This window comes from Humulus lupulus, chromosome 6 (assembly GCF_963169125.1).
Source record: "Humulus lupulus chromosome 6, drHumLupu1.1, whole genome shotgun sequence".
Lineage (NCBI taxonomy): Eukaryota > Viridiplantae > Streptophyta > Magnoliopsida > Rosales > Cannabaceae > Humulus > Humulus lupulus.
The window spans coordinates 2,309,842-2,454,020 of record NC_084798.1 but is presented as its reverse complement, the minus strand read 5'-3'; the positions used below and the strand labels follow the sequence as shown (position 1 = coordinate 2,454,020).

The following is a 144,179-nucleotide window of genomic DNA, read 5'->3' as shown; positions in this document are numbered from 1 at the left end:
CTAGTATCCAGCCATTTATTCATCGATTACTCTAAGTTCAGAGGCTGTAAATTGCTAGGTTATTGTGAGAATGTAAACACTTGGGTTGGGGATCATAAGCTTGATCACTATAAGCTTACCAAACACTTGGGAAGTAAGGACTATTCACATTTCGGTTCAAGGTTTAGATTGGTCTTAGAAGTACTCAAGGTATCCCAAACTCTATTCTATTTCTGTATTATTTTCTTTAAAGTTCTCATAGTCTTCTACTCATATTCTAACCATATTCCTATTCTTGGTTAGGAAATCTAAGTTCTTGAGCACAAGGTTTTGGTAAGTATATTTTAATAGTATAGTTCCTTCATCTCTTTCATCACTTTTCTTCAATATACTCACCCTATTATAAATGGTTTTTAGGAGTGTTCCAAGGTCCCAAATCAGTTCTCATATCCCGGTTATTTTGGTAAGGAAAATAGGATAGGATTTATGTGTTACATGCTTTTATATGTTATCTATGATTTTATGTTATGTAATATGTTATGTTAAGTATGATTGTAGACTTGGGCATATGACCTATATGACTAACAAGCCCCAAATAGATTATGGGCATATGACTTGCTTAGCTGGCAAGACCCCACTAATCTAATGGGCATATGACTTGTTTAGTTTATGGGACCCCAAGTAATAATGGCCATTATAGTATGTATGTGACATAAGTGTTATAATATGTTTTATGTTTCTATATGAAGTTTATGTATATGGACTATGTGTTAGATTTTCCTTGCTGGGCATTAGGCTCACTCCTTTTTGTTTATATGTGTAGGAAAATAGCTTTAGTGGCGGGAAAGGTTCTTGGAAGCTTGGGGAATGTGTATTGAGGCGGAATGGATTCAAAGAGCCAAGAGTTTCGATTCGAGGATGTAGTTTTGTTTCTTATGGTTTTTATATGTATTTTTCCGCATTTTATTATGTAATCTCTTTTTAATTATCATTATGTTATGTTTTGATTTTAAAACAATGGGATCCCATATCCTAACTTCAATTTTATGTAAGTTTAACATTTCCTTTTTACAAGTTTTAATAAAGTTATGATCTTTTCACTTGTAAGTATTATTAAGGATTAGTGTCTATGTATAGTTTTCGTTAATGGTCCAAAGTCTAGAGTAGTTGGGTCATTACAATATATATCTTGATACTCATATATCCCTCTTTTCCTCTCTTCTGATTCATTGAATGATGAATTTCTTGAACCAACATTGTATTGTCTTGGATGGTGCGGCCTCTTACAAACGCTGTTTGCATTGGGGATATATTTTCTGGGAGGATTGGGGCCTTAGTCTGTTAGCAATGATTTTTTAGATTATTTTGTAAGAAACGCTGCATATGGCAATGGGTCTATAATCATTGATGGCCCCTGCATTTTCCTTTTTGGGAATTAGGACTATATTCGCTCTATTAAGAAAATGTGACATTCTCGCTTGCTCAAAGAAACATTTGACCATAGCTACAACATTTGTCTTGATGATTTCCCAATGAAGCTTATAAAACGAACCTAGGAATCCATCCGGTCCTGGAGCCTTATCCGAATCGATTTGGTTTAGGTCATCTTCAATCTCGGTAGCCTCCGAAATGAGACATAAAGCTTCATTTTATTGTTCTAAGATATAGCTATCTAAGAGTCCATCGAGGCCATTCGGGAAGGTTGTTCTATCTGCCATAAACTATTTTTTGAAACCTTCCAAGAATAGTTTTCCTATAGATTCTCTGCCATATGTCCAAGTGCCTTCGGACAATTTCAAAGTAGAAATATAGTTCCTTCATCTTCTTATAATGGTCGATGCATGGAAAAATTTTGTGCTTCTGTCCCCTTCTCTTAACCATTTTATCCTTGATTTCTGTTTCCAGAAAATTTCCTCTCTTTACAGTACCTCATTTAAGTTTTTCCTAGCCTGAAGCTCCCGTTTAAAATCATTTGGGGTATCAAATTCTACCTTTTCTAACTCTGCTTTAGCCAATCTGATTTGGTCATGAATAGAACGGAAATGCAATCGATTCCATTTGGCTAGATTTTTCTTTGTTGCTGTGAAATTATGGTTGAAATTTCTAATCTATTCACCTTTGAAAGTTGATTGCCAAGACATTTTGATTACCCATAAATATTTAAGATCTCGAGTCCACATGTTCTCAAATCTAAATGGTTTTCGAATTTTCTCTTTGTCACCCAAGGTATCCATTATGATCGGATTGTGGTCCAAAATAGAGCTTAAGTTATGAAGCGTGGCTCTTAGGAATTTTATTCTCCAATCTGGATTAGCACGGCATCTATCCAACCTTGCCCTTTTTAGAGTGCTTAACCCCCCTGACTCAGTGTATTTCATTCTCCATGTGAATTTTCGTCCCGAAGCATTGATGTCAATTAGGCATGTTCTTGCAACCATTCTTCTTAAGTCAAACGAGTATTTAGACGTATTTCCTTGTCTACTGTAGTTGATACACTCAGAGTCCTTCAGAGTTCCATTGAGATCCCTCATAAGCAACACGTGGACTGCAGCGGAGCTCACCAACGATCATATTCTATTCCAAAAAATTTCCTTTCCATGATATGAAGGGGGCCCATAAATTGCCATGAGGATCCAAGAAAATTCAGGTGGATCCGAAGAGATTGAAGCTACAATAACATTTTTATCAGCCTGTATAGAGGAAACATCCACTCTTTTTTTCCAATAGAGCCCAAAGCCCCCAGACAAACCAATTGGTTCAACATATATCATTTCAGTATAGTGGAACGTACCTAACAAATGAGTGAAAGCATCCCTTGGAATTCTTGTCTCGGATAAGATTAACATTTCCAGTTTATGGGCTTTTATCAACTCCGCCAAGTCGTGAACTGCCGAAATACGGTTGATACATCGGCAGTTCCAGCCCATAGCTTTCATGGGGATCTTGGAGACTTTTTCGGGCCAGTCTCCAAAGCCCCAAAGTGAAAAACCTGTCGAGTGATGTTATTGTTATCTAGTTGAGCTTCCTCTAAAGGAGTTTGTTGATTAGGGACATCCCCCGGATCACTGCTTTCATCTGTTTGCCTAAGTTCCCTAATGAAGTCCTGGAATTCTTTATCCCTGATAGAGTCAACAGTGTCTTCACTGATGCAGTAGACAGTGGAATCATTTTGTTTTTGGGTTTTACATGACCTACCTCTCTTTTTTCCACTCAATGACCTAACATATTTTATTTTGGTTACTGGGGTGGTACTCGCTATATTCTTGGCTTGTGATGGTGAGCAACTGATTGATTTTATTTTGGGAAAGGGACTAGATCTCTCTTGTACTTGGGTACCCGGATTGAAACTCGGCATAAGTAAAGCGTCTTCCACCTTGCTTAAGGGTAGGCCTTCACTTGAATGAAGGAATTCCTTTGCCTTCACCACCTTTAGAGAGAACTCAGGATCCAGTGCTAATGAAACCATCGCAGAAGAAGAAGGTATAACCCAGGTGCCAATCTTCCTTTTTCTGTTGATTCCCTGATCATGGTCGATAAGGTCTTCAAACTCTAAAGGGGGATTAATAATTGGTTGTATTGGCCAGTATTTGTCTGTGGTTTCTCGGTCCAAATACAAATGAAAAGATTGGGATCAGCTTCCCTCACTAGGCCATGGAATGGCTTGAGAATTAGGCCCCAAAAAATGCCTAAAGGATTGGGTCCTATCCACTTGAAAGGATACTTCAATGGATTTGGGGGCAGTAAGGCCACCTCATTTGGGCCCTTTGAATTATAGATTGGAACCTTATTGCTCGAAATGGGCTGGCCCTTAGAAAGTAGTTGTACGCCCTAAATATCCACGAGTTATTAGCGAGCTAGAAAATGGCATAATTCAATTCGCCACGTGTAAACCGTCCACCCGGAGCTGCTGTTACGAGTTTCCACCTCTTTAGCCCGAGCTGATCAAAGAGTTAGCAGTGTACTCAAAGGCAACGAGTCAGCAGTATGGATATCACAAGCTAGCACTACATCAAGCTCGAGGTGCGACATAGATCTGGCACTCCCGACTATTTGTGAATTCAACCACGCAATGTAAACGTGCGCATATCAGACATCACATGTCTATTCCATTTCTGAATTCTCAAACGCGTAGTATAAACGTGCATGTTCAGGCACCCCACGACTGGTTTGGGCCATGCGGCCCATTATCTCCCCTTACCTATTGATTAGACAACACCTCATTGTCAGGTTTTAGGAATTAATCATAAGTGTCACAGAGATGACATGATGGGTAAAAAGATCACGGGATGACCCCCTTTACCAAAGCCCAGATATCCTCTCCCTATAAATACCGAGACCCTGGACGTTGCAAGGGGTTGGCGTTTTTATTGTAAAGAAACACTCTGTAAGGAATACTCAAGAGATATCAATAATATTGGCTGGTGGATTCGAGGGATTTTAACCTTCGAACCACCTAAAAAGAAAGGAGTGATAACCTACCCACAATACTAATTTCGACAGTTTGGAATTTAAATATTTTCATATTATGGTTCACTATTTAGCACTAATCCATCCCGTTTATTCGTATAATTATCTGTTGGCGAAGAACCGCGTCAACAGTAGTCTACTTAACAAACGTCTCACTTTACAAATGTTGCAATTGATGATGGTATCACCTCAATCCCTATGCCAAATCAAATAAAGTTTCTCTAGCTTCTCCATGAAGTAAAGGAACAAAAACTAAGCAATTGGAAAAATAAAAAGACTACACAAAAACCTTTCAATACTATTATTTGTCTAATTAGAAGTAGTGGCATTAATCCAAAACAATGACTCTGCCGCTCTAAAGATGAATGACATATTTCTCGATCTATTGATAACAAGTAGTTTCAACTTAAATGTTTTGCAACCAAAATATATAATTAGCTACAGTGGCATTTGTTTCATCTATTGTAGAACAACAAGATAAACTGTTGTTTCATACAAGGAATGATGTGTTGCCAAAATGGTTCAAAACTAGTCATTTCAAATTGAGAATTACTAAGGATCACCAATGATGTCCAACACCACAAGGAGATGGCGTATCACTATTGATGCAATTCAATACTGGGTCCTACATATTTGAATTTAATAAGTATTATGAGGTATCACTAACCAATTATGAGGTGTCACCTAGTATGGTATTGGATACCTTAAGGTGTCAAATAACAACACTTTTTCAAGTTAAACATGTCAACTTCATATACTATAAAAGCCAAACAAATGATTAGCTATTGACTTTGATAGAAATGAGAATAGAGAAGCATCCCAACTAGGTCGGCACCCAACTCTAAAGCCATCTTCTGCACTCTATCCAATATATAAAAGTAAAGAGAATACAAAGTTTAGGATAACAAAGAAACATCAAACGAACTAATCACCCATAAAGTTGTCCTAGAAAAAAAATTCCATAGGAAAGCCTTATAAAAACCCCTAAAAAGTAAAACCCAGTAAGAAAAAACTGCAGAGAGGATAAAAAGTACAATGCTTTACAAGGAAATCTATTTAAACAAAACAACTTAGAACTAAAAAAATATCTTTAGAAATAAAAGAAGATAACAAATCATTCGGTCCACTAAGTGAAAAATGTCAAAGAGCCTTAGAATGAAGACAGTCAGCTGATTGATTTCCTTCCCTATAAATATGAGAGACCTGAAAACACATCGAAGTCAACAAACCATTGAGAAGATCCCATGACAAGAAAACCAAAAAGAACATCACAAAAATCATAGAAGAAAATCTTGCCTTTGAACACAATAAAAGCAACTTCAACAATTCATCCATCTAACTTGATTTTTTATCACAAATAACAATGGTTCCTCGCTGAACAAGGATGACTTAGTTTGAAAATAAGGTTTTTCATCACCCAATACATATCTATATATGTATATATATATATATATATGTTTTTTTTTTACACACAGCTACATCATTTTTCTATTTTTAGTACATATATAAGTTGTAATGCATATATCATAGTAATTTAGAATATCCTACAAATTTTATAAAATTTTAGATAATTTAAGATGCCAAAAACAAAGTTTCAAATAATTTATTTTACACCCGTATAAAAAAAAAAAACAGGTATGCGTGCAAAAGGCAATTTGAATCTAAATTTCAGCACGCTTAATTATTCAAAATTTGCTGAAAATTACAAAATGTCCTAAATAACTAGGAATTGGTTTACAATTGATTTATTTACTAAAAATAGAAAAAGGAGAACCAAATTGACTCCATGAATTCATACATATATAGAGAACTGATGGAAAGAAATACTAACACCTGATTTCAGTATGAGTGTGCATCTGCAGTATCAAACTCCTTTGCATCTTGGCGATATACCAAGCGAATTCCACATTGTTTTATTCTCTCTTTTCCAATGCTATCATTTGATTCCCCAAAGTAAAACTCAAACGAGGCCTTGTCAACTCCAGATAAATAATTCCAATTGTCTTTTTGGTAAAGATACCATATGAACACATTGCCCGATGACCAGTCTAAAATGTCATTGTTGTCTACATTAGAATCTCCATCAGAATCAAAAGTAGCTTTTTGTCTTGGTAAAGTGGAGCAGAGCTTAGAACTTTGACCATCACTCATTTTAAAAATGTATTCACAACTTAAGTCCTCCACACCAGGATTTGAAGTGCTCGGATCAAAATCAACAACAATGCATAAAGCAAAGCCCAAGAAGCTAAAATAATTATCTGAAGAGGGAACCAAGTTTACTTCTATGGAAGAACCCACAGATTGATTAGTAAACCACAGAGGAATTGCATTTCCAGAATAGGAAAAAATCGCTCTAGGACGATTTAAATCCTACATTAATCAATAGACAAGCAAGAATCGTTTTCGTTATTTAGTGTCGAAACAATATAAACTTTGGATAATTCTCCTATAGGGTTTCACTTTAAGCCCTACCGGTGGGGCTCTCAGTATTCTTGACCTTTGAATAGTTTTCGGTGCAATTTTTTTTATGACTGTGTATATTGTAGCTATTTAGAGCATCGACGCGATTTTTAGAAAATTCTGAATAGTTTACAGTACCGAAAACTAGATTCAAACATGTTGGTGCACGCGTGACTAATCTTTTTTATGCCTGTGAAAAACAACATATTTGAACCTAGCTTTCAGTACTGTAAACTATTCGGAATTTTCTGAAAAATTGAAGGATACTCTAAACAACTACAATATATATAGTAATAAAAAAAATCACGCCAAAAACTGTTCACGAATCGAGAATACTAAAGAACTCCACCAAACCCCTATAGGAGAATTGAAGCCCCTATAAACTTTATTGTATCTAATAACAGAAAGAGACATACCTTAAAATGAAAGTCATTGTAATACTTTTGGAAAATATTATCCTCAAAATATTGGCTCGCCAAAACATTATGCACCGTGTAAAATAGAAAGCACTCACAACAAGTGAAATGAATACCATACTTGAGCCCATCATCAGAATGTAATCTGAAGAAAACTTTTAGATTTGTGGTGGTGATAGAACAAGAACTTCTGCACTTGGATTGTTGAAGTGTTTGACTATTGTAATAATATGATAGACCAGCAGTGGTATCACTTGGACCTAGGACTGTTAATGAGGGCAAACCATAATACGACAAAGTCTTCACTTTTGGATACTTAGAAATGTTGATTTCAGAAATTTTAGGCATATTGTAGATGTTGGTTGGAATAGACTTAAGATTTTCACAACTAGCTAAATCTAATATCTTTAGCATGACTAGACGTTCAATTGATGATGGTAGCGCTTCAATCCACGTTCCACTTAAATAAAGCTGTTCTAGATTCTCCATAGGCTCCAAAATTTCTGGAAAGTATTTCAATCGTGAGCAATTGTACAAAGAAATTAGTTTAAGAGACTTCAACTTACAAATGTTGGTTGTAATAAGCTTGAGATGTTTACAGTTGATCAAGTACAACTTTTCAAGCAGAATTAGTTTCTCTATTGATGATGGTATCTCTTCAATCCATGCTTTTTCAAAAATAAGTTCCTTTAGATTTTCCATAGGCTCCAAGATCTCTGGTAAGCATTTTAATTGCCAGCATTCTATGAAAGAGAGTATAATAAGAGACTTCAACTTACAAATGGTGGTTGGAATAAACTTGAGACTCTTGCAGTAGTCCAAGCACAACTTTTCAAGCATAGATAGTTTCTCTATTGATGATGGTAGCTCCTCAATCCTTGTTCCCATTAAATAAAGTTCCTTTAGCTTCTCCATGGGCTCCAAGATTTCTGGAAAACTCTCCAATCGAAAGCAATTTTCGAGGAATAATTTCGTGAGAGATTCTAACTTACAAATGGTGATTGGCAAGCTTTCAAGCTTCCGGCATTGATTCATGTACAAGATGTTGAGAAAAGGCAGACACTCAAAGGATGAAGGATTGACTTGTTGTATTGAGGTTTTACTCAAATCTAATCCTTTTATACTCTTTGGAAGCTCTGGAAACTTGTCAATTAGTATGCATCCATACAAATCTAGGTATTCCAATGACTCCAAATCAGAAAGATTGTTGGGAAGATTCCTAAGAAGTTTACAATTGTAGAGATCTAGGACAAGAAGATTATTGAGAGAGCAAATTGAAGAGTCCAGTTCTTGTATTGCTGTGGAGCGCAGGCATATGAATTTTATGTTACCTGACATCTGTGAAAGAGTTGTGAGATTGTGACACCCTTTGAGATCAAGCAAGCAACTATAGGCCCCATCTGTCCACAGATAACACAATATAGATGGCTCTATCTTCATGTAGCTATCTAAACTTGCCATCAATTCTCCAGGTTTTGGGCGTTTAACAAAGGGTTCATCATCATGAGCTTCATATAGTTTATAAGTTGTAGCATTAAATTGTGATATTTGTACATTACTTCTGATTCATTTTCTGCATTAATAATGTCATGAGCATTGTGAAATCTTATCGGAGGAAGCTCAAGTAAACTTGTACAACCATGTAAGCGTAGCAATTGAAGATTTGCTTGAGAGAGATCTGGGAGACAAGTCAGCTTCTTGGAGTGAGAAAGAATGACATATTTTAATGTTTTAACATCCTGGTCCTGCATGTATGTTGTCACATAAAGAGAAATGACAAGCATTATTAACTGATTAATCAATATATATATATATATATATGACAATTCTAATTCTTTCCTAAGGGCTTTACTTTAAGTCCTACCAGTAGGGCTCTCAGTGTTTTCGATTTGTAAACAGTTTTCGGCGCGATTTCTTTTTATGACCATGTGTATTGTAGCTATTTAGAGCATCCTGCAAATTTTCATATAACTTCTAATAATTTATAGTACCAAAAACTAGGTATAAACATGTTATTTTCACGTGCATAAAAAAATTAGTCATGCGTGTAACATGTTTGAACTTAGATTTCGATACTGTAAAATATTCGAAGTTTTCTGAAAATTTGCGCCATAAATTATTCACGGGTCGAAAACACTGAGAGTCTCACCGATAGAGCTTAAAGTGAAATCCCTGTAGAAAAATTCGCATATATATATGTATAGATAACGGAAATTCTTAATTAGTTGATTATATTCGAACCTAAACATGATCAATAAATGAATTTTATGTACCTGGGATGCATTCCATAGTTTCTCAAGTTGGCTATAGCTCATATCAAGATGAATAAGCTTACATGGTGTGAAAGTTGACCCTAAAGAATCCAATGGATAGTGATACCACTCCAGATATCTAAGCTCATCAGTGAAAGAGCCACGAAGACCATGAGGAAATTGTAACCGAATGCACGAATATCTTGTTGATAGTTTAAGAAATCTTAGAAATCTCATCTTTGAAAAGACAAAAGGGTCCAGGTTTATGAATGTTTGTAGTTCGTCCCTGCTGCATCGACATCCACTACAAAAAATATTAGTTTTAGTCACAATAAATTTTGTCACTAAAAACAAAAAATTTGTGACTAAAAAAAAATCACATTACTTATGTCATCACTAAAAAGTCCGTGGTTAAAAATATTAGTCACAAAAATTATAATTTGTTGTCACTAAATGTATTTTTAGTCACAACAAATTTTATCACTAAAAATAATAGGTTGTGACTAAAACTACATTAGTGACAACTTGTGATTATGTATGACTTTTTAGTCACAAGTAATTTTTTGTTGTTACTAAAAATGACATTTAGTCACACAAAATATATGTTGTGACTAAAAAGTTGTCACTAAAAGTTACTTTTTTTTGTAGTGATCTATGGCCACCACGAACACTGAATAATAATTTTTCACGTCTCTCATGTCGACCATGATAATAGCTATCATCAACATGGAACATTCCTTCGATTGTCGCAGTAGCCTTGTACAATTTGAAATTTCAAATCAAAATAAAGTTTGATTATTTAAAGAAATTTCAATGATAGATTCACAAAATTAAACTATTAATTACCTTTATTTTCATGATAAAAACATATGTAAATAATTGGGAAAATAAGAGTTTGGCACTTGTTTTGTTTTTCCAAATCCGTGATTGACCTATGTGTTTTGTTAAATGACAATTTGGATTCTGTGTTTTACAAAATAAATCAAAATAGTACATTATACCCAATTTTGGTCAAAAATAATTTCAAATATAATCTTTCATTCTTAACTCCTCGACCACTTTCTCTGCTTCTCTGAACTCATCGCATCGCTAACGATCCAAGAATTGGTCTAATTATTGAAAATATTTTTGATCAAAATCAGGTCTAGGGTATTATTTTGATCTATTTTGTAAAATACATGGTTCGAATTATCATTTAACAAAACACAGGGACTGATCGCGTATTCAGGAAAAACATAGGGGCTAAATTGGTATTTTTCCTAAATAAATTCATACCTTGTTTTCAAAACCAAATTTTGGTCTTTAAAGGAGTTTACCTATTATCAAATAATTATGTTTGCCAAAGAAATATAATTAATATATTCACAAATAAAAATACTCACCGAGTTACTTCTTAAGACATGGCAAATATCTTTGGCAATCCATAGCCTATTATTCAATCCACGAGCAATTGACCAACCCATTTCTTTCAACAAATCATGCATTTGAAGTCTACCCTCACATATAGTTATCAAACACTTATCAACAAGAACTTCAATAACAATGTCAAAACAACCACAATCATCCAAAATTTCCTTCACATAATATTTTTTCTCACCTCGAAAAAAACATGCTATATCAAGAAATATGTTCTTCTCCTTAACATCCAATCCATCGAAACTCATCTTTAGCACTTGTAGAAAACTTTCATCTGGTTCTACTTTCAGCTTCATCAACAAGCTCTGCCACACTTCTTCTCTCTTTGAATATAGATGACGACCTAAAACTATAAGAGCAAGAGGAAGGCCTTGAGCATAATTCACCAACTCTCTTGAAATTTCTGTACAACTTTCTCGAGCAATTTTGTTCTTTTTCAAGGCATGCAAATAGAAGAGTTCGAGAGCTTCATCTTCATCGAGTAGCTTTAGGTTGTATATCAACTTTTCGTCATCTCCAATAATATTCCGAAGCACTTGTAGATTTCTACTTGTTATGATAACTTTACTTTCAGAATTCAACCAAACACGACTATCTCTAAGTAAAGAATCATGTTCACTTATATTCTCTATATCGTCAAGAACAATGAGTAACTTTTTATGATATAGTCTTTCCTTTTCAATATCCAAATCTTCCAAGTCTATATATTTTCCCTTATTGGATAGTAGTCTTCCAAAAAATTCTTGTGCCAAATAAGTCGATCCATGTTTTTTGACTACTTCTTTAACATTTCGTAGAAAACAATGACCATCAAACTGGTGACGAAATTGTTCGAACACGACTTCAGCTAAGGTGGTCTTACCCAACCCACCCATGCCACAAATCCCTACAATAGGAGCATTTGATAGCAACCTACAGAGATCTTGTATAGACTTATCAATTCCAACCAATCCTTGCTTTAAGTTACTAGTTGAGGAGGATGTGTATCTCAATTTTCCTCGAATATAGTTGACAATTTCATCAACTAACTCAGCATCATTCCTAGATATTATAAATTATATATATAGTTAGTTAAAGATCGATCTTAATTTAACTTTTAAACAAATTCAATAATAATAATAATCCCACAAAAAACTAGATTGTATCTGTACAATTTTTATATGAGAATTGCTTAGGAGCACCACTCGTGTCTAACTCTACAAAAAGGTGTTGTACCACTATTTAGGGGTGAACATTTGACCTGAAAACCCGCAAACTTGACCCGACCAAACCCGAATTTTTGCAAACCCATCAATTTTGGGTGAAACCCGATCCGAACCTGACATGGTTCGGGTCGGGTTCGGATTTTGAAATTAAGGGTACACGGGTTTGGGTGTAATCCGAACCCGAACATAATTAAAAAAATTAATATTTTTTTCAAAAAGACCCAATTTGTAAAAAAATCAACATTACCAAACTAACAACAAAGTTAACAAAAAAACATGTGAAAAGTTAAAAAAAAATCAAAAAGTGTAAAAAATGGTATTTTTGAAATTTTTTTACCAATGACCATTTTCGACCCAAAACCCGACCAAACCCAACCCGACTAAACTCAAAATCTGAAATCATCCCAAAACCCGAAAATTTCGGACCAGATTCAGTACCACTTTCCTCCACCCAAAATCCACAAAACCCGAACCCGATGCATCTGAAACCTGAAAACCCGACTCGTGTACCGCTATTGGTGTAATTCAAGATCGGGTCTCACACATTTAAATTTAATAAATATTATGAGATATTGCTAACCGTGTTCTACCTCCACTACAAGAAATATAAGTTTCTACTTCGTTTTTTACACAAACAATAATTAAAAACAAAGTAAAAGCTTCTAAATAGATTTTTACTTCACTTGTGGGAATGAGTACGCTTAAATAAAATTAGTTATTACTTCGCTTTTATAAAAAAACGAAGTAAAAACCATGAAAGGCTTTCCACTTCGGTTTTTATGAAAAAACCGAAATAAAAAACTATATACTGCAAAAGGTTTTCCACTTCGGTTTTTATGAAAAAACCGCAGTAAAAAAACAACATTATGTAACAAACAAGAGTCTTTATTTTTTTGAAACCCTTTTACTTCGGTTGCTATATATAAACCGAAGTAAAAACTAAATGGCTAAATATTTAATTGAGCAAAAGCCCAGCCCGTTTATTTATCTCCCCAAGTTGTATATATAATCAAATTAATTGAGAAACCCTAAAGTAGTCCTTCATGTTCATGTGTTCCCAGCCGCCACTCTTATAGCAAACCCATTTTATCAAAAATAAAATTCAATTTCTCATCTAAATCTCTCTGCACTTCTAGTCACAGATCCATGCTCCGCCACATGCCGCCGCTGCCATCACGCTAGATGCATCCCCGTCGCCTCCTTGCCAAGTTCCTTCGTCGGGAGAGTCACGACGCCAAGCTCCGTCACGAGAGTCGCATCCCTACTGCTTCCCTCATCTGAGTCTCTTCCGCACCGTTATCATGAGCCGCTGTTACAATTTCAGACCAAAAAGAAATAGAAAAGAAGATGGGGACTCAAGCAATAAAGTGTTTCCTCAGAATGTGAGCTATTTGATTCTAGCTGAATCAATTTTCTTATCTTTTTGAAGAAATTGATCTATTTTCTTTCTTTGACCACTATTTTGTTTTTAGGATTTCAGTGAGGGTCTTTCCGAGAACTTCATGGGTTCTCTTTGTCTTTTATATGTAATCTTTTTATGTGCCAGCCACATTAATGATAATAACTTTATTTTCTTGATCATGTTGACATGAAAGAACTTTGAAGTATGAATTATAAGATTGAGCTAGAAAAAAAAAAAGACAGATTATTATTTTATTTCACAATAAGATAACAATGTTTAAAAATCTGTAATGTTTTGAGATCTTGAACGTATTATAGAAATATATCTGGATTGAGTAATTTATATGTAAATCTTTTTTTTGTTTATACAGATATTACTTCGGTTATTTACAAAGAACCGAAGTAGTAAGTGTTCTTAAAATAATAAGCGACATTTATTTATACTTTTAACTTCGGTTTTTACGTAAAAACCGAAGTAGAAAGTCTATTTTTCACTTTGGTTATTACGTAAGAACCGAAGTTAAAAGTTAATTTACTACTTCGTTTTTTTCAGACATTTAACTTCGCTCGGATACACTGCGGTTTTTATTTGGTGTGAGAACCGAAGTGTATATGGAAAAAGAACCGAAGTAAAAGCCTATGCTCCTAGTAGTGCTCATATGATGTTGGCACTTTAAGTTGTCAAATAGCAACACTCTTTTAATATATATTCACTTCTTTGTATGCAAGTTTATGTTATATCAATAAGGTAGTTTGAATGATATGACAATGCTTGTTTACCAATAAATACAAAATATCTCATGAGTTCATTTTTTAATTTGTAAGAATTTAATTAAATAAGGAAATTAATACTTTCTTCCTATTTACTTGAAATTGTGTTTTATATGTAATAATATGACTTAAAGATTTTATTTAAATAAAAAAAATTACATTTTGAAAAATAAAATATTATGTACGTTCACCTTTTTAAACAAAGTACCTTTTGTAACATTCCACGTTTTCTATACTTAGTTATTTAGAGAAAATATAATACTATGTTAAAAAGGTAATTTATTTAGAAATTTATAGATTTAGTCAACTAAGAGTTATATAAGTTTTCACCATATTTTACTTCGTCCCGAACTACTTTGGTTGAGATTTTATGCGAAAATCAAAGTAATTCTACCTTATAATAAAAGATGAAGTAGTAGCGAAGCTATTTTCATCAATTTCTCATCAAACAATCAAGAAAGTATAAGTAATTATAGAAATCATGAATCTATCTGTATATTAAAAAAAAGTATTTTCATGAATTGTGAAATTATTAATTTATATATCAAACGAAGACTTATATGTGTGTTTTTCTAAAAAAAAACTTATTATCTTACAAATTTAACAAATTATTAATTCATCACATTAGCTCCTAATAATGGAGTATTAATTGAAATATTACAGTGTATAACAGTAGTACTAGTGAAGTTGGAGAAAGAGAACCTGGTATTCGACACATGCCATCCTGAAAGATTAGATGCTGTAGTCAAAGCGCGCCTCCATTGTTGTATGATAGAATCACTGTAACTTTTTTTACGTTTCACAAACGCATCTGCATAGCTTCCCTTTTGGCTGCGCACATCCGATGGATCGACGTGGTAAAACACAGGCAGAACAATCTGTTTCTTCTTCTCCATGCGTTTGATGATATGAACCAGTTCATCCAAGCACCATGAAGAAGAAGCATAATTTTTGGAGAAAATAACTAGAGAAAATCTAGAGTCATCTATGGCGTGTAGAAGAGCTTTGGAGATCTGATCTCCTCGTTCAAGTCTGTCATCGATGTAGGTTTCGATTCCGTTGCTGATGAGTGCTTTGTAGAGATGACTGGTAAAACTAGAGCGGGTGTCTTCTCCTCTGAAGCTAATGAAAACAGCGTATTTCTTTCGACTGGTGAGAATAGATAGTTGATTATCATCATCATCCATTGAGAATGGATTGTTGATTATATCAGCATCGATCCATAGACAGTTTTGGCATATAATAATGATTGATACTAACCTCAAGGAGAGGACAGTTTAGTAGATATGTAAGTATATAATGTCAAAAGTTGTGATGACTAACCTCAAGTCAAGATGCCAAATACAGGCTGTAGAGCTCACATGTGTCGATAACGTAAGTATATATATATATATATGTCAATTTTTCTAAGGGATATCATTTTATGCCCTACCGGTGGGCTCTCAATGTTTCTCGACCCATGAATAGTTTTCGGCGCGATTTTTTTTTATAACTGTGTATATTGTAACTATTTAGAGCATCCTGCAAATTTTCAGAAAATTCCAAATAGTTTATAGTACCAAAAACTATGTTCAAATATGTTGATTTCCACACGCATAAAAAAAAAATTAGTCACTCGTGCAACAATATGTTTGAACTTAGTTTTCGGTACTGTAAACTATTCGGAATTTTCTGAAAATTTGCAGGATACTCTAAATAGCTACAATATACACAGTCATAAAAAAAAATCGCGTCGAAACTGTTCACGGGTCGAGAACACTGAGAGCCCCACCGGTAGGGCTCAAAGTGAAGCCCTATAGGAGAATTCTCTTATATATATAGAAGATTTCATAATGATTATTACTCATAGTTACCGTAAATTATTAAACAAATTTTTGATGAAAATTTTTTGATGAAGAGTGATTATAATGGTGATGAAAATATATAAATCAATAATTTCGAATTTTTTAGATTAATTAGCTAATAAACATTAATTGGAAAGATAATGGTCACATTAATTATTCCCAATAATTCCAAAATAGTTTTTTTTTCTCATGGAATGGATAAAAAGAATGAATGAAGAAGGAATGGAAAACGAATATTAAATAAGATTTTTTTTTATTTTTTATTTAATAAATATGTGACCGTGGTAACTCTTCCAAAAATTTGAAAAATCAAATTTTATTTTTATAAATATTAATTAACAAGTATAAATATAGATCATTGATCTTAATTTAATAGTTAATATTAAAGTAATAATATATAGATAGTAGCTATTAAAAATGACCATATATATATATATTTAGGGGTCTTTGGTACCAAGATTTGATTTGGTGGGAATAAGAATGTTGAATCTATTCCATGTTTAATAAATTTATTTTTGATGACTTTGAGATTTATGTTTCCAAATGGATTCTATTTTTTAGCTTGATTTGAGGATATTCTTAACTCATTTAAACACTTAATTTCTATTTTCCCTTAATCTAAACTCAATTTAACTCTACTTCCTCAAACTCAAACATCGTTACAAACACCCTTAAATAAATGATGTTTTATAATTATTATTAGACAATAATGGTACTTTCGTAGAAGTACCGGGCCCAACATGGCTCCAACTACTTGCAGAGTCAACACTAAACACCATGATGTGAGCTGTAATTCATGCACTTGCCAAAGTCTAACTAATAAAATAAGAAATATATATTAAAAAAAACATAAAAAAAGGGTGATGACAAATAACTTTTTGTAAAATAGCTTTTAAATCAATAAGGGGTGACTTTGATGCAAATCAAGTGTCAAGTTTGAATATTTCATCAACTGATCGAAAATGTCCATGATGATATAGCAAGTTTACTTTGGATTATTATGATTCAATAATAATGTTAACAGAGAACAACATGAACTTCTCTGGAGATTGATGCTTAGATTTTGGCGAGACACTTTTTTTTATCATATTTTGATCAAAATTTGACAACTTCATATCTTATAATATCTTTGAAAAACTGTAAACTATAAACTGTAATCTTTGAAAAACTGTAAAGCTTAGTTAACAAGTAAAATAGAAAGGGATATTTGCTTGATTGGTTTGATTAAATCGATAGATGGTTAGGTTAATAATATAAGGGGAGTGTTGCCCAAATTTACAAACAATTAGCTTTATATAGGCATAAGCTCTATCATGTGCTTATTTAGTGTTGTTTCTTTTATTTTTCATAGACATAGGAGAATATATGGATAGAAAATGGATGTTAGCGAATAGGTTATCTGCGGAATATAGGAACGGGGTCGATTTGTTCATGAAGTTTTGTTCGAAAAATGTGAAAGACCCAAATTTTACTACTTGTCCATGTCATAAGTGTGGAAATGTTAAAAATATGAATCTTAAAAAGATCAAAGAACACTTATATTTCAATGGGATCGATAAGAGTTACACAATTTGATATTACCATGGGGAGATAACTCATATTGCTCCAACTCTGCCAAGTAGACCAAAAGGAGTGAGGAGGCAGGAATAATTTAATCTTAGAGGAGTCTTCTTGTAGACAATTAATGACTTTCCTGCTTATGAAAATTTATCTAGGTCTAATATGAAAGGATATAAGGCTTGCCCCGTTTGTGAAGAAAAAACATGTTCTGAATACTTAAAACAATCTCGAAAAATATGTTATATGGGACATAGGAAGTTCTAGCCTAATATGCATAAATTTCGGACTTGGAAGAAGGCATTCAATGGTGAACAAGAGTTTGAGGAGGCTCCTAAGCCTTTGAATGGGATCCAAGTACTTTGGAAGATGTCTAAAATTGGGTTCAAGTTAGGGAAGCCTAAAGTTCACACACTTACAAAGATGAACACATAGTCGAAAGGCTAAGGTTGTGGAGGAGCCGAAAGAGTGTTATAAAAAGAAATACACTTTCTTCGAATTTCAATATTGGTCTTTCTTACTTATACGCCATAATTTACATGTTATTCACATAGAAAAAAAAATGTATGCGACAGTTTTATGCACATATCATGCTTATTGTTGTGATTTGTTGAACTCGTATCTTAATAATCGTGAGGAGATTGTATTAGTGATCGTCAATGCTTTCAATATTTTTTTCTCTATGAACCTTCCTAATGTCGAGATCTCTGATAATCTATGCATTAAGCAACCTCACATAAGTAATTGCAACTTAAATTATTGAAATTTTATAATTACTAAGTAGAATAATATGTACGCATTTTTTAATAATTAATTAGTTATACTTTTAAATAATTAGCGTCCACACCAACCAAATAATGTGGCATGTGGATACTACACAATGAGAATGTTTAAGGATTTGTTTGAACATCCGAGTCCAAAACATTACTTGAGAACGATATTATTAATTAAACATTATAAATTATTTTTGAAACCATATATATATAAATGTAATCAAATAATTAATTGATATATTTTACTTTATTAACAATGAATAATAATGAAAAGACTTCTTCTTTTATATATATAAAAAATATTGTATTAATACGAATGTAAGACGTATGGGGTGCCTTTTATTACTACTATTCCAAATTTTGGTACTAGAAACACTTTTTCGTATCCTTATGAGTCAGACAATACTATGTTATTTCCTATGCTTGTATTGGGTATATTTACTTTGTTCATTGGAGTTATTGGAACTCCTTTCTTCACTCAATTCAATCAAAAAGAAATTACTCTGTCCCCGCCGTCAAGTCGTTCGCCTGGTTTCCGAAACCCCATTGTGAGTGAGAAAGAGAGGCCATGAGGTAGAGACGACATGAGAGAGAAAGAGAGAAGTAAGATGGGAAAATGAGAGAAAACAGAGAAGTTGAGATAGAGAGAAATTAGAAGAGGCAACTGAGTATGTGAGAATATCAAAATTAGGTTAGAAATGAAATGGGCTTCGACCCATATTTTTTTAATATAAATGCATTTGTGTTAGTGGAGCACTGACGCAAATGACGAGGTTTGTGACCGTGCCCCACTAACGCAAATGCTCCCCTTAACAGCAGCACTTGGTCGCTGACGCAAACGATCCCCAATAACGTCGTTAGTGTTAACTGATGCAAATACAATTTTATTTGTGACAGTGTCCAACTGCCACAAATGTTAAATCTCGGTCAACCGTGTCAGTTAACTGCATTGACTAATGCATTTGACTGACACAAAAAAAGTATTTTGGTGTAGTGATATGATCTGATTTTGGTCATGATACATTTTTTGATATATGCATGTATGAACTGTTATGAGCATGATTGTGATTATGTCTTTATAGTATGATGATTTATGAAAGTATGAACTATATAAACATGCTTGTGTATGCATGTTGATTTAAGTTGAGTGTACAGACTGAAGGGATTGTCACAAGGATAGTAGGCTGTTGCAAGAGCGGTATTATTAGATTATGATGTTATGTATATATTATGGGTCCGTTTAGAGCTGTAAATACGGGCCGGGCTTTTGAGCACGGCACGAAACCGGCACAAGCCCGGGAGGCACGAGCACGACACGGCACGAAAAAATATGGGCTTGGGCCAGGCACCGCACGACACGGGCTTAGCATGGCACGGCACGACAAGCCCGAAGGCACGACACGAAAGCACGAACAAACTAGCCCGAAAGCACGACACGATAAAAAAACCCGATATTTTGACATTAATAATCGTAATAAATTTTTATTTGTCAATAATTAATAAATTAAAATGATAATATATGTCTTATTTTTTTCAATGTTTATATTTTTATAATTATATTAATTTATTTTAAGATTTGTTAGTTAAATTTTTAGCATTTATTAGTAGGTATTAAAATTCTAATAATTATCTTTGATATAATTTTGTGTAAAATATTGTTAAAAAATATATAAAAATATCTAAAATTATAATTTAAACAAAGAAATGTATTTGGTTTTGTGGTAAATTCATTGATGGTTAAAGAGGAGGTGGAGGGTTCAATTTTCCATCCTCACATTTTTTAGCAAAAAAAAAGTGGGCCTAAAAGTGGGCCCGAATATAGAAAGTGGGCCGGCCCGAATAAGGAAAGTGGGCCGGCCCGGCCCGACTTGGGCCCGACACGGCACAACATGGGCCGGGCCCATGAGCCGTGCTGGGCCTACTCTTTCAAAAATGGGTCGGCACGAGCACGGCACGAATTGAATATGGGCCGGGCCCGGCTAGACCCGAATTTACCGGAGGCACAAAAAATGTGGGCCGGGCCGGGCGGCCCACATTTACAGCTCTAGGTCTGTTTGGTAACATTTAAATAAATAATTTTTTTATTAAATAATTAAAATTTTGGAAACAAACACTAAAACACACGTTCGGTAAATTACTTTCACTTTTTATTTTTTAAAATTTTAATTAAAATTTATGAAATTTTGAATTTTCTCACTTTCAAAATTTTTTTAAAACGTATTTCATTTCTTATCTCTTTCTTCTTCCTGTAGCCACACAATTTTTCCCGCAGAAGCATCAATGGCTTCCTCTTGGCCATCTGGTGTGTCAAATTCTCAAACGATGGCACCTTCTTGGCCTCCGCCTCTCTCGACAAGACCATTGCTATTTGGTCATCCTCGTCGGCCACTCTGGGGGCATCTTCGACCTTGCCTGGTCCTCCGACTCCCACTACATCTGTTATGCTTCTGATGACCGCTCTCCGCATCTGGGACGCGTGCTCAGCCATAGGTGAATGCGTCAAAACCCTTCGTGGCCACTTCGAGCTAGTTTTCTGCGTTAACTTCAACCCCTAGTCTAACCTCATCATCTCTGGCTCCTTCGACGACACGATTAGGATTTGGGAAGTCAAAACCAGCAAGTGACTTCACTCAATTAAGGCTCACTCTATGCCTATTACATCCGTACACTTTAATCGCGATGGATTGCTTGTCTGGTAGTCATGATCGGTCTTGCAAGATTTAGGACTTCGCCGTTGGTGCTTGCTTGAAGACCCTTATTGGCGATAAGGTCTTTGATGTGTCTTTCGCTAAGTTTCCCCCCAATGGCAAGTTCATACTCGTTGCCACTCTCAATGACCCACTGGTAAATCCCTTGTCAGTTTGGTCTTGTCTATTGCTACAAATTTGGTTAAATGATTATGCCATTTTTATTTTGTGCGAATTGTGTTATCATCCTTCAATAATTGAATTGTAGTAATTGAATTATAGTTTCCTTTTTTAGCTATTGATGTGTTCATTTATCCATTTGAGACCCAAAGTTCATTCAGATCATGATGTCAGTAGCGGCTCATGGAACTTGTCAATTTTTCTTGCATTATAGTTACTGAAGTAGTCTTTTTTTTGTCTAAATTTTTTCTGTCTTTGGAGTTTTAATATTGTTGAGCTTTCCTAATTCTTTAAAATTCTTTATCAGGTACTTCCTCAATCTCTTTGGATTAAGAAGTTTATTTAGTCTCATTGTGGGAGAAGAAAAAGATTAGTGTTTAAATTTCCATATCTTGATATGCATGCTGGGTGTCCTCCAAAAATCAGAAACAACAATTAGTAATGTGATAAAAATATAAACTTGATATACTAATCTTTGCCATTCTTTGTTCTGGCCATGGTAGACACACAGCGTATGATGCAGATGGGAGGATTCGACTTTGATCCAACAAAGGTACAAAAGTAAATGGTTTGGGATTTAGTATTTTAACTATCAAGGATGTCTTTCCTTTTTATTGTATCATGTTTTTAGGGCTTAACTCTAGTCTTCGTGTTATTTTTCTTACGCAAGATCTTGGAGTATGCATCATGATATGGTTCTTCAAGTTGTATAGTAATTTTCTAGGGTCAAAGTACAATAATTTCAGGAATTACAAACATGCATATTGCCACTATTCTTATATTTTTCTTCTCATGATAAGCATGTAACATCATATGAATGATAGGAGTATGTTCTATTATGTTTGTTTTTGTGACGTGGGGTGGGGCCTGTATTCGATGCTTATTTATATATTAAAGAGATGCCTTTTAGATCTATTATGGCTCAAAGTTCATGCTTTCTATGCCTTTGCAATTTCTTTTTCTCCATTTGTGTTTAGATAACTACTATATTTCATTTTAGTTAATATGGACAATGCAAGATAAATAGAAATAGCTTTCGATTGCTGCCTTCTCAACCCATATTAGGCATTTAACATGGATATTCATTTTTTTTATTTGTTGAGTTTTTGACCATTTCTTTGAGAATCTTTCTAAAGTATATGGGAACATCTTAAGCAGCCAGCTTTTGGAACTGGTTTGTTTGTATCCTATGTCTCAAGTATTGACCATTGAAATCAGTTGCGTGAATATAAGCATTAACTTAATCAAGAATGTGGATTGTAATAGGAATCATTAAGCAGGATTTCTCAAGCAAATGATGCCCTCTTAATGGTCTAATTATAAATTTTATGTGTATTCAAAACATTAGTAACAAAATCGTTCTTATTTGTTGAATTTCATCATCTCTACTGCAATCTGTACTTGAAGAGCTACACTATTATTTCACTTTCAATTTTCTCTGGATCACTTATTTCTTGATATTGTTCCTAATAATGATTATATACACTTATATGTACATAATGTCTTAGGCAGATGGAACTCAAAATAATTTGCTATGGCTTTGCTGGCTTCGGGTCAGTGTTCCACCATCAAGGAACATATGCAGGGCAATGGGCACTTGACTTATTGAGGAAGCTTGTAAAAATCACATTTACTCATATTTCAACAAAAACAAAGATGCGGGCTATTTCTGAGAAGATTTCAACTGAAGAAAAATTGGTTAATTACAAGTAGGTACAAGTAGGTTTGCTTATTTTAGTTGGTTTTGAATTTCAGTGTTTTACATTTTGGTTGAAAGATTTAGTTATATAAATTTACTTTGGTTAGTTGCATTTATGTCATAAAATGAAGAAAGAAAGAGAGGCATACTCTTAATTCTCTTTCTATTTTTGACACTAGGTGGACTTCTCCTCATAATTCTTGGCGTTCTTCATCATCACAAGGGGTGACTTTTGCGGAGGTTGTGGAAGCTGCTGCCATCAGAAACTGTCTGAAGCCATTAAACTATCTTTGAATTGCAACCTTTAGGTGGTTTCAAATTGTAAAACAGTCATTGATGCTATTCATAGTACTGAGGCGAGTTTGAAGGACTACCAAAATATCATCACTGAGATTAAATTACGCTTTGTTTCTTCTTTTTGCTCAAGCTTTGTTCACATTCCTAGACATTGTAATAGGCTTGCTCATAACTTAGCTAATTTTTGGCTTAAAAAGTCTACAAGTTGTTTTTGGCTTTGCTAATATTCCCAGTTAGATCACTCATGTTTCTTTAGCTGATTTATCATCTTTGTAGCTCTGTTTGTTAGAATGAAGATTTTCTTTTTTTGTACTATAATTTTCTTATATTTATATTTAAAATAAAAAAATATTTTAGTTTAGAAAATAAAAAATAAAAACATGTTTACCAAACATATTTTTTATTTCATATTTTTTTAAATAAGAAACAAAAATAGAAGTTACCAAACACATTTTTGTTTTTATTTTTTAAAAACTAAAAACAAAAATAGTTACCAAACACATTTTTATTTTATAAAAATAAAAAAACATAAAACAAAATTATTTTTTTATTTTTGTGTTTAAAAAATTTTACCAAACGCAACCTATATTGTTATACATTGAAATATGCATTATGATTTTTGCACTTGTGAGTTGGTTGACTTTCATATGGTTATGAATTGTTTATGTTTTGGGCTGTGTCCAATATAGATCTTCTTGTTGGGCCTTGACTCACGGATACTCTGTATACAAGTAAAGATAAAGGCAATCAATGAGTATGTTCCACTACTTGGATTCCTCCGAGTTCTAAGTTAGCTTCAGCTGATGAGATTCAAAAAATCAGCAAGATCCCCGAACTGTTTTCAAAAGAGAAACCTATCCACACAATTTGTTTACCATATTTTTTTTTCAAACATATATATATATATGTGTGTGTGTATATTACAGAGTTCATATATACTCAAGCTCAACATATATCATGCATCAGAGAATGTGACAACCTTCCTTTGCTTTACTTTTCGGAGCTGCACTAGGTTCAGAATTTGTCGACTCGTTACTGCCTTCAGAAACCTTTGGCTCACCCTTGTCTGAATTGCTAATTTTCTCAGATGTACTGGTTTTAACACCTTCATGATCACAATCTGTGGTATGCTTGTGAAAAAACTTATTCAAGACACCTTCCATTCTTAGTTTTCTTGATTGCACCTGCTTAGCAAGTTTTTTCGCTAGAGATATGTCCCTAACAAGGTAACAGAAGTAGAAAGGAATAGCTCCCCAATATCAAATACACTAGAGAAAAGGAAACTCATCACAAACACAAAAAGTATAGTAAAAACCAAAACTAACCTGGCATCCAATGCTACAGAAAGTTGCTTCAGTTCATATACCATGTCGACCATATCTCGAGATGAGATCTTTTCCTCGAGTTGGGGAATGTATTTTTCCAATTCCACCTAAAAATGATGATTGAAGAAAATAAGGGGGGAAAAAAAACCACTGCAATGCATCCTAATTTCTTTACATGCTCATATGTGAAACAAAACTAGTGTAGAACTAGTAGGTTACCTTGATTGTTTGAGCATTTGATGTAAGCTTCTCTTGATCTCTTCCATTTCCTTCAAAGTTAATGGCTTCAAATATTTCCCAAAAGCATAAATTCATTGGTGGATTTTCCCCTGCTGTGGAATTTCTTGTAGAAACTTCAATGCTTTTTGGAAACAATGTTCTTACTATGTCATTCTTGCAACAATTGGCCCCCACATCCACATGTAAAGCATCCGGACATGAAGACTTTGAGACATGTGTCCCAACACTTGCAACGACCATAGAATTGCCAATCTGCTCAAATGCTTCGGCGAGTACATTTGGATCTAAGCTATCTAAATATGACTTGAGAGCAACACAAAATTTTAAAGGCAAGTGTTTAGTGATTCTAGTCATTCCCAGCAAATCAGAAAGTAAATCTGAACTCATCCCGAAATTCGCATGAAGCAAACAAATTATCAAAACCATTCTAGACACAAGTAATGAATAGGACTCGTTATCTCTTGAGGGAGATGTGTTGATCCAATCAATCATATACTGCTCGTCGTAAAGGCAATCCTTGAAAACATTGATCACAAACTGAAGTAGTTCTAGATATGAGAGTTGAAAACCAACTGAGGTATTGGAACTTGACTTGGTCATGGAATCAATCTCTTCATAGATGAGCCATTCAACAAATGCTGATTTTGTTGCAATGAAGTAGCCCTTATATGAAGATGACCAAATCACAAAACGTTCAACAAGATACAAGAAAAAACCAGGAGATATTGGGTCACATTCTCTCTTACATTTTGCATTGTATGCATCCACCAAAACTCCATGAAAGCTACAAATCATAGATGAGTTTGGAAAGTATGATCTTCTTGATCTGTGCAGAAGCTCAAAGAATGCCTTCCATGGCAGGTTCTGGTCCATCCTTTTCATAATCATCTCAAATAGTTCATCATTGAGCCTGCTAGAGCCGAGAACGAACACTGCTATGTTTCCAATTTGCCTGTGAGTCAGATTATTCCTCGAGTTGCAGTGTTCAACAATAATTTGTTTCAGAAACTTATTACAAACATCTGTTCCTCTGAAAGAAACAAGGTTCTCTGCCAATGATTTCTGCCAATCTAAAGGGAATATGTGTCCTGAAAAATCAGTTGACAATCTTATCAATTTCTTGAGATCATCTGAATTTTGACATGTTCTATTCAGATTTTTGGACTCTAAAAGAAATTGCGCAACCTCATTGATAAGATTAAGAGTCCTGCATTTCCTAGAAAAGGAATCATATTTATCAGACACAAAGGTATGGATGGCTTCTAGAATGTGCAGAACCTTAAAACCAACAGAGAGTACTTCTGAAGACCAATAAGCCTGAGCAGCAGATACAAATTGGTCAACATCAATATAAAGTACTAAATTTCCATTACTTCGATCATATATTTGCTCCACATTTCTAGCCCAATGAGCATCAGAGTGGAGCAAGACATAGTTTGTGACCGAATTGTGACGCTGCTTCAAAACACCTAAATATTCCAAACAGAACTCTCCATAACTTGTGAATTCATCAACAACCCTAGTCTGTTGTAGACTTCCAAGATATTCAAAAATTCTAAGAATTTTATCCTTCCAGAAATTCCAAAAATAGACTAGTGACTCAACTGTAACATAGATTTTAGAAATCATGTGATGTTGTGAATGCAACAGATGATCATCATGTACTTCCCAGAAATACTCTATGACCTTTGTATCAAGATGAGCATCAAGAACTCTCCAAACAGATAGGATTTCTCCTCTGACACTCTTATGTCTTTGAGAAGCAATCATTTCATATTTTCTCACTGCAAGGACACTCTTCTTATTTGCAATAATATCAGCTTCTGTGCAAACAAAATCATAGAAATCTTTTGTCTCATTCATGGCAAGTGACTTGGCTTTTGTTAGAAGAAGACTATCATTTTGTTTACCAGATGACCAGAGTGAGTTGGAAAGAACATGGGAAAGAATAAGTGTTGCTGCTTCTTTAAATTTCCCAGCTTTCTCAAAAAGATCTATTGCAGCTAGTATATCTCCTCCGAGCTTTGCAATTTCTGCAGCTTCCACAAAATTTCCTGATCTTTCTTCCAATGACATAAGCTCATCAAAACAACCCAATGACCGCAAGAACTTACGCATTGAATTCGTGGAATTAAAAGCTTCAACAAATCTCATCATAGATTTTTTGTTTTCAAGCTTATAATAGTACAGAGCACAACTCTCCAAGAATTCTTGTTCAGTTTTTTCTATTTCTGTGCCTCTACCAGTCACACCAAAGCCTTGTTTGGCTTGCTGTTTCCAGGATTGTATGTATTCCCAACCCTTTTCAAATAAGAGTCCTTTGGCACAGACTTTCAGACACTCTGAGAACAAATTTCCCTTGGCATAGGCATCAGCAGCTTGCTGGTAATGACCTGCCAGGGAGAAGCATTCCCCAGCTCTCTGCAGCCCAAACTCGCCAAATTTGTCCAAATAAATTACACCTGCACCAACCAATAATAGGCAATTCATTTAGATAAAATTACTAAATCTCATGGGAATTAAGCAAGAGCATGGGAATTTCTATACCTGCTTTCTCATAGTCTCCTGAATTTCTATAACAACTCGCCGCAGAATCAAACTTTCCCACTGTTTGGAATATCTCAGCAGCTTCTCTAAAGAGAGATTTAGCTAATTCAGGATTGGAAGCACGCATACGGTCAGCTGTGGTGTGAAGATCAGCAACTTTGGACTTCCTTTTCCAAAGTGTGTCATGTGCTTTTTCAAAGCAAAGTGTAGCCATTTCATAGCTGTGCGCATGGTATATCTGTCCAAAAGCAGACTAAATTATTCAATTTAAATGATTTGAGAAAATTGCTTTCTGCATATGTATGAAAAAGCAACCAGTGATAGATAAAACATAAGTCTTGATTATAAAGATGATGAATGACAATAAGAAGAGTAACACTCAAAGATGATCACATTCACATCATCAAACAAACAAACCTTTAGACCCCTCGATTTCCACTCTTGTGGACTGCTTGGGACATGCATTGACAGAGCAAGTGAATCATCCAGCTGCTGAACTTGCACAAGGCTCTTCTTCATCCAATAGTCAAACATGGGTTTGGAAAATTCTGTGTCATCACAAATCCACAGCCTATTCTTTGTGCAAGCAATGGCAACATGTAATTGTTTCAGCTCAGCCAACAAAATCCTGTGTTTGCTCTCGTTGAAAAGAGGAAAATGCAGTGATGTGGAGTCTAACAGATCTTGCTCATTCATGTACTTATATATAACACTCCACTGCATTCTAAGAGGGGACGATCCAAAAAAGTTGTACAACAGTACATCCTACAACGGGTCATAATGTTATTTCACCAGAATAACATACAGAGACTATAGTAATTCACAAGAAATTTCTGCTAGGCAATTTAGAAAAAAAAAACCAGGAAAAATAGTGCTAGAAAATCAATACTTTCATAGATAATACAAGGACATATTAGATATAGCAGTTACCTGAAACTCTAAGTCCTTGCATTCAAGTATTGTTATGATAAGAGCTTGCTTTCCAACAATGTCCCGTATACTTTGTCGAGCGGTTTCATCTCTGACCAAAATTGCCTGCTCCGCACCAAAACCATTGGCATTTTTGCTTAAGCTGTCACCTTTCCCAAAAAGTTTTATGATTGCATTTTCACTCTTCTCAGATTGAAGTAAAATTGGAGCCTCACCAGGGACCATATAGGTGTCATGATCAATAATATCAATAGATAGAGGGAAGAAATGATACATCAGTTCAATAACACTTTCTGATAGTTTTAGAATACCACCATGGCTACGAAAGTTTCGAGTCAAACTAAACATGTTGGTGATATGTCCTCCTTTTCCTTTCATGTTCATCATGGGCTGCTTCAAAAAAAACTTGTTACAAATAACAGATCGCATATCTTGAATCCTGCAACCGATTCCCCCAGCAGCTGGTTTTGCAACATCTCCAGAGAAAACAAAACCCTCTTCCAAGTTACTGCATACATGCTTGAACAAAGCAACTTGACTCATTGTGAGGTCTTGCACCTCATCAATATATACAAAATTCATTTTGTCACCACCATATCCTTGTTGTCTGAGTCGAAAATGAAGATCATTTACAAAATCAGCCAAATCAAATTCACCACTTTCCAACTTCAGTTTTTCATAAATCTGAAATATATCATATACCATCTCTCTTTCCTTCGTCCTTAAACTAGAGCCACATCCATTTGACAACATTACATAGCTCTTCCTTGTGAGTTTACCATCATTTGTTTCCAAGGCTTGCAGGCTGCCTTTGATATGAGAAACTATCTGAGTAAAGACACAAGAAGGATCAAGCTTTTTCGTTAATTGGGAATCAAAAGAAGGCCAATACTGTGAACAAAATCTCTTATAATCCACTTCCTTGGTCCTTAACAAGGAATGAAATATATTTGATCTTGACTTGGGTATTTGACTTTGAGAAACTTCATCTATATCAAGGAATCTTTGGAAATAAGATTTTCTCAGTGTTCCATCAAGCATCATCAAGAACTTATGGAATGTTATGACAAGAGGATATGAATTAAGGGGAATGCCATGAAAGGAGTCTGGGATGTTATTTAATCCTGAGTCTTCATTATCAATATTCTCCTCATCAATCAGACCACTTTCAGCTGAAGGACTACCACTGCAAGAAAATTTATGGAAACATTATATTTACAGCAAAGTAAAACACATACAAGTAAAGATTACTTTAATTTCTATGTGCTTTTAAATTATTTATCTATCAAATTTGATTGGTTTAATATTCATATTTACATGCAAAATACTCAAACTCTCTATATCATAATGTTAGTATTTATTAGATCAAGATCCTAGAAATAATACTTTCGAGCCCCTAAGAATTTGTTTTGGTATTGATATTTTTCATACAAAATGTGTAAAATATTGTCATTTGAATGTTTTTACACACCTTCTCAAGTAGGAAATGCATTGCTTGACAGCATCGCAAAGCTTAGGAGTTGCTGTCACAAAAAGCTGGCGTAAAACAACATTCTTTTTATCAACATTTCGAATCCTATTTCTTTTCGCTCCATAAAGTCCTTCCATTTTCAGGCGATGCATATATTCTTTTTGGAACAACTTCATTGACAAAACAGTAGTTTTTCCAGTACCTGACCGTCCCAATACAAATGTACTTGTAGGGAAAAGGATTATCTCTCTTTCTTGGTCTGGTACTTCAAAAGGGAGATCCAGTTCTCTACCATCGCGGTCAGACAGCATGTGATTCACTACACAATTTGATAGGGAGTAGAATTTCATTGGCATCATATGGAGATCCTCAAACCAACCAATGTTCGAAGAGAGCGGCCAGCTCTTTGGTATATCCAATTTTCTAGGGACAAAAACCAGAAAAATCAAACCAAATCAAAGAATAGAAAAGTATTACTACTTAAACACAAACTAAAGGAGTTAGCATACCCTTCCAAGCACCTTTCATTGCAATTGTTGATGAATTCTTCTGTGTACTTGTCAAAAACAATATCAAGCTGGTTTTTTAACGTTGGAATTTCTTGATAAGGCAACAAATCCCAGATCTTCAAAACTTGTATGTATTCTGAATGCTCTTTTGCTATGCCAACAGTGCTGACCACATAAAAACCTTCAACCTTATGACTCATAATTTGCAAAGAATTTGCACAGAGTGATACACTAGACCCCCTTGGTCTCCAGCCATCAGAAAGCTTAAGTAAAAGTTTAATAACTGGTTTCTTCGCTTCAACTACTTCAAGGATTTTGAATGTCTTTAGAAATTTTTCACTGAAAAAAACCTACAATATTTGGAGATGTACAAAAGAAGCTCATTTAGTATAGATGTAGAAGCCAAATAGAGTAAATACTATGTTAAACTATATTGACTCAAAAAGAGACAGAGTAGCAGTAAAGGCATGTGAAAACGCAGTACCTTCCACTTTGAACGCTTGAAAAGTATACCATCATTATGGATCATATCATCAAATTGACCGGACTCTTTCTTGACCTCTGTTATAGCCTTGGCCAAATCATCATCTCTGTCAGCATTAAAGAAGCATTTTCTATTTTTTGCATCAATGACAATAGGTGTCCAAACAGTAAGACTCTTAACCAGAGTTCTTTCCTCACCCAAAATCCAGAGGCAGTGCCTGAAAACATGAAAAGGATCGATAGTTATTTGCTGCTATGAAGTTATAATAATCTTACTGAAAAATTGAAGAATTTACATCACATAGTCATACATACCTAGCCCTTGTTAGAGCAACATTAATTCTCTGTGGTTTGGATATGAAATCCAATGAATGAGAACCACTGCAGCGTACAGTAGACATTATTATTATGTCCTCTTCCCCACCCTGAAAGCCATCAATTGTCTTCACCTTTACTTGAAAGCCATTCTTTTCATTGTACCTAAACCCAAGTTGGGTTTGAATTTCAACCACTTGAGCAGCATATGGAGACACAATACCGATACTGAGCTCATATTTGGACTTAAACCAGGCTGAAAAACATACAAAGCAAAGAAAAATGAGTTCTCCAAACAGCAAGTGAATATCAAATTCATTACATATTTTTCTTATCACCTTGAAATTTATATACCTTGGTACAATTTTTGTAGTATTCTCATGATAACAGCTACCTCAACCAAATTTTTTCGACTGCGTCCATCGCCATCCTTCTGCTCTCTTCCACCAATTATATTTATAAAAGAATATGAACCAAACATTGGACCTGGAAGATAACTCCTTTCATAGCTTTTCATCTTAACACTAGCAGCATCCAATAGCTGGCTACGATAGAACAGTGAATTTGGGAAAATGCTTATTGATGGGTGCATTCTGTATTGCATATTAAGGAGTTGCTTTGGATGATTTTGTGAACTCAGCCTTTCAAACAAACTTCTTCCGAAGCCAGCTTTCTCAGAAACCTATACAACAAACATACAAAAGGTAAAAACTTAGCTAGGATTTGTGTAATTTAGTAATAAGAACAATAAATAAGTTCTTACTTTGCTTTTGACAGTTGCTGGTAATTGCCATTCATCACCAACAAGAATAGCATGCTTTACACCAGGAAGTTGAAGAGGTATGGTTGATTCACACTCCTTCAGTTGTGCAGCTTCATCAATGATCAAAATCCCTGGCTTAATTTTCAAACGATGCAGCTTATAAGAACTTGATACAGTACAAAGAATTAGTGAAGCATTTTCCAAACAGAATCTCCTTATTGTTTTTTCGTCCTTAAACCAAGAAAAGTCGAGCCTGTTAAGGGAATCGCGAAGAGCTCTCATACTTGAAACACATTCCTTTCTCTTCATACTGAGCCTCAATGATATATCATCAGCATCATTTACTTCTGCACAAGAAAATAGTTTTTCCACTACTTCAGAAACCACTCTCTCTTTGCATAGCAATGACTGAAAAGAAACAAGTGAGCCAACAAGGGAGACCATATGCTGAAATAGTTTCCCCGAAATGTAATTCTTCGCTGTATGTGTACAGATGATAGAGAAGTACTCTTTGAGTTCTGAAAAAGCCATGTTAAATGTTTCTCTCACATACTGAAGAAATGCTGGAACTTTTTTCTTGCCAACTTCACAACCATTTCTGTCTTTGGTTGACTCACTTTCCAAAATGTTATTGTACTGAGAAACAGAATTTTCAAGAAGATCTATCATGGAAGTCAAGCTATGTCTCCAACCAAATGATCTGAAGCACTTTTCAAGCTTTTCAACTCGATCATCCATGTATATAACTTTCAGATCTGAACCAATGTTCAGTCTCTCCTTGGTGCCAAAAAGAAGAATATTTCCCAACGAACAGAACGGGCCATCACCACATGTATCCAATACCATCTTCAGAACACGAGATGCTACTTCAGTGATTGCAACATTCGTGGGAGCACACACAAGAGTTTTATAGTTCATTCTCAATAGGGTGACAAGAAGAGTACTGGTAGTTTTCGTTTTCCCTGTCCCCGGGGGACCCCATATAAGTTCCAAAGAAGATCTTCTCCTGCAATCCATCATATGAAGACAAGAGAGAGCTGCTTTGGTCTGGGACTCATTCAGCTCCAAAGGTAACTTCTCAACCAACTTTTCATCCCATATTCCATTACTTAATCTGAAACAGCCATCGCAGTACTCTCTCTTAGCCTGTTATCACAAAGAAATTTCAGTATATATTCCACATTAGTATGTGAAGAAAAAAGAAAAAAACTCACCTCAGAATCAATGCATAGAACTTTATCTAGAAACTCCACATTGCACGACATGTGCAGTGCTTCCCATATTCTTTTGAGAGGGGTCAAATTTGCCAAGAAAACGATGAACAGTGGCTTCTTATGAATATCATGTCTAAGCTCTGCTGATGACTTCACTGTCAATGTCGTACTATCATCTCCAATGAGATCAATGAGTGATAGAAAAGACCAAGATCTTCCTACCCTTTGGAGATCATAAACAGTTTCTGGTTTGCCATTTGCTAAGACAAAATAATCTCCAGGCAAAGTCCTGTAAGGCTCCTTGCCACCTTTGCTGTGTTTGTTTCTCCAGTCATTAACTCCAAGTTTATACTTGTTTTTCCCATATGGTTTAGCTTCTTCGAAAGCTGTTACCTCAGCGAAAGGCGCTCCATATAGGATTTCCATGGTTGAGTGCAGTTCAGCTCGTGTTTCTTCCAATAAAGGGTTCACATAAGACCCCAAATAATGCTTGACTGATTGAAATGAGTCGGGAATCCTTTCAATCTACAAAAAATAAAATCAAAATGAATGAATTAATGGATGTTTTTAGGAATGAAAAAGCTTCTTGGAAGTGTACAAAATGATTGGAGCAGTCACAATATTTTTTTTCAATTGCAGTCAAATTGTACACATTCAACTTTTTGCTTAAAATGGACAATGGGACAGTGGGAAAAAGCTTTAGAATGAACTCTGATCAAACTCTGTATTTTCCCAAAAACCTAAAACAAATAAGAGGAAGAAAGATAGAACACAGAGCTCATACATAGATCACCAAACGTATAACTATGATCAGGCAAATAATATATGAAACCAAAACAAACAAACCTTGTTGATGAAAAGATTTTCATTGAAAACATCTTCAAGAGACCAAGAGAACAGAGTGTCTATATAACGATCAGCAGCAGATAATAATTTCTTATTATTATTCTGAGATTGTGAAGCTTCTCCTTTCATCATCACAAGTATAGGTATAAGATAACTCACTCACCCACTCAATATATAAAAATATTACAGATGAGAGTAAACTAGATAGAATTGGTTTTGTGCAGAAAAGAAAAAGAGAAAGCAGTAAGTAGCGTATTGTATTTCCAAGAACTTTATAACTTTGCATATAGACTTTTTTTCTATCAACCATCAATGCATAGCCAATAAGAACACTCTCAATTAATCCTCTCATCAATCTTTTAAAATACCCCTCTAAAACAAACATTTTTCTATTTTTCTTCAAAATTTTACATTATATCATACATCGTCTTCTTTATATATTTATCTACATCATTTAAATACTATATCTTTAAACATATTTTATTATTTAAAATAAAATAATAATAATAATAAATATATACTAAATGAGAAAAAAAACTTATATAGGAAAATAATAATGTTAAAATATTATATAAAAGATATGTAAATATAGATATAAATTAATTAGAGTTTGTGCATAGCTATTATAAATATATATATATATATAAAAGAGCTAATGTAAGATATTTTTGTAAGTTTTAGCTAAATATTATAAAGAAAGTGTATTACAAAATACATCACCAAAACATTTTTTTTATAATTTACCGCAAACATTTACATTATACGATATACCAACTTTTCTATTTTTTCTCTACATTATTTAAATATTATATTTTTAAAAAAATATTTTATTCATTTTAAGAAACAAAATAACTAAATATAATAATATCACACTGATATATATATATATAAAAGTTTATAAAAAAGTAATAAAATATTTATACATTGATGAATAGTGTTTCACTATATATAGAGAAATACTATTTAATTAAGTAAAAAAATATAAGTTTACATCACTTATTGGAAAACTATTTAACTATTTTTTATCTATAATATAAAGAATTAGACATTTTAACTCATCTTTTCATTTATAAAATAAATTATATTAATTCAATGAAAATATTAATTAAACTTAATTTATTTTGGCCATTAAAAATCAATAAATATGCATTTTTCACTACTAATCAGCTGACATCCTACCGGTGCTCCTAATTGAACTCTTATCTCTCTCTCTCTTTTTGTTCTTGACAGGTTGTTGGTGTCCATCTAATCAATTATAGAAAATCACATCTATAAATATAAATATTTTTTTTTTCATTTTATCTCCTATTTATGGAAAATCCCTTATTCTTTAGGTTTGCGATACTTATGTCCCCAATTAAAAAAAATTATGAAAAAATCACATTTTGTCAATGTTTTGATGCAGTTGTTAGGTTATTTAGTCATTGAGTGTCAGCAATAACATACATTATTTAAAGTTTTAGTGGCGAAAATGCCGTACATCCTTATTAGCAATAAATATTTATTTAATTAATAATATTATATTATAAAATAATATAAGAGAAAATGTAGAAAGAAGAAAACTATAATCAATCAAAACATAACCCACCACTATATATATATTCTCTTTTAATAAAGTTTAGTAAAGAAGGAAAGAAAACGTTGACCAGAAGACTCACTTATTGACTCTCGAAGACACTTTAATTGATACGTATAATAAGTAAAATTGGACCATCAACATATCTCTATCAATGTTATTTTTATTAACAGAATTATTTAAACCATGGATATCATCCTTCTCATTTGAATACAGTTTTTGTTACCTCTGCCATGGTTAAACTACACAACCATTACAGAAAAAGATAATTTTTAGAGACAACTTTTTAGTCACAGTATATATTTTGTGTAACTAAATGTCACTTTTAGTAATAATAAAAAATTACTTGTGACTAAAAAGTCATACTTAATCACAAGTTGTCACTAATGTAGTTTTAGTCACAACTTATTATTTTTAGTGATAAAGTTTGTTGTGACTAAAAATACATTTAGTGACAACAAATTGTGATTTTTGTGACTAATACTTTTAACTACGGACTTTTTAGTGATGACATAAGTAAGATGTTTTTTTTAGTCACAAATATTTTGTTTTTAGTCACAAAAATTATTGTGACAAAAACTAAGATTTTTTGTAGTAAACATTAACCAACATCAGAGTAAATTGGGGTTAAAAACCATAATATTTTTAACATGTTACTCTTCTATATCCAAATAAATTTCGGTAAATATACTTAATGTTCTTAAAATGTTACACTTTTATACCCAATTTTTTTTTAGGTATATATTTCCAATATTTTTTAAATGTTGCTCTTTTATATTTATTTTGAGAAATAATAAAAAAGTGAAGAAAAAAAAGTGAAAGAAAATATAGGCTTTTAGTTATTTTTAAAATTTTAAATTATTTTTACTTTTTTATTCTTTCTCAAAATAATACAAAAAAATCATTGAAGATTTTCAAATTAATCAAAATAATTAAACCTTATATTTTAAATTGATGGTAAAATATAAGTTTTTAATTATTTCAAATCATTTTTTATTAATTTCTAATATAAAATAGTTACTTTGGGAAAGATTAAAAAAGAGAAAATAATTTGAAATTTAAAAAATAATTAAAAGTTTTTATTTTTCATTCACTTTCTTATTATTTCTCAAAATAATAAAAAATAGGTATAAAAGTACAATATTTTAAAAATATTAAGTACATTTATCGAAACAAAATTTGGAAATAAAAATACAATATTTTAAAAACATTAAGTACATTTACCGAAACAAGATTTGGGTATAAAAGTCGAAAATTTTGTAAATATTAAGTATATTTAATTAAAAATATATATATAAAAATATATCATTTTGAATACATTGAACCAACATTAAACAAGTACAGTTAGAATTATTGTTATGCACTAATATAATCACATATATATATATTTAGGAGTGTTTGGTACTAGAATTTGATTTGGTGGAAATAAGAATGTTAAATTTATTCCATGTTTGGTAAATTTATTTTTGATGGCTTGGAGATTTGTGTTTCCAAATAAGTTATATTTTTTCACTTGATTTGAGGATAATTTTAACTCATTTGAACACTTAATTTCTATTTTCTCTTAATCTAAACTCACTTTAACTCTACTCTCACAAACTCAAATTCTTGCCTCCGAGAAACGAATCAATACGTTGTGTTCGAACTCCATCATGGATGATATGGTTTACATCACAACCCCCAATTCTAGTGGAACAGAACAAATGATGTCGAGTCAAGAGCACTTTCATTCTAATATAATAGGAAATGGTGGATGTAAGAATCCACAGCGGATCGTGTCCTTCAAGTCGCATGTTGCTTTCTACCACATCGTTTTAAACGAAGTTTTACCTTAACATTCATTTAGTTTGAAACCAGTATGTAATTAATTCCATTATAGAATCATGAATAATCATTAATTCGGTTAGTACTTAGTAATCTATATTTTTTTTTCTTTCTATATGAAATATAGTTTATAAAGAATCATTACACACACTTAAATAAATGATGTTTTATAATTATTATTAGACAATAATGGCACTTTCGTAGAAGTACCGGGCCCAACATGGCTCTAACGACTTGCAGAGTCAACACTAAACACCAAGTGATAAAATAAGAAATATATATTTAAAAAAAAAAAGCATAAAAAAAGGGTGATGACAAATAACTTTTTGGACTTTTTGTAAAATAGATTTTAAATCAATAAGGGCTGACTTTGATGCAAATCAAGGTCAAGTTTGAATATTTCATCAACTGATCGAAAATGTCCATGATGATATAGCAAGTTTACTTTGGATTATTATGATTCAATAATAATGTTAACAGAAAACAACATGAACTTCTCTGGAGATTGATGCTTAGATTTTGGCGAGACACCTTTTTTTTTTATCATATTTTGATTCAAATTTGACTACTTCATATCTTAAAATATCTTTGAAAAACTGTAAATTGTGTTTATTTTCCCTTGCATTTGGAAAATATAATAGCATGCATGTTTAAATACCTGACTTTTTGCTTCAATTGTATTCTCAAATACAGGCCAAGTATACATATTTAATTAAATCCAATTGATAGAGCATATATCTGTTAGAAAATAAAGCTTAGTTAACAAGTAAAAAAGAAAGGGATATTTGTAATTATATACATATGTTATCACCGTTTCTCCCCAAGTGAACGGAACCACATTCTGAGTCTGTGGGCCGCCCTACATGGACTTAAAGCCCAGATCAGGCCCAGTAGACGAAGACGGAACGAACTCTGGCAGCCCAAGTCTCGGTAAAACCCAAAGGGCATCCCGGAATAGAAGCCAGGACCATCGCGTTGGCGTGTCGCATAGTCCCGGACCGCATCCTTCGGTGCCTCCCAGGATGCAATAAAGAGGTCGTGGTTCCCAAGTCCGAGATTAGACCGGGACGGCTGTGGATGAACCCAGGTCCTGGTAAACGAACCAGGACCCTAGTAAACGAAGAGGGATGTTGGTAAACGGAGCTGGACCCGGTGGCCAGGTTGGGTGTGATAAAGTGTCCCCGGTACTGACATCACCCCAAGAAGTGTGGAGCTATGTCCTCATAGTTAACCTGCAGAAGAGATTACATCAGGAATGTATGTCGTCGGTTCAAAACTGTACTATCACTACTCTGACAGATATTGTCCCCGAATCTCCCTCGAAGCTCACAACACCTAGACTGAAGCAGCATTATGTCGTTAGTTTTATAGTGTGGTTACGTTTGGGCTGGCTCAATGGGCCTTGGTTAGTGCATTTTTATATATTACAATCCTTTGTATTAAACCTCCATCAGAGAGCAAATAATATTTATACCCTTATTAGGCCCGGATTAGTCTGGCTCAAGCCTAGTGCACTCACTTGCCTATAAATATGAACAGTGGTGCACTGGGGAAATGATCGAATTCTTCTCTGAGAAGCATACACTATGCTCAAATTCAGAGAGTTCATTACTTAAGCTCTTAAAAAGCTATAATATAATTGATTCGTGGACTAAGGCTCTTTAACGCCCCAACCACATAAAAACTCTTTGTGCGATAATATTTATTTATTACTTTCTAAGCTCTCTTATCTTTGATAATTCTAGTTTCCGAAAAACTCGGTAAACAACATATAATATAAAATAATTACAAAAATTACCTACAAAATTTTATTTACAAAGATGTCTTGTCACAGATCATCAAAAAATACCTAATTCTAAAAATACCCGAATTTCTCGTTTTTCTGAGTTTTCAAAAGTAACATTTTGGTTACTTATAATGGTGAGAAGTTACCAAATGGTCACTTTTTTATTAAAAGTTTTATTTTCATATCATATTATTTCAGTACTTTTTTGTTAAATCCAAAACTTATTTGTAGACATCTTAATATACCAACTACATATTTTTAGTTTATATTATGGTATTTTATTATTTGAGATACATTTTGGTGACCTTCAAGCATATTTAAGACACTAATGAGTTGTCATATATAGTATAATAAGTTATCATATAGTTTATAAAGTTTATATATTTTTTTTAAAACTTAAACATTATTAGCAAATCTTCACATTATAGGCGAATTCAGCCCGCTTCTAATATTAATTTTTTTGTAGTGAATAAAAAAATATATATTTTTATATTTGGGGAAGAGTTCAAATTTGGATCTCCTCTTGTAAGAAAAAGTATTAACACCAGCACAATTTTTAAATAAAAAAATTTGTGCACCCTACCAATAAGTCTTGCTATGCTATGCTAGTAATATATCAATCTTATAATAAATATGAAAAATTCGAACTCAATAAGTATGCTTCGTTTGGTTAAGTTTTTATTTTGTTTATTATAATAAAAATTTAGGGTTGGTAACCATTTGGTACCCTGTGTTTTTGCAAAGTACAATTTTAGTACTCTCTGTTTTCAATAATGCTCATATGGTACCCTGTATTTTAAAATCGTACATATTTGGTACCCTAAACTCAAATTTAATTAATAAAATTTTACCAATTTAATCAAACTGCTGTCAATTATGTAAATTATAAATTTAAATTTAATTACTTAATTACATATAACTGATGACAGATTGATCATATTGACAAAATTTTATCTATCAAATCTGAGTTTAAGGTATCAAGCATGTATAATTTTAAAATAAAAGGTACCATATAAGCATTATTGAAAACAGAGGGTACCAAAATGATACTTTGCAAAAACATAGACTAACAAGGGAGTAAATTCCCTAAAAATTATAAAATAAGCAAAATTGTAGCTTTTTTTTTCTCATTGGATAACAAATATCATACATGAAAAAACATGCATATATCAATATTTATTCCCATGATCTCTATCAAAAGGCTTAAGCAAAGCATAAGTAACCGCCATGGCCAGCCACCCTCCAACCACAACTCTCACCGCCGACACCTTAGGCCGGGACGACCCACCAAACTTTGCACCACCCCAACCAAACACAGCAAGCGCCAAAGTAGCCACCACCACAATCACTATAACACTCGTGGCATGGTCGGCAACCAACGCAGCCGGTATCAATGGCACAACCGATCCACTCAAAAACGCCAGAGCTGACACTGCCGCTGCCTTGTGCGGATTCGGCAACACAACTGGCAGAGCGCTTTCTGTTTCATTATGTTCTTCCGCAACCGCCGGTGACTTTCCTGGAGTAGCTGATTTAGAGTAGTACTCCGGACACGTGGGCTTGTTTTCCAGAAAAAGCTTTTCCTCAATGTCTCTCTGAGTCGAAACGGAGACGAACTCGCCCACCGCCATGCTACAAGCGCCTGCGAAAGCTCCAGCAAGTCCGGCGAGAGCCATGGACCAACGGTCTTGCTTGGCCGCGCCAACACCGAGCAGTAGAGAGGTTGTCGAGAGCAACCCATCGTTGGCTCCGAGAATGGCTGCTCGGAGCCACTGAGCGCGTTCCACCACTTCCTCAGTGGACGTCGTTTGAGTAGTTTTGGGAGTTTTGTCAGCCGTGGTTGGTTGCTCACAACATATTTGTTCTAATGTCTGAGAAGCCATGGAAGAGAAATTAAGGAGAGTACGTACTATTTTTGTCAAGTTGATTAGGTTGTCGTTCCACAAAATTGCACGTGGTGGTTTTTATATTGAGGACTGAAAGGATTGGCCACACTCTAATTTTAAGTTTATTTGTTCTTGATTTTGGAACTAATATATAGGAGTCAGATCCTCTAACATGACTCATCTGGCTTTATATATATATATATATATATATATATACATATATATATCAGTGTAGGTACTAAAACAAAGTACAATGTCGTATATACCGAAATAAAGGTCAGAGGATCCTAATATATGTATATTTGCCTAAAACGACAATTCATCTCTCTCTATCTTTTTGTGTATTTGTCAAATTGTCACATTTTGTTTTTGGTTGAGAGTAGACCAAACTCTATAATATGTTTTTCATGAATAATACTACTCTCACAAAATTATATATAATCTATCATTTGACACTTTTTTTTGGCTAAATATATGCATGAAATTGTGTTATACTATGATAAAGAAGCAAATTCGTATACTCTGGCCGGTCATGTAGTGATAAGCTTGACTATCTTATTTGTCTTCGAGAAACATTCTTTTTATATATATAAATATCTATATATTTGTTTGGTTTACTTTTTGATAGTGTGTATTAGGGCTCGCAATTCGTGTAAACGTGTCAAATTCGTATCGACACGATTATGACACGACACGATTAAGGTAAACACGAACACGATACGATTATTAAATATGTCAAAAATACGAACACGAATACGACACGATTATTAAACGGGTCAACACGACACGAACACGATAACACGATTATGACACGATTAATCATAAGTATACGAAAAAATTCATAAAACTTATGCAAAGTATTCGTGTTATCGTGTCTGACACGATTATGACACGACACTATTATTAAACGTGTCAAAAACTCAAACACGAATACGACACAATTATTAAACGTGTCGTATTCGTGTTTACCTTAATCGTGTCGTGTCGTGTAATCGTGTCGTGACCCAAATTGTCACCCCTAGTGTGTATATAATATATGTTATATATTTGGTGGTCATATATATTATTTCATTTTTTTATTGTTTTGTTTTAACTCCATATTCTAAAATTCCAAAATTTCAAGTGATGTGGTAACAAAATCAAGTATATTTTAGAAAAATTCTACAGATTGTATGATATGAATATTAGCTCCAACCGGTATAATTTACCAAACTTTAAAAAGAAATGGTCCAATCAATATCTAGAGTTTAATGGATATGTTAATAAAGTATTTCTATTAGGGGACCATGGTATCCAATACCACATTAATTATATATTATTTGATATAATTTAATCACGAGTGTTACATATTATAAATTAAAATTGTAAATCCTAAAATTGGTAAATTTTATAGAAATATATTTTTTATTTAAAAGAAGAATTTTGTAAAAATTTGTTGTGTTATTTATTGTTTTTACACTGTTTTTTTATTGGGTTCACTTTCTGTCCTGACAAATTCGGATTCTATCCCGACAGATTTAAAATCTGTGTCAACATTTAATTACAATTCTGCACCTTAATTAATTAATATGGTTTAATAATTAATTTAGTAATTACTAAATACGGAACTTCAAGACTCAATTATAAATTGCACCAATAATAATATAATAATATTATTATTAGTGCCCTGTTTACTCATGTTAATATAATGTGCCAACCATAAAAATAATAGCAGTCACCAAATTAAAATATGTGGCCCAACCAGAATACACTAATCATCTATTCATCACAAATTAAGAAATGGAGGGCCACACAATGTTCCTGTAATATTTTTTTAGTATAGATCTACAATAATATATTTTAGACACTTTTTAAAAATGTGATATTAGTGTAATTTAAAATTGAGTTCTCCAAATTTAAAATAAAACAATGTGGGACTAATTAGTTCTGTACTAGCTAGATACTATAGTGCCCCATACTATTATTCAAATTCTTAGAGCATTGCTTCTCATCCTCGCATGTTCAATTTTTTTCTTCTTCTGATGATTGAGTAGTCAATCCAACTCAGTTCATAGTTAATCATATTTTATGCCAATTTAGCTTAATTATGATATTTGTTCAATGAGATTAATTCTTTGTAGTTATTTTGCCCATCACTCAAACGATTATTTCTTACCCATTTTCTAGTAATGCATGTCAAATTATATATAAATAAAGGGTTTATGTTTTTTGACCCTGTGTTTTTTCTTATTATTTGTTTAGACTCTCTATTTTAAAAAAATTATTTTTGGACCCTATATTTTGTAAGATGGTTCAAATGGATCTTTAAACTCAATTTTGACGAAGAAAAATTGAATATAACAACATAGTTTTTAAGTAGAATAATTTTATTTCTGTTCTGAATTGTTAGATAAATTATTTGTGATTTCAGTTGAGAAAACGTTGATCAAAATCGGGTTTAAGGTTATATTTGAACTATTTTACAAAACATAAGTACAATTAAGTAACGAGACAAAACACAAATTAAAAAAAAAAATTAAACCCGTAAATAAAAGTTGTAACTAATTCAGATGTAAATCGACCTTACAAAAATATTCTAATTATTAGATCAAAATCTTAATACTTACATAGTTGTTTACGTAACATGCATGAAAATATATATATATATATATATATGTATATATCAATCCTTCTTGCCATGGTCTCCATCAAAAGGCTTAAGCAAAGCATAAGTGACAGCCATGGCCAGACAACCTCCAACCACAACTCTCACCGCCGAGGCCTTAGGCGACGACCCACCAAACAGTGCACCAACCCAACCAAAAACGGCAAGCACCAAAGTAGCCACCACCACAATCACTACAATCCTCGTCGCATGGTCAACCACCAACGCAGCCGGTACCAGAGGAAAAACCGATCCACTCAAAAACGCCAGAGCTGAAGCCGCCGCAGCCTTGTGCGGATTCGGCAACACAACTGGCCGAGAGCTATCTGCTACTGCATGTTCTTCCGCAACCACTCTCATCGCCGGTGACCTTCCCGGCGTAGATACCCTAGAATATTCCGGACACGTGGGCTTGTCTTCCAGAGAATAATGCCTCTCCTCAATGTCTCGTTGAGTCGAGACGGAGACGAACTCGCCCACCGCCATGCTGCAAGCCCCTGCGAAAGCTCCAGCGAGTCCGGCGAGAGCCATGGACCAACGGTCTTCCTTCGCCGCGCCGATACCGAGCAGTAGAGAGGTTGTTGAGAGCAACCCATCGTTGGCTCCGAGAACGGCTGCTCGGAGCCACTGAGCGCGTTCCACGACTTGCTCGGTCGACTTCTTTTGAGTAGTAGTTTTGGGAGTTTTGTCAGGTGTGGTTGGTTGCTCAATACATATTTGTTCTAATGTCTGAGAAGCCATGGAAGAGAAAGTAGAGGAGAGTATTATTAGTTTTGTTGAGTTGATGAGGTTGGGGAGGGAGTGTGGTGTTCCTTAGAATTGCACGTGGAATAGTTTTATATTAAGGATTGAAGATTCACCACACTCCAATATTATGGTATTTCATTGGTTTTTCTTTTTGGAACACTAAATATTATAAGAATATTCTATGTATGATGATTGTTTTTGTGACTACGAAAATCGACCAAAAATGCTTAGATTGTGCCGAGAGATATGGATTCGAAAGGCCTATATAAACATTGGAATCTACAAAATCGAACGTTGAGACCTAAGATCCTCTTACATGACTCATATACATTTATTGTTAATTAATATAACATATATATAGAATGATTAAGAAATGTATATGTATAGAGTAATGACACGTACCCTCAAAATAGAGAATGGCTGGTCACCAACACACGATGCGGTAAATTGTTATTGGTGCAATCCAATACCAGATTCTACTTATTTGAATTTAATAAGTATTATGGGGTATTGTTAACTAGTCATGGGGTGCCACCTCATGTGGTGTTGGGCACCTTAAGGTGTCAAATAGCAACACTCTTCAAAATATACACTCAAATATTATACACAGTCATGCGGCAGTTTAGCTTAGCCAATCACATTTATTAAATTTGGGACCTACTAATTTAAAAAACAGTGACACGTTACTCTGTGTCATGTTTTAGTATATATTTTTGGTGCACATATCACTCATATGTATATGAGGTCAAATAAAAGTAAAAGAGTAATATGTAATAATTAAAAACTAAAATATTATGTATATTCCATAAGTGATTTTGATGAAAGAAGTCCCATGTATACATTATTATATTCTATTATGTAAAAGAACTAAGTTTACTAATAAAAACAAAAATGGGCACTTGTCTCATATATGTCATGTCATATATACTAACAACATTTTGAAACAACAGTTTCATTATTATATTCTCCTAGTCGTGCATTATATACATAGTTGGTCTTGATTATATCTTAGCCGATTGAGATTACTATTCTAAGAAACACAAAACTTATCTTCTTTTATTAAATTGACAAAGTTTGTCCTATAGTTTGGAAATTAATGGTTATTAATAGGAATAGACAAACCTATAACAATGTTTTCATTTGATAACCAACACTACTACAAAGAGGTATTTTCGATTTTACAACCGATCGAAGTCTGTCCTAATTAAATGTCATTATATAAAAGCATCATAATAAAAGGGTAATAAATAAATAAAAACTTGTTTTTTAATGTCAATAAAATGATATTAAAAGGAGTACAAATAAATTTTGGTAATTAGTTGATGATTCTTTAGGGTAATCAAGTCCCACATTGTTTGGATAAAGTGACTTAGACTAAAATAATTGTAAATATATAGTTTCCAAAGATCATATTTTTCTTCAACCAAATATAAATTCAATTATATATTATATGTAAACATATAGATTCACTATTGCAAGGTTTTATATTTTTTCTCTTAGTGGGAGAGGTTGAAAGTATTTCATTTTTGTTAATTTTTAAATAATATATATTTGTATTATTAATTAATTTGAAATGTATATTCACTAATAAATAAAATTATATATTTATTATTTAATAATAGTTTCATCATTTAATATATTTTATTATTATTATCAAATAATTAATAAAATATTTCAGTTAATTAAATTAAAAAAATGAAACTATAAAAAAAAATTAAAAACTTAATTCCATTTTTTTTAAATCCTCTCTTCCTTATATTTCTCTACTTTGAAGATAACATCAAGAATTACAAAACACAAATACCCTTTATAAAATCAGCAAGCAAACTAAATTAATCCAAATAATTTCAACAAAGAAGTTAGAAGAACAAACAAAACACATATCAAGAACACCACAAGAACTAGAAGAGCACAAAAATTACAAACAAATCATCCAAAAATTACAAACTCTCCCTATCTCTTCTTTGTAGAAAATTTTCAACCACATACGCACTAGCTAGTCCCCGCGCGCCCAGCCCGTCCCCGCGCCTAGTTTTGTCGCCGTGCTCCGGTCACTGCCGCACCTACCCTCGCCTTCGCGCCCCAATCGTCGTTGCACCCATCCCTGCTGGATGCTAGTCCCTAGCCCACGCCTATAGAATAAACAAAGAGTTTGTGAGAGAAAAATATAGATAGGGAGGAGGAATGAGGGAAGATAATTTAAGGGGAAAATGAGAGTTTCAAAAGAAAAGAGAGAAAGATAGAGAGAGAGGCAGCAAATAGTCTGAGAGAAAGAGAGAGAAGAGTAGATATGAGAGATTAGGGTTTCTTTCATTTATTCATTTAGTATTAATTTTTAATATAAAAAGTTTGAAAAATAGATATGATGAGAGGAAAGAGAGAAACATGGGAATTAAATTTAATGGGAGTGTGAGAGATGAGAGTAACGTGGGAGAGAGAAAGGATTTGAAATGATTTGATTTATAATAATAATAGTAATAATAATAATGATGATGAGTATAAAGGATGATGAGAAAGTGGGAGAGAGAAATTTTGACTATGAAAAAGTGATTGTCAAAAAAAAAATTACATATAACGTCTCCCAAGGAGAGACATGGGACACGTGGCACGTCTCCCAATGCTCTCAATAGGAGACGTTGGATGTCCCTCCGGAAACGTTTTTAGACTCCAAATTTTCAACATTTTCCTGCATTTTTAATGTCTTATAATTTTAGTAATTAATAAAAAAATTCAATGTCTCCCAACATAAGACATTTAAAATATCTCCTAATTTTTAATGTCTTACACCAATTGTGTAAGACATTGTAGGGAATCATTGAATGTCAAAATTGTTGTAGTGAAAGAGTTAGATGAAAAACTTTTGAAAACCTAATTCCTATCATTTATGTACTTATTAGTTTTTTTCTCTTCGGTAATCTATTGTCTGCTCGTCGAGACGCCAATATCCTATCACTGCAACAATTTTTACTTTTAATGTCTCCTTATAAAAATTGGAACAAGTATTTACTTTTGATGTCTCCTTATAAAAGTTGGCATGAGTATTTAATGTCTTATGTTGGGAGTCATTAAAATTTTTTGTTTATGACTATAATTATAAGTCATTAAAAATTTTGGGGAGACGTTGAAAATGGGTAATTTGGGATTGGAACTCGAGTCTACAAATTGGAGACGTTAAAAGCCTTATTTAAAAAAAAAAAATTAAAAAGATGCTCATGTGTATGGATACATGCTAGCTGCCAACTCTTTTATTTCATAACAATTCCCTACAAAAACTTTCCTCAATTATTAATCATATTGATGGTGTTTCGATGTTCTTATGATGCAATCATGAAAACTTGATTTTTGACCAAAACTATTATTTTTCAATGCAATTTCGATGCTCTTCCAATGCAATCATGAAACTTGATTTTTGGCCAAAATGATGCTTTTTCGATGCAATTTCGATGCAAAATCGATGGTGTTTCAATACTTTTGCGATGCAATCATGAAAACTTGTTTTTTGGGCAAAACGATGTTGTGTCCAATGATGTATGACGAACTATGTCCGGTAGGCTCGGTTGCCAAAACTTTATGACGGACCTATGTCCGGTGTATGATGGACTTTTGTCCGGGGCTTAATTGCCACCCCTGTATAAGCACTTATCTTTTTATTATATCTGATTTGTTATTTTTAGTTATGATTATGATATATGACCTATAGTTATGATTTATGACCTATGATTTATGATCTATGACTTATGACCTATGAATTATGACTTAGAGTATGATTTATGATTTATGGCTTAGATTATGATTTAGAATTATGACTTAAGATATCATATGATCTAGATGTTGTGTTTGTATGACTTTGGTGAATATATGTTATGTTTGATTATATGACTAACCCTTGTTTGTATTTTCCTTACTGGGCTTAGAAGCTCACTCCTTATGATGTTGTTATTTCAAGAAATTAAGGATAGAAAGGTCGGTGGCGAGTGGGACCTAAGAGCATCGTGATGTATTTGTTGGGGACCATATAGTCGAGGAAGATCAAACGAGCCAAATTATTTATTTATTTATTTATTTTAAAGTTTGTTTTATTTAAATGTTGCTCATTTTTATGTTAAAGACAAGTATTTTATTTTTATAAAATCATGGATCCATGTATTTATTTTTAAGTTTTTATTAAATAAAAGAGCAATATTACGATTATGACCCAATGTTGTGTTCTCGGTAATCTATGAGAAATTAGGGCGTTACATCGAGGGCAGTGGCCGGGTCAACGGCCGTGATCGAAACCGCGGCCAAGGCAGCCCAGCTGGGTCGAGGCTCCGGCCCTAGCGTCTCCTTGCTATGGTGAAGCTCCGGCCCCGATGCCTCCTTGGACGTTTTCTTGGCAGCCTTCCTGGCCGCGGCCTTGGCAGCACTGGCAGCCCGGATCTCGAGGAGTTGCCTCATCTCGTCCACGAGGTCGGACATGTCGGAATCTTCTGAAATAAACATAAATAAAAAGGAGTCAATACCATTAACAAGCAAACAAAAAAGTCAAGACTAAGAGTGGCCTGAGACGAACCCTTATCTACGCCCCGGACATGACTCAAATCATCTAACGCGAAAGAGTAGACTCGGTCCCCCATGTCGTCTGGGTGTAGAAAATTCCCGTACTGGAGGAACCCGGAAAAATACATGAGAATTTCCGAGCCTACGGGAACAGGAGACGAAGGTCTCGCTTCCCCGTCAGCCCCAAACGCAGGGCCTCGATGTGCTAGCCTATCCCTAGCTAAGTCCCAAACTTAGGGAGCATAAGTCAAAATCATAGGTGAGTTACATCGCCCTAATACACTAGCCCCAGGGGTCCCCGTGTTCGGTAGTGCCTCGTCGAATAGGGCTTCCAGCTCCTCGAAGGTGGCCGCCTCCCCCGACTGAGCTAGGTCCCTCTTTCGATTGGCCACGTCCGCGAGCACCGCAGCCTCTACGGCCCTGATGTGCTCCAAGGCCAACTTCTCCCTCAAAGCGGGATCTTTCTCGCATTGTATACCCCGGAGGCTTGGGGCGTCGATAGTTTGGTGGGCCGCGAGCAATCCGATCAATCGGAGGTTGTAAGTGTTGACGTATCCCCCCACGTCCAGATCCTCCACGCTCAACTCGGAGTAGATTTTCTTCCGCTCCAAGATGAACCGGGTGAGGGGAGTCTGGGCAAAGGGTCCTGCCACCTGAGGTGATGTGGTGAGAATAAAAGAAAAAGAAGACAAAGGCAATATAATGGACCGGGAAACCACTTACCCACTTGCTGAAAGTCCAGCATTAGTGTGGGATTCTTCTCTATGAGAAACTCGGACGTCATAAACCAGTAGTGTCGGACGTCCGGAGGATGCTTCCAGGCGCTGGTAGGAGCAGGGTAGTTGCCCCGCGATTTGAGCCTGTAGAAGCCGTCCAGGATCTTGTCCTTGGCACTGACATGCGGCTCCATCTTATAGAAGTACAAGATCTCTGTGGGGGTCGACTCCGGGATCTCTTTTGCGGCGCAAAAGACGCGCCATCCCGCAAGCAATCGGTAAGCTTGGGGTAGAAGCTGGAAAGGCGCGATCCCCACGAATGCCAGGAACCGCACGAAATAGTCATGAAACAGGAGTGTAGCTCCCGCACTAATATGGCCTACGCTCCAGACCCCAAACCCATTCACGGAGGTGCGAGCCCTATCCTCTTTCCTAGCCAGGAAGTTATGGAAGAGTCCGGGAGTTGACTCTACGCCCAAGCGCTTTTCCAAGGCGTACAACATCCGGTAGTTCCGGAACAAGTTTGGTACCACATCCATCTCCCATCTGTTGCCTTTAGGGGTCCTGGACCCGGTAAGAAGGACGGGGGCCTTGTTGACTTCCTCCTCCGAATGAAGAGTGACGCCCAATGTCATGGCTGGTGATCTGGGAGCAAAACAGAAACAAACCAAGCAGTCTGTACCAAAACCCAAGAAAGTTGGTTAAGGTACGGGGGCTCTCCTATGAACTGCTTGAAGGAGTCCCCTCCGGGTCAGGTTCAAGTTCACCAGGGATCCACAAGGCTCCAATCGGGAACGAAAAGTAGGATACTCCTAAGTCGGTCCATCATCACTTATCCGGGAAGCATCCGGACCCGGAAGGGCCCAGAGCGGCCCGGACCAGGAAATCTACGTTTGTATATCTATATAGGCAAAAGGCAGAGGAACTTACTATGAGTTGCTGGTCGCAAAAAATGGTGGTTGTTCGGCGATAAAGACGGCAGAATCTCATTCTTGAACTGATGAAGACGGTTCAGAAACTCGTCTAGAGGGCAGGCTGATGACGTATGCTTGGGCAGGGTGCAGATGCCGGAACCGTTGGAAAAAGGCGACAACGCAGAATGAGCAGATGGTGGAAGATATCGTCAGCAAGCTCGGACATAAACAAATCCTTCGAGTTCTTAGACTGGCTCGAGAGTGTAAAGGGTTCAAATGAAAGCCTGAGGGGTATTTATAAGAACCCAAGTGCTGTTTTTTTATCCAACGAATGGGATCGACCCCCCATCGGACGGTCCAGGATCGTGCAGGGGCATTAATGAGCGCTGGAACCGCTCCACCTCGATCCAACGTCCCAGAAGATGAGGCACTTCAGAGTCGCCCCATCCTACGGTCCACCTTAGCGCAGAAGCATTAATGGAAAGCACCCATGCGGATGGGACGCTTCGAGATCCGAGCTGACGCAATAACCTAGGCCAAGCGACCCTTGAGGTGGTTGATGACCTTTCAGGGTCAAGTGCCTTCGATGCAGCAGTTGCTAGGTGACACGTGTACCCCTCGTCATGAACCAGGACATCAGTAAACGAACCTGGATCTTGGTAAACGGTCCGGGCTCCGCAACCGCCTGACACGCGAGGCCCCTTGCCGCGGACCAACTATTCTAAGAAGGAACTGGGGAGATAGCGGGGAGTATCTGGAACCAAAGCAAGCCTCCACCGCGCAGACCCAGATGAAGGCTTGGGGGGTAAATGTTATCCTTGTTTCCTGTCGTGGGCCCGAGACCGCGATCCAGGCCCACTAGCCGCCCAATTGAGGTTGGGCCTAGTCTAGGCCTGCTTGGCAAGGAGTAATGGATATCGACAACCCAATTCTAGGCGAGGCCCGGAAGGCGTTCGGGAAGTATTGTCCGGGAGACAGTATAACTAGTTGGGGGTAACAGTCAGGATCGATACGAACGGTCCCAAAGCTTGGTAAACAATCCGGGCTCCTGGTGGATGATCCAGGCTTATGGTAAATGGAGAGGGACATAGGTAAACGAACCAGGGTTAGGTCCCCAAGATTTGCAGGGTAAAGCATCCGTGACCCTGACGTCGCCCCGTGAAGCGTGGGAGTTGTCCCCACGTTTCACCTGCGGAAAAGGTCACCTCGGGATTGTACGCCGCTGGTTCAGACTTGTGCCGCCACTGCTCTGACCGATCTTGTCCCCTGAATCTGCCTCGTAACTCGAGATGCCCAGACCAAAAGTTCCAATTTGTCGAATGATAGATATGGTTTGGGCTGCCCCAATGGGCTCAAGTTAATGTTTTTCTTTTATCTTTTAATTCTTTTGTATTGGGCTTCCGGTAGAGAAATCAACTGTATTTACACCTTTATTGGGCCCAGGTCAACCCGGTCCACGCCCAGTGCACCTGTGAACCTATAAATACATGTAATAGTGCACTGGAGAAGGGATCTCTCGAGAGCGTGTATACAATTACCCTGCTGAAACTAAGAGAAAACTCCATTGTTATAGATTCTCTAAGCTCTAATACAACTGTCTCGTGGACTAAGGCTTATTAATATCCCAACCACGTAAAAATCTTGCTCACGATTTCTAAATCATTTCTCTTTAATCTCTCTTATATTTTATTATTGTAGTTTCTGAAAAACTCGATAAACAATAATATATATTAATTTTTAATAATGGATACATGCAAATATAATGCCCCTTGATGATTCTCTTATTTTAAGAGTTTCATTTATTGTGTTGACTTTATCAATTCTCTTGAAATAAATTTGTTAATTTAGATGCCCGGGTTGGAACTAATATCCATACCACACAAAATGTAGATTTTTTCTAAAATATACTTGATTTTGTTGTATATTATATCACTTGGAATTTAATAAGAATCTGGATTTAAAAGAAAATAATCAAATTATATTTAATCACGAAAATATACCATCTACTATACTAGCTAGCAAAAAAAAACTACTAAGAATGTTGTTGAAAACGAATAAGATAGTCAACCTTATCAATTATTGACTATATAGCATATAGAATTCTTTTTTTGTTTTAATTATATAATTAAATTAAGGAAGGAAACTAATAATGAAAAAGAATGGCTACTAATAAAACAATTTTTTGTCAAATAGTAATGTTAAAATAGTAAAATGAACAAAAAAGTGAAACACACTTAAATCGTATTGAACTTAAAACAAGTCTTATCATGGATAGGATATCTAGTATAATATCATATATATCAAAAATGAATTAGTTTGCTCAATACACAAAGAGAGATCAGTACGTTGTCGTTTTAGGCATATATGCATATATATATCCATGGATCCTCAACTTTTATTTTGGTTTATATAATATACTATTGTTTTTAGTACCAAACACTTATTTTTTTTTTACTCATATATGTATATATATATAATATATATAGCCATATGAGTCATGTTAGAGAATCTTACTCCTATACATTAGTTCCAAAATGAAGAACCAATAATAAACATAAAATTAGAGTGTGTGCATGGCCAATCTTCAGTCTTTAATATAAAAACCAATCCCTCTCCACAACCTAATCAACTTGAAAAAACTATAATTACTCTCCTTAATTAATTTCTCTTCCATGGCTTCTCAGGCATTAGAACAAATATGTTGTGAGCAACCAACCACGGCTGACAAAACTCCCAAAGCAGCTCAAACGACGTCGACTGAGGAAGTGGTGGAACGCGCTCAGTGGCTCCGAGCAGCCGTTCTGGGAGCCAACGATGGGTTGCTCTCAACAACCTCTCTACTGCTCGGCGTTGGCGCGGCGAAGGATGACCGTTGGTCCATGGCTCTGGCCGGGCTTGCTGGAGCTTTCGCAGGCGCTTGTAGCATGGCGGTAGGCGAGTTCGTCTCCGTTTCGACTCAACGAGACATCGAGGAGAAGCTTTTTCTCGAAAACAAGCCCACATTTCCGGAGATTTCTAAGTCATCTACTCCGGGAAAGACACCAGTGATTGCAGAAGAAAGTGCTCTGCCAGTTGTGTTGCCGAATCCGCACAAGGCAGCAGCAGCGTCAGCTCTGGCGTTTTTGAGTGGATCGGTTGTTCCGTTGATACCGGCTGCGTTGGTTGCCGACCATGCCACGAGTGTTATAGTGATTGTGGTGGTGGCCACGTTGGCGCTCGCTGTTTTTGGTTGGGGTGGTGCTCAGTTTGGTGGATCTTCACGGCCTAAGGCGTCGGCGGTGAGAGTTGTGGTTGGAGGGTGGCTGGCCATGGCTGTCACTTATGCTTTGCTTAAGCCTTTTGATAGAGACCATGGCAACAAGTATTGATATATTTATATATATATATATATATGCATGTATTTTGATGCATATTCTTTAATTTTTGGAATGTTATCTTTTGAGGTTTTAAATTATATAGAATATTTTGTAAGATCGATACATCTTAATTATAATTAGGTTTGTTATATATATGGTGTAATATTAAAATTATATATATTTGGTTTAATATTAAATATTAGATAAAAATCAATAATTCATATTTATAGTTGTTAATTAATATTTTTAAAAATAAATTTTAATTTTTTAAAATTTTTTAAATACCTGATAAAAAATATTTATTTATTATGAAAACATAATTATTTTTCAATATAATTAGTATCTCTGGTTGATTAGAAATAATATTAATTATGTCAAAAAAAAATAAAAATTATCATGCGGTATCAACTATTAAAAAATCTTTTATATATATTACTAGCATGACCTATTTTTAGGCTAAACGTACATATATATTCTATTGTTTAAAGATTGCAATATCTTCCAAGTTAGTGCTCAGAATATACATATATATAAATTAAATTATATAATTTCTTTTTCCTCAACTAATTCCATTTTATTCAAGAATATATATGCAAGGAGAAAATGAGGAAAATCCTAAATTTTGTGTTGTTTAAAAATAAATAAATTGATGAGCAAGCAATGATACGTAATTGATAAATATAACGAAGGTCAAAACAAAAATATAGAGAGAAAATCAAATTTAGAGGTCTGAACTTACCAAAGTATAAATTTTGCTATTACCATGGTGGATGTTTTTAATTTTTTAGGTGATAAGTCCCACATTGCTTGGATAAGAGTGTCAGATAAAAAAAATTAAAAATAAATAGTCTCTAAACTAATATTTTCAACAATCTTATTTTATTTTAATCATTTATCACTACAACAAATTATAAGGGCAACATAAATATATGACATAGGATTTTGAGTTTAAATTAATTTATAGTCATACTCAAAACTTTGTTTTTCACTGAAGCAACATGTGCCTTAGGACCTAGTCCTTTACCAACCCTAATAGTTTTCTTCCCTGCGCCGTGAAAAATTAAGGTGGAGTTTCTGGCGAGAAAAATGGTTGAGAATAAACGAGCTTTTTTGTGGTTTGTTCAAAATCACAAGGCAACCAAAGTCTCGTGCTGATCAATAATTTCAGTATCAAATTGTAAAACTCTTCGGTTCCTTTTTTGTAGGAGAGACTAAAGAATGGATGATGAAGACGATACCAATATCATCATCTTCATTCTTTGGCTTAGGAAGCATTAGACATGGAGGGATCTTCACAAATTTGAAACAGGAATTCTATGAAGAACAAACTTGCTTGCATCTAAACAAATCTAGGAAAAAAATTATTCAGTCTACTCTATAAAAAAGTTTTGATCTTTTATCCCAATCTTAAATGTAGTAAGAGGCAGAGAAAATCTTTATAGATATAGGTTTAAGTACTAAGTTTCCTTTTTTATGTTTATATATTTGAATTTAAAAAAAGAGAATAATAATTTTTTGAGTCTTTCTTTTTTTTTGGCTTGATCAGTTGCCGATTTATTTTATTTTTTTGTTACTTCTTAATCTATTTATTTGATCCTTTTTTAAAAAAAAATTAATATAGAAATCACACACTTTGTTTACACATAATAAATTTACAAGAAATCTTATCAAACATTAATTTTAATGTATCCATATTCATATTTCACTAAAGCCGTTTTATATATAAAAAATACATTAACTTAAATAGTAACTTTAATTAATACTATTTTAGTGTAATAATGTTTGTATTAACACTAATCTTATTTGTTTAATTAATACTATTTTAAAACCTTGTATACTAAAATTAAATCAAGATAGTGCAAATCCACTAATTTTAGTAAAAATATTTTTGATTATAATCAAAATTATCCTAATTTATTTAATTAAAACTCTTTCATCGAATTAAAATATATTTGTTAAATTAAAAAATAACATTAATTAAACAATATTGTACTAATATCAATTTTTTTTGTTCTAATATGACATAGCTTTTCAAAATGATTTTATTTTTGATAGATTTATTTTGCAAAATTACTTTTACACTGTTTTTAAAATAAAAAATCGACCTTATAGTTTGCAAAATAAATCAAAATAATATCATAAACTCAATTTTAGTTAAAATATTTTTAAATATGATTAAAAATTAAAATACATGGTACCAAATATAACATACGGATTTTCAAACTAATAAATTACTTAGTCCCCATAAAGGTTGTATTTCACTAAATAAACATTATTAAAACAACTTATCTTTACAAAAAATCATGCATTTTCTTGGGATCCCAACAAATTAATAGAAAATATCTTAATTATCCTAACAAAAATAAAATAATATACTTTTTAAATTAATGACTTATATAACTATGTCTTATTCGAGAAACCCATCCTGAATCCTAAATTCATGAAGTCCACTTGTGAAGACACATTTGTCAAGCCTACGTCTATAAAACCCATCCTCCACCGCAAAAGTGTCCACTTTCATCTCCCTTAAAGTGGGGATGTGAAAATTCTTTCATGTCCCATGAAGAGTCCTAAATGACCCTTTTTATAGAAGTAGATTTTGTTAGAGAATGTAGTGCAACATAGATTAACATTTCTTTCTCAAATTGTGATATTAAAGAAGTAAAATGAACATAAAAGGCAAACTTTGAAAATATATGAATAAAAAAAAGTCTAATCTATAATATATATAAATAAAATAATAATTTATATTTTTTTTTGACGCTGTATTTTATCTCATTACTTGTTTGGATTTTGTGTTTTAACAAATTATTTTTTGGACCCTATGTTTTGTAAAATTATTAAAATAGAACCTTAAACTCAATTTTAATAGAAAAAAATTGAATATAACAACACAATTTTTAAGCAGAATGATTTTATTTTTGTTCTGAATTGTTAGTTTGGTAAATTATTTGTGATTTTAGTTGAGAAAACATGGACTAAAATCGAGTTTAGGGTTCTATTTTAACTATTTTACAAAACATAAGGTTCAAAAAATAATTTGTTGTCAAAAAAAAAAAATATATAAAGCCATAAAATCTATTTCTTAACCACAATCAGAGATCAGTTTGTCGTTTTAGGCAAATATATACAACCTGGGGGCATGTCCTCTGACTTTTATTTTGGTATGTACGATATTTTATAGTTTTTAGTACCTATACTACTACTGTACTTGTTTTTATTTCTATACGTATATATCTATATAATATATATATATATAGCCATATGAGTCATGTAAGAGGATCTTAGTTCTGAGCATTCTAGATTGTTGCCTCTCCTATATATATATGAGCTATATCTTGGTCAAGTTAATTCATACACAGAAAACAATCATACATAGAACAAATACTCTCCCTTAACTCTTTCCATGGCTTCTCAGACATTAGAACAAATACGTTGTGAGCAACCAGCCACGGCAGACAAAACTCCAAAAGCTACTCAAACGACGTCGATTGAGGAAGTCGTGGAACGCGCTCAGTGGCTCCGAGCTGCCGTTCTCGGAGCCAACGATGGGTTGCTCTCAACAACCTCTCTACTGCTCGGTGTTGGCGCGGCGAAGGATGACCGTTGGTCCATGGCTCTGGCCGGACTCGCTGGGGCTTTCGCAGGGGCTTGTAGCATGGCTGTAGGTGAGTTCGTCTCCGTTTCGACTCAACGAGACATTGAGGAGAAGCTACTTCTCGAAAACAAGCCCACATTTCCGGAGAATTCTAAATCATCTTCTCCGGGAAAGACACCAGTGGTTACAGAAGAAATAGCTCTGCCGGTTGTGTTGCCGAATCCGCACAAGGCAGCAGCAGCGTCAGCTCTGGCGTTTTTGAGTGGATCGGTTGTTCCGTTGATACCGGCTGCGTTGGTTGCCGACCATGCCACGAGCGTTATGGTGATTGTGGCGGTGGCCACTTTGGCGCTCGCCGTGTTTGGTTGGGCTAGCGCCCAGTTTGGTGGGTCGTCACGGCCTAAGGTGTCGGCGGTGAGAGTTGTGGTTGGAGGGTGGCTGGCCATGGCTGTCACTTATGCTTTGCTTAAGCCTTTTGATAGAGACCATGGCAACAAGTATTGAACGTGAAAGCTCTGGTGGTCACAAATTACCTTTTTACGTATATTATGTATTAAGATAATTATTTACAAATTTTTGTAATTGTATGAGATTGATATATCCTATCCTAAATGAGATATATGTATAAGTTGTTACTCATATGTACCCAATTTTTAATTTTGATGAAAAAAATACCCAAAAGTTGAAAATGTGTGATTTGTCACTACCTAATTTGTAAGTGTCTCTTAGAGCAGCCACAATGGCGTGGCTTATTAGGTAACCATTGACCATTTTTTGACAATCACCGTGGCTTGTTCTTTTTTGAAGCACTGGAGAGCTTTAATATTTAAACACTGTTGCATCGGTTAGGCAGCGGTGGTTTTCTTGTTTTGGTTGTATTATATATATATATATATATATATATATTAATGTAACTTTTGGGGTGGCTTAACATTGGAGTATTTTTATGAAAAAAGTTGCCAAAAATAATATGGATAAGAGAGAAAATAAAAAATTATATTTTTGGATGATTTTGGGATGTTAAGCCACTAATGGGATAGCCACCATTGAAGTTGCTCAGAGCAATTCTAAAAAGTACACAATATATAATAACTTATTAGTTTTTTTTTTCAAACCAAAAAAAAAAAAAAAAAAGACATCGTTGCCTAGTAGTGTCATCCTTGTCAATATTTTTCATATCTCTTTAATTAATATAAAAAATTATAACAATAATATTGGAGAATTGCTAAGGGGCACTACTGATGTCCAATACTATAAGAATGTGACATATAGTTATTGGTGCAATCTAATATTGGGTCCCACTTATTTGAATTTAATAAGTATTATGTGATATCACTAACTAATCATGGGGTGTCAACTCATGTGATGTTGGATAACTTAAGATGTCAAATAACAATACTCATAATATTGGAACCCACTTTAATTTTTAGCAACTAGTGACTCTTGCAATGAGGTTGCTCTTACTAGGACTTGATTGGTCCAACTAATAATTTTGTTGAAAAATATATTTTTATATTAATTTTTAGTTAGAAACACCAATAAAAATATATTTAAAATACCAACAATAATTAAATAAATGATGACATATTAGTCACGCGTGCAACAACCTATTTTGAAACTAGTTTTTCGACATTGTAAATTATTTAGAATTTTTTGAAAATTTGTAAGATGCTCTAAATAACTATAATATACACAGTTATTAAAAAAAATTGTTTACGTATCGATAACACAAAAGAGCTCCATCAGTAAGGCTCTCTTTATGAAGCCCCTGCTGTAGGAATTTCCTATACTAGGGATGCACAAATTCTCCATGGGGACGAGGTCCCTCTAGGACCCACCCCTAATGGGGCGGGGAATCTCTGTCTAAACGGGGAACGGGACAGGAACGGGGATAATTTTCAATCCCCGAATGTTAAATGAGGCGGGGATGAAGATAGCACTCTCCGCCTCGACAGGAGCCGTTTAAATTTTTATATATTTTTGTAACATTTTATATGTATTTTATATATTTTTTTATGTGCTATTGTAGTATAGTAGTAACTTTTTAATATTTTAAATTTTATTTAGGATAATGTTTAATATTTTAAATAATAAATATTGTTAAATATTTTTATTTATATATAATTTATGACTTTTATTTTAAAATTTATTTTTTTAAATAAATGGGTTTTCCGTGAGAATTCCCAACCCCAATAGAGGATTCCCCACCCCGCCCCCAACAGGGAATAAGCGGGGATAAAGTGGAGACGAGAATTAAAAATATAAATAGGGACGGAGACGGGGAACACTCCCCGCCAATTTCCTGCGCCGGGTGCATCACTATCCTATGCTATCTATTGTGTGCCCTATATTGAGTTATATTTATTGTCTCCCTATATGGTGTTAAATATATTTGGATGAGTTGTGCAAAAGAATGTGTTATCAAAATTGGAGAGCAAAGATCAAATATTTAAATATTATTTGTAATTGTTGTTGTAACGTATATATCTCTTGGTTTCCAAAATCTGGATTGTAAGACAATAATCAAAGAATAATAATGAAATTATAATACGTGTATTGGGCACGAAATTATAACTTCTCTTATGTACAGATTAGAAAAAGTAAAGAATTGATCAAAGAATTTTCTCGAAGACAAATAAGATATATTAGTCAACCTTATCACTTCATGACCTATTCAAAATTCCTTTACTATATATCATAATTAAATCATACTTAACAAAAAAAACAAGCCTAATTATGAATAAGATATTTTGGTGAGAGACACATATGAGTATGAATATAATATTGGTTTGGTCTATAATATTCTCAACCAAACAAAATGGGACAAATACACAAACAGAGATATAGTTGTCGTTTTAGCAAACATGCATACATACTGGGATCCTCATGACTTCTCTTTTGGTATATATATATATATATATATATATATATATATATAAACACGATATTATATAATATATGATCTAATTCAAACATGTTATTAGAGGATTCCTAAGTTTGTAACCTCTCAGAAAACAATCATTGGTAGAATATAATTGTTTTGAGTTCCAAAGCTAAGAACCATTAATAACATAATATTAGAGTGGGAATCTTTAATCTTTAATATATAGAGTATTGTTAGTATTGTTATTTGGGTATCCAACACCATGAGATGACATCTTATAATTGGTTAGCGATAGCTCATAATATTTATTAAATTCAAATAAGTGGGATCCGATATTGGATTGCATCAATGGCAGTATGTCACCACCTTGTAGTGTTGGGCACCAATAGTGCCCCTTAGCAATTCTCTAATATATAAGAGTGTTGTTATTTTGTATTTTAAGGTGTACAACTACACAAAAAATAGCACATTATGATTGGTTAGCGATATCTCACCAAATATTAGATTGCACTAAAGGACACATTGTGATGTTGTGCCATTAGCAATTCTCAATATATAAACTACTCCATGTGCAAATCTATGGAACAAACACACTCCCTCTCCACAACCTCACTAACTTAACAAAACTACTTCTATTATCCTTTTCTTCTCCATGGCTTCTCAGACATTAGAACAAATACGTTGTGAACAACCAACCACAGCAGATGAAACTCCCAAAGCTACTCAAACGACGTCAACTGAGGAAGTCCTGGAACGCGCTCAGTGGCTCCGAGCAGCCGTTCTCGGAGCCAACGATGGGTTGCTCTCAACAACCTCTCTACTGCTCGGCGTTGGCGCGGCGAAACAAGACCGTTGGTCCATGGCTCTGGCCGGACTTGCTGGGGCTTTTGCAGGCGCTTGTAGCATGGCGGTGGGCGAGTTCGTTTCTGTTTCGACTCAACGAGACATTGAGGAGAAGCTTTATCTCGAAAACAAGCTCACATCTCCGGAGAATTCTGAATCATCTACTCCAGGAAAGTTACCAGTGATTGCAGAAGAGAGTGCTCTGCCAGTTGTGTTGCCGAATCCGCACAAGGCAGCAGCAGCGTCAGCTCTGGCGTTTTTGAGTGGATCGGTTGTTCCGTTGATACCGGCTGCGTTGGTTGCCGACCATGCCACGAGCGTTATGGTGATTGTGGCGGTGGCCACTTTGGCGCTCGCCGTGTTTGGTTGGGCTGGCGCCCAGTTTGGTGGGTCGTCACGGCCCAAGGTGTCGGCGGTGAGAGTTGTGGTTGGAGGGTGGCTGGCCATGGCTGTCACTTATGCTTTGCTTAAGCCTTTTGATAGAGACCATGCCAACAAGTATTGATATGTGCATGTATTTTCATGCATGTTACTTAAAAACTGATGATCACAAATGATTATTTTGCGGAATATTATGTACTAAAATTTTAAATTAGTTACAAATTTTGTATTTGTATAAGATTGTTATATCTAAGATTTTTTATATGTAAATTAACTTTAAGCTATTAGTATGCAGTGTGTCATTTTCATGGATTCAAATATTTTGTCATTGTTTTTCTTATTTTCATTGTGTCCTGCAATTAAAAAACCAGGCACCATAATTATATTGCTATTTAAATGCTTTTCTCTTTTATTTCATAGTTGCTATAAGATTCTATATCGCTATTGGTGAAATTATTTATCGGTTCTCACACATTTTAATTTAATAATTATTATGGAGTATCACTAACTAATTATATATTACTACAAAAAAGATTTTTTAGGACTCGCGGGGCACGAGTCCTCTATTTAAGAATCTTAAAAACTAAGATTTTTTAGGACTCGCATTGCGAGCCTTAAAAAAATGGCCAGAGTAAGTGGCAGCGCCACCACTCTACGGTGGTCATTGCACTACAAGAAATATAGATTTTAGAGGCGGAATTATTACCGGCGGACTAACTCCGCCGGTAATGTGCAGTATATTAGCGGCGGAGTACTGGGTCCGCCGCTAATACAAAATACCCGTAACTGACTTTTCAAATTTAATACCGGCGACCATTTTACCGGCGGGATAAGGGATATAGCGGCGGGCCGGGGTAGCGGGTTATGGTAATACCGGCGGAACCCGCCGGTAATAGTTTAAGACCGGCGGTGAAATACCGGCGGACCTCCGCCGATGCTGTATTACCGGCGGAGTAATACCGGCGGACCTCCGCCGATGCTGTATTACCGGCGGAGTAATACCGGCGGACCCCGCCGGTGATGTATGTATTACCGGCGGAGACACGCCGGTAATACTATTATAGATGTGTGTTAAAAAACTCTTAGTTTTTTTCACTCCTCATCTCTCAGACTCGCAGTCGCCGCATCACCGCACCGCCACTCCACCGCGCGACGTTCTCCAACCCTCCGTCCACTCCGTTCGCCCTACCCTCCTCACTCCATACCCTCAGTCACTCCGGCGTCACTCCTGCCCAGCCCTCCGCCTTCGCCTGGAGGCCCTGGCCTGCCATTCTCTTCGACTCTTCCTCGTCGGCGCAGTACAAAGCCGCTGCCACCGACCCTGACCCTCTTTTGTCTCTTCCCCTCACGGTTGGGCTCACGTCGTACGCAGCCACGCACAGTCGCCGGTAGCAGTAGGAGCCAGGAGCTCTCCCTCACACTCACGGTCTAGGTTAGTGTTTTTAGCTTTTTGGTTTTAGTAATATATATTATATGGGTTAATAACCGATAAGTCAAGTTAATATATTATATGTATATATATTTGTTAATTGTTATTTGTGAGTAATATATATATATATATATTAGAAATCAGGATTGTTATTACTTATTAGTTTGCTACTTTGTTTCAAATGGTTCCTATGACCCATAAGCTGAAAATGCCTGTTAGAAGTATAAGTATTGACTAATAGCTTTAATTTTTTTTTTCTTTTCCATTTTTTATCAGTCTTTGGGGTTCTCAGTCATGTATATATAAATATATGTGATTGAATCATTTTACAGCTTTAATTTTGATGCTTGTGGTACTTTCTTGATGAGATATTTGTTTTTGATTTTGTTTCGGGAAGAAAATATGAATATTTGTGGGGCTTTAGTTTGATTTTCAAATTAGTGTTAAGAGCTGAAAATTCATAAACACTGTGGTTACAGCAAGTTTCAGAATTGCCAAGGAATTGCTAAAGGGGTTAAACGGATTGCCAGAGGTACCAACATTATTGCTAAAATTTATAAATGAGCCTTTTTTTTCTGTTACGTGGGTATATGTTCTGTTACGTGGGAACTGCTTAAGGGCCCTTTTTTTCTCTGATTTAGATAGCCTAACTTGAGATAGCCTAACTTGTATAATAAAACTCTTTTTTAATAATGTACAAATAATTTAAAATTTTGTAGGAAATAACTCAAAATTGATATGAACAAAAAATAAAACTAAAATTCTTGAAATTAACAACACACAATTTTGAAAAAGGTGGTATATAAAATTTTCTTTAAATAATAAATTATTGATGTCAATTAAATAGTTAATATTATTAATTTTTTAATTTAATTTTTAATGTTATCTAATTAATAATATTAAATATTATTAAATTATTTTAATATAGAAATTGAAAATTTTATAGTAATAATTTTTTTTACAATTAATAATGATTAATTAAAAATTACTACATATCTTATAAAAATTAATTTTTTAATTAATTAAATAATAAAATTTTGATTCAATATTATTTAATTAAATAAGTCTTTAAAATTAATAATGATTAATTAAATAAATAATAAATTATTATAAGAAATTATTTTAATTTATTTATTAAATATTATTATCTAATATTAACTATTATTAAATTAATTGATTATAGAAATTGAAAATTTTATTTAATAAAAGTTTTTACAATTAATAATGATTACTTAAAAATTACTACATATCTTATAATAATTTATTTTTTATTAAATAACATAATCTAATTGAATAATTTAATTTAATTTAATTTAATACAAATCTTAAAAATTAATAATGGTTAATTAAATAGTTAATATTATTAATTATTTAATTTAATAATTAATGTTACATAATTAATAATATTAACTATTATTAAATTATTTGAATATAGAAATTGAAAATTTTATTTAATAAAAGTTTTTACAATTAATAATGATTACTTAAAAATTACTACATATCTTATAATAATTTATTTTTTAGTAAATAACATAATCTAATTGAATAATTTAATTTAATTTAATACAAATCTTAAAAATTAATAATGATTAATTAAATAGTTAATATTATTAATTATTTAATTTAATAATTAATGTTACATAATTAATAATATTAACTATTATTAAATTATTTGAATATAGAAATTGAAAATTTTATTTAATAAAAGTTTTTACAATTAATAATGATTACTTAAAAATTACTACATATCTTATAATAATTTATTTTTTATTAAATAACATAATCTAATTGAATAATTTAATTTAATTTAATACAAATCTTAAAAATTAATAATGGTTAATTAAATAGTTAATATTAATAATTTATTTTTTCTGTCTCGGTATGCTTGTGATTGATGGTTGTTGACCACAACCATCGATTACAGGGATATCGACACAGAAATGATAAGTTTAAAGTATTAACAATAAAATAATGAATGAATTGTTTTTTTAATTTGAATAACACTTTCTAATAAAACATCATAAAATATTATAATATTGCATAAGATTTAAAAAATGATAACAAATTTTTTTATTATCCATTCCTTTTCACATTACTAAAACTCACAGACTCTTGTAACACTCTAGATGGCGATTGACAAGACTTGGACAACATTGAGAAATCGTGCTTGTCAAGAATATTGGAATGGTCTACAATCATTTTTGAGGATGGCCTCGGAATATAAGGATTCTGATGGAAGAATTAGGTGTCCGTGTGTCAGATGCATAAGTAATAGGCTTGAAATTTTACCTGTTGTCGAAGCACATGTATTCGATTGGGGGTTTTATCAAGGTTATGAGAGGTGGATTTATCATGGGGAAGCGGAACTAGATGTTGTTGATGAAGTAGTTGATGATGATGAAGTTGACGAGATGATTCCCATAGTGGAGGACTTCCTCTTACCGACAGCTGAGCAAGTAGACAATAGTGGCGCAAGTCAATATTACGACGAGTTATTTGAGGAGATTGAAGCCGAGTTGTATCCTGGTTGTGATTGGATTTCTTCCCTTAACTTCTTAGCTAAGCTATTACATTTGAAAGTTAGAGGGAAGATTCCTAACAACATATTCGATGAATTATTGAAGTTGTTAAAGATTTCCTTTCCGAAGGAAAATAAAATTCCATCAACGTACTACGAGGCTAAAAAGAGATTGAAGAAATTAGGGTTGGGATACGAGTCGATTCATGTGTGCCAATATGATTGCTGTTTATTTTACAAAGAGCATGCAAACAAAGAAGAATGTCCAGTTTGTGGAACTAGTCGATGGGTGACTTTTGAAAAAACTAAAGGAAAAAAGGTGCCGCATAAGGTGATGCGTTACTTTCCATTGACACCCCGGTTGAAAAGACTATACAGCTCAAGGCTTACAGCGAAGGACATGCTATGGCACCACACTGGGAAATCGAAAGATGATGGAGTGATGCGACACCCGGTGGATGGGACGGCGTGGAAGAACTTTGACGTCAATCATCCTGGATTTGCAAGTGATCCTAGGAATGTTCGTTTAGGCTTAGCTGCTGATGGATTTAATCCATTTGGCAACATGAACCTGGCATACAGCATGTGGCCTGTGGTGTTGGCGAACTATAATCTTCCACCTTGGTTATGTATGAAAGACAACAATTTGATGCTGACCATCCTTATTCCTGGTCCAAAATCACCGGGTAAGGACATAGATGTATTTCTAAGACCATTGGTGGATGAGTTGAAGGAGTTGTGGTCTAACGGAGTTGTTACGAGAGATAGTACGACCAACACTATGTTCAAGCTGCGCGCAGCCCTTTTATGGACAGTCAATGATTTTCCAGCTCGAAGTAGTTTGTCTGGATGGAGTGGTCAGGGATACAAAGCTTGTCCTACATGTAATGAAGACACATCTTCCATTCGAGTGATCGGTAAGACATCGTATGTTGGTCACAGAAGATTCTTGCCCAGTACACATCGAATGAGAAGGAACACTGAGTTCGATGGACAAATTGAGAGAAGACGTCCTCCGAAACGATTTACTTGTGAGGAAATATTAGAACAAGTGAACAACCTTCCACCCCAAGTTCCTGGAAAACACTTGCAGTTTGGAGGTGTCAAACGTAGAAGAGTTGCGGAAGATAGAAATTGGAGGAAAAAAAGCATCTTCTACGAGCTTGATTATTGGAGTACAAACATTTTAAAACATAACATTGATGTCATGCATGTCGAAAAAAATGTGTGTGATAGTCTCCTCGGCACAATCTTGGACAATGATAAGTCTAAGGACACCACTAATGCAAGATATGATTTGAAGAAGATGGGAGTAAGGGAATCATTGTGGATTTATGAAGATGAGAGTGGAAAGTTGATGAAGCCACATGCTTCTTACGTGTTAACTCCTGATCAGAGACAACAATTTTGTCAATTTATTAAAAAAGTGAAATTTCCAGATGGCTTTTGTTCAAATTTGAAGAAAAAAGTAATAGAGAATGAAACAAATATCATTGGGTTGAAATCCCACGATTGTCATGTTATAATGCAACGATTATTGTCTGTGGGTGTTCGCAAGTTTCTCCCGAAAGATATATCGACCACCATTTCTGAACTATGTAGTTTTTTCAGGCAACTATGTTCGAGGACTATAAATGTTACAGATATGGAGGAAGCACAAAAAGACCTTGTTCTGATATTGTGCAAGATGGAGTTGATCTTTCCTCCGGCTTTTTTTGATATAATGATTCACTTGGTCTTACATTTGCCTGAAGAAGCAATTTTGGGTGGACCGGTATTTATGAGATGGATGTATCCTTTTGAAAGGTACATGAAAAAATTGAAGAACTACGTGAGAAATAAAGCTCGTCCTGAAGGGTCAATAGCTGAAGGCTATGTCGCTGATGAGGCTATGACATTTTGTTCGATGTATTTCAAAGGGGTTGAAACTAAATTTAATCGTCTTGATCGCAATAAAGATGAGGTGTATGTCCCACGACACCTTACTGTGTTTCAATCTCAATGTCGTCCCCTAACAAAGGAATCTCTCAAGCCTCTAGATCTTGCGACTCGTGAAATGGCTGAATGGTTCATCATTAACAATTCACCTGAAATTCAGGGTTACTTAGAGTAAGTTTATTCCCTTTAAAGTGCAATTTATGTTTATTCCAAATTATTTGATCTAATAGTCAAAGCATTCAAATTTACAGCGAACACCTAGTAGAGATCAAACTGAAATTCCCAGATGGTGATCATAATCTTTTACAGAAGAAAAATTTTCACCAGTGGTTTCATAAGAAGGTAAAATTGAGATTATTTTTAAACATTTATTATTGTAATGATATTTTTATCATTCTAATATAAGTTTATTAATTTATTTAGATATATGACTTGCACAAACAAGGATCTTTAGAGAATGGTGATGAGTTGCTAGCTTTAGCATCTGGGTCAGATCACTTGGCAACATACTACGAAGGTTGTATAGTTAACGGTGTTCGATTTATCGCTTATGACCGAGATCAAAAGCGCACCACACAAAATAGTGGAGTGTCTGTTGCGGGAACTGAAGGTTTTAACTATTATGGCACACTTCAAGATGTACTGGTCTTATCTTTCACTGGTGCATATTCAGTTGCATTGTTTAGGTGTAAATGGTTTAACACTGATCCAAGCAAGAAGAAAACAATCACTGAAAATAATATCACCAGTATAAACGTCAGTAGCGAATGGTACAAAGATGAGCCTTATATACTTGCTAGCCAAGCTAAGCAAGTATTCTATCTCGATGATCTACTTAGAGGCCGACACTGGAAAATTGTTGAGGATGTCAATCACCGTCAAATTTGGGACATCAAGGACGATGAAGCCGATGCAGATGTTGATGTTGTACATGACATAAACTCATCAAATTTTGTGTTGACCGTGGATCTCGGTCAGTTGGTTATGGAATCTCATGAACCTGCAACATATATTGGCACTATAGAAAATTCACCTGCTGATCAATTAGATGAAAATTTCATAAATGACGACTTAGGCGAAGAAGAAGTCGATGAAGAAGATGAATTGCTAGTTGATATTTGTGAAGATGATGTTAATCATGTGTCTCCGATTGATGTTAATTTAATTAATGATGAAAGTGATAGTGATTATTCTACTTAGTTTTTATATTTTTGTAATAAAGACAATTGTTTAAAATATAATATATGAGACTTGTAATCATGATGTTCATTTCCATTGGTGATATTTGATACTAACTAACAATTTAATACTAACTAATCATTTTTGTTCCTAAGTACAATGTCAGCAGATATAGCCACTTCTCATGGCGGAGATGGTAGAGGTCTAGACCCGCCAGATCCTAGTAGAGTACCCTCTTCCTGCGAGTCAGGTTAATAATAATTTTCAAATTTTGCTCATAGCTTGAAAGTCAAGCTCTACGAATGTTTAAATATAATATTAATATTTCAAATTTTGGTTATTCTTGAAAATGTGGATAGCTGAAGTGCCGAGAAAAAAAGGTCGTGGCCTGGCTAATTCGAAGCCACTTGAAATTCGAAGGCGAAATGCCGGGAAACCTCTAGATCTTCAGCTTGATCCTAGGACGGACAAAGTGGTTGGCTTGGAGGACCAAGCTTTTGTCCGCGAGATAGGCCTCCAAGTCACTTTGTTGTTGCCAGGACATTACTTGGATTTCGCTGATATACCTCAACAATTTAAGGAACAAGTCGTACATAGGATAAAGGTACAAATTTAGAACAACTCTTGTGGTATAATTTTTAATGTAGAAATCATTTACAAACTAAACTAACATGTTATTTTTAATGTAGTATTTTTATAATGTTGATGGTCATCCAGAACCCGGGAGAGTTATGAAAACTATCTACACAGAGATGCGCAAAAGATATTCTGAGAGAAAGAACATCAGACATACTCACTTCAAAAAATATTACTCTAATCCGGAAGATTTGCAGAGTGTTTTAGTTGCCCCACCTGACCATTGCTCCAAGGAGAGTTGGAAAGATATTGTTCAGTTGTTTTTGAGCCCAAAATTTATCGCGCGATCCAACCAAAACAAGAAAAACAGAAAAGAAATGAAGTATACATCGACGCAAGGCACAAAATCGATGGCAGCTAAGCGTCACCAATTTGTAAGTAAAAATATTAATTTAATTTAACAAAATTTTACATTCTAACTTCCTATCTCTAAATTTGTATAGGCGAACCCTGATGAACATGTTATTGATACTTGGAAAGATAGCCATTTGAGAAAATCGACAAAAGTTTTTGTCAACGACACAGCTCGAGAAACTTTTGTAAGTTTAAACTTTTGTGTTATTATTTTCATTAAACTATGTTACTGATGTGTTTCTAACACTTTTTATGAACAGGAAAAAATGACGGAAGAGCTTGAGAGGGCACGACTTCAAAGTCAGTCTCAAGGACCGACGGAGGGATCTGAAACTGGATCTGCTGCTGAATCCTCGTCGATCGATCAGTACGAGATTATGAGTAAAGTACTTGGGGAGAGGTCTGACTTTCAAAGAGGAGTAGGTTACAGCAAAGGCAAAGGGAAAAAATCAGCTTCCAGCTCCACAAGTCAGTCACAGGCCCAACCTGTTCATACACCTCAGGAAGACATGGCTACTATGGCGGAAATGATGAAGTCAATGCGTGAAGAGATCCGGATGTTGAAATCTCAACAAGGTCCATCTGGTAATCCTCAGCATACCAGTACAGAAACTGAGTCGCGGTTTGAAAGCCTTCTCCAACGATATTTACCATCACAACCTGAAGGTGGTATATCTTCTCAAAGTCCACCTCCTTGGTCGATGCCACAACAACAACAACAACATGTGTATCCACCTCAACAGAATTATCCAAACACGTACGGACGTTCCTCCCAGTCCCCTCCTTTATATTACCCCGACGTCGCTACCGGATCTCAGACGTCACATCCTAGGCGTCGTGACTTCGGGGATTCATCGCAGCAGCAGCATCCACAGCAGATGTATGGTCAATTTGTGAGTCCGTCGCAGCAGCAGAGGTATGGTCAGTTTGAGAGTTTTTTGCATCAGTCTCCCTCGCCGCGACCACATGCTCGACAATTTAGACCATCTTCGCAGCATCACTCTACACAAGCACCACAGTTTGCTTCACCACCATTGCCGCGCCCTAATACTAGTGATCAAGATATTGATCTTAATGAGTATTTTACACCAAGTTGGCCAGATCAAAACAATAATAATTAGATTACGTTTTTTAATTATATTAAGACAATTGAAATTTTATTATGTTTATGTTATAATTACTTTATATGTAATTAAAATGAGACAATTTGTATTTTCTTATGTTAATTTTATGATTAATTAAAATGTTAGTTTTGTTAGATGAATATTAATTGTGTTATTAATTATAATATATGTTAAATATTATTATTTTTAAATAAGTATTATATGTATATTTATTAAGAAATAAAATAAAATTAATTGTTTTATTTTAGTATTAGTTTTGAGATACCGGCGGACTAATACCGGCGGAACCCGCCGGTAATAATCCGGTCAAACGGTGTCAGCGTTGCACAACACCGGCGGACGCCCGCCTCTATTAATCCGCCGGTAATAGTGCAATACCGGCGGGTAGTGTCAAACGGTCGGTAATGGTGATAATACCGACCGTTTATTAATGGCGGGACTTTACCGGCGGATTTCCGCCGGTAATAACAAATACCGGCGGATATACCATGTATTACCGGCGGGCTCCTCCGCCGGTAATGGTGATTTTTGTTGTTGTGTTGTGTCTGATACTTTAGTGGGTTTTGAAGTCCAAGATGCAAGGAATATGATGGTGGTGGTGATTTATCTCGTGGTGGCTTGAGGTGGTCGGAAAGTTTGGGAAAACCCAAAATCACTGAAACTTCGGCAAGCCGTTTGAGGGCCTTAGGTTGCGCGTGAGGGGCTGGGCTCCGGGGGTTAGGGGTTTCAGGGTGCGACACGTGGCGTTGGGCGGCGACGGCAAGGCGGGCATTGGCCTTGGCAGAGACGAGCTAGAGAGAGAGAGGGAGCTTCGGGAGAGAGAGATAGTGATTTGAGTGATTTTTGTGTTTTTTTATATTATTGAGTGATTTGAGGGATCGAAGGGAATTTGTGATTTTTTAAAATTAAAACTTTTAGGACACACATAAGTTTAGGGCTTGCACTGCGTGTCCTGAAAAAATTCTTTAAGGATTCGCAATGAGTATCCTAAAAAGTTTATGAGGTGTTTGTTAAAAAAAAATTCAAACTTTTAGGACTCGCAACACGAGCCTTAAAAAGTCCAAGAACTATTTTTAGGGCTTGCATCTAGGTGAGTACCCTAAAAAAATGTCCTAAAAACATGTTTTTGTAGTAGTGATAGGGTGTCACCTTTTATGCTGTTGAACACTTTAAAATGTCAAATATCAACACTCTTATGTATATTACAAAGTACAACAAAACGTTATGCCACCTCATCAAAATCTTCAATCAAAAATGATGTTTTAATAACATGTATTTGATGAATTAATATAAAGGCTGTGTTGAAACCAAAATAAATAGCATAAATAGATTGAATTAAAAATAATAGATCAAAATTAGTTGAATGACTTACAACTTATCATCATAAATGATTAAACAAAATTTATCTACTGAGTTTGTAACAAGGTGGATATATACCCTTTCTAAGATTACTCTTTTATTGTGGACTATATTTTCTTCAAACATTTATTTGTATTGGAATGACTAATATCACTCCAAAACAGGAGAGATTTGACCAAATCTCATATCATAATACTCCCACCAACCATCCACTTCTCCTTGTTGCGAGGCTTTTCATTTTTATCTAAGAAAGCTCATCGAAACAAATTTTTAAAACCTCTACATCATCAACAACATTGGCTATTCTTCTATAAACAAGAAAAACGATCAAAAGTTCACCATGTTCATGTTCATAATTGGGTTAAGTAACTGGTTGCCTTAAAATCTTCGTACTATTTTTTAAATTTAAATGTTCCCGTCAGAGTAAGTAATTATCGATTTAGGAGTAACTGGTTACTTGTATTATGAATAATAGGTTACTTTGATGAGTAACAGGTTAGTAACAAGTAACTAGTAACCTGTTACTCATCAAGGTAACCAGTTTCCATTATAATAACTTGATATCTATTACCTTAGAATAAATACAAGTGGTTATCATGCCTTGATGGTAATGGAAACTACAATAGCACATCCATCCTTGAAAGAAGCATCCGTAAAAATGAATTAATCAATCACAGTGATTACATCTAATTAAGCACTCAAATTAAGTGTAATTGGATTAATGTTACAACAGCCTTTATTCTGTAAGAATGTAATTTATTCAACACATACCAAAATTAGACATCTTGAAGCTAACTTGAACTTTCTTTTTAAATTAAAAATCGTCTTCATTGAAAGGCCATTACACTAAAAGTTAATTAACATGATTACATAAAATGTTCTTAGGGATGTAAACTAAGGATTAGTCCCTATAAATATTAGCATTACAAGCCAATGTATATATATTTATAAAAAAAAAAAGTTGGTATAAAAAAAATGATTAAGTAGAAGATAATGTAAGTTTTTGGATTTTTTTCTATAAGAGTAAATATTTTGCAAAAGTTTTGAAATTCTAAATAAGAATCTTTTTTTGGAGAAGCTGTGTTTATTATTTTTTATAGAAAATTTTATATTAAAAAGAAAATAGTGAGACTAATTAATTAATTATACATGTTATTTGTAAAGTATAAATAAAGTAACATAATTAAAAGACAAATTAGAAAAATATATATTTTGGGATACATGTTGGACACCCAATACAGTCCAATGGACTGCGATGGGCGCTACGCCATTGGAGTCCATTGGACCATAATGGACCGCCAAGACAATAGGGTGTATTTCTACAACACACAATAACAAACGCACTCTTATAAGTTAAGATATAAAAGTGTGTGTACAAAATTTATTACCATTGAAAAAGGAGACCACACGTCCTCTTTGTAATGTGCAAACCATAACTTGAAGAAAAATGGTTTGGAAGCAATCTATGAGTCAAAGACGAGTTCCAAGCTTTAGATCTATGCTACTTACAAGAAGGTATATTTCTAATCTATATTCTATGATAAACTCATTAAATCTAAAATACATGAAAATATCTCATTCTGGTTATAGCTCTTAGAGTAAGATTTATGTCTATTTTGTAATATGGGATATCATACATTTCCGTTGCACTCGCATACTGTACTTGTAGTAAAAAAACTAACATGTAAACTATCTAGTAGCAAATACCATTCAATAGCAACTCATATTGTTCAATGATCAGCAAATTCACATCATCTGCTTTGAGAACTTATAAAAATGACATACTCTTAGCCTTAGAATTAAATCCCAGCTCAATGAAGCTTCCAATCAAATCTTCATCATAAAAACTCTATTAATCTTGTGTGATATATATGTCTTGTCTTGTAAAGTGATTTTATGATTAAGTTTGGTAGGTAAAAGTGACTAGTACCTTTATATAATTATAAGTAGGTAATAAATGCATAGACAATGATCAAATTTTTTCTTCAAGGGTTATTGTAGCAAAAATACATGTAATTTTTTAGTTGTCTTAGAGCACTTCTAATGGAGGAGGTAAAATGTTTAATTTTTTATAATATAAAGAAAAAAGTGTTAAATAGTATTCCAATGGGTGATGTAAAATTTTATTTATTTACCTAAATAAATAGTATTTCTCTATATGTAGTGAAATACTATTCATCAAGCTATACATATTTTATTATTTTTTTTATAAACGTTTTTATACATATGAGTGTGATACTATTATATTTAATTATATTTATTTCTTAAAATGAATAAAATATTTTTAAAAAATATAATATTTAAATGATGTAGAAAAAAATTAGAGAAGTTGATATATGATATAATATAAAAGTTTGAGGTAAATTATAAAAAAAAATATATGTTTTGGTGGTATATTTTTTAATACACTTTCTCTATAATATTTAGCTAAAACTCACAAAAACATCTTCCATCAGCTTCTTTATACATATATTTATAATAGTTATGCACAAACTCCAATTAATTCATATCTACATTTACATAACATTTACATATCATTTATATAATATTTTAATATTATTATTTTTCTTTATAAGCATTCTCTCTCCCATTTAGTACATATATTTATTATTTCTTTTTTCTTTTTCAATTATTTTATTTTACTTTAATTAATAAAATATGTTTAAAGATATAATATTTAAATGATATAGAGAAATATATAGAGAATTTGATGTATGGTAAAATGTAAAATTTAAAGGTAAAATAGAAAAATATATATATTTTGGGGAGGTATTTTAAATGATTGAGTAAAGCATCCATTGGGAGTGCTCACGAAAATATAAATTTTGTTACTATCTAGGTATGATTTCTTAGGTAATTCAATCCCACATTGTTTGGATAAGAGTGTCTCAACAACTAAAAAAATATTTTAAATACTCTAAACTTTTTTTTTTTCAACCAAATATAATAGAATATATTTTAATTTATAACATAAAAGTAATAAAAAAAATGTAAGTAATTATGAAAATGTTGTAGTGGAGAATAAATTCTCTATTAACTTTTCTCTTTTATAAGTTGCTTAATTTTGCAGCTAATTTCTAGGTGCTATAATTTGCTAGTTTAAAGTTGTTATTTTTAATTTGTGATGATATATATTTTTTTTAAATTGTTATAGGGTTATAGAATAGAAATGTATGCATTTAATTAAATTATAAATGCTGCTTTACATATAAAACTATATTTGTATATATTTTGAAACAAAAGCATTCTTTTTAGGGAATATATCCTTTTAAAATAATTTTAACTTTTAACATGTTATGATTACAGTTAATAGAGAGAGAAGAATATTCTCAGTGCAAATTCCATGGATATTAATAATATGCTTCAAAAAGGCATAACCATATTGTAAAATAAAATTATGTTTTAGAAAGTAAAAAAAAACAAAAGGTTGAATAAAATTTCAACCTTGGGAGACAAAAAAGAAAGAGTAAGATTTGTGTTGGGTGTTTGGAATTGAAAAGGTTGAATTTATTAATATACATATATATATATATATTATATTGTTTGACTACTTTTCAATTTCAATGGGACTTAATAGACAAACAGCCATAGATTATATGTACCCATAGATTATATTTCCTTGTGCTTTGAGCTCTTGTTTCATAGTTATTTCATCACATAAATTAAGAATATTTTTAAATTTAGAAGAAGTACAAATGAGATTTATGTTATGATCATTATAGTATATTTTTACGAGTAATAATATAGGTATGTACTTAATATCTATACTAATTTTCTATATTTACTAAAATAACATGTTTTATTTGTTAATATATATTTTTAAATTTAAATATGATCAACTCTTAGAAAAATATATTTTTTTTTATGCTATTGACACTAGTGAAAAATTACATCAATTTCGATAGATGTATTGGTTGTGTTTGGTAAAAATTTTGTTTTTGAATTTTTTCAACACAAAAATAGAAATATTATTTTATTTTTATTTCTTTATTTTTAAAAAATAAAAATATGTTTGGTAACTATTTTGTTTTTTTTTTAAAATAATAAACGTATTTGATAATTTTTATTTTTATTTTTTGTTTAAAAATATGAGGTGTTGATTTGAAGAAGAGAAGAAAAAAAAAAGTTGAAAACTGTTTAGAAAAAATTTGAAAGTGAAAAAATTATATTTTCAAAATTTAATGAATTTTAATTAAAATTAAAAATAATAATAAATAAAAATAAAGTTATCAAATAATTTTTAAGTTTAATTGTCAAATTTTTAATTAAATAAATAAATAACTTTTTTTAAGTGTTAAGCACCATTATAATTCTATTTTTATTTTTTGGTAAAAGGATGTGTTTATTTATAATGAAAATAACATTATAATGTCATTGTAATGAGAATACATATACTAATATGAAGTTGTATTATGGTATTTAGCTAAATTTATTTAGTGCCAAAAATACAAAATATGAAGAAAAAAAATATGAAATCGTGAGTCAAACGGTTGATTTAACATTATAAGTAAATAAAATCTAAGATTTCCAATTTATCTTAATTATATCACTTATGTCCCATTTTAAATTTTAAAGCACATAGATTTCACTTTTTTACTAGTTCATGAAGGTTAGTTCTTGCACTTATTATTTTCCATATAAAAAATATTAAACTCTGCATTTTTTGCATGTGATTGAAAATGAAGACATAACTACAAAAAATCTTAGTTTGGTAGCAATAAATTTTGTGACTAAAAACAAAACAGTTGTGACTAAAGAAAAATTATCTTATATTAGTCATTATTAAAAAGTCTGTGACTAAAAGTATTAGTCACAAAAATCACAATTTGTTGTCACTGAATGTATTTTTAGTCACAACAAACTTTATCACTAAAAATAATAGGTTGTGACTAAAACTACATTAGTTACAACTTGTGATTAAGTACGACTTTTTAGTCACAAGTAATTTTTTATTGTTACTAAAAGTGTTATTTAGTCACACAAAATATATGTTGTGACTAAAAAGTTGTCACTAAAGGTTACATTTATTTATAGTATTCTAATGTTATTATTAACAAGTAGTAATAATTTATACCCTTAATCCTAGGGGTTTAGCACATATAAAAAACAATGGTAAATAGAAATAAAATCTAAAATGTAGCAATTAGTAAATATTAATGATCTATGTGCTATAAAATTCAAAATAAAGACTTATGTTGTAATACTATACAAATTTAGGACCCAGCTGCTATTTGCTCTATAATTAATAGGGTAGGTAACCATTTGGTATCTTGTGTTTTTGCAAAGTATCATTTTGGTACTCTCTGTTTTCAATAATATTCATATGATACCCTGTATTTTAAAATCGTAGATATTTGGTACCCTAAACTCATATTTAATTAATAAAATTTTACAAATTTAATCAAACTGATGTCAATTATGTAAGTTCCAAATTTAAATTTAATTACTTAATTACATATAACTGATGACAGTTTGATTATATTGACAAAATTTTATCTATCAAATCTGAGTCTAAGGTATCAAATATGTATAATTTTAAAATACAGGGTACCATATGAGCATTATTGAAAACAGAAAGTATTAAAATGATACTTTGCAAAAACATAGGGTATCAAATAAGTAAATTCCCTAATTAATAAGCCTCTTTGTTTGATTAAAAAAATACATTAGCAATCCTATTTGATTAAAAAAAAATCGTTTACTTTTTTATTTAATTTTAATATTTTTCCCTAACACTCAAAACAATTGGATTGCGTTATTGTGTACGTTTGATCCCAAACAAAATTATGTATTTAAAAAACTATCGCCTGATATTCGATATTCTCAAACAATATTCGCATACATGAAAAACCACTATTGTTAAATTGTGAAGAAAAAGAAAAGCTAAACATTAATTATTTATCTATTATTCATATTGGGTGCTAATTGAAAAATATGTTATGCATATTAAGTATTTTAAAATAATGTCATTTTTTAGCACTTTACCAAAAATACTCTCATCTCTTCCCTCTTCTCTTTTCTCACTTCTTTATTCCTCATTTCTCTCTCTCTTTCGGTTCACTCTCTCTCATCTCATGGCACCACCAACACCACCCACACTAAATACTGTATTTTCGAACAAATCTGGGTATAATTTTTTAGTTTTTTTTTGTGATTTTTTTCAAATCTAGAACTATTAAATCTGTAGAAAATCGATCTTGCTTAATGGTAATTCGATGGTGCTCGATGAGCCCTTCAAAATCAAGTTTTGCATGAAAAAAATGGTTTTGCTCGATGGTAGTTCAATGGTGCTCGATGCGATTCTTTCAAGAGACATTATTTTTCACTTGTGTCCGTTTGGGGTGGTTTTTTTTGTATTTTTTAAGATCTACACGTTTGACATGCTCATATGCATATTTGTGAAGTGTAACACTTCAAAAAAAATATTGTAAAAATTAATTTAGGACAAGAGTACAATAATTTTTTTTTTTGTAAAATGAATTAATATTCTTGGGCAAATATTCTTAATTATGGCATAAAATAGTATCAAACTCCTAGTGTGGTATTATTGATTTTGCATATTAAAATTTTAAATTGAAAAAATTATGTGACTAATATCTTTTTACGAGGATTTTATGGTAGGGGCTTCAAAAAGAGTCCCACCGGTGGGACTATTTTGTATTTTCAACCCGCGAATAGTTTTCACTGATTTTTTTTTTTATGATTATGTATATTGTAGTTATTTAGAGTATACTGCAAATTTTCAGAAAATTTCGAATAATTTACAGTGCTATAAATTAGGTTCAAATATGATTGAAAAATTAGTCACGCGTGCAATAATCTATTTTTAAATTAGTTTTCGACACCGTAAATTATTTGTAATTTTCTGAAAATTTGCAAGATAGTCTAAATAATTATAATATAGACGGTCATAAAAAAATCGCGTTAAAAACAATTCACGGGTTGAGAACACAAAAGAGCACTACCATTAAAACCATTTTTGAATAAATTTTCTATCTTTTTAAATAATTTATATATAAAAAAGTAACACCACATTACTAAATGAAAAAAAAAATTATTGTAAAAATTAATTTAGTACAAAAGTACAATAATTTTTGTTAATAAAATGAATTAATATTGTCGGCATACATTCTTAATTATGGCATAAAATATTATCAAACTCCTAGTGTGGTATTCTTTTTTTTTTTTTTTAATTTTTTCAATGTAATATAATTTAGTATGAGGAAACCCAAAAAAAAATATGAGTTGTCAAATTGTAAACCAATCCTTTGGCCATTGAGTTTGAGGACCAATGAGTTAGTTGGCTATATAGCCTTGAAGGGCTCTCTACACCTACAATCACATGATGAAGAAGCATAGATTAGACCAAAAAGTACACCAACATCTTTTCTAATTTCCAAAACCTTGTTCCACAAGAAAACTATGTCTATAAATCTAAACCTTTCTCTTTTTATTTTCACCAAAAAAAAATTAATAGTTTTATTTTCTAAAAAAACAAATAAATAAATCCAAGTATAAAAAAAAAAGTAGGATAATTTTTTGGTAGGGCCTTCAAAAAGACCCCTACCTAGTACTCTTTTGTGTTTCTCAATTTTTGAACAGTTTTCGGCGCGATTTTTTTTATGACCGTGTATATTGTAGTTATTTAGAGAATCCTGCAAATTTTCAGAAAATTCTGAATAATTTACAGTGCCGAAAATTAAGTTCAAACATGTTATTTTCCACGCGCATAAAAAAATTAATCACGCATGCAATAATATGTTTTCGGTACTGTAAATTATTCATAATTTTCTAAAAATTTGCAAGATGCTCTAAATAACTACAATATATATGCACATAAAAAAAAATCGCGCCAAAAACTATTGACAGGTTGAGAACACAAAATAACCCTACGACAGGGCTCTTTTTAAAGACCTACCACAGCATTATCCAAAAAAGTAAATACTACACTAATTTTCAATAATATATTTTTTTTTAAATCTTACATCATGAATTAAGATATTTTTTGAGAGTGGAATATCTTATATTGAATAAAATATTAATTAGGTCTTTTTCATAAAATAATATAAGTAAATATATATAGAAGAAGAAGAAAGGAGGAAGAGTTGGTCTCTTTCGAATTAACATTTCTCTCTCTCTCTTTCGTCTGTACTCTTCTTATTCTTCATCTTCTCTATTCAAATATCTGAAAAAGATCATAACTTCGGTGGAAGCTGAGTGAAATGGATCAAGTTATGCAGAAGCCGAAGACCAAGATCGTTTGCACTCTTGGACCCGCCTCCAGGTCGGTACCCATGGTCGAGAAGCTTTTAAGGGCTGGTATGAATGTTGCTCGTTTCAACTTCTCTCATGGATCTCATGAATACCATCAAGAAACCCTTGATAATCTCAAGCAGGCCATGGAAAACACTGGGATCCTCTGCGCCGTCATGCTCGACACAAAGGTACGACCTTTTTTTGGTTTTCGACATCTGGGTATTCTTTTTTTCGTTTTGATTTTCATTTTTGGGCATCTGGGTATTGATTGTTCGATCCAGATTTCTGGGAATCCGAAGGAAATTTCAGTTTTTTTGAGGGGGGTTTGTTTAGTGCTTTTGTCTTTTTGTTTGTTTGTTTGTCGTTTTCATGAGCTTTTTTCTGATGTTGAATCTTCATAAATGGATCGTCTTGGTTGGTTGGCTGCGGTTTTCATCTGATAACACTTATTTTGGCGCCTTCTCAGATCAATAGATGATGATTTTTCCACCTCCGGTTCCTTTGATTGCTTTTGTCTTTTGTCTTTCTTTTCTCTACTGTTCAATTGTTTGACTATGTGTGGTGATGTATGACCTAAAAGTTAGGGGAAAAGGAAATATACTGATCAACTGTGGCATTTACAGTGATCCTTAGATGAAAAAGTTTGGGTTGTTCTGATTTTTTAAAGTGGGGAAAGAGATGATTTTCAATGATTGTACCTCTGATTACTTTCACCAATCAGTTGCCTCTGCAATGTTGCTTTTGCAGGGTCCAGAGATTCGAACTGGGTTTCTGAAAGATGGGAAGCCTATCCAACTGAAGAAGGGTAATGAAATCACAATATCCACTGACTATACAATCAAGGGTGATGAGAGCACGATTTGCATGAGTTACAAAAAGTTGGCTATGGATGTCAAGCCAGGGATGGTGATACTATGCGCAGATGGTACCATTTCGTTTACTGTTTTGTCATGTGATGTGAAGAACGGTTTGTTGAGGTGCCGGTGTGAGAACTCTGCTGTTCTTGGTGAGAGGAAGAATGTTAATCTTCCAGGGGTCATAGTGGACCTCCCAACCTTGACAGAGAAAGACAAAGAGGATATTTTACAGTGGGGAGTTCCTAACAAGATCGACATGATCGCCCTCTCCTTCGTTCGGAAAGGTTCTGATCTCGTGGAGGTTCGCAAGTTGCTCGGGAAGCATGCCAAGAACATCCTTCTCATGTCGAAGGTACTGCTTTGCTCTGTGCTCTTAGAAGAGAATTGAATGAGTTTAACTTCACTCTGTTGTTGCTTAACTTGGTTCCTTTTTTGAATTCGATTGTAGGTTGAGAATCAAGAAGGCGTGGCAAACTTCGATGACATCTTGGCCAATTCGGATGCATTTATGGTTGCGCGAGGTGATCTTGGAATGGAGATTCCCATTGAGAAGATATTTCTGGCTCAGAAAGTGATGATCTACAAATGCAACATCCAAGGAAAGCCTGTTGTTACAGCTACGCAGATGTTGGAGTCGATGATCAAGTCGCCCCGGCCAACTAGGGCTGAAGCAACTGATGTTGCCAATGCTGTTCTTGATGGCACTGACTGTGTGATGCTCAGTGGCGAAACAGCTGCTGGAGCATACCCCGATCTTGCTGTTCAGACCATGGCTAAGATCTGTGTAGAGGCAGAGAACACCATTGATTACGGGGATGTCTTCAAGAGGGTTATGGAACACTCTCCGGTGCCAATGAGTCCATTGGAAAGTTTGGCTGCCACTGCTGTTAAAACAGCTAACTCATCCAAAGCGACTCTCATTCTTGTACTCACCAGAGGTGGAAGCACAGCCAAACTGGTGGCCAAGTACAGGCCAGGAATGCCCATATTGTCTGTTGTTGTCCCCGAGATCAAGACCGACTCGTTCGATTGGTCATGCAGCGATGAAGCTCCGGCAAGGCACAGCCTCATCTTTCGCGGGTTGGTTCCTGTTTTGAGTGCCGGGTCTTCAAGGGCGTCTTCTGCTGAGACGACCGAAGAAGCTCTTGAGTTTGCCATTCAACATGCCAAGTCCAAGGGACTCTGCAAGATTGGAGACTCAGTGGTGGCTCTACATCGTGATGGAACTGCCTCTGTTATCAAGATCTTGACCGTGAAGTGAGTGATTCATCAGATCACTTGAATTTTTGGATGTTCTTCTCATTTTCAATTTGTTTCTTTTTGGTTAAAAAGAAAAGGTCGTTTTTTGTCGTTGGTATTAAAGGCCTCGGATATTTTAATTTTTTTGCTATTTAATTTCTATTTCAAAATAGAGAAAAAAACATCACAACCTACCATTTAATATATATATATGCCCCAGTGAGACTGATGAGCTGAAGTAATCCAATTATTATTTGTCATTTTTCTGCTTGAATTATGTCTTTTGTGAGTTCAATTTTGTTAAAGTTACACATGAAAACTATGATAAAAATCAAGTTACCAATAAATGAAATGGGCATATCTAGAAGTAGGACTGATCATGATCATTGGTATTAGTCTGGGTACAAGGTATTTTTATTTGTTCAATGTTATAATCGAATTAGCAAAAGTGAATCTGTAACTTGCTTAATTAAGAAAAAAAAAAATTAATCGGTTCAATAGTTTAGGCGGGTTGGTCGGATTGACTCGTCCAAATCGTTTTTTTTTTGTAGGTTGGTCAGGTCAACTTGCTCAAACTGAAGTTGTATTTTTTATTTTACATTTTTTGTATTTTTTTCTTTTAAATATTAATACGAATAATGGGAAGTTTATCTTTTTAAACTTAAAATAATATTTTTTTAAAAATATAAATTTAATCAAATATATATAAATTGAATATATTTATATTTAAATATATTAAAAAATAATAAATTAATAATAAGATCTTAATTAGGTGGGTCAGATTATATTAAGCGGATCGAGTTATATTAAGCAGATTAATACTTATTTTCAACCTGCTCAATCTAACAATTGGACCGTTTAAATTTTGATCGATTTATTCGACTTGTGTTTTTTGACAATTTGTTCGAGTTGACTTAGGCGGGTAGTAAAATTTTCTGCGTAGCCCTATCTAGATTGGCTGATAATGTCACGAACCAGTTTATATTCTGAGTTGAACAGATCAAAAAAAATAAAAACTCTGACCAACGAAAAGAAAGGGAAAGAAATGACAATTCAAATGAACCTATAGAAGTTGAGTAATTTGTCTAACAATATTTTAATTTTTTTTATATTATATTTGTGAGACAAAATGGTATTATTAGCTCATGAGGCAGACATTGCTGAAGATGTAATATTCAAGATTTTCCGGTCATTGAAAGGCAAAGAAAATACTTTTCTATTTCGTTAACTTCAAACTCTCATTGGATTCATTCATTCATGTCATGACTCAGATCCCCCCACATGGGATTTTTCTCAAAGTCCTCATCTTTATGATGGTAATTTTCAAGCTTACCACGTTCGATTGGGCTCCACCATCAAACGCAAAATACAGACTGAAATACCAAAACCATTCATCCAATACTATCAAAATCTCAAAGGGCATGAGTTTTAAGAAGTTATATGTTTATAAGAAGCACTATATATATATATATATGTGAATTTTGTTATAGAACTTCGCATTAATTTTCAGTATGATTTTATTTTATGACTATGTATATTGTAACTATTTAGAGTATCTTGTAAATTTTTAAAAAATTTCGAATAGATTATAGTACCGAAAACTAAGTGCAAACATATTTTCCACGCACATAAAAAAAATTAGTCATGCGTACAACATGTTTGAACCTAATTTTCGGTAGTGTAAACTATTCGAAATTTCCTGAAAATTTGCAGAATACTCTAAATAGCTACAATATACACTATCATAAAATAAAATCGCATCGAAAACTGTTCACGGGTCGAGAAACACTGAAAACCTTACCGAGATTAAATTGAAGCCTAGAAGAATTTTCCTATAAATATATATATATACAACTCATTCAAATTGGAGTTTCTCAAAGTACACATTCATCAAACACAGAACACAGATTGAAAGAACAAAGCCATTCATCCAATACCATCAAAATCTCAAAGGGTATGAATTTTTTTTATACACATGATAAGATAATGGCAGAAACAAGAAATATATTTCTAAAAGAAGCCAAAAACAACAAGCTTTTTTTTTTTTGTTTTTTTTTTTGTGTAACGTTTGTAGTTTCATATTCAACAAAGTAAGGCTGGCACTATGTACACAAAAGCATTCAATTTGAAGCAAAGTAGTAATGAACAACAACAACAAAAACAACAAGAAAATGATGTAATTTCTTACTCAATTCTCATTTGCTTGAAATCCATTTCCACCACCACCACCACTACCAGTAGTTCCATTTGCATTTGGTGTTGTTGATGATGATGATTGTGACCCTGATGATGATGATGATGATGATGAAGAAAAGAAATTGAAAGGCCATGACAATGAAAACCTTCTCCCACTACCACCATTTCTCCCATCTCCACCATGGTGATGTTCTCCTTCTTCTTCTTCATTTTCCCCAATAACAACCACAGAACCACCACCACTGTTGCTGCTTTCAGTCCCCATTGCCGTTTGGACATTACCATTCTTAGACTCATCAGAAGGTATCTGAAACCTACAAACCGGACACGAGCTATGAAGCTCAAGCCATGGCAGAATACAACCACTATGGAATTTATGCTTACAAGGCATCTCTTTTGCTTCACAACCAGCCTCAAAATCATCCAAGCATACTGAGCACTGCAAGCTCTCCTTGATTGCCACCGTGGGCAGAGCTTCCACCGCCTCCTTCTTCGCCGGCGGTGTCCCGTACCTGTTGGGATCATTCTCAGCCAAATGCTGCAGCAACATATCCAAACCAGGCCCTACGAAGTAATCACCCAATGAGCCAATTGGGTTTTGATTATCATTCTGATTGTGAACGAGAAGTGTTTGATTAAATGGGTTGATCAAGATAACACGCTCTCTCTCATCTCTTTCGGTTAAACCCTCGGAATTCTGAGTTTCTGAAGCTAACCCAGCTCGAATTCCTTGGAGCAATTGAAGAATATTAGCTGAGCTTCTTCTTCTCCTCCTTATGAACGATTCCAGTTCCCGATCCAACTCGGTGTCTCCTCCTCCTTCGTGGCGAGCCTCGTCTTCATCTTCGTCGTCGTCTTCTTCGTCGAACTCCATGGGTCTGAATCTTCTCCGGCGACGGGGATGACCCATCATGCCGAGTAATATCGGGGCCCAGAGAGAGAGAGCTCGATCGGATCCGAATTCGGAGTCGGGTTCGGCATTGCGAGCTTCAGGTGAGTGATCATCTGAACCGTTCATCTCTTCGATGAAACCGCTCTGGCAAAATGGGCATTTGATCTCGACCAACTCCATGATCGGATTGACTATTTGGGAACACATGTGACACCAATACCTTGTAGCCATTGATTCTTCCATTTTTGTTTCTCTGTAGAAGAAAAAAAATATATGAAAGAGAATGATCAAAAGAACCCCTGGGAGTGGTGGTAGATCGCCATGGAAGGAAACCCAGTTCGAATTTGAGGGTTTTGAGTTAAAAAGTGAGAATCTTTTGGTCAGAAAAGTTTTGAAAATCCGTGAAAAAGCTACCTAAATAAGAACAAAATCAACTTGTTTGATCTACACACCACATATATTATAGTATATATAATTATATATATATTTATATATAGAAAATAAAAAGAAGAAGATGATGATGCAGATGAAGAAGATTCTTACCAAAATGCAGAAGAGGTAGAAAAATTGTAAATTTATTAGAAGAAAAAAAAAAAAGATAGGATTTTATAATATATGTGGTTTTTAAATTAAATAGAAGAATCTAGATTCTTGGAAAATAAATATATATATTTCTATTTATGAAATGGCATGATGAGAGTGGTTAACAATTTAGGATAAAAAACAATAATTTATGAGAACATTTGAATTTACAAAAGAAGATAATGAAGGTGAAGATGAAGAAGGAGAAGAACATTTTTGACACGCAATATCATATTTAATTAATTAATTAAATAATATATAGGGTAATTCTATTTTTGAAGAAAATGTTGCACAACTTTTGTGTTTCTTAGCTCGTTAATAGTTTTTAGTGCAGATTATTTTACACACCTATAAAAGAAATTAATTACATTTGCAACAATATATTTGAATTTAAATTTCGTCATTGTAAATTATTTGAAATTTCTTAAAAATTTACAGAATGCTCTAAATAACTATAATAAACATAGTCATAAAAAAAATTGCACTGAAAATTATTTACAAGTAGAGAAACATAAAAAATCACAAAAAATATGCACCACATCAATACCCTATATATATTTATAAGAAAGATAGAGGTTTTGAGATTTATTTCCCAAAAACAAAAAGAAGGTAAATAAAAAAAATAGTTTTTAATTACATGTAAGAAAGAGTGTAATTTTCCATTTTCAAAAAATAAAAGAGTGTAATTTTTTTTTTTTGTTGGCAAAAAAGAGTGTAATTTTGATACATAATTATGTGTAATTTTTCTATATTTTTCATTAATTTTTTTTTTAGTTTAATTGAAAACGCGTGTGTGCTGTCAGGAGAATTATAATATAAATTTCTTTGTTTTCTTCCCATAATTATTACCCAAATCATTTTAATAATGAAATTGCCAAAATTTATAGAGGAAGGATTTTAGTTGAATCAATAGTAACCAATCTCGAATAAGGTCAATTCCATTTGTCTTTGGTCCAATAATTGCTTATATATATAAATAAAAAAATAACAAAAAAAATCAATTTTTATATGTGAAGTTCGAAGAACTTACATAAACTATAGTATTCTCAAACCCATGTGATGTGATCCTTAGCTTAAACTAAATCTCAATAAAAGAAATATATATGTAATTAAATTTGTCACAAAACGATAAATATTGTATTTTTTTAAGGAAATTTTTATGGTAGGGCTTAAAAAAGAATTTTATTGGTGGGACTTTTTTGTGTTCTCAGTCCTTTAATAGTTTTCGACGCAATTTTTTATGGCCGTGTATATTGTAGTTATTTAGAGTATCTTGTAAATTTTTAGAAAATTCCAAATAATTTACAGTGCCGAAAACTAGTCTAAAAACATATTACACGGGTGACTAATTTTTTTATGCACGTGGAATATAGTATATTTGAACCTAGTTTTCGGTACTATAAATTTTTCAAAATTTTCTGAAAATTTACAGGATGTTCTAAATAACTATAATATACACAAAATAAATCGCGTCGAAAATTATTCACGAGTCAGAAATACAAAAGAACCCTACCGGTGGGGCTCTTTTTGAAGGCCCTACATAGAATTATCCTCTCTTTTATATATATTCTCTCCCTATAAATAAAAGTTACTATCTTTGTAGAATACTATTACTAGATTCTTGTCCATATTATGACTCAACTCATAGTTGTGATCTAACTCGATCATGCACTAGCTGAGCTTATACAAACAATTTTGGTATATTTTACTTTGTTACATTTTGTTTTTATTTAACTTTTTGATTACATTGAGTGGCATTGGCATGGAGTTTGTGTAGTCATATGATATGAATAGAGACTATTATTTGTTTAAATACACAATATATTATGCTTCATATGAAAAGACCAAAAGGTCATTGGCTCTTTTGAGAAAGCAAAGTAAGGAAAAGGTCAAAAATGATCCTTGGTTTTAACCATACATTGATACATATCAATTTCATTATTGAATACCAATCAATGTTTTATGTCAATATCATTGTGCCCTTTAACAACAAATCCACCAAGCATGCTTTAATTAAAACCACAACTTGCACCTTCTTCATTTTATTTTTTTATTTAAGAACCGGTTCAATGGTGATATTTTTATATTTCTTATGGTTAGGTATCAAATTTTTATATATAATGTGTAATATAATTAATAACATCGTTAAAAAAATAATTAGAAACATTAAATCAATATTTTTTAAAAGTGAAACTCAAGGTTTCATTCAGTTTAACAAGAGCCAAATTCAGTACAACGGTTTCCGATAAGTCATATTAAATAAATCTTTATCCAAAAGACGAGAAACGACAACAACATCTAATAGAACTAGCAACTTAAGCCAAAATCACGGTCATTTGATACACAATAATACCAAAAATTGCTAAAATCAAGTCGCACACAGGAAAAAATCCAAAACAGGAATAGAAAATCCAAATAAACAATATTAATCTAAAAATAACATAATCAAAATAAAAACTAAATAGTAAAAAAAGTCGAGTAATCTCAAAAACAACACAAGAATTTGCTCCCAAACGACCAAAACAATCTTGTTCGAAATTACAAGTGCCACCCCAGCTAGAGGAATAGCCAGACCAAGTTGCTCTCGTCTTCCACAAATAGCCCTAAAGCAAAGCCTCCTTGTCTAGAGCACAAGTGACACACACATTCATGCCAATGGCGCTCCAGACAAAAGGAGGAAAAGTAATAACCTCTAAAAGTTGAAGAAGAGGAAAAGAAAAAACCCTAAAATTTGAGGAGATATTGAAGATATGTCAAGGATAGAAACAAAGAGGCATGATCGTATGTGAGTTATTATGGAAATAAACATTAAATTAAAATTTAAAAAGTCAAATCAGCTTTTTATTTGGTAGTGAATAAAAAATGACTACTATAATAGACTTCTTTTTATTTATTTTCATTATAAATGTAAGAACTAAGAGCACTTCTAATGGAAGATATAAAATATCTTATTCTTTATAATATAGAGAAAAAATGGTTAAATAGTGTGATAGACAGAATCCCGTGATCCGTAAGGGGAAAGACCGGATAAAGCTGTGCAATCTCACAACACTTGCGGAAGGTCAAGTGTGATGATTCTAAGACTGGGTAGGTATGAGACTACACAGTTGAAGAGGGCTTAAATGGATTGATGGTGTAATGCCCTGGTTACCCCAGAACAGTTACGGTGATCAGTGAACTGGAAATTTAACTCGCTACCCGAGTTCTTTGGTTAAAAACGTGCTTCTAGTGTTATTAACAGGCTAAGGTGGAAAACCAATCAAAAGGAAAGGGATATATTTTATTTAATACATATAAAATTGTTCATGGGTCCATCAAAAACTTTTACAAGTTATTTACAACTCAAAATGGTCATTACTGTTTCAAATTTACAAACCCGCCGACCTAAGCGGCAAAAATAGGGTAAACCCCTCGTTCCTCTGAGAACTCCTTAGTCGTGGTGGTCAAGCGGCCGCATATGTACACAACACTACCTAAACTCTCCACTCAAGGCTAGGTGAGCTTTTTTTTCCTTTTACTTGCACCACATAGCACCCAGAGCCAAAGTCCAGCAAGAAAACACAATATAGCATGAATATAATATCAACAATGATCATAATAATCATTCAGGACTTTCAGTCCAAAACATATGAGTGACAGTCGCAAAAGTCACTAAGGTGGGTCCAGTTCCCTTTAACCATGTGACGATAGGGTCACTAGGGATTTACAAATAAGTGATCATTTCACTAGCTTAAACAGGATAGATGCATGATGACTAGTCACCAACATAACCTACCTCATGACCATAGAGTCATAACCATGGGATTCCGCTCCCTGGCCATGTGACAATCTGTCACCTAGGCCTTTGGCTCTGGCTCTGAGTAACTAGTCTTAAACTAGCCAAGCACTTATAAGTTTCATCGACCTTAGGGTTAGTATAGCATTAATTCTCTAGAATCATTCAATGCTGATATCAATTAGATCTAATCTTCAATTGGTCATGCGTCCAGGATGCTTATGCCGTTTCTGACTCTCAGGTCAGTAATATGCAACCAGTGTTGTCCCTGACTAATCAATACCATACACAAGTAAACAAACTTTGCTAGCATTTAATATGCAATCAATGTCCACACTTATCAACCAACATGCCTCATCAACAATCATGCATGTCATACTGTTGCGATATTTTAAGGCTACGCAAGTATACGTAATCGCTTTTGCAGTTTATTCTGGTAAGACCGGTATCGTTCCCACGGAGACTGATTTATCAATTACCAAATAATTAATTTTTGATTTCTATTTGACTAATGAAAATTAGATTTGTGAATTTTTAGAACAAGAAAACAGAATTAAATAAAAATTGCAGAAATCAAATAATAACAAGAACTCAAGGATTAAGTTTACTGTAAAATAATTAGGAATCCTAATCTTCTCTACTATCCACTCTATTAATCTTTAATGCAATTACTACTCAAACTCTTCTCACTGAAATGATAGGCATGCAAAAGTGTTAACTATTCGAGTTAAGAGATAGAAAACTCGACCTAATGTGAATTCCCTATATTTCTATGGTCAATTCAAACAATAGGAAGCAATGAATACAACCATAAATCACATAAACCAATTTGATACTCTCGTTCTAAATTAAAATCTATGTCTATTCAATTTTAGCATATTCAAATCTCACTTTTCAGATTTTGATTCAAATTCATAAATCGTATGTAAAAGTTGATCAATCAATCACATACACAATGAACACAAACTAAATAGATTTCAGATGAAGAAGAAATAGGTAAATGCATTAAATCATAATAGAGTTTCAAGAGAGTCAATTAAAAAACCTAAACAGAAATTTAGTTCATGAACATGACTAAATCAAACATAAACATAGAATTTAACATAATCAAAATCAAAAGATAAAGAAAAGAACTCTAGGTTTTTGTTTCTTCTCTAGCCTCCTTGCTTAATCTGATCTCTCCTCTCCTAAAAACGTCATTAAAGAAGCTTTTATAGATCCTAATTCATTTTTGTATGAAAAGACAGGATTACCCCTAAAAATTCCCCTAAATTGTGTTTCCGTACGGACCCTAGCGCTGGGGCGCTGCGGGATAGCGCTGAGGCGCTGAACATAAGTCTCAAAACACGCTTCTGGAAAATTGATGGCGCTGGGGCGCTGAAACGTAGCGCCTAGGTGCTACAACCCGCATAAAAATGTGCTCTCTGTTTCTCGACAGCGCTGGGGCGCTGGTTTGTAGCGCTGGGGCGCTACTTTGCACAGAATAAATTTGACTCATCTTGAACAGCTTGCAGCGTCAGCTCATCTTCTTTTGATCATAACTTCTTCAATATAACTCCGAATTGAATGATTCAAAAAGCTGTGGAAAGCTAAGAGAAATATCTGCAACTTCTTTTCTAGACATGTTTCCAGAAAGTGATTAAATCCTTGTCAAAATGTGGCATAAAGTCTCAGACTTGCGTTATAGAACATAAACGACATGTACTGAGCCTCTTTAATGTTGAATCTTCCACACATGATGTCTTGAATCTCCACAATCAACACTAAATCAAACTTATTCATCCTTTTTAACATGTTTCTTCTCATCTCATGCCATAATATGCACTTGATCATTAAAACCTGAAACAAAAAGAAAACAAGCGTAAATCTGCACTAAACAATCCTAAATAACTAAAAACACAACCTAAAACGATCCCTAAAACAAACCTAAAATGACCCTAACAAATTCCCCCAAACTTAACATTTACTCGCCCTCGAGTAAAGAACTCCAAACAATCCTAAAAACCCTAAACAACCAAACAAAAACAAATCAAGTTGACAACAACAAATTAAGCTTCCAAATTATGTCTGTCTTGCTCGTATAGTTTTCAGAAAAAGAATACAACCATAATGATAATCTAGAATTTTGATCAAAATATTTCTTCAAATCACAACAAATATATGCTCTCCTGATCATGATAGATAAATAACATGCATTTGAATCCATTTAAACTTACCAAATTTCTCACCACAAACCATCAAATCTTATTATCTCATGTGCTTGCTTCACTTACTACTCTCCACTAATATAGACAACACATGCCCAAGAATCAATAGGACTTTTATAGCTTATAACGATAGGCTTAGGCATGGGTAGATAAAATATCATTTAAGCTCAAAATTACCATAAGCATTCAAATCAAACCAACCATATTTGATATCCACATCACAACCCCATGACAATCCCAATGGATTTTTTTTTTTTTTCTAGATTGAGAAAATTCACTTACATTTCACTTTCTTTCAAAATTACACTCCCCCAAACTTTGTTTTTGTTTTGTTTTTTTTGTTTTTTTTTTTTCACTGAATGTTCAAAAAGAGTGTAATCTACTTTCAATATATATATTTTTTTAAGAATATTTCTCAATCTATTTTTCTTCAAAAAAAAAAATTTCTATTGATAACACCCAATCCAAAATACATACCATTACAAAACCACTCCCCAATCATCATTCACTTGTATGCTCATGGTAATTATTTATGGGAAGAAACATTATAACGTCTTTCAGGTAGGCTCAAAATAGGTGTCACAACAAAGAGTTTAACGTAAGGCTCAAAAAGAAGGAAACTAGGGCTTAAATTAATCAAGGTTGGCTTGAAAGGCTCAATCGTTCCAAAAATGGCCTAAATCACCTTCCTAAACATGCGTTATCTAGGATTTCGTCTCAAGTAGCAAGCAAGCAAGTTCTAAGCATAATCATTCATCTTTCCTTGAACCAAAATTCAGCAAGCGTAAATATCATCAAATGCACGAGATTTATCTACAAATCATGATCAAGCTCTCACATATTTAGATAGACCCGAGCAACTCAAAGAAATATTCAACCAAGCACACAGATTTGGTTCAATTTTTATGGCCTTCATTTCATCAACTATATGAGCAATTCATTCATTCATTATCATCAGCTAATCATTATCAACTCGACTGATCAAACATTCTAAACACCCTAGACACAACACAACCTAAAAAAACTACATAATAAAGAAAACAAAGACTATTACAGAAAACAAACGCAATAAAACCGATCGATCTGCTAGTTGTAGAGTGACGGTTGTCGGTCTTGCCTCACCCAAACCCAGTCGTCTGAACACAGTTAAGGGCATCAGATTAATACTTGCCCCCAGATCACATAAAGCGTGCTTACATTCAAATTTACCAATGGTGCAAGGTATAGTAAAGCTCTCCGGATCTCTCAACTTTTGGGGCAACTTCCTCTGCAATATAGCACTGCACTCTTCAGTGAGTGCCACTGTCTCATACTCCTCCATCTTTCTTTTCTTTGACAGAATCTCTTTCATAAATTTGACATAACTAGGCATCTGCTCTAATGCTTCAGCAAATGGAATATTGATGTGCAGCTTTTTGAATACCTCTAAAAACTTAGAAAACTGTTTATCCAGTGTAGTTTTTCTAAGCCTCTGAGGATATGGAACTTGAACTGGCTGACTATCAACAACAGGATGACACTTGTTTGAACCCTGGTGATCTTCAGTAACCCCATTCGCTTTATTATCTGATTTCTCACCCAACTCTTCATTCTGAACCACTGACTTTTGTACACTGGGCTGCTCCACTTGCTTACCATTCCTCAACGAAATTGCTTGACAATTCTCTTTAGGATTTACCACAGTATTACTAGGTAAATTCCCTTACGGTCTGTTATTAAGCATGTTGGCCAACTGACCCACTTGTGTCTCAAGGTTTCGAATAGAGGATCTGGTCCCAGTCATGAATTGAGTCTGAGTATTAGTGAGGGTCAACAAGGCTGCTTGCAATTCATTAGGCTTTTCTGGTTGATCTTGTGGTCTAGGCTGGTGTGACGATGAGGCTTGATTCATAGGCTGTTGTGGCATGTGCTGCTGGTATGGCCCTTGAAACTGTGACTGTTGGCCCTGATTATTTCTCCATGAGAAATTTGGGTGATTTCTCCACCCAGAATTATAAGTATTGGAGAACGGATTCTGATAAGGCCTCTGAAAATTACCAACTGCCTGTACCTGAGCCTGATTAACTGGCATATTACCATACATGTTGGCCGCTGTACACTGTTCATACAAATGAGGCCCTCCACATATTTCACACCCTGATTGCATCTGTATAGCCTGGGCTTGAGCTGAAATCTTGTTTTGTTGCAACTGCTTTGTCAATGAAGCAACCTGAGCAGTTAAAGCAGTTATAGCATCTAATTCATGTACCCCAGCTACTTTTCTCTGTGAAGTATCTCGTTCGGCAGGCCACTGATAATTTTTCATAGCCATCTCCTCTAACAATTCATATGCCTCATCAGCCCCTTTACTCATGAAAGCACCACCTGCTGCTGCATCTATTATAGTGCGAGTAGTACCGCAAAGCCCATTATAAAAATTGTGGACTAACATCCACTTCTCTATACCGTGATGATGGCATTTTCTGAGCAGGTCTTTGAATCTTTCCCATGCATCGTACAATGACTCTCCCTCATTCTGATAGAAGTTATTGATTTCTCCGCTCAACTTAGCAGCTTTTGCAGGAGGAAAGAACTTTGAGAGAAACTTCTGAGCTAGTTCCTCCCATGTATTGATTGAATTGGCCTGTAGAGAAATAAGCCAACTTTTTGCCCTGTCCCTTAGTGAAAAAGGGAACAATCTCAGCCTTATTGCATCATCGCTCACCCCATTAAACTTAAACGTTGCACATAGCTCAAGGAAATTCACTATGTGCAAGTTAGGATCCTCATTGGGGAGACCACCAAACTGAACAGAAGTCTGGACCATTTGTATCATCGCCGGCTTAATCTCAAAGTTATTGGCAGTAATAGTAGGCGGTCTAATGCACGAGTGTACTCCTGTGACAGCGGGGAGCACATAATCTCTTAATGCTCGCACATTTTGGTCCTGAGCGATATGATTCTGACCATCATTGTTGTTAACCCCGTCTTTTTGGTTCGCAGCCATTGATGCTTCCAACCTCTTTTTCCTTCTGTTTTGTCTGCAGGATCTTTCGATTTCAGGATTAACAGGAACAAGATTTGCAGATCCTTCACGTCGCATACAAAAGATTCACCTATTAAAACAGAATGCGACAACTTGGATTAGTTCAAATAATAAAAACAGCCAAATTAGAATAAAAATTAACTATCTTGATATTAATAGAATATCAATTCCCCGGCAACGGCGCCAAAAACTTGTTGCGATATTTTAAGGCTACGCAAGTATACGTAATCGCTTTTGCAGTTTATTCCGGTAAGACCGGTATCGTTCCCACGGAGACTGATTTATCAATTACCAAATAATTAATTTTTGATTTCTATTTGACTAATGAAAATTAGATTTGTGAATTTTTAGAACAAGAAAACAGAATTAAATAAAAATTGCAGAAATCAAATAATAACAAGAACTCAAGGATTAAATTTACTGTAAAATAATTAGGAATCCTAATCTTCTCTACTATCCACTCTATTAATCTTTAATGTAATTACTACTGAAACTCTTCTCACTGAAATGATAGGCATGCAAAAGTGTTAACTATTCGAGTTAAGAGATAGAAAACTCGACCTAATGTGAATTCCCTATATTTCTATGGTCAATTCAAACAATAGGAAGCAATGAATACAGCCATAAATCACATAAACCAATTTGATACTCTCGTTCTAAATTAAAATCTATGTCTATTCAATTTTAGCATATTCAAATCTCACTTTTCAGATTTTGATTCAAATTCATAAATCGTATGTAAAAGTTGATCAATCAATCACATACACAATGAACACAAACTAAATAGATTTCAGATGAAGAAGAAATAGGTAAATGCATTAAATCATAATAGAGTTTCAAGAGAGTCAATTAGAAAACCTAAACAGAAATTTAGTTCATGAACATGACTAAATCAAACATAAACATAGAATTTAACATAATCAAAATCAAAAGATAAAGAAAAGAACTCTAGGTTTTTGTTTCTTCTCTAGCCTCCTTGCTTAATCTGATCTCTCCTCTCCTAAAAACGTCATTAAAGAAGCTTTTATAGATCCTAATTCATTTTTGCATGAAAAGACAAGATTACCCCTAAAAATTCCCCTAAATTGTGTTTCCGTACGGACCCTAGCGCTGGGGCGCTGCGGGATAGCGCTGAGGCGCTGAACATAAGTCTCAAAACACGCTTCTGGAAAATTGATGGCGCTGGGGCGCTGGTTTGTAGCGCTGGGGTGCTACTTTGCACAGAATAAATTTGACTCATCTTGAACAGCTTGCAGCGTCAGCTCATCTTCTTTTGATCATAACTTCTTCAATATAACTCCGAATTGAATGATTCAAAAAGCTGTGGAAAGCTAAGAGAAATATCTGAAACTTCTTTTCTAGACATGTTTCCAGAAAGTGATTAAATCCTTGTCAAAATGTGGCATAAAGTCTCAGACTTGCGTTATAGAACATAAACGACATGTACTGAGCCTCTTTAATGTTGAATCTTCCACACATGATGTCTTGAATCTCCACAATCAACACTAAATCAAACTTATTCATCCTTTTTAACATGCTTCTTCTCATCTCATGCCATAATATGCACTTGATCATTAAAACCTGAAACAAAAAGAAAACAAGCGTAAATCTGCACTAAACAATCATAAATAACTAAAAACACAACCTAAAACGATCCCTAAAACAAACCTAAAATGATCCTAACACATACACACAGGGTACAATTTTCTTACCTTTGGTTCGGGCGAAAAATAAAACAAGAACGACTCCTGAGAACGATCGATCTTTTGATTCCTTCGCGGTTACCTAATCACAACCAATTATAACCTCCATTAATGAAAATCAACAATAAAAGGGTCTTCACCTAAACCCCACTCTCGGGACCTTGAAACATGCCCACACGGTGAGTAGATTCGATTACGGGCCTTACGGATTGAAACTCCGACCCAAAAACCCTTAAAAACACTCAAAACGGGATTCTGGAGGAACAGAGTAGCGCTAGAGCGCTACTCAATAGCGCCCCAACGCTATACTCAGAACCCCAAACCGCCCAACAGAACCCTGTGTAGCGCTATAGCGCCCTCTTGTGGGCGCTGTAGGGCTTCACCAAGCCAGAAATTCCCCTGAAACCTCTTCCTTCGACTCCTTCAATTCTAACTTGATTCCAATGCTTCCAAACCTCATTTTTGGTGCCAAATGAACCCAAAAACCATCCTCACATACCCCAAGCATCACAACCACAAGAACCCTAGCCAAAAACTCCCAACAAAACCAATCATCCAACCTAGAAACCTCAGCTGAAAACCAAACCTAAAACAGAGCAAACCAGGGAATTTAATGGCTAGAAACTTACCTCAAGCTCAACTTATGATGCTCTTCAATAGTGGAACACACTCCCAAGCTCTCAAGACTTACTTCCCAAGCTTGAATCCTCAAGTTAGGCTCAAAAATCCAGAGAAAATGAACAAAAACAGGTACGGGAGAAGCTCTTGAAGTTGCTCTATTTTTCCTCTTCTTTCTACATCCTTCAATGGCTTATATCTATCCTAGGGGTGAAAAGACCAAAATACCCCTAGGTTAAATAAGGATTTCTAAAGGCTCCCAAGGGCAAAATTGACATTTCCACCTATTTCGTTAATCATAATTAACGCTCTCTAATTCCCGTTATTCTCGATATTATCAAACACCAATAATTCATATCCCGTTACCCTTTAATTCCCGACAACACTCTAATCATTAAAATCACCCCGAGACTCATCCTAAGTCCCGAACTTAAACCTGTTATGATTAGACCGTTAATTAATATTCCAAGATCGTCTCATGCCGAATAGCTCGAACAAACCCACATTATAATGTAGTCTCAACAATAGGTCACCGACATGCATACAAATATACAATTACACCCTCAACAGACCAAATTACAAAAACACCCCTGTAATGAAATGTGGACCCACATGCATGCAATTACATCATATTATAATATAATTCACATAAACATGCATATAATCATTTAATGGCATAATTAAACAGTTATGACCCTCTTGGCCTACTAATCCAGCCACTAAACTGCATTAGGGATTTTCGGGGCATTACAAATGGGTACTACATATATCAACAAGATGCATCTTCTTTTCGGTAGCCCATCACTTAAGAACTCCAAAGTTAAGCGTGCTTGACCTGGAGCAATCTGATGATGGGTGACCTCTTGGGAAGTTTCCCCAAGAAGCGTGCGAGTGAGGACAAAGCACGCTAGAAATACTCGTGTTGGTTTGTAAGGCCAGTTGTCATTCCAGGAAGCAGCCATAGTGACGTGGGGCATTACAAATAGTCTTCCAATGGATGATGTAAGCTTACATTTTTTTTTACTTAAATGAATAGTATTTCTCTATATGTAGTGAAACTATGAAACATTATCCATCAAGCTATAAATATTTTATTATTTTTTATATAAACTTTTGTACATATATATGAGTGTGATAGTATTATATTTAATTATTTTATTTTTTAAAATGAATAAAATATTTTTTTAAAATATAATATTTAAATGATGTAGAGAAAAAATAAAAAAGCTGATATATCGTATAATGTAAAAGTTTGAGGTAAATTATAAAAAAGTGTTTTGGTGATGTATTTTGTAATATAGAGTAGAACACACATTGAGAGTGCTTTAAGAGGTCCAGATTAATGAGGATAGTTGCCCCACTAATTATTTTTTTGATTATATATGTTTTTTTTTCACTCCTCTTTTGATAAAGTTTTATTATTATGTCCTCACTAAATCATACATATTTGATTTTTGGATCAAAATATTCACAATAGCTAATTCCATTACTCATGTCACTTACACAACTACTTATGTGAATCACATTAAATTATATAATGCATGTATGACCTAGACTTTGATGAATAATATTATCTATAGTGCAATGAAAAAGAGATGATGATAATAATGTAATAGGTGACGTGGCACAGCAACAATAATTAATAGAAAGAAATTTTGTTGAGGACATAGAAAATGGAATCAAATGAGTCTTTTCCAACTACGGTCCATCCCATCTCATCCTTACACGCTTGTAGCCATTTACATTTGAAGCTTTTTCCACTTATGAGCTCAGCCACACAGCCACAACTTCACCAACCTAGTCTTGGTACTTGCTAACCTATTTAAAAGAAAATTGCTAAAGGGCACCACTTGTGTCCAACACCACAAGGAAGTGACATACTGTTATTGGTGCAATCTAATATCGAGTCCCACACATTTGAATTTAATAAATATTATAGAGTATCGCTAACCAATCGTGAGTTACCACCTCATGTGATGGTAGGCACCATAAGGTGCCAAATAGCAACACTCTATTTAAAAACACTCATTATCATCATAATCCCCACAATGGTTAGTGGTTTTCCAACACTAAAAAGAAACCTTATGACTAACCCAATAGCCTAATGAATTGACCTTAATAGTCATAAAATTATGATTAGATTAAAAATTTACAATGGCATGAAGCCAAACTCATTATGACATCAAGTTACATTTTTTTGATTGGGTATAATGTCAAAAAATTATGTAGCTTATGATAAGAGTCGTCCTCCAATTGTAGCACTATGGTATTATACTAGGTGGTTGGTTCATAATTGATTAGTGAAGAGCACATAGTTGAGAATCTCTTATCTTTAGTAAAAAAGACCTTGAGATGCTTGTCATGAAGGTGTATATATATATATATATATATATATATTGACTACACAAACATGAAAATGACTATTATAGAATCTAATGCCTCTCTTTATTATTTATATTTATTGTGGTGTATGTGTGAAGTTCAAGTACCTTTCTATAAAATTTTGGACAGCATTTTCTTTCCCCATTATTACTTGGTATTTTACTCATATTCTTAATGGTTGTTCTTTTCGGTTGTTGCGTCTATTTTGGTGAAAACGTATCAAGCACGGTCAATAGATGGAAAAAAGGTCCACTAGTGAGGTTTGAGATGATCGAACACCAATTTTTCCAGAAAATTATGATCAACCCTTGATCAAAGTCCATCTATGGATGATCAACGATTGATTTTCAATAATCTGCCAGTCCGAATTTTCGATTTTTTTTTCTATTTCAATTTTCGCTAACTGAAAACCGAACTAGTATTCCACCATTGCCAAGGCAACAGTCAACAGCCTCTCCCTTCTAAAGGGGTCTCTCTCACTTGGCTTACAATTTTCTTTGCAAATTTCAATGGATGAGCTAATTTACCAAAGTTGAAAAACAGATATCCTTGGTGCCTGTGTTATTTGTCTAGTTACTTGCATCATCATATCAATCCACAATTTGGTGAGAATGACGATGGCGTCATATCACTTCTCTAGTGGTAAGACTATATTGTCTAATTTTTATAGAATTGTAGAACACTACAAAATCAATCATGTGGTTCTCCTTCTTCTCGCGTACCATGATCGGCAGCTTTCTATCTTCGTACAAAAAAATACGCTTAATAACCTGTAACTGTTCTGTACATAGCCCGCTCCCCCGGAGTCACACCTCATTGTGTGAAGGAAACAAACCTTGAACAACGAGCATGGGGCGGAGGAGCAGAAAAAAAACTAAAGAATCTTATTGCCGTACTCATACTCGAAACGGCTGAGGCTGGCCGCTTGTATTCTCCTCCTGCGATGACTAAAATTCGTCATAAACTAAAATGAAACCAAGTAAACACTTTTTCATGACATTAGAGGAAAGTAATTAAAGACCAAACCAGCAGAAACCGGAGAAAAATATAAATGAAACCTTAACGAATGTTGAAACCAAATCACTAACTCATTCTTTGAAAATAAAAAAGGGCTAAAAGCTTATTAAAATGTAAGCTTTTTTCTTGGTTTAGTGAACGGAAGTGTGTTGGGGCAACACAAATTATATGACCCACTCATTTGAATTGCTTATGTTACTAGTTTTTATATTTTTTACTTGTGGTAACGAACAAGGAATGAAATATAATATACCATAATTTGATGCATACAAACAAAAAGTTTTAACAATTCATTAAGTTGCACCAAGTAAATTATAACGCAAACGTATGCCGAGAAACTTACATCTATAGACTGAAAAGACCTGCCTAAGGATGGCTTCAGTGGAGAAGCATCGGCAGAAGTAGATAAACTGCCACTAATGGAATGATTCTGACCCTACAAGAGTAACATTAGAAGAGGCAATCATACATACTGATTATGTGGTTTGAATATATTTAAATAGAAAATCACCCAGAAACTTACATCCACAGAATGATAAGACCTGCTCATCGATAGCTTCAACGGAGAAACATCAGCAGCAGAAGTTGATCCATTGCCACCAATGGGATGGTTCTGAACCTACATGAGTAACATGCAATTGCTATCAACCAAACATGACATTGTTGCTACCTCCATGTTCGAACAACATAATTATTATTTTTTTCTTTTTTTTTTTTGGTAACCATGGGTGTCCAGGCCCAGCTTGCCCACACCTCGACTAAACCCATGGCCCCTGACACATCAAGCGAGAATCTGCCACAGTAGCGGCCTCAAATATTGATGCTAGGGGGAATTGAACTTGGGACCGTGCGCCTAACCACACATCTCCCAGGTAAGACCCTTTACCACTAGGGCAATACCGTGAGGTTGAACAACATAATTACTTTAAGTTAACCAAAACTGCAAACAGCAGATGAGTCTAAAAACCACTATACAATATGAATCATGAAAAAGTTTAGATTGAACTAGTAGCTGTGATATTTTCAATGGATCATAATACAATAGCTTATCTTCAGAGATAAGTTAATCTAAACTATATTTGATAACGCAAGTCCAATAATAAAAATTCACTTCATCACAACGCATGGCTGTGTGTGAAGCAAATGGTATAACTGCTTAATAGTTTCCCTTGATTCTTAAAAGGGCTAATTTCCCTTCTCAATCCTTCAAAAAAAAAAATCCTTCTCAAAGGGTATATAAAGAAATAAATTTGTATCATAAGACACTGAGCAACTTTAAAAGTAGCCATGAGAACAAATTAAGGCGTTGAAATTCCTAAATAAGTGACAAAATATTTATCTAATGGCATTAAAGAAAATTTTATACAACCATAAGGCACGAGTAAAAGATAAATTACCATAACTGAAAGCCTGTTCTCTTGACTATCTTCGAAAAGAGATGAATAATAAGCTGGATCATAGATTGAGCCCCCTAAAACTTCATCAGAACCTGAGGAATGCCTAGCTACAGCAGGAGTGGCAGGACTGAGAAAACTACTTCTTAAATCATAATCTGTGTCTGTTGGAATTGTAGTATCTAGATGTGAAGCCCCCATCCTGTAGATCTGAATCCATAATAGTGACGACGATAATCTCAAAGAGAAGCCAATGATTTGCATTGACAGAGTGAGTTTCACTGAGAAAATAAAATACGCTCCATATTTCTCAGAAGAAATGTTCCTGCATATGCAAACAATGTTTTCCCATGTAAATATTGCAGATTACAGCCATAACCACTTAAAGAAAATAAAATCATAAAATTGTAATTAAAGGAATAATTCATCAGCATAAATGAAAAGGTTTCGTACAAAGACATGTATATATCTCTAATTCACATACGTTTATATACATGTGTTAGTAAAATGCATAACCATATTTATAATCGATATTGGTCAATAGATAAATCACAAACAAATTATTCAAACTTTTGTGACAAATTAGTCACTGAACCATCCTTTACAGTTTATACAACATTACATATACGAAAGTAAATTGTATTACAGATAAATTATTCACTGTAGCTGTCCATCACAAATCCAAAATTAATCAGTACTAAAAGATTCTGAAAAACAATAACTTTCCCTAGAATATATGACAATTTTGAAAGCAATGAGAGCTATATGACACAGTTCCTGCATACCCTAGAAAGAAACAGAATGGCAGGAGTATTTAACACTGACATTCTAGATATTCAATATAAATATCAACTTAAACAATAAGGAAGGCACACACAAGTTTTGACCCCAAGAAAAAAAAAACTAATAACAACGACCATGTTAAATTATCTACTAAACCCAACCAAAACACAGTTTTTACATAAAATTTAGAGACTTGAAGCAATGCAGCTATAGATTATAGCTGAGGCATGTGGAGAAGCAATTATTTTGTAAACTATACTGAATGCACGTACTTGCTTGCATTCTTTCAAAGAGGGTTTCAAAACACAGCTTTACCGAAGATATATAATAGGCTAAAAGTATAGTCCAGTCACATTCAACTTTGCAGAGACAGCACATATGACCAGTGGAAGATATGAATAGGTAGTAGAATGCTATAAGAAAAAGTACAATCGTATCAAGGTGGTAACTGCTATCATCACTGAACCAACAGTATTAATGAACAACAACAAAAAGCTAAATTCCCAGGCTTCTCTGAATGTGCATTTAAATAACTATTTATTCATCATAAAGGGCCTCAAAGACAAAATCAAGATATCCAAGTCTGGATAACATCTCATCAAACATTGAAAAGTGATAATTCGGCCATCAAAAGGAAAGAAGACACACCAGAAGCTAAGATTGACCTTCTATTCTGCTAAAAAATGGAGTTAAAAAAAATCTTATACTTTTTAAAACAAAAGCAAAAGCTGGAGGGTACTGCCTTGCCATTCTGACGAAAATAGGACATAACAAGTTATACAAGATACAGAACAGTTTAAAACTGTTGTGTCTTATCTATAGTGTGATTACCTCGGATGCTCAGACAAATCCTATATGCCCGAGCAGCCAGATATATATAGGTTTTAAGCAGTTATGTTGAAAATCAGTTGCCAAGTAAATGCTTATATTCATGTCCAAAAACCATGATTAAGCATTTACCAAGTCATAACGAAACTGGTTCTTTAATTGTTGATCCAATGTGCCAAGTATACTATAAATATAGCTTCTCTCAGGGTGAGAAGAATCTCCAGCTATAAAAGCATTCCTGGTCCCCTCAATTTCAATCCAACTGCATCCAGCTGGTTTTTTTAAATCTCTAGTCCTCATCAGTCTTCTTACCTCCATCACCCTATCCCATTTAGCCTCTGCTGCATATAAGTTTGACATCACAACATAGTTCCCTATATTATCAGCTTCAAGTTCAAACAGGTGATCTGCAGCAATGCGTCCTAATTCTACCTTCTGATGGATCCTGCAGGCACCAAGCAGTGTTCCCCATATGTTTGCATTAGCATCAAAAGGCATGTCGTTTGCAAAAGAGAATGCATCGTCAACTCGGCCACCTCGAGCAAGTAGATCGATCACACAAGCATATTGTTCCATTGTGGGTTTGATCCCATGAACCTCCTCAATTGAATAAAATATCTTTAATCCTTCACTCACCAGTCCTGCATGACTGCAAGCGGACAAAACAGCTGTAAAGATAACATGATCTGGTTTCGCACCTATATCTAGCATATCAGAGAAGATACTAAGTGCCTCCTTTCCCATACCATGCATTGCAAACCCACCAATCATAGCTGTGAACATGACCAAATCCTTCTGCGTGTTTGACTGATAAATTGTGTAAGCAGAGTCTATGGCACCACATTTTGCATACACACCTAACAGAGCTCCCGTTAAGCGCATATCATCAAAACAAGATCTCACAACATATCCATGACACTGCCTCACAGAGTGAACTGAGGCCATCTGAGCGCATACGGGAATTAGGCTCATGATAGATACGGCATCAGGCCTCATTCCCTGAGCTTGTAACTCAGAGAACAAATAAAGAGCTTGATCAGAACAGTCATTTTCAGCATAAACTCGAACCATCAGATTCCAAGTTGTGAGATCTGTTTCAGACATCTTTTTAAATATCATATATGCGTCGTCATGTGACCCACGGTTTACATAACCTGATATCATTGAATTGTATGATACCAAGTTTGTTTTGTCTGATAAACTCTGAAAAACTTTAGTAGCATACTCTACATTACCACATTTAGCATATGCATCAAGTATAGCATTTCCTACAGTAGGCTGAATATTATCTAGAAAATATCCAGCCCTAATTGAGTATCCATGAGATTCTTTAATATTTTCTATTTTTGAAACATTAATGCTGTAACGAATTACAGTCAAAATGGTAATGGAGTCTGGCCTCATTCCTTCTGAAAACATCCTTGCTAATAGGTTAAGAAACTCGGTAAAATATTTATTTTCGGCAAAAGCATCGAGCATGGAATTCCATGATATCGAATCTCTCCTTGACATCAATGAAAATATTCGGGATGCCCCAACTACATCGTTGCATTTTGCATATAAGTTTATCATGGCATTTTCTACTGATATGGCCTCATCATGTAGAATAAAATGTCGAAAAATATATCCATGGACTTGTTTCCCGACGTGCATGTTTCGTAAGTGTGCACATGCAGGGATAACACTGACAATAGTTACTGAATCTGGCCTGATAGTATCCGATGTGAGTAACCTACCAAACAAATCCACTGCTTTCAACCATTCACCATTTGATGTATACCCTGCAATAATTGCATTCCATGAAACCAAATCTCTTGATTTCATCTTTTGAAACAAGCATTCAGCTTCTTTCATCTTTCCAAGTCTTAAATAAAAGCTTACCAAGGAATTGCAAACAAAAACATCTTCTGCCAATTCAGTTCGCTGCAGCACATAACAGTGGACCTCTCTCCCTAAGAGAGAAGCAACCCTTTTATCTAAAAAAGCACATGCGGGCAAGATAGTAGCTATAGTTACATAATTTGGTTCGGTTGTCCCTTTGAGCATCCAACTAAACAATTTGACGGAATCATCCATAAACCCATTGTCAGAAAAACCTGCAATTATGGCATTCCACGAAATAACATCTTTTTGACTAATGCTTTTAAACGCAGCATAAGCGTCATAACAAACTAGTCCACATTTCGAGTACATTGATACAAGAGCATTTCCTACGAGATTATTGGCCTCAAATCCCAATTTGACCACATAAGAATGCAAACTTTTTCCAGCCACCACTTCTCCTAAGCGCGCACAGACCGGCAAAACAGTAGCAATTGTTATAGAATTGGGCTTAGCCTCACCACCTAAACGAGTGAATTTACAGAACAACTTCATGACCTCATTACTATGCCTTCGTGACCCCGAAAACCCAGAAATGATAATGTTCCAAATGACAGGATCATGGTAAGTCATCTGACCGAATAGCTTCATGCAATCATCAAGCTTACCACACTTAGCGTACATGTTAAGCAGTCCTTTGGACACAAACTGGCAAGACAAATGCCCATGCTTGACAATATAACCATGAAGAGTCTCCCCAAAGTTGACGGCGAAAAGGGCAGTACAGGATTTAAGAACGGCAGCAAGCTCAAGGCGATTAGGTTTATTACATCCAATTCGTAAATTCCCAATGAAAAGGGATAAAGCATCACGATCAACGACAGAAAAGCTCCTGAATTTACTAGCCCCCATTTCTTAACCTAAACCTAGCGAAATCACATCCAAAATCACCTCTTTTCTTCTCTTACGGAACAAATACAAAAAAAAAAAAAAAAAAAGAATATGGCATTGGCATTGCTTCAGCGAGTAATTGAGTAGAGCAAAGATAAGAAAAGAAACAGTAGTAAGAGTAGTAGGAAACGGAATCTAACCAGATATCGCTGGAGAAGAGAAAGAACCAGGAGATGTCGAGAATGAGAGAGGAGAGGAGGAGGACGGCGTAGGTGCGACCAAGAGACTGGCTGCTGCTTTCAATGGCGACGAGAGCGAAGAGAGAAATGGCGAGGTTGATGAGAAGGATTCCGGTGTACAATGCTCCGAGAGAACCGATCAAGGAGCAGCCAATCTACACAACCAAAACAGAAATTGATCTGATTTGATTAATCGAGTGAGTTATAGTGTGATATAGTAAGGAATTGATGATATTATGAACCCTAATTGAATTGAATACACATATAGATATGTATATATACCTGAATGTAGATGAGGATAACGGCGAAGGATTGAAGGCGGTCGTAGTCACGAAGCCATGGCTGCAATCGATCAGTGAGAGAATGACAAAGCATTGTCTAATCTCATCTGTCTCTTGTTTTTCAAATCGAATTACAAAATAAATATCATTTAAACATTTATATATATATTTATTTATACTAAAAAACGATTTATATATTTAATTATTAATTCACTATTAATTTATTTTATTTTTGTGAAAAGAAATTTTTTTAATTATTTTTGACTGGTTGGTACTTGTATAGAATTATATTTGTTTTGACTGGAGAGTGTGGACACAGATCAACTCAACTACTCTATATTTTTCTTTTCTTTTATTTATATATATAGGATGATTTTTTTATAACCTCGTGGAGCTATCAGTGTTCTCAATTATAAACAATTTTTGACGTGCATGATTTTTTATGATTATATATATTATAGTTATTTAGAGTATGGGTGCAATTTTCAGAAAATTTCAAACAGGTTATAATACTGAAAATTAAGTTTAAACATGTTGCATACGTGACTAAATTTTTTTATGCGCGTGGAAAACAATATATTTGAATTTAGTTTTCGATACTAGAAATTATTTAGAATTTTCTAAAAATTTACAAAATACTCTAAATAACTACAATATATACGATGATAAAAAAAAATCGCGCAAAAAACTGTTCATAAGTCAAAAATACTACAAAGCTCCACCAAGAAAAATTCCATATATATATATATATATATGCAACTGTATAATAATCCAAAAATAAGACAAATTGTTATTATGAGTACAACTGTATAGAAGTATATGAAAACAAATTGTCATATTGGTGGATTTGTTATGTTAGTGTGTCTTATTGTTATTATAAAAAAAATGTCTTATTGTTGTTTTGCTAGATGGCAACTAAAAATTATTTTTACTTTTTTAATGTTCTCTTTATGTTAAAAAAAAAAAGATTCTCAAAATTGTAGATCTCAACAGTAGCATGAGATTTATACGCTGATTTTTTTAAAAAGTTGTTTTGAATCCGACTTTTAATTTGTTTTCACTTTAGTTAGTTCACAAAAAATAAAATAAATAATAATTATTATTATTGATAGAAGGTTATTTAGGTTTTTTATCCCCGAATTATTACATATGCATTATTGTGCCCCGATTTTTTTTTGCTGTTAAAAAATCCCACGATTTACTCACAGTCATGTAAATTAGGACTTCTGTCCAATTCCGTTCATTTTTTTGTAACAGGAGGATGATGTTCAAGATTAAAAACTTTGTTTTGGGCATGTGTAATGTTAACTAATCATGTAAACTTTGTTATAAGAGTGAAAATAAATAAATATATATATATAAATTTATATGTAGAGAGAGATTGTTAATTAATTATTTAATTCTTTTTGTACACTTTAGAGTCTCACGTGTCATCTCAAATTATGTAAAAAACATGCCACATCATACTCCTGTTACAAAAAATGAACGGAATTGGACAGAAGTCCTAATTTACATGACTGTGAATAGATCGGGAGATTTTTTAACAGCAAAAAAAAATCGGGGAGCACGATAATGCACATGTAATAGTTCGGGAGTAAAAAACCTAAATAGCCTTGATAGAAACAAGAAAAAATGTGTATGCACATAGTATACACATATTTTTCATAAAATTTATGTTGCATAGAAATAAGAAAAAAAATGGAAAGTAAGAATTTTATGTTGCATAGTTTAAGTTGTAATAAAATTCCTTAATAGACTTTTATAAAAAATTAAGGCCGGCTCAATTTTGAATAATGATATATGCACTAAAATTATGAATCAAAACATTAAATTTATTTCATGCGAAACTAGTAATGCACACGGGACGGGGAGTGCTCCCCCGTCCCTATGTATATTTCTAATCTCCGTCCCCACTCCATCCCCGCTTATTCCCCATCGGGGACTGGGTGGAGAATTCCCTATTGGGGCAGAAAATCCCCACAATAACCCATTTATTTAAAAAAAAAAAATTTAAAATCATAAATTATATGTAAATTAAAATATTGCACAATATTTATTATTTAAAATATTAAACACTATCGTAAATAAAATTTAAAATATTAAAAATTTTACTACTAAACATAAAGAAAAATATAAAATACATATAAAATATTACAAAAATATATAAAAATTTAAACGACACCCCATCGAGATAAGAAATACTATCCCTGTTCCCGCCCCCAATTAACATTTGAGAATTGAAAGTTATCCCGCCTCGCCTCATTCCCCATGGGATTCCCCGCCCCTGATGAGGCAAATCCCCGTCCCCATGGAAAAAATATACATCCCTAAGCGATACAACAGTAACACGTCGGTTGGTGAAATTGCCAAAAGCAAAAGCCAAAGTAAAGACAACAAAGGTAAAGTTTATATATGCATAGCAAAATGACCAACTACAGAAGTAGAATTAACAACATCCAAAGCTGATACATAAGCAAACAGAAGGAAAATGTCTATAAGAAACATCACAAGACAAGACAATATAACAAGTAAATAGTAAACACTTCTGATCTCAATCAAAGTCAAGCAGAAGCCAGAGCTGAATGCTTTGCAACTTTATCAATAAGCTCATCCTTCTTAGCTCCCACAATCTTGTCAACAATCTTCCCTTCTTTCAGGAACAAAAGGGTCGGCATTGCCTCGATTTCCCACTCCTTAGCAACATCCTCCAACTCATCGACATCAACTTTCAGGAACACCACATTCGGTGTCTTCTTAGCCAGGTCGGTCAGGATTGGCGTAATGGCACGGCAGGGTCCGCACCATGAAGCAGTGAAATCAACCACTACCAGTTTCTTTGACTCCTTTCCCTTCTCAAAATGGTCTGTCCACTCGGTTTTGCTGTGGCAACCTACAACTTGGTTCTCCTCCGCCATAATAGCTTTAGCTTTAAAACTCAATTGAAAAAAAATTACATTGAATATCCATTAAACTTTGACATCACATGTTTTCTTTTCTTCAGAATCAAAACAAAACTGAATGCATACTGATTCAAAGTGTGAGTTAAAGATCAGACACACACCCCCACCTTAACAAAAAGTTTCAATACAAAACAAACATTCCCACCATAGCAAAAGCTTAAATTTAGGATCAACCACAAAACAAATACACCTATAGTCTAGAATTGCACAGTCACACTCACAGGAAAAAAATTAACATTCTGAATATACTACTCAGAGAAGTAGTACAAGCATGTTGGTCTATGCTTTAAAAAAGTCATTTTCTTTCAATTTATGATAACTTGTCAACAATGTTTCTCACATTTAGTTCTTTTTTCTAAGCTTTCAAATCTACTCTAGAATCACTGCGGTTGGTACCATGGTGGGCACTGGGCATCACATAAGCAAAGCAATCAACCTTGCAGGTCTAGCTACCCTTTATTTTTCTTAGAATCCTAATCTGGCTCATTCTCACTTCCATAGCCGAGCAGAGTGTACTGATATTTCTAAAGTTATTTCTACATACCATAACAGATGAGATTAAACAGCAAAGGCATTTATCAGATGAGATGACACAATGATTCATTTTCAGACCTTGATCAACAATAATCAGATATGGATCACAATAATCATAAACATCCCATTGATCAACAACTACCAAAAACCCAGATCCAACAAAGAAAGAATAAACGCAAACATGAAAGTGAATGAGGCATTTCTACAAACACATGGCAGATTGGAATAAACACAAACATCAACAAAAACAAAAATTACTCGCACAACATCTGAAATCAAATAAAGAGATGGAGATTTTAGCACAAAGTTACTAACAGAAATCCAAAACGAACAATTATATAATTGAATAGCAAAGAAAAAAGTTTACTTTAGATTTGAAGATGCAAGAACAGGTGAATATCCAACGGCAGAGCAGAAGAGTGCAGAATCGAAGGAAAGGGGGTGAAAAAAAAGGGTTATTTAACTGGGTTTATTTAACAAAATGACCTAGAAAAATCTAGAAGATTCAATGATTCTATACACGTGTGTACATATATGTATTAATAAAAAAAATTAATATTAGAAATCATTTAACAATATTTAAAGTAGAATATATATTTATTTTTGAGTAATGATAGTGCACCAAAATTACTATGTACATAAACATTTTATCAAGGTTATTAAGATGAGACTCACTTTTTTATAAAGCTATAAAATAGAGTTTGACGTGTAATATTTTGGTACATAATTTTAGTGTACATATCATTATTTATAATTTTTATTTGTTTATGTTATAGAGTCTTTTACTTAGTGTAGTAAGAAAAAATGTGATGTAAATTAACACAAAGAAGTTGACGAGTGTGAAGGTAGTCACATCCATGAATTAGGAGTTTGTCGTTCCGTTAGAATGGCAACCTGATTGCCTCATCGGCATAGTAATGGGTTTGGTCGCCTTCTCAGCATAGTCACAGGTTATGTTTTTCCATTTTAGAGACGTGACATAAATTAACACAAAGAAGTTGACGAGTGTGAAGCTAATCACACCCATAAATTAGGCGTTTGTCGCTCCCTTGGGATGGCAACCTGATTGCCTCCTCAACATAGTAATAGGTTCGGTCGCCTTCTCAGCATAATCACAGGCTATGTTTTGCTATTTTAGAGACGTGACATGGATTAACACAAAAAAATTGACGAGTGTAAAGCTAATCACACCCATGAATTAAGAGTTTTTCGCTCCCTTGGGATGGCAACCTGATTGCCTCATCAGCATAGTAATGGGTTCGGTCGCCTTCTCAGCGTAGTTACAGGCTAGGTTTTTCCATTTTATAATTTAGCTATAGATGGCAATATCTCTAATGCAATCTAAATCCTTACAATAGATAAGAGGAAAATGCATTGGTCAATTTTTTAGACACTTTAAATTGCATTTACTCCCAAAACATTTATTCATAATATTTGCTCTCTAACCTCATACTAGAACTATTTTATTGTTATATATCTTTTTTATTTAAAATGATGGATTGGTATTCAAATTTAAAATAATTGTTAACTCTTTTTATTTGAAATTTAAATGATTTTTTTTCTGATTTATTCGTAAATTAAACACGCAATATTCAAAATATATTTTCTTAAAAATATATATTATTTTTTAACCAATAATTATTATAAAAACGTGGTGTAAAAAAGTGTCACATGCTTTCCAACTCGTAGAAGGATTAATATATAATTATAAATCGTTCTCTTTCTTTATCTTTAGTTTGGCCTTTGATATTTTTTATTGTTATTTGATATTCCATTTAAAAAATGGTTAGGAAGATGGGCGAAGAGAGTGTGAGGTGTTACAATGATTGCACAGAATATGGGATTCAAGTCAAAATAGAACCAAAATTTGGGGAAAATAAGATACTTGAAATCCAACCAAGTGAGTTCGAAGACTTGTTGTACGAGGATGTTCGTGATGTCGGTGCACGTTTTGTGTTTTTTAAGAATGATGGAGTCACATGGGATGTGCCATCCATATCCTTCGTAGGATGTTCCGAGATCAGATTCTACCAACTCGATCGAATGGTTCTCTGGACTCAAATTGACGGAACTTCTTTCGATAGAATGCGGTAAGTAGCGTCGACCTTGAAATATGTTAGGGTTTAATACAAAATTCGATATATTTTTTTTAAATTGCGTTTTTAAATAACTTATTTGACATTGTCGAGAGCCAAGCATGCAACTTTTTTTTTAACGAAAAAATTGCATTTTTTTAATATTTGGTAAAATAGTCTTTTCTTTTTGAGAAATTTATATCAAGATTTAAAAAACAAAACTTTTTTTTTTTGTTCTTTTACATAGAGACATAGAGTGTAATGTGGGTTTATGTGAACTAATCATAACCGGTTGAAAATTATGGTAATTTTGCAAAATAACATTGAAAAGAGAGTTAATTTTCACTAATTACCTTAACTATTAATGATTATTGTTGATTTTATATCAACTTAATTATTGTGTTATTTCTATTTATGTGTTTAGTATACTTTGGAAGATTAGGCAGTATTTGAAGATGAAGATGAAAGAAGTGAAAGATTGTATAAAGAATATTAAGTTCAAACCAACCATGCAAAACCCTAATCATCATTCAACAGGCAGAGAGCCTCTATTAATGAAGTTTGATCTGCTTAGAGAAGAGAAGTTACTATTTGATGATCCATACACCATATCTTCAATTCACTAGTAATTGTACCACTTTTCATCTTTCTTTTTTCAATTTTACCATTTTTGGATTCACATTTGGGTATACATCAAAAAGTAATTTAATTACAATGCTTGATTTGTGTTTAATCTCCATTTTGTATTCAAGTTACAGATATTAAATTATGGAGATTTTATTATAAAGTTTGACTAAGATGTATGATTTTTTTTTAAAATGAAAAAATTGGATGCAATTGATATGTGAGAGAATGTCTTTCAATTACAGAGAAAAAAAAAAGAGTGGTTTCAAGATGAATGAGTTATATTACTTTTTGTGTGATGTGACAAAAAAAAGACATTACTTTACGGGATAACTTGAAAAATACACCGTTTTAGGATTAGTTAACTAAAAATAGCTACTAATAATATTTAGTTGAATATTACCCACTTTTTTAAGCACATTTCCCATATTACCTTTAAAACACTACTAGAAATCCAATGTAAAAATCTCAATTTTTGCCTCTGTCGTGTCATTTACTTTCCTCTTTAAATAATATTTCACTGTCAGTTCCACTAGATCACTGTATAATGGGTAGAGTCGTTAATAGTTTGGGTATTAATCAAAGAGTTTTAAAAGGTTGGTAAAAATTAAAGAGGTTAACTTAAATTGGGTACTAGGTGTAATTTTCACTTACTTTTAAACTATTTGGACTCTGTATTTTAACTCATTATTTTGTTTGACTATATATTTTAATTAATTATTTTTTAGATTTTATGTTTTCTAAAATTATTTTTAAATCGGATCTTGACCAAAGTTTTTTATTGTTGTATTCAATTTTTTGTTTATCAAAATTAAGTTATGGAGTCTATTTGAACCATTTTACAAAATACGGATCCAAAAATTAATTTATCGAAACAAGTTAATGAAATAGAACAATATAAACCAAGTTGTAAATTATATTCTTTTAAGGGAGCCATATTGTGGCTAAGGAGCTGATTAGGCAGTGTCTTGCTTTGCATCAAGGAAAAAAAAGGTATAGCCCAAACTGTTAATTGCTCCCTAAAACTTAGTTTTAAGGTAACAATTTTGTATGTCCACATGCATAAACATAAGAATTTAATTAAGAAAAAGTTTTGGAAAGAGTTATGGTGATATGGTCTAATAGTTTAGTTGTTAATGACCACTTCTTAGGTAGTACTTGTGGTCATCTACATATAAATGTATTTTACAAAACTTAATTTTATAATAAAACAAATAAATCAAAATTGGATATAGATTAAAATGAAAAAGCTTCCGATTAACATGTGAATTAGTTGTTAGATATATTTTTATATAGGTTCAAAATGACTTATTTTTTGAAGTTATTTTGTACTTTGATCTATTTTTTGAAGTTATTTTTCACTTTGACCTAATTTTTGAAGTAATTTTGCACTCCGCTCTTTTTGTCGGCGATGCAACCCTCCACCCCCACGATGATGATGCAGCTCCACCCCCCTTTGGTTCTTCTTTTTCTTCTTCTGGTTTTAATTTTATTCTTTTTGTTGTTCTTGTTATTCTTTTTCTTTTTCACATCTAATTTTGCATTTTAAATCCAATTTTGTACTTTAGATCTATTTTAGTTTTTCTTCCAATCCTAATTGTAACCGATTACCGTCACGATTTGTTTAGGTTTTTTAAGTTCAAATCTGATTTTTTTTTCTCCAGACTTGTTTAAGTAACCAAGTATCATAACGACTGATTCTTTTAATTCATATTTGATTTTTTTCCAGACCTAGCTGTAACCAGTTACGATAACGATCAATTTAGATTTTTTTTGTTTAGATCTAATTTTCTTTTCACACGTAACTAAGTAACCAGGCACCATGCTGACTGTTTTTTTTAGATCTAATTTTTTTTCAAACATAGTTGTAGCCAGTTATGATTATGATTAGTTTATATTTTTTGTTAGGATTTGAGTTTTTTTCCAAGTCTTGATAAGTAACTAATTACCATCGCAACTAGTTCATTTTTTTTCAGATTTTTTTTCTTCAAATCTAACTGTAACCAGTTACCATAATGATCAATTTAATTTTTTTTTCATATATGTTTTTTTCTAGAATTGACTAAGTAACCAGTTACAATTCAGTTCGTGTTTTGATACCGGTACATGACTAAAAGAATCAAAATTATTTTTATAGTTGTAACCAGTTAACACCACATCACTTAAAAAATAAAAATAGTTTTGATAGTGGTAACCAATTACCACACATTACTAAAAAAATTGATAGTGACATACGATTACTAACTGCACATCACATAAAAAGAAATTCAATTTTTTTTTTTATAGTGGTAACTGATTACTGCGGAGAAAATATTGAAGAAGATAAAAATAGAAGAAAATAAGAAGAAGAATTGAGAATAAAAAGCATGGTGAAGAAGGCCTTAGTTTTTGTTATTAAAAAAATTGTGTAAAAAAATATGAATGATAAAAAATATTACAAATAGATTAAAATTATAAAAATAACCTCAAAAGATATTAAAACTAGTTACTAAAATTGTATGAAATTAGAATATGGAATACAAATAAAATATTACAAACATATGAGAAAAAAATCTCATAAAAATGTAAACAAAAAGAATATGGCATAAGAAACTTAAGTAAAAGAAAACTGCCATATTCTTCAAAGTTGAAAAAAATCTCATATACTTTGTGATTTCAAAAATACCAAAATACACAAATATTTTGTTTAAATACATATTTGCACATTAGTATTTTCAATAATACCCATTAAAACAATTTTTGATAGAAATTAGTTGTACTATAAGACAATAATACTCTCATTTTATTTACTTGAAATTATGTTTTATTTTAAATATTTTGTAAAAAAAAAATATTAGAAAGAATTTATTATATTAAAATAAAATATTAATTTACAATTTGAAACCAAATTTATTATTAAAGTTGTTAAAAAATAATTTCTTAAAATTTATAAATCTATTTTAATTTTTAATAAAATAACTAATTTCTCTAAACAGTTTTAAAATAAATTTTTCTTTCAAAAAGTGAAATACTATTATTATTATTATAAGAATATTTATAGTTTAATTAGTGAAATATAAAAAAAAAAACATAAAAAAAATCTTAGCCGTACGTATAATGTAAATCTGCGGCCTTAATAATATACTTAATATTTAAATGAAATCATTCAAACTAATTAATAAACAAAATTAGATATTTAATTGATTTTTAAATACTCACCTGAATCCATAATCTTCGTATAATCTTACGAATAATCAATTAAAACAAGATTTAAGTAATTAAAATTATTTTATAATTATTTTTTTATTTAAAATAAAAATAATAGACTGAGTGGGGATTATAATTCAAATTTTAATTAATTTTATTGTGATCTCATTTTATTTGAATTTAAAAAAATTTATATATATTTTTTATTAATTTAAGTAAAAATATAATTCTTTTCCAACTAGGACAAAAAGGGTTAGTTATATTCTATATATAATAGTGAGAAAGAGTACGTGATCATTCTCTTTTCTCATTGTTCATCCATATCTCATAATTGATTTTAACTAAGAATTAATTATCATACTTAGTTTTTTTTTTTTGTAAAAGAGATGAAGATGTTTGAAGAGACTCTGAGGTTTTACAATGACTGTTATGACTATAGAATTCAGATGAGAATTGGAAACAAAAATGGAGAAGAAGAAATAGTTGAAATCCAACCAAGTGGCTACGTAGATCTTTCTTATGAGGATGTTTGTGACTATGGTGCAACCCTAATCTTCTACAAGGGAAATATAGAGTGGAAGGTTCTATCAACTTTGTCCTTCCTAGGGTTTTCGGATATTAGATTCTATCAACTCAATCACATGATTATGTGGACACAGATCGACGGAACTTATCTCGATAGAATACGGTACGTACTTACATACAATCATCTTTTTTTTAGGTATTCTGCCACCCCCAACACTCTTCTACACCAATTTCAGACACTTTGGTAAAAAATTCTCGATCGAAAATTTTCATATCAACTTATTAATTATTGTGTTCTTTTGTTTATGTGTGTTAGTATTCCTTCGAAGATCAGAGACTATTTGAAAAAGAAGGTGAAAGAAGTAAAAGATTTTGTAACGGGTAAATTCAAACCGATTACCGTGCTAAACAATCATCATTCTACAAGGGAATCTCTACTAATGAAGGTTTGATGTGCTTAATTATTAGAGATCGAAGCTAATCTTGTTGGTGTTCATATACCACATCTTCACTTATCGCTAGCTAGTTACCACTTTTTCTTTTCAATTTTACTATTAATTTTTGAATTCAGATTGATTATTATTAATTAAATCTTAATTTGTGTTTTATCTACTGTATGTGTTATGTTTTCGTCCAATCATAACAATATTATTGAAGTACTTTAAAAAGAAATTGTTTTAATTTGTCAAATTTGTAAATATTTAGTTACTGAGATTTGATTATAAGTTTTTTTTAAAAGTAATAAAAGTTCACAATTCGAGAGTATATTCTTAAATAGCCTAAGGAATACCTAATTAGAAAATTAGAAGGTCTAATTAATTGATTCTTTTTAATTTCTTATTGGAATATTGCTTCTTTATGAATAGTTCTTTGATTTGTGTAATTGTTGATCTTTTTTTTAAATAAATAAAATTAAACAGACTGGTACAATCTTGACCGCAAATCAACGAATAATACTGAGAAAAAAATTACAAAAATGTTAAATTCACAATAAATAAAATCTTATATATATATATGATAGAAGGTAGAAATAATAATAATTAATTATGCAGAAAACTATGTAATACCAAAAAAAAAAATTGGATGTATAAGCGCAAGCAACATGAAATATTGAATAATTTGACCTCAAATTTCCTCATATTTTATTGATTTAAGATTTTTATAACTAAATAATGAAGCAAATTTACTTTAGAAAAAATAAGTAGGAAATATGTATGTCACACACATAAACATCAAAAATTAAATTAAGAAAAGTTTTGGAAAGAATTATGGTGATACGAAAAATATCTAATAATGAAGATATAGAATAAGTAAGTAAAATGAGATATTGGACTGCCTAGTTAAAACAAAAAATTACAATAGAACATATCTCAATGCAATCTGAAAAAAAATAAAGCATGATTAGGGGTGGCAATTTGGGTCACGACACAACACAATTAAGGTAAACACGAACACGACACGTTTAATAATCGTATCATGTTCGTGTTTGAGTTTTTGACACGTTTAATAATCGTGTCGTGTTCGTGTTTACCTTAATCGCGTCGTGTCATAATCGTGTTGATCCATTTAATAATCGTGTTGTGTCATAATCGTGTCAGACACGATAACACGAATCATTTACATAGGTTTTATGATTTTTTTATGTAGTTATGATTAATCGTGTCATCGTGTTCGTGTCGTGTTCACCTGTTTAATAATCGTGTCTTGTTCGTGTTCGTGTTCATATTTTTGATACGTTTAATAATCGTGTCGACACGAATCTGACACGTTTATACGAATTGCCAGCCCTAAGCATCATGATGATGATCTTTTCTCATTTATTTGTATTTTATTATAATAGCTTAATACAAATAAAAAAAGGGGAAATATGGTCTAACTTTTAATATGAAGACGACGAAGGTGGAGGTGAGGAATTAGGGTAGGGCACCATTGATGCACAAGAGACACAACACGTGCATTCGTAGGTGATCTAGGTGGAAGATAATAGAGAAATTCAATGTGAATTTGATTCTTGTCAAGAATTCGACATTGAAAAATCTCAATATTATCTGATATTATATATTATAATTAGGGCGTTGAAAGAAGAATGCATCTCCATCATCGAGATAGAGATACAAGCATAGTAAGTGGTAGCAAGTCCACACTACCACATTGAAACCCCATCTTCATATCATTATGTTGATGCACCAAATTCCAACTACGCCTTGAAATCATACAATTGTGTACTCTTACACCAAGTAAATTGTGCCAACCGCAGCCTCCCTCGAACCACTCCAACACGCATCTTGGATTTCAAACTACAATCCAAAATACACCCTTTACAGCCTAAAAACCAAGGCAAATCAATCAAATAGCATCGTTTTCAAACAAGAATTCAACGCAATAATGCCTCAATCACTCGAACTACCATAGGGCCAGTATACAATTTCATTGCTTCCAATAGCGACGGTTCGAAAATACAATCTATTTAAAGCCACTGAAGATTTAAAGGTTGAATGGCTCCATTGTTCAGTCTCAGAACAAAATATGGTTAAATGAATTAGGTAGGGTTGTTTTATAGATCTGAAATCATTTACCTCCATACTAACTTTCACTACTTTATACTTTATCATAAGTTGATCATAACGTCTCAAGACTACTAAAGCACATCTATAAAGTTTATGTAAAAAAATTATAATTAATCTATCTTCATAAATGTGCCATACTATATTTCTAGCACTTTATTTTTTCTCATTTATAGATTTTATTTTATATTATTCTAACTTCTAACATTTATTAACAATTTATATTGTCATTATCTATATATATATATCAAGGAGATTATGTGGCATTCTATAATCTCTTCAAAATATTAATTCTATTTTCTCCATTAATCTAATTTTTTAATTCATTTACAAAATCCATTATTTTTTTTTATTTTTAAATTCATATACATTATCTCTCTACAATATCTTCAAAGCACTAATTCTTTTTCTCCATTAATCTATTTTTTTAATTCATTTACAAAATTCATTATCTTTTTTTAAAATTTTTAAATTCATATACATTATCTTTGATTTTAACACCTAATAAACTTGCAAAAATTTAAATAAGATAATAAACTTACAAATTTTTAATTAAGATATTTATATAAGATAATTTTTGAGTTATTATTATTAACAAAGAATAGAAATAGTGCCTTGAATGGGTAATTTGTTACTAATTTGTAATATTATTAATTAAAAATGTGTAATATATATTTTTTTAGTATAATATCAGTTGTTATCCATACGGTTAAGCCACGTTTAGATTTTTTAGTATAATATCATTATTTGGTTTAGATTTTTATATTTTCGGTTACACACATTGATTTTTTTTTAATTTGTAATATATATTTTAGACTAAATAAATAATAAATTATTTTAACTTACATTTAAGAAATAGCATAAGCTTATAGCAGGCAATTAACGTAGACCCCCTCTATATATTATTATATAAAAATATGAAGTACATGATATTATTATGGTGTAACCATATGTTGATTTTTATACCATTTAATTATTATATAAATTAATAATATTATATATAAATATCTCTTCATGATTTTATATATATATATATTCTACACATTCTCTATAACTCATATTTTCTTCTACTCTATTTTTTTTTCTCTTTCTCTCTAAACTCATTCAATAATTTTCATAATGAAGTATTCTTTTCTTTCCGACTTAAACAATGATATAGATGATTGGATGGTAAGGATCAGAGTTTGTAGAGTGTGGGAGTCTGTCAATACTAAGAAGAATGGAGAATTAATTAATATGGATATGATTTTTATATATGAGAAGGTTGAATCAAAATTTCTTTTCTCAGTTTTCTTTATATTATCAATTATTTTATATTTAATTAATATATTGTGTGTTTTGTCACAGGTTAATCTAATGCATGCAACAATTAGGAAAATTTTAGTGTCTAAGTTCACGCAACTATTGAGTGAGGGTTCTTTATATAGTGTAAATAATTTCAAAGTTGTTGCAAGCACAGGACAGTATAGACCACTTTCAAATGACCATAAAATTATTTTTTTTGTTTCAACTAAGCTTAAGAGGCTAGAAGAAGGAATGATGAACATTCCAATCAATGAATTACAATTTATATCTCCAAATTTGATTGATTTGCGTATTAATGATAACACAATCCTCTCAGGTTCTTTAATTATTAATATTTGTTATTTTTTAAAGTTTTAATTTTAAATTATTGATCTTTATATTCTAACATTTTAAACTTATTTATCTATCATGTGTTTAGATGTTGTCGGATGTTTATGTGCTGTGGGTGATGTTGAGATTGTTGGAGGTGGTTGGGAGCTTCAAGGAGATTATGTGGCATTCTATAATCTCTTCAAAGCACTAGTTCTATTTTCTCCATTAATCTAATTTCTTAATTCATTTACAAAATCCATTATTTTTTTAATTTTTTAAATTCATATACATTATCTCTCTACAATATCTTCAAAGCACTAATTCTTTTTCTCCATTAATCTATTTTTTCAATTCATTTACAAAGATTATGTGGCATTCTACAATCTCTTCAAAGCAATAATTCTATTTTCTCCATTAATCTAATTTTTTAATTCATTTACAAAATCCCTTATTTTTTTTAATTTTTAAATTCATATACATTATCTCTCTACAATATCTTCAAAGCACTAATTATTTTCTCCATTAATCTATTTTTTTTTAATTCATTTACAAAATTCATTATCTTTTTTTTTTTAATTTTTAAATTCATATACAATATCTTTGATTTTAACACCTAATAAACTTACAAAAATTTAAATAAGATAATAAACTTACAAATTTTTAAATAAGATAATTTTTTATTTTTTATTATTAACAAAGAATAGAAATAGTGCCTTGAATGGGTAATTTGTTACTAATTTGTAATATTATTAATTAAAAATGTGTAATTTAATCTATATATATATAAAAGAGAGCTTCAATGAGATGATGTGGCACTCTAAAATTTCACAAAATCACTCTATCTATTTTATCATTTTTTCATATTTTTTTATTCTACATAATATTGATTTAACCTATTTTCTCTTTTTTTTTTCCAATTTTTTATTCTACATAATACAAATTTAAATTTATATAAATGAGAGCTTTAAAGGGATGATGTGGCACTCTAAAATCTCACCAAATCACTCTATCTTTTTTCACATTTTTTTATTCTACATAATATTGATTTAAGCTATTTTCTCCTTTTTTTTTCCATTTTTTTATTCTACATAATATTAATTTAAATTTAAATAAGATATTTCTAATGACTAATTTTCTAATTATACTTAGATATTTAAGCTATTTTCTCCTTTTTTCCCATTTTTTAATTCTACATAATACTGATTTAAATCTAAATAAGATCTTCCTAATGACTAATTTTCTACTTGCGTTGTGTTAAAACTAAATAATCTTCAATACATTTTTTTCTATTATCTCCTTTAAATTAATTTTTTTATTCATTTTATGAATTATAGTTGCATATTAGTTTAAATTTAAATAAGATATTTACAAATTATTTATTTAAATTAATAATGTTATATATAAATATCTCATATTATATATAATATAATAACATGAGTCTTTATGTCAGTACACCTAAAGTCTTCTTTTTTTCTTTCTTTTTTAAAAAAGAAAAACGTAATTTCTTTCTTTTTTGTCTTTTTAAAAAAAACATTACACAATCCACATTAACACGTTTAGTTTTTTTTACAAAAAATTAATTTAGTTACACATTATTTTAAATTGGTATTTATACTTTTTATTTAAACGTAAATAGTTTTATTAAAAATATATGTTTACAACAACACCAATTTTTCTCATTTTTTATTCTACCTTTCTAATTTATGGCTATTAATTAATGTTGGAAAAAACTCTATTTATTTTTTCTTTTTTATTTTAATAATAATTATAATATATGTGAATTAAAAATATCTATAGATAATAATAATACTAATAATCTATCTATTTTTATTTTTAACTTTTGATAAAACACGTAATCATAAAGTTAGTTTTTAATAATAAAGGGTCTAAGCGAACAATCGACAAAAATATACGTGGTTCAAATATTATATCTATTTATTCACATTTTTAACATTTTGACAAAGCACGAGATTCGCAAGTTAATTTTTAAAAGGGTCCAAACGGGTAATTGACTAAAATACAAGGTTCAAAATGGTATGAATCCTTACAGAAAATATATTTATATAATTTGCTCTTTTATAATGAATTTTTAACTTTTTGAATAAATACATGGTCCAAGGGTAATTTTTAAAAATAAAGTGTCAAAATATGTAATCGGCCAATATATAGTGTTCAAATAATCGATCTTTATATTCCTATTTTTAACATTTTGATAAAATACGAGGTCTAAAAATAAATTTTTAAATATAAATGATCCAAATGGGTAATCGGCCAAAATAACCCTTATTATTCATAATTTTTCGAAAATCTACAATAAGCATTTGTTATACAATAAATATCATCATTAAAAAACTATGGTAAAGATATCATCACGTGTCAATGTAAGAAACATATTGTATGAGTAAGATAAAAAAAAATCTCAACTATACAATTTAAAAAAAAAATTATTTTTTAATTATTATAAAAGACTGCGCGAAGCGCGGTTATATTTTATAGTTTTTTAAATAGAGTCAACATTTATTCAGTTACCTTTCATATGTCATTGTCAATTATTCTAATAATAGCGACTAAAATACTTAATATTTTGAAAATGTTGTATTTTTATACTCAAATTTTTTAATAATAAATATACTCAATATTTTCAAAATATTACACTTTTATACTTGATTTTTTACGGTAAATATATCCAATATTTTCACAATCACTGACGCAAAAACATATACGCATCAGTTCAAAAAGTGACGCAAAAAGTGGTGACGCAAACTAGCCGGATTGAAACTCTTTGCCATCTTCCACCTTGTTGATCGCGTTTTTGGCCAACGACGTGAGAACGTCAAAAACGATAAAACATTCAAGAGAAATTAAATGACACAGACAATCTTATAAAGAAAGTAAATAACACACGTAATTTTTATAGTGGTTCAGCCCCAATGTGTTGGTAATAGCCTAATCCACTTAGAGTTGTGATTATGGATCTGTACTCAAGATCAGATGAACTGAGCTAACTGAGTTTCTTCAGTACAGATTACAAGAATACAACAATTCTTTCAGATACAAGCACTTTCTCTCTCTAGAAAATTCAGACCCAAAATTTCCAAAACTCCCATTTCTGATCTCATAAGCCATGTATTTATAGGCTTAGGATCATACATCTGATATTCCCTAGAATCGGGATATTTTATTATTCTTATTATATTTAAATTACAAAAATATTCAAAAGGTAGCAGAACACCAAATTTGTGGGAAGAATGAGAGATTCCCGCGTATGCCAAGACCGGTTCTTGTTGAAGCCGTTTCTGGGAATCTTGACGAAGTCTGTTCTATCTAGTTGATCCATATCACCTTCAATCTGGTCGAACACACCTTCACTGGGCAGATTGCCTGTGTTGAAGTGCACGCCAATATACCTTATGTGCACGCCAGTATACTCTATGTGCACGCCAGTATACTATTGAAGTGCACGCCAGTATACCTTATGTGCACGCCAGTATACTCTATGACTGGGCAGTCATGTACTTAGCTGGTAGAACATGCACTTGGCTGGTAGGACCACTTAGCTGGTCTAACATGGCACATCTCTGGTCTAGCATGACATTTATCTGGTCTAACATGGCATCTCTGGTCTAACATGACACATCTCTGGCCTAACATGACACATCTATGGTCTATCATGACACTTCTCAAGCCAGTCAAAATTCTTCAATGGCCTACTCGGCTACTCCTAAGCCAGATCACTTTATCAAAACTCTGAGGAGCCAATATATTTATTGACTTTGTTGACTGTGAATTTAGCCAACGACGTGAGAACGTCAACTACGACAACCTTCAAGAGAATTATAAACGACAACAGACAGTTTTTTATGAACGGAAGTAAATAACACAAGGTTTTTATAGTGGTTCAGCCCCGATGATCGGTAATAGCCTAATCCACTTAGAGATTTTATTACTATATTCACACTCAAGATCAGATGAACCTTGTCAACTGAGTTTCTTCAGTGTGAGGTACTCCAGAATACAAAAATGGGTTTTTCTCAAGAACAACACACTTTCTCTCTCTAGAATACAGATTCACTCTCAATTTTGCAAAAAGTCCTTTTACGATCCTCCCAAGTCCCTATTTATAGACCTGGGTTCTCAACTGATATCCCCTTTTGATCGGGATATTCTATTATTTACCTAATATTTATATTACAAAATAAACATTCAAAATATAACTGATCCCTAATTTCGAGTGAGGATTGAGTGATTCCCGGATGCTTAGACCAATTCTCACTGAAGTAGTTTTCGGGCAGTTTGACGTAGCTTCTCATGCATGTTGACTATTCTTCAAGCTTCACGTAGGTCAAAGGTAGCATACGCATGGCTCTCCTTGGACCAAAGGTCAACTACACTCGAGGTATACTCCTCCATTGTGTCCGATCGGACACAATGGTTGTCTTCTTTGGCTTAAGGTGGTTCAAACCACCTTATTTGACTCCTTCAATCAAGGTCCAATATGACCTTACACTTTGCTCCTCGGACCAAGATGGTCCGAGCCATCTTCTTCCTAGCATATCCTCGTACCAACATGGTCCAAGCGCTCCTGCAGGCGTCTTGCACGATCGGGGGAGGTCATGTGCGATCGGGGGAGATCTTGTGCGATCGGGCATAATGCCCCTTTACTTGGACCTAAATGGTCCAAGCTTCCTTTGGCTAACCAAGGTCCGATCGGACCTTGGTCCTCTCTCTTCGGACCTTGGTCCTCTCTCTTCGGACCTAGGTGGTCTGAGCCACCACCTCTCCTTGGATCAAAATGGTCCAAGGTACCCACAAGACCACGTTCGATCGGGCACACATCCTTCTCCTTAGGCCAACTAGGTTTGAACCTCTTCGCTCAACCAAATGCTCGATCGGGCATTAGGCTTCTCTCCTCGGACCAAGGTGGTCCGAGCCACCATCTACTTCTCCTTGGACCTGAATGGTCGAAGGTACCTCCTATGTGTATGCTCGATCGACCACTATGTGGCTTTCCCCTTTTGAGTAAAACTTGAGCCTTATTCTTTTTGAACTCATTCGAGCCAAGCTTAACAAGAGGTCCCCTAAGCTTAGGTCCGATCGGACCTACTGTTTTTATATCTTGAACCAAAATTCATACCTCCCCTTCACTTTCTTGGACTTGGCACCAATTTAATTATATGGGTCTTTAAACTGAGGTCTAAGCCAAGCAACCCCCAGTCTAAATACTCTCTTCGATCGGGCGTATTTGGCTTGACTATCTGTCTCATTCCTTAACTGATGTATTGGGCCATTACTAAGCCAGATCACCCTACTGACTCATGCCACGTGTCAATTTCACTGTCACGTCATTCCTTTCAAATTTTTGGGATAACATTTGCCCCCTAAGTTTATTATATGATTTATTCACGTAATAAACTTTTTCTCCGCTGAAGTCATTATGAAAAATAATAACTGTTCATCTTCATGCAGCAGACCTACGATCACTGCAAAAATCCACCCATGATCGTGGAGAGAAAAATAGTCCCAGAATATCAAAGGTCCAAAAGTAAATGAAAAACCCACTTTTTTCCCTTTAAATATCTCCACCTTACATTCTCTTCTTCACACATACAAAAAATTATTCTAAAAAAAACCCTTCATCTTCTCTCTTGGCCGAAACCCTCTCAAGGACCCCCTCCTCTTGCCGACTTCACAAGCTTAAAGGGGAGCTCTTCATCTTCAAGCATCCTCCAAGTAAAATCAAAACTCTCCAACCTTGGGTAAGTCTTCTTCTCCATGCCTCTTAGATTGCTACATTTTTTTCTAAAAAAAATGCCATGGCCGAATATGCTTGTGCCTTGGATGTTCTTGAAGTTCTTGAATATGTCTTGTTCAATGTGTTTGCTTGTTGTCTTGATGAGGTTTGTGGCATGGGTAACCCGAATTTTCCCTTAAGCTTTTAGGAATTTCAAGACATTTTTGGTATTTTGACATAAACATGAATATGGGTTTTGAGGGTTTTGATAGTGTAATGGGTTTTTAAGAACATGAAGAAAACCTTTCATTTATATGCTTTGATCTTGTTTTTTTTTTTTTATGTGAATGATGGAATGTGTTTGAGACTAGGGATTTTTAGGGCTTTGTCTATTTGGTTCGGATTAGGGGTAGGCAAAGTATGCCATTAGGGGCCATTTTTTACATGGTTTTTTGCCCAGAAATTCTGGGCATACGCGTCTCTTGAGGCGTGCAAGTTCCATCTGGTTTGATCGGACCTTATGTTCGACCGGAGCCCACGCCAAAACACCTTAGCCAACGACGCCTCCTTAAGTTGTGGTTAAGTCATTAGGTTCGATCGGAGCTCTTGTCCAAGGCTGGAAGTGGTTGCTTTTCTCTTCATACCCGATCGGAGATTCGAAAAATTTCAGACAAATGTGTGGTCCGATCGGACCACACTTCCCTTCCTTGGCTTTTAAGTGCCCGAATTTTTGGCAGCAAATTTCGAACCTCCCTTGACACCCATGCCCGATCGGTCCTGAATTGTTGCAGTTGCTGGCTAGGAGTTTTTTGGAGGCACGAGGCACACGTCCGATCGGACCTCAACATCTTCTCCTCGTGCGTGCTATGTCCGATCGGACGTCTTGGGGACTTCGCGTGAAGCTCGAGCGGTGGCGAGGCAGGACGTCTCCTGGCTAGAAGTTGTCCGATCGGACCAAGTGCACTTTGCTCTGGGCTCGCGTGGATGCACGGTTCCTTGACCCATGGGCTCTGAACGCCTCTTTTGGTCATGAGTACCCATCCTATCTTGGCATTCGATCGAATGCTTAGTTGTCCCTTAGAACAATCATACGGTCCTATCGGACCACATTCCGTAGACCTTGGCTTCTTTTCCTTCCAAGTGTATACCCAACCTCTGTATGTTAACTACACACATAAGGAACTTAGTCTTATAGGAAAATCCCAACAATGCCTCCTTCTATAAGCTTTAACAAGTTCAATACTTTAAGTACCTTTTAGGCACCTTTGAGCATTAAAATTATTTTTTTTTATATGCGTTATATTTTTATAACTTAGACAAAATTTTCCAAGTATAAAAATAACTCTTATTTTTGATGAATTTTTTCTGTATGGTTACTCACCTCCCCATTTTTTATTCATTTTTGTAGATGAATCGCTCTGACTATAGGGGAGGTGACAACCATACGGACTCCGAATCATCCGCCCCGCAAACAATCGAGACTCCCTTGAATAGCGATTCCTCACCAGGCTCGTCTACCGGTTACACTCCAGAGGATCGTCTTCACCGCTTCAAACAGATCCTCCCTCGCTCAGCTTTATATCTTCTCCACGAGGAACAGTTTCTTCGACAAGCCTCTGAGTCGACGATGAGGGTGAAGCAATCTAACAGGCTCCCTCAGGAACACGACCCGCAGGTTGCCCGCAGAGCAGTACAGAAGGTGGTACAGCGTAATCAAACCCGCACTACCACAGCTCCAAGAAAGCCTTCTCTGAAATTTGCTACCGCGATTCAGGATTTGGCTGTCCAGAAGCCACGTGATGAGGGAGAAGAAGAACCCTCCTGGTTCGTTGCCGAAACCTCAAAACTTACTCCCGCGCTATTCCAGAAACACATTGAAGCTTTAGGCTTAAGCGGGGCAAACGTGACGTGCCCAGGCTCGCACCAAAGAGCCAATAGGCCCGGTGGAAGGTACTGTGCCTGGTCCAGGCACCATGTGCATGCTGGAGCAACACTCCCGCTGCACATGTATTTCCGGTCTGTAGCAGACTACTTCAACGTCTCCCCATTTCAGATCACGCCGAATGGGATACAGGCACTCTCTGCGCTGTATATTCTTTATTTTCTGAATGGTTGGGACGAGCCCACCCCTCATGAGGTGCATTACCTGTTTGATCTTCGGACCAATCCTTCTCACAACAACTCAGGTTTCTTCCATTTCTATCACAGGCATAGGGGGGTTACATATCTCAATGGCATCTCCCATAAGTCAAACGCCGGGAAATATCATAAGGAATACTTCCTCACATTGGATATTGAGGCCAACAACTTGGCTTTTACGCGCTCGGGTCCGTTTGAGCGACCATTGCCTACTGAAGGGATGTTTAGGCGGGCCAAGAAATTGGCTAACATGAGTCTTAAAGAGAAGGATGTAAAAAAGTTGGTCACGCTGGACCTTCTCCAGATGGTGAGTCTGGTGCCATGTGAGCAGGATCTGGTGGTGGAAAGTACCACCGGGGAGAACGACACGCCTGGTCAGTCTACCGAGGGCACAGAGCAAATGACTGATCGGCATTCTCCTGGGCCTTCTCCGCTTTCCCGTAGACCTGGTGACTTAGTCATTAGAGAGCCTGATCCTCAGCGTAGATCTACTATTCCCGCTCAACCTGGGAAAGGAAAAGCTATCCAGGTTGAAGGGGAACTTAGCTCATCCTCGGACGACGAGGATGAGTTCCTTGATCAGATCTTCAACGCAGGTAACACATGCTTAGTGAAAATAGGCATATTTTTTATAATTGGTAATTAGAGAGTATCACAATTGTAGTATACACTTGCATATGTTTCATTATGTTTATTTCTCTAACAATCTTGTTTTTTCATCCTTGGCAGATTCAGACATGTTCAGAGATTGCGTTGCTTCAAAGAGGAAAATTGGTGATGGAAGTGGCTCTACGCCTCCACAGAAGATTCAGAAGGTAGTACCGCCAAGTCAAGGGAGGCAACCTGGGGGACCAACTACACTTCCGCCATTGACCCCCTCTTCCCTTCCTCCTTCTGCGAGCCTAACTCCTACTCACCAGGGTAGTTCGAGTGAGCTTTTTCGTGCTGTTAGCGACCTGGGCAAGGGGCTTCTTGAGGATATTGGCCGTGATGCATCGACGCTTCAAAGCCTAGACTCCTACCCTCGACTTAGTGTCGAAGTTGTCTTGAAGAGAGGACTCGCTCAATTGATGAAGGTAAGCATTTTTCCTCGAGATACTTTGTTATTAGTATTTTTACTTGTATTAACTTTTTGTCTTCCATGCAGTCACTTGTCACCATTGGTCATGCTCAGCTTCGAGCCGTAGATTACAAGGAGCTGATCAAGGTGCAGGACGATCAACTGGTGGAGGCCAGGTCCAAGCTGGAGCAAGCAGAGAGAACTATAGCTGAACGGGACGAGTCTCTCAAAAAGCAGGCTCAAAACAATGCTTCCTTGACAACTCAATTGGAGAAGCAATCCCTCGATATTAAAGAGTTAGTTCGAGACAATGAGAGGTTGATTAGCGAGAACGAAGAGCTGAAGCAAGAAAAAGAGCTTGACTTGATTCGCTTTGAGGAGGCCAGTTTTGACTGCTTCTATAAGGTCTGGAAGCTGAACAAGCCTCTTAATCTTGATTGTTTCCCCAAGGAGGCCCAAGCAGAGGATCTTGCCAGATGTGAAGCAAGAGCCGCTGAAGAAGCTGTCAACTCTCCTGCACTCGCCCCAACCTGCTCTGCTATATCATTTCGAGCGAGAGGAGCAGTTGATGCAGAGGAGGGAGTCGATCAACCCTCTAGAGGAGCTCGCCTGTGACTCCCTCTTATAGTTCATCACAGTCTACTTTACTTTGTATTTTGTTGCTCGAACTAGTGAGCTATTTTGACATTTAGCACTTTACTCTTTCCTTGCTGACAATTTCAAACTTCTAAGTTTTTATTGTGCATAGCAAAGTTTTTGGATGCCTTTAATTTCACATGAGAATTTAGTTTTTTAACTTAGAAATTTTTACCCTTCCATAAGTTCACACCAAATATACTTCCTCATGCTCTTATTGCTCTAACTTTTTATGAGCGTAAATGTCTTGTTACACGAATATCAGTTTTTAACTTAGAATTTGAAAAATTCTAAGTTACTTAAGCTTTGTAAAACAAGTTAGCTTAACGGCTGTTTTAGACTCCTAAACTTACAAGTCAGCCCAAAAACAAACATATTTGCTCGTGCTCTTATTGCCTGTGTTGAAATACATACCAGTATACCCTATGTGCCCCCCAAGTGATTGAGGGTGGATAAATCCTTGATCACTTACTACTTGATCGGATTTGTTCGAGTAGTTACTACTCGTGAAACACATGAAATATACGAAAATATATCAGTAGTTGACCACTACATAAATATTATCTAAACGTTGGTCCTCCATATTATGATACCGACCAGTTGAACACTGTCCAGTACATTAGTTTTTAAAAGACCTGTTTTGTTTAAATTATTATGACAGTACACTGCCCAACAAAAATAATCAACACATATGCAAAGTTTGTAGCAAGGTACGACCACAATGCGTGTGGTCTCTTTTATTACTCGTAATAATAAATGACAAAACGTGTCTAACAACGAGTTCCAAACAAAATAACATTGTTCAAAATAATGTGACTGGGTAGCAAATAACCAGTTCACAAACAAAAAACTTAAATAACAAGTTAAGCACTTGATACAAAGCTACTACTCTGCAAGTAGTATTTATTGATAATATTTTCTCAAGTGCTCGCCATTCCAGTAGTTTCTGATTAGCTCCCCATTCAATCGAGCAAGCTTGTAAGTGCCGGGCGGTAAGACCTGTTCAATTTGATATGGTCCTTCCCAGTTCGGTCCTAGCACACCAGCTGCTGGGTCTCTAACAAACACCTTCCTTAGGACTAAATCTCCGACCTGGAACTTTCGATCTCGCACTCTGGAATTGAAGTAGCGTGCCACTTTTTGTTGATGAGCTGCTACTCTGAGGCTTGCCTCCTCTCTTCTTTCTTCGAGGAAGTCCAATGATTCTGCCAACAACTGATGGTTCTCCTCTTGGTTGTAAACGGTCCTTCTATGAGAGGGTGGATCTACCTCCACAGGTAACATGGCTTCATACCCATATGCTAAAGAGAATGGGGTATGGCCAGTTGCCGTCCGAGCGGTAGTCCTATACGACCAAAGGACTTCTGGTAACTCATCTGCCCAAGCACCCTTAGCTTGTTCCAGGCGCTTCTTCAAAGTGTCCTTCAATGTTTTGTTCACTGCTTCAACCTGCCCATTGGCCTGAGGATGGGCCACCGAGGAGAAACTTTTGGTGATGCCATGCCGAGTGCAAAAATCGGTAAATATGTCGCTGTCAAACTGGGTGCCATTGTCAGACACTATCTTTTTAGGTAGACCATAGCGACATATTATATTTTTAACAACAAAGTCCAACACTTTCTTCGATGTAATCGTGGCTAATGGTTCGGCCTCAGTCCATTTAGTAAAATAATCTACTGCGACCACAGCGAATTGCACTCCTCCCTTTCCTTTGGGTAACTTCCCGATCAAATCAATGCCCCATACTGCAAAAGGCCACGGACTTTGCATTTGCCTCAAAAGATTTGGTGGTGCTCTGGGTACCTTAGAAAATCTTTGGCATTTGTCACACCTTTTCACATATTCCATAGAGTCTTCGTTCATAGTAGGCCAGAAAAATCCTTGCCTCAAGATCTTTTTAGATAGACTCTGCCCCCCAGCATGATCTCCACAAAACCCCTCATGCACTTCAGCTAATAAGCTCTTTGACTGGTCGGGGGTTATGCACCTGAGGAGAGGTAAGGAGTATCCTCTCCTATATAACACTCCATCCACCATGGTGTACCTAGCAGCTTGCCTCATAACTTTCCTTGCTTCATTACGACCATCTGGGAGCGTCCCATGTTCAAGGTAAGCAATGATGGGAGTCATCCAGGTATCGACTATCGTAATCGGCATGGCCTCTTCTCTATCAATACTTGGCTCTGCCAAGTACTCTACTGGAACTATATTCAGTGTTTCGGCATCTTTCGCACTTGCAAGCTTTGCCAGAGCATCAGCATTGGAATTCTGCTCCCTTGGTACTAGCTTAATGGTATACTCCTCGAACTGGGCTAGTAAATCTTTAGTTTTGTTTAAGTATGCCACCATGCGTAGGCCCCTCGCCTGGTACTCCCCTAATACTTGATAAACCACCAATTGGGAATCACTGTTTATCTCCACCGACCGGGCACGTACATCTCTAGCCAGTCGCAAGCCTGCTAAGAGGGCCTCATACTCTGCTTCGTTATTAGAAGCATTGAATCCGAACCTCAGTGCACAATGAATTCGGTGCTTCTCTGGTGTGACCAGTATAATCCCAGCTCCTGAATGGTGCTCGTTCGACGATCCATCAACGAAAAGTTGCCAAGCAGGAACTTCTTCTTTTAACCCAGTAACACTCTCCTGTTGGTTAGGGACCTCAACGATTCCGGTACACTCAGCGATGAAATCCGCCAAGGCTTGACCCTTAATAGCAGTCCTTGGTTGGTACTTGATTTCAAACTGGCCTAGCTCGACCGCCCATTTAAGTAGCCGACCAGACGACTCCGGTTTTTGCAAAACTTGGCGAAGAGGCTGGTCAGTGAGGACCTTGATGGGGTGTGCTTGGAAATACGGCCTCAACTTTCGTGATGCAAGTACCAAGCAGTAAGCCAACTTCTCAATCATGGGGTATCGGGACTCCGCTCCTATCAAACGCTTGCTAACGTAATACACTGGGTGCTGCACTTTATCCTCCTCACGTACTAAAGCAGCGCTAACAGCGTGTTCCGTGACTGCTAGATATACAAGTAGGTCCTCTCCATCAACTGGTTTAGAAAGAACAGGAGGTTGAGCCAAATGTTCCTTTATCGCCTGGAAAGCTTGTTCACACTCTGCGGTCCACTCGAACTTCTTGCCTCCTTTAAGCAGGTTAAAAAACGGGACGCACTTGTCCGTTGATTTTGAGACGAACCTGCTTAGAGCCGCAATCCGCCCAGTCAAGCTTTGCACCTCCTTTATTCTTGTGGGAGACTTCATCTCTATGAGAGCCTTGATCTTTTCAGGGTTTGCTTCTATTCCTCGGGAGTTGACAATAAACCCAAGGAATTTCCCAGAACCCACTCCAAACGAACATTTGAGGGGGTTTAATTTCATGTTATACTTCCTCAAGATTGCAAAGCAATCCTCTAAGTCTCCCACGTGCCCCCCAGCTTCTTTCGACTTCACCAGCATATCATCTACGTATACCTCCATGCTTTTGCCGATTAAGTCACGAAACATGCCATTCACCAGGCGCTGGTAGGTAGCTCCTGCATTCTTTAACCCGAAGGGCATCACTCTATAGCAATAGAGCCCTATATCCGTTCGGAAGCTGGTATGTTCTTCATCAGGAGGATGCATGCTGATTTGGTTGTATCCCGAATATGCGTCCATGAAGGACAAGGTCTCGTGGCCAGAGGTTGCATCCACCAACTGGTCTATTCTCGGTAAAGGGAAACAATCCTTCGGGCATGCTTTGTTTAGATCAGTAAAATCTACACAAGTCCTCCACTTTCCATTGGGTTTAGGCACCAAGACTGGGTTTGAAACCCAAGCTGGGTAGTATGCCTCTCTAATAAACCCGTTCTCCTTCAACCGCTCTACTTCCTCCTTAAGAGCCTTTGCTCGATCCTTGTCAAGTAACCTCCTCTTCTGCTGTACCGCTGGATACCTTTCATCTACGTTGAGCACATGGCTGATCACAGTTGGTGAGATACCCACCATATCCTTGTGAGACCAGGCGAAGACATCCTGATTCCTTCGCAAGAACTCTATCAGTTGTGCTCTCACCTCAGCTTTCAATTTCTTCCCAATCTTGACCCCTCTTGTCGGGTCATTCTCATCTATAGGGACCTCCTCTAATTCCTCGGACGGTCCCACATCACTCTCATAATCCCCAAAGCGAGGATCAATATCTCTTTCCTCGCTTTGGGCAACGCCCTATTTGGTGACTTCATCACCTGATGGGGTCTTCTGCTCTTTCGAACTGGGAGTGCTCTCCTGGTCACACCCCTTCAACACCTCTTCATCGTTTACTACAACAAGACTCTGGTCTACGTCCATCTCATCCACTTCCCCTCCTTCAACACACACAATCATGTTGTTTTCCTTGGCACCTTTCTTTGCCTTAGCTATGGAGGCATTATAACACTCTCTAGCTTCCCTTTGGTCTCCTTGGACGTAGCCTACGCCAACGCTGGTCGGGAACTTCATAGAGAGGTGCCAAATTGAAACTACCGCATGCAAGTTGGTGAGTAGTGGTCGACCAATAACCACATTGTAGGCAGACGGGCAGTCAACAATCAAAAATTCAGTCATCACGGTTTCATGCTTGGGAGCTTCCCCCGTGGTGACTGGCAACTTTATTGTTCCAGCTGGTGATAGTCCCTCTCCAGTAAACCCGTAAATGACGTGAGAGCATGGTTTCAAGTCATTGATGGATAGCTTCATTTTTTCAAAAGAGGACTTATAAATAATGTTTACGGAACTTCCCGTATCAACCAGACATCTTTTCACCTTCATGTTAGCTATTTGAACTGTCACTACGAGAGGGTCATTGTGAGGATACCTCACGTGTTTGGCATCCTCCTCAGTGAAGGTGAGGGACTCACTTTCATACCTTGGGTTCTTTGATGGTCTCTCCTCCATCGTCATAACCTCGGATGTGGACGCTGCCTCCAACTCATGACGAAGGGTGCGAGCATATCTTTCCCTCGCCTTGCTGCTATCACCCGCAAGATGTGGTCCTCCACATATTGTATCTAGTGTGAAGTCCACAGGTTCAGGTTGCAAAGGTGGGGACCGTTGTCGCTTGAACCCAGGATTATTGTTGCTTCCCTCTCCTTGGGTTTTCTCTGCCTTATATTTTTTTAGTTTCCCCGAACGGAGGAGAAACTCTATCTCATCCTTAAGGTGGTTACACTCGTTCGTGTCATGACCATAGTCTCCATGGAAACGACAGAACTTGTTCTTATCCCTCTTACTCATTTCCTTCTTGATTGGAGGGGGCCTTCGGTAAGGGACCTCCTGATGGCTGGCTAGATAGATCTCCGCTCGGGTTGCCGAAAGAGTAGTGTAGTTGGTGAATCGAGGTTCATACTTCGTAGGTTTGTCATTCGACCCAGACTTAGCTTTCTTCTCACTGCGGTGGTCAGACCCGTTATTCCCACGTTTCTTACTACCGCCTTGATCATTTCCGCTATCCTTTGGAGTATCCCCCGATCCACTTGGGTTGTTCAACCCGTTCTCTCCTTTCTCAATGGCATCGTCCAACTTCATGTACTTATCTGCACGGTCCAAGAACTGTTGTAAAGTTGAAATTGGATGGCGGTGAATGCTGTCCCACAAAGGACTTCGATAAATAATACCCGAGGAGATCGCAACCATCTTCCCTTCATCTCCAACAGCGGTAGCCCGATTGGCTTCTCTCATAAACCTCTGTATGTAGTTCTTGAGAGATTCATCTTTGCCTTGCCTAATATCCACCAAGTGGTTGGCATAAACTGGAGGGGTTCGGGCAGTGCTAAACTGCCTGCAGAACTCCTTCCTAAAGCTCTCCCAAGAGGTGATGGAGTCGGGTTTGAACTTCCAGTACCACTCTTGGGCAGTGTCTGACAAGGTGGTGGGGAAGACTCTACAGCGGTAATCGTCACTCACCCCAAGCAGCTCCATCTGATCTTCGAACTTCCCAACGTGTCTCACCGGGTCTGCCTTTTCTGTATAAACTGGCAATATCGGCGCCTTGTATTTCCTTGGTGGTTGGGCTGCTCTTATTCTAGCACAAAAAGGGCTACCATTTCTGTGGTCTACTGGATCAATAACTGGTTGTTTGGATAAACCTTGTACTGCCGCCGTCAAAGCATCAAGCTGGGCTTGGATGGCTGGGGCCACTGCTGGGGACGCACTTTCGGGACCGCTAGGTCGGGCACTCCTATCCAGCGCATCCACGTCAAGTATTTCTACTCGACTAGTAGGACGGATCGGCTCCTGCCCTTCGAACGGAGCGGTCCTCCTTCTGTCATCAATGATGTCCCTTAGGTCCTTCTGAGCAGTGTTTTTTCCCAACCGGTCGAACACCGTACTCCGAGTCTTTTCGGAGGGTCTATTAGGTGGAGCGTGCTCTTTGCCATTACGCTGGTTGGGATGTCGTGGTGGCTTCCCCGTTTGAGCTGGTTGATTATCTCCCTCTCGTCGGTTATTATTCTTCTCTTTCGACTGGTTGGTGTGGTAACTGTCACCTTCATCACGCCCATGTCCATCTTTGAAGTGTGAAGTTTCCTTGCCACGAGGGGCTTTGTTATGCCCCTGCTCAGAAGGTGTTTTCTTACTGCCAGACTTATGACTTCCTGACCTGGAAGTCTCTGATCTATGGCTCCTTGAGGGGGTCTTAGAATTCCCCCTTTGGGTAGAGGCAGTGCGTGATCGTACTCCCTCCTCCTCATGACCAGGTGGGTTACCACCACCTCTTGCTGGTCTATCAGCTTTCTTTTGACCAGCCTCTATGGTCCTTGCTTTTTGAGTGGGTATCACCCCAGGCATAGCTTGAGCATTGGCTCGGGTCAACTGCGCAGCTGCCTCCAGAGCAAGTGCAGCTTCGCGGTGTCGCCTGTCGGCCTCCTCTTGCTGTCGACGGATCTCCTCGCTCCTAGCGTCCATCTCTTGTCTCTGCTTGGCCATTTCCTCAGCAAAGGCCTCCTGCCTAGCATTGAACTGGGCCAACTCATCCTGGAACGCGCTCATGGTCTCCTGGAGCTCCTCAACTTCAGGAGCTACATCCTCAAGCACGACCCTAGGCTCATTCTCACGATCTTGAACGTTAGGATTTTCCGATCTAGCATGCTCCCTGGAGGTGCTTGCCCTCTTGGAGGCCGCAGTGGTGTTCTTAGGCGCCATATCGCTTTAGGGACTGTCTGTTTTCTCTTCAGGCTCTCAATGAAAGCACCAAAATGTTGACTGTGAATTTAGCCAACGACGTGAGAACGTCAACTACGACAACCTTCAAGAGAATTATAAACGACAACAGACAGTTTTTTATGAACGGAAGTAAATAACACAAGGTTTTTATAGTGGTTCAGCCCCGATGATCGGTAATAGCCTAATCCACTTAGAGATTTTATTACTATATTCACACTCAAGATCAGATGAACCTTGTCAACTGAGTTTCTTCAGTGTGAGATACTCCAGAATACAAAAATGGGTTTTTCTCAAGAACAACACACTTTCTCTCTCTAGAATACAGATTCACTCTCAATTTTGCAAAAAGTCCTTTTACGATCCTCCCAAGTCCCTATTTATAGACCTGGGTTCTCAACTGATATCCCCTTTTGATCGGGATATTCTATTATTTACCTAATATTTATATTACAAAATAAACATTCAAAATATAACTGATCCCTAATTTCGAGTGAGGATTGAGTGATTCCCGGATGCTTAGACCAATTCTCACTGAAGTAGTTTTCGGGCAGTTTGACGTAGCTTCTCATGCATGTTGACTATTCTTCAAGCTTCACGTAGGTCAAAGGTAGCATACGCATGGCTCTCCTTGGACCAAAGGTCAACTACACTCGAGGTATACTCCTCCATTGTGTCCGATCGGACACAATGGTTGTCTTCTTTGGCTTAAGGTGGTTCAAACCACCTTATTTGACTCCTTCAATCAAGGTCCAATATGACCTTACACTTTGCTCCTCGGACCAAGATGGTCCGAGCCATCTTCTTCCTAGCATATCCTCGTACCAACATGGTCCAAGCGCTCCTGCAGGCGTCTTGCACGATCGGGGGAGGTCATGTGCGATCGGGGGAGATCTTGTGCGATCGGGCATAATGCCCCTTTACTTGGACCTAAATGGTCCAAGCTTCCTTTGGCTAACCAAGGTCCGATCGGACCTTGGTCCTCTCTCTTCGGACCTTGGTCCTCTCTCTTCGGACCTAGGTGGTCTGAGCCACCACCTCTCCTTGGATCAAAATGGTCCAAGGTACCCACAAGACCACGTTCGATCGGGCACACATCCTTCTCCTTAGGCCAACTAGGTTTGAACCTCTTCGCTCAACCAAATGCTCGATCGGGCATTAGGCTTCTCTCCTCGGACCAAGGTGGTCCGAGCCACCATCTACTTCTCCTTGGACCTGAATGGTCGAAGGTACCTCCTATGTGTATGCTCGATCGACCACTATGTGGCTTTCCCCTTTTGAGTAAAACTTGAGCCTTATTCTTTTTGAACTCATTCGAGCCAAGCTTAACAAGAGGTCCCCTAAGCTTAGGTCCGATCGGACCTACTGTTTTTATATCTTGAACCAAAATTCATACCTCCCCTTCACTTTCTTGGACTTGGCACCAATTTAATTATATGGGTCTTTAAACTGAGGTCTAAGCCAAGCAACCCCCAGTCTAAATACTCTCTTCGATCGGGCGTATTTGGCTTGACTATCTGTCTCATTCCTTAACTGATGTATTGGGCCATTACTAAGCCAGATCACCCTACTGACTCATGCCACGTGTCAATTTCACTGTCACGTCATTCCTTTCAAATTTTTGGGATAACAGACTTATTAATGTGTCTTTTACGGACCATGTACTGCCACTTGTCACCTCTATTGCCACGTCATCGATCTCCAATTTTTGGGGATAACACACATAAATGGCCAGCCAATTCCTCACCCCCACTCATCAATTATTTGACCATAACTTTGTTTTTGTTCCCGCCATTCTTTTCTATTCTTATGATTTTTATACATGTAGTTGAACTATAAAAATTGCTTTTACACCATTTGTCATTGCATTGGGATATACATAGGGTGTTTGGTATGAGGTTTTGATTTGTGGGAGTAGAGTTAAAAGGGAATTTAGATTAAGAGAATATGAAACTCGAGAGTTTAAAGAAATTAAGATTATCCTAAAATCAAACTAAAAAATAAAACTCACTTGGAAGCACAAACTCCAAAACCATTAAATATAAATTTAACAAACATGAGTTAGATTTGATATTGTCATTTCCTACCAAACCAAATCAAACTAATTCTGCCATATATTCCATTGAAACTCAGAGTAATCATAGTAACTAATTTAATGAATTAATGTGAGTTGTTTTAAGAAAATTTATACTTTCACTTTCTATTATTGTTGTCCATAAAACAAATCAAAGTAATATGCTAGCAGTAAATCATCATTAAGAACAGAAATTAGCTACACACTACAAGAGTTCTCAACTCTTTGGCTATTATTTTTCAGATATATTTTAAATATAAATATAATGATACGTTTAACATAAATATATTTAAAACCAAAATTTCGGAAACAATTTTTTAAAAAAATACTTATTTAATTAAAATATCTTTTCAATATATGGTATGGTTTTTGTTTTGAAAGTTAATAATAATAATGAGACTTTCCTCTTAAGAAACAGTTTTAGTTAGAAATTTTTGTTATGAATGAATTATATTAAATTTTACTTAGGAAAAAGATTTTTGATAATGAAGTGTTTATTGTATATTTAGCTTTCAAGGGTGCCTAATTGGTTGGAACATTCTAAAATATAATTTATAAACAAAATTTTGAAAACCAAATTATTTTAATTTTTAACAGGTTTAGTTAGAAAATTTTGTTATGAATGAATTATATTATATTTTATAAATATATCTTAGTTTTGCTTTTATTAAGTGCCTAATTGGGTAGTCCCGAAAGATTAGGGATGATAATTCATGACAATGCTAACTCAATTGGTAAGTAATTCTTTATAATATTGGTTGTGATTTATTAATCAACTAAATCTTAATCTCCCTTTGGGGGTGATTTAAATGGAGAGAATATGAAATTGTTTAAAGGGATTAAGATTACCCTCAAATATGCTAAAAAGCTAAAAAAAAAAAATTACTCATTTGGTACCCTTTGATCGTTCTAGTACCCTCTCATCTGTTTTCAATCTCTCATCTGTTTTCAATAATGCTAATATGATATACGATATTCGTATTTTGAAAATATAGATATTTTCAATAATGCTTATATGATACTTGTATTTTGAAAACATAGATATTTAGTATCATAATTGATAAAATATAAAATTTTGTCAATATCACCAAATTGTTATAAAATTTAATTTGTAGCTATGATTGAGAATAATTTGATTAAATTGATAAAAAATATTATTAATTAATTTGAGTTTAGGGTACTAAATATGTATGATTTTATGGTACAAAATAAGCATTATTTGTAAACACAAAGTACCAAGATGATAAAAAATACAGTTACCAAATGGTTATCTACCAAAAAAAAATAAGACCCAAAAATACAAAGCAAGCCATTAAATATAAGATTTCACATTCTCATTCCCATCAAATCAAACCTCCCTACCAAACAAACACTCTTATTTACTTTACACTAAACACCTCAAAAAATTGAAACCAAAAAAAAACTTTACAATTGATCTAAATGCAATGATAAAAAATGTTCACTAATCACTTCTTATTTGTCACTAAAAAAAACAAATAAAAAATTTGAATAACTAAACAAAATCATCACTGCAAAACCAGACTTATTTATCTAGTGATTTGACTTGAGTAGGCCACCAAGGATGCAAAAGAGCGACAACTTTCATATAGATCGGAGATCCGAGTGGAAGACGGCAAAGAGACTCAATCAGATTGTCATTTTGGCCAACTATTCGACACTGCAAAATCTCAGCCTCATCTGCTGCGACACGGTGGTCGAAGAAGAACACATCTCCATCGTCCGGATGGAGAGCCAACACATTATTATTACTCTGCAACAACCCCAGTTCATCGTTACACTCTAATAATCTCACCTCCATTTGATCATGATCATGAACCAAATTCCAAACGCACACCCCTTCGTCGTCCACCAATTCCCATGCTTTGAAAACATACCTATTCTTCTTCTTCGAATAGAATTGCACCACTCGCAGTCTCCCTCGAACCACTCCAAAATGTGCCTTGAAACACACGCAACACTCCTTCGGCAAATCGATCGAACGACACCGTCTCGAGCAAGGGTTCAGCGCAACAACGCCGTCGATTTTATGGTAGCCGTAAGGCCAGTACACGATCCCATTGCTTCCGACGACGACGGTGGTCGACCCTCGAAACCACGGCACTGAAAACTTGAAACTCCAACGACTCCATTCTTTCGTCTCCGAACAAAAAATGGATAGATGGAACAGATACGAAGCCGTGTTCGTATCGTCACGACCGAACTCTTTCGCGTTCGAACTGATTCTCACCACCTTGTAGTTGTGACGATCTCGTAAGACTACCAAGGCGTATGCGTAGTGTTTATCGAAGCCGTGCGGGGAACCAGGAATCTCGACGCACTGTTTTGTGACAGGGTTGCAGATGTACACCCGCGTGGGAGATCGTTCGACCAGCAACAGATCCTCGAACGACGACCATACGTAGCTACAGCTCTTGTCACCTCTCCAGGGCAAGAACCCTAACGCGGGTGTCTCTCCGTAGTCGAGAGTCTTTGATCTCTCGGAGAAAAACTCCCACGAGAATGGCGGTGTGATTTTGTTCTCATTACAACATCTTCGAAACAGTAGAGTAAATGGAAGAGACGATGAAGATGAATCGTTGAGCCTTTTTTGACGGTGGAAGTGATTGAATTTGGTGCTGAAATAGGATTTTGAATCGGCAATGGCCGAGAACCATCGCTTGCAGACGAAAGCACACTCCACTATACATTTAAAATCCATTAGTCGGAGAAATATCTCGAGTAGTATTTCATCACTGAGAATCGATATCGGCGGCGGATGCGGCGGCGGTGGAGGCGGCGGTGGTGGCACTGCACCACCTATCTTCTCTCTGTTCCTCCGTCGTTGATATGTCATTTCGGTACGTTCAATACTATGCAGTTGTGTTTATATATCTAAGGCCTTTGACATTTTTCTGAAGTTGTTTTCTTAAAATATATTTTAAATTTTATATATATATCGATGTATTTGGAAACATACTTAAATATTTTTGTTGTTTGTTATCATTTCAAAAAATAGTTTTTAATTTAATTAATTAAAAATTTAATAAATCTATTTTTATTTATTATATTTTTTTAAAATTTAATTAAAATTTATTAAATTTTAAAAATATAATTTTTTTACTTTCAAAATTTTGTTAAATAATTTTCAAATTTTTTTATTCTCCTTTTCAAATCAGTACATTATATTGTTAAACAAAAAATAAAAATAAAAGTTATCAAATGCGTTTATTATTTTTTATTTTTAAAAACAAAAAATAAAAATAGTTTCCAAATATATTTTTATTTTTTAAAAATAAAGAAACAAAAATAAAATAATATTTCTATTTTTGTGTTTAAAAAATTCAAAAACAAAAATTTTACCAAACGGATTTAAAAAAAAAAAAAAAGAGTTAACAATAGTTAATAATTAGACTAATTTCCTTCTTATGCAAAATAAATTTATGGAAAAGTATTCGTTTAGAGTTTTTGTTATGAATGAATTAATTATGGTATATTTTATTCGTTGAAATTTAAGATTTTTATATAAAATATGATGTAAAGTTTTAGGAAAAGGAGTATATATATACAATATTATTATTTAAGTCTAATAAAGTGATCCCTAACCTTATGTTTGGTAGAATTGTTAACTGGCACCACTGGGGATGCACATTTTTCTTATGGGGATGAGATCTTACGGGGACAATCCTCGTTTAAATAGGGAGTGGGGCGGAGATGGAGATAATTTGTAATACCTAAATGTTATATGTATTTTATATTTTTCTTTATGTGTCATTATAGTATAGTAGTAATTTTTTTAATATTTTAAATTTTATTTAGGATAATGTTTAATATTTTAAATAATAAATATTGTGAAATATTTTAATTTACATATAATTTACAATTTTTATTTTAAAATTATATTTTTAAATAAATGGGTTCCCTGCGGGGATTCTTCGCCCCAATAAGGGATTCCCCACCCCGCCCCCGACGGGGAACAAGCGGGGATGGAACGGGGACGAGGATTAAAAATATAAATGGAGA

At 34.4% G+C, this 144,179-nt stretch overlaps 15 protein-coding genes, 1 non-coding gene and 1 pseudogene across 18 annotated transcripts; 8 read left to right on the top strand and 9 right to left on the bottom strand.

Moving 5' to 3' along the window:
- Positions 1–6,285: 6,285 nt before the first annotated feature.
- On the bottom strand, positions 6,286–8,910 carry LOC133783620 (disease resistance protein Roq1-like). The gene is made up of 2 exons (XM_062223269.1): positions 7,323–8,910; positions 6,286–6,816 (listed from the first exon to the last, which is right to left on the bottom strand). The coding sequence occupies exons 1-2, from the start codon at positions 8,781–8,783 to the stop codon at positions 6,286–6,288; spliced, it is 1,992 nt and encodes a 663-aa protein (XP_062079253.1). The 5' UTR covers positions 8,784–8,910.
- On the bottom strand, positions 8,783–15,554 carry LOC133783618 (disease resistance protein Roq1-like). The gene is made up of 3 exons (XM_062223268.1): positions 14,991–15,554; positions 10,957–12,039; positions 8,783–9,067 (listed from the first exon to the last, which is right to left on the bottom strand). Exons 1-3 carry the CDS (start codon positions 15,552–15,554, stop codon positions 8,783–8,785), a joined length of 1,932 nt encoding a protein of 643 aa, XP_062079252.1.
- Positions 15,555–15,666: 112 nt separating this feature from the next.
- Positions 15,667–23,716, top strand: LOC133783617 (COMPASS-like H3K4 histone methylase component WDR5B; annotated as a pseudogene).
- A 497-nt stretch (positions 23,717–24,213) lies between these two features.
- On the bottom strand, positions 24,214–34,272 carry LOC133781383 (uncharacterized). The gene is made up of 14 exons (XM_062220356.1): positions 34,048–34,272; positions 33,202–33,726; positions 31,988–33,133; positions 31,579–31,906; positions 31,225–31,480; positions 30,911–31,127; positions 30,427–30,776; positions 29,918–30,340; positions 28,447–29,632; positions 27,934–28,281; positions 27,517–27,754; positions 24,949–27,431; positions 24,730–24,836; positions 24,214–24,622 (listed from the first exon to the last, which is right to left on the bottom strand). Exons 1-14 carry the CDS (start codon positions 34,177–34,179, stop codon positions 24,367–24,369), a joined length of 7,995 nt encoding a protein of 2,664 aa, XP_062076340.1. The 5' UTR covers positions 34,180–34,272; the 3' UTR covers positions 24,214–24,366.
- A 6,130-nt stretch (positions 34,273–40,402) lies between these two features.
- LOC133783616 (vacuolar iron transporter homolog 2-like) lies at positions 40,403–41,116 on the bottom strand. The gene has a single exon (XM_062223267.1). The coding sequence runs from the start codon at positions 41,114–41,116 to the stop codon at positions 40,403–40,405; it is 714 nt and encodes a 237-aa protein (XP_062079251.1).
- A 2,665-nt stretch (positions 41,117–43,781) lies between these two features.
- On the bottom strand, positions 43,782–44,504 carry LOC133783615 (vacuolar iron transporter homolog 4-like). The gene has a single exon (XM_062223266.1). It carries the CDS (start codon positions 44,502–44,504, stop codon positions 43,782–43,784), a length of 723 nt encoding a protein of 240 aa, XP_062079250.1.
- Positions 44,505–53,351: 8,847 nt separating this feature from the next.
- Positions 53,352–54,047, top strand: LOC133783614 (vacuolar iron transporter homolog 2-like). Its single transcript, XM_062223265.1, has one exon. It carries the CDS (start codon positions 53,352–53,354, stop codon positions 54,045–54,047), a length of 696 nt encoding a protein of 231 aa, XP_062079249.1.
- A 3,388-nt stretch (positions 54,048–57,435) lies between these two features.
- Positions 57,436–58,137, top strand: LOC133783613 (vacuolar iron transporter homolog 1-like). The gene has a single exon (XM_062223264.1). It carries the CDS (start codon positions 57,442–57,444, stop codon positions 58,135–58,137), a length of 696 nt encoding a protein of 231 aa, XP_062079248.1. The 5' UTR covers positions 57,436–57,441.
- A 3,032-nt stretch (positions 58,138–61,169) lies between these two features.
- Positions 61,170–61,865, top strand: LOC133783612 (vacuolar iron transporter homolog 2-like). The gene has a single exon (XM_062223263.1). It carries the CDS (start codon positions 61,170–61,172, stop codon positions 61,863–61,865), a length of 696 nt encoding a protein of 231 aa, XP_062079247.1.
- Positions 61,866–69,526: 7,661 nt separating this feature from the next.
- On the top strand, positions 69,527–70,916 carry LOC133783611 (vacuolar protein sorting-associated protein 27-like). The gene is made up of 2 exons (XM_062223261.1): positions 69,527–69,980; positions 70,056–70,916. Exon 2 carries the CDS (start codon positions 70,062–70,064, stop codon positions 70,914–70,916), a length of 855 nt encoding a protein of 284 aa, XP_062079245.1. The 5' UTR covers positions 69,527–69,980; positions 70,056–70,061.
- Positions 70,917–80,394: 9,478 nt separating this feature from the next.
- LOC133781382 (pyruvate kinase, cytosolic isozyme) lies at positions 80,395–82,890 on the top strand. Its single transcript, XM_062220355.1, has 3 exons — positions 80,395–80,722; positions 81,282–81,743; positions 81,840–82,890. The coding sequence occupies exons 1-3, from the start codon at positions 80,501–80,503 to the stop codon at positions 82,650–82,652; spliced, it is 1,497 nt and encodes a 498-aa protein (XP_062076339.1). The 5' UTR covers positions 80,395–80,500; the 3' UTR covers positions 82,653–82,890.
- A 1,648-nt stretch (positions 82,891–84,538) lies between these two features.
- On the bottom strand, positions 84,539–86,398 carry LOC133781381 (E3 ubiquitin-protein ligase SIRP1). Its single transcript, XM_062220354.1, has 2 exons — positions 86,262–86,398; positions 84,539–85,971 (listed from the first exon to the last, which is right to left on the bottom strand). The coding sequence occupies exon 2, from the start codon at positions 85,959–85,961 to the stop codon at positions 84,819–84,821; it is 1,143 nt and encodes a 380-aa protein (XP_062076338.1). The 5' UTR covers positions 85,962–85,971; positions 86,262–86,398; the 3' UTR covers positions 84,539–84,818.
- An 8,325-nt stretch (positions 86,399–94,723) lies between these two features.
- LOC133787791 (small nucleolar RNA R71) lies at positions 94,724–94,830 on the top strand. The gene has a single exon (XR_009872791.1). It is a non-coding gene; the product is annotated as a small nucleolar RNA R71 (small nucleolar RNA).
- Positions 94,831–100,532: 5,702 nt separating this feature from the next.
- LOC133781379 (uncharacterized) lies at positions 100,533–107,401 on the bottom strand. The gene is made up of 6 exons (XM_062220351.1): positions 107,266–107,401; positions 106,945–107,138; positions 102,425–102,746; positions 101,551–101,646; positions 101,371–101,463; positions 100,533–100,948 (listed from the first exon to the last, which is right to left on the bottom strand). Exons 1-6 carry the CDS (start codon positions 107,356–107,358, stop codon positions 100,907–100,909), a joined length of 840 nt encoding a protein of 279 aa, XP_062076335.1. The 5' UTR covers positions 107,359–107,401; the 3' UTR covers positions 100,533–100,906.
- LOC133781378 (putative pentatricopeptide repeat-containing protein At5g08490) lies at positions 102,609–106,834 on the bottom strand. Of its 2 annotated transcripts, none has more exons than XM_062220350.1 (2): positions 104,165–106,834; positions 102,609–102,746 (listed from the first exon to the last, which is right to left on the bottom strand). In XM_062220350.1, exons 1-2 carry the CDS (start codon positions 106,763–106,765, stop codon positions 102,732–102,734), a joined length of 2,616 nt encoding a protein of 871 aa, XP_062076334.1. In that variant the 5' UTR covers positions 106,766–106,834; the 3' UTR covers positions 102,609–102,731. The 2 variants fall into 2 exon arrangements, 1 of the variants encoding a protein (XP_062076334.1); XR_009870072.1 differs by having other exon boundaries at positions 102,616–102,746; positions 104,036–106,834.
- Positions 107,402–109,649: 2,248 nt separating the features above from the next.
- On the bottom strand, positions 109,650–111,283 carry LOC133781380 (thioredoxin H-type-like). 2 transcript variants are annotated; one of them, XM_062220352.1, is made up of 2 exons: positions 111,126–111,283; positions 109,650–110,190 (listed from the first exon to the last, which is right to left on the bottom strand). In XM_062220352.1, the coding sequence occupies exon 2, from the start codon at positions 110,177–110,179 to the stop codon at positions 109,826–109,828; it is 354 nt and encodes a 117-aa protein (XP_062076336.1). In that variant the 5' UTR covers positions 110,180–110,190; positions 111,126–111,283; the 3' UTR covers positions 109,650–109,825. The 2 variants fall into 2 exon arrangements, with proteins under 2 accessions (XP_062076336.1, XP_062076337.1); XM_062220353.1 differs by having other exon boundaries at positions 109,650–110,198; positions 111,126–111,264.
- Positions 111,284–128,707: 17,424 nt separating this feature from the next.
- LOC133783610 (uncharacterized) lies at positions 128,708–130,894 on the top strand. The gene is made up of 5 exons (XM_062223260.1): positions 128,708–128,904; positions 129,105–129,168; positions 129,551–129,748; positions 130,023–130,295; positions 130,367–130,894. Exons 1-5 carry the CDS (start codon positions 128,708–128,710, stop codon positions 130,892–130,894), a joined length of 1,260 nt encoding a protein of 419 aa, XP_062079244.1.
- The last annotated feature ends 13,285 nt before the right edge of the window (positions 130,895–144,179 follow it).

Bases quoted from the DNA above. Each gene is read 5' to 3' on its own strand.
- LOC133783620 (XM_062223269.1), bottom strand. From the start codon at position 8,783: ATGGCAAGTTTAGATAGCTACATGAAGATAGAGCCATCTATATTGTGT. The intron at 6,817-7,322 runs GTATGTCTCTTT...TGATTAATGTAG, and splicing joins ACAATGACTTTCATTTTAAG to GATTTAAATCGTCCTAGAGC.
- LOC133783618 (XM_062223268.1), bottom strand. From the start codon at position 15,554: ATGGATGATGATGATAATCAACTATCTATTCTCACCAGTCGAAAGAAA. The intron at 12,040-14,990 runs GTGATGAATTAA...ATATAATTTATA, and splicing joins CTCCATTATTAGGAGCTAAT to ATATCTAGGAATGATGCTGA. The intron at 9,068-10,956 runs GTGAGTATTTTT...ACATACATGCAG, and splicing joins ATGTCTTAAGAAGTAACTCG to GACCAGGATGTTAAAACATT.
- LOC133781383 (XM_062220356.1), bottom strand. From the start codon at position 34,179: ATGATGAAAGGAGAAGCTTCACAATCTCAGAATAATAATAAGAAATTA. The intron at 31,481-31,578 runs GTATATAAATTT...TATGTTTTTCAG, and splicing joins ACTACAAAAATTGTACCAAG to CCTGGTTTAAGTCCAAATAT. The intron at 27,755-27,933 runs GTTTGTTTGTTT...GCTTTTGGACAG, and splicing joins GGAAATCGAGGGGTCTAAAG to ATATACCATGCGCACAGCTA.
- LOC133783616 (XM_062223267.1), bottom strand. From the start codon at position 41,116: ATGGCTTCTCAGACATTAGAACAAATATGTTGTGAGCAACCAACCACG.
- LOC133783615 (XM_062223266.1), bottom strand. From the start codon at position 44,504: ATGGCTTCTCAGACATTAGAACAAATATGTATTGAGCAACCAACCACA.
- LOC133783614 (XM_062223265.1), top strand. From the start codon at position 53,352: ATGGCTTCTCAGGCATTAGAACAAATATGTTGTGAGCAACCAACCACG.
- LOC133783613 (XM_062223264.1), top strand. From the start codon at position 57,442: ATGGCTTCTCAGACATTAGAACAAATACGTTGTGAGCAACCAGCCACG.
- LOC133783612 (XM_062223263.1), top strand. From the start codon at position 61,170: ATGGCTTCTCAGACATTAGAACAAATACGTTGTGAACAACCAACCACA.
- LOC133783611 (XM_062223261.1), top strand. From the start codon at position 70,062: ATGACGGAAGAGCTTGAGAGGGCACGACTTCAAAGTCAGTCTCAAGGA.
- LOC133781382 (XM_062220355.1), top strand. From the start codon at position 80,501: ATGGATCAAGTTATGCAGAAGCCGAAGACCAAGATCGTTTGCACTCTT. The intron at 80,723-81,281 runs GTACGACCTTTT...TTGCTTTTGCAG, and splicing joins CCGTCATGCTCGACACAAAG to GGTCCAGAGATTCGAACTGG. The intron at 81,744-81,839 runs GTACTGCTTTGC...ATTCGATTGTAG, and splicing joins ACATCCTTCTCATGTCGAAG to GTTGAGAATCAAGAAGGCGT.
- LOC133781381 (XM_062220354.1), bottom strand. From the start codon at position 85,961: ATGGAAGAATCAATGGCTACAAGGTATTGGTGTCACATGTGTTCCCAA.
- LOC133781378 (XM_062220350.1), bottom strand. From the start codon at position 106,765: ATGGGGGCTAGTAAATTCAGGAGCTTTTCTGTCGTTGATCGTGATGCT.
- LOC133781379 (XM_062220351.1), bottom strand. From the start codon at position 107,358: ATGCTTTGTCATTCTCTCACTGATCGATTGCAGCCATGGCTTCGTGAC. The intron at 101,647-102,424 runs GTAATTTATCTT...TTACTCATGTAG, and splicing joins AGAACAGGCTTTCAGTTATG to GTTCAGAACCATCCCATTGG. The intron at 100,949-101,370 runs GTAAGTTTCTCG...TAGTCATCGCAG, and splicing joins GGTCTTTTCAGTCTATAGAT to GAGGAGAATACAAGCGGCCA.
- LOC133781380 (XM_062220352.1), bottom strand. From the start codon at position 110,179: ATGGCGGAGGAGAACCAAGTTGTAGGTTGCCACAGCAAAACCGAGTGG.
- LOC133783610 (XM_062223260.1), top strand. From the start codon at position 128,708: ATGAGGGTGAAGCAATCTAACAGGCTCCCTCAGGAACACGACCCGCAG. The intron at 129,169-129,550 runs GTATATTCTTTA...CCATGTGAGCAG, and splicing joins ATACAGGCACTCTCTGCGCT to GATCTGGTGGTGGAAAGTAC. The intron at 129,749-130,022 runs GTTGAAGGGGAA...ACGCCTCCACAG, and splicing joins GGAAAGGAAAAGCTATCCAG to AAGATTCAGAAGGTAGTACC.